The 144,179-nt window shown below is 35.3% G+C and overlaps 3 protein-coding genes, 1 long non-coding RNA gene and 7 pseudogenes across 5 annotated transcripts; 8 read left to right on the top strand and 3 right to left on the bottom strand.

Moving 5' to 3' along the window:
• Nucleotides 1-5,523: 5,523 nt before the first annotated feature.
• Nucleotides 5,524-6,456, bottom strand: LOC103567929 (olfactory receptor 4C16-like). Its single transcript, XM_008544676.2, has one exon. It carries the CDS (start codon nt 6,454-6,456, stop codon nt 5,524-5,526), a length of 933 nt encoding a protein of 310 aa, XP_008542898.2.
• A 22,895-nt stretch (nt 6,457-29,351) lies between these two features.
• On the top strand, nt 29,352-30,281 carry LOC139081309 (olfactory receptor 4P4-like; annotated as a pseudogene).
• Nucleotides 30,282-36,858: 6,577 nt separating this feature from the next.
• LOC139081308 (olfactory receptor 4P4-like) lies at nt 36,859-39,025 on the top strand (annotated as a pseudogene).
• A 1,723-nt stretch (nt 39,026-40,748) lies between these two features.
• On the bottom strand, nt 40,749-143,974 carry LOC139081321 (uncharacterized). 2 transcript variants are annotated; one of them, XR_011536416.1, is made up of 3 exons: nt 143,836-143,974; nt 133,217-133,317; nt 40,749-40,882 (listed from the first exon to the last, which is right to left on the bottom strand). It is a non-coding gene; the product is annotated as an uncharacterized lncRNA (long non-coding RNA). The 2 variants fall into 2 exon arrangements; XR_011536414.1 differs by lacking the exon at nt 40,749-40,882 and adding an exon at nt 125,311-125,470 and having other exon boundaries at nt 133,255-133,317.
• LOC139081307 (olfactory receptor 4P4-like) lies at nt 40,970-46,822 on the top strand (annotated as a pseudogene).
• LOC103543708 (olfactory receptor 4P4-like) lies at nt 60,400-61,338 on the top strand. The gene has a single exon (XM_008510572.2). It carries the CDS (start codon nt 60,400-60,402, stop codon nt 61,336-61,338), a length of 939 nt encoding a protein of 312 aa, XP_008508794.2.
• On the bottom strand, nt 69,119-82,554 carry LOC103543709 (olfactory receptor 4P4-like; annotated as a pseudogene).
• Nucleotides 82,882-90,518, top strand: LOC139081306 (olfactory receptor 5D13-like; annotated as a pseudogene).
• On the top strand, nt 94,683-109,687 carry LOC103543820 (olfactory receptor 5D13-like). The gene is made up of 2 exons (XM_070606786.1): nt 94,683-94,762; nt 108,634-109,687. The coding sequence occupies exons 1-2, from the start codon at nt 94,683-94,685 to the stop codon at nt 109,685-109,687; spliced, it is 1,134 nt and encodes a 377-aa protein (XP_070462887.1).
• Nucleotides 117,387-118,336, top strand: LOC139081320 (olfactory receptor 1165-like; annotated as a pseudogene).
• LOC103543950 (olfactory receptor 5D13-like) lies at nt 125,728-126,496 on the top strand (annotated as a pseudogene).
• Nucleotides 143,975-144,179: the final 205 nt, after the last annotated feature.

Raw genomic sequence — 144,179 nt, 5'->3', positions numbered from 1 at the left:
ATTTTCAAATATTTTCTCCCATTTCATAGTTTGACCTTTCATTTTGTTGATTTTCTTTTGTAGTGCAGAAGCTTTCTTTTCATTTTTTAAAATAGATATAGATATATATTTATATATGAAATAGTTTCTTGTGGTAGAGAAGCTTTTACAGTTGATGTAATCCCCATTGTCCTGAAGGGTTTTTTCTATGTTATCTCCTGGGAGTTTTAAAGTTTCAGGGCTTATGTTTAAGTCTTTAATCCGTTTTGAGTTCATTTTGTGTGTCTGGTGTGATAGAAGAGTCCAATTTCTTTCTTTTACGTGTGAATATTCAGTTTTCCTAACATCATATATTGGGGAGATTTACTTTCTCCATTATTTAATCTTAGCATCCTTGCCAACTTTCTATTCACTGCCTATGAGTGGGTTTATATCTAATCTGTCTATTCTGTTCCATTGGTCTATGTCTGTTTTTATGCTATTACCATGTTTCTATGCTACTGTAATTAAACCAGTGGCTTTGTAATTTAGTTTGAAATCAGAAAACCTAATGCCTTTAGCTTTATTTTTCTTGCTCAAAATTGCCTTGTCTATTCATGGACTTTTGTGGTTCTATGTGAATTTTAGTATTGTTTCTTCTACTTCTGTGAAAAAATTCCTTTGGGGCATTTATGGATATTTCATTGTATCTATCAACCACTTTGGGTAGCATAAACATTTTAACCATATTTAAGTATCCCAATTCATGAATGCAGGATGTCTTTCCATTTGTTTGTGTGTCCTTTAATTTTTTTCATCAGTGTTTCATAGTTTAAGTGTACAAGTCTTTCATCTCTTTGGTTAAGTTTATTCCTAAAAAGGTGTTTTATGTTACTATAAATGGGATTGTTTTCATCATTTCCTTTTCAGAAAATGCAACGTTACTATAAACAAAACCAACTGATTTTTGTATGTTGATTTTTTTTTAAAGATTTTATTTTTTTCCTTTTTCTCCCCAAAGACCCCCCGGTACATAGTTGTATTATATTCTTCATTGTGGGCCCTTCTAGTTGTGGTGTGTGGGACGCTGTCTCAGCATGGTTTGATGAGCAGTGCCACGTCCGCACCCAGGATTCAAACCAACAAAATACTGGGCCACCTGCAGCGGAGTGTGTGAACTTAACCCCTCGGCCATGGAGCCAGCCCCTGTTGATTTCTTATCCTGCAAGTTTTCTGAATTAGTTGATTAGTTCTAACAGTATTTTTGTGGAGTCTGTGGGGTTTTCTAGACATAAGATTATGTCCTCTGTAAACACTGATACTTGTACTTCTTCTTATGTGGTTGGGTGCCATTTATTTATTTTTCTTGCCTAATTACTCTCGCTTGGACTTTGAGTACTATTTTGAACAGAACTAGAGAGAGGGGGGTTCTTTGTCTTGTTCTGTTTTTTAGAGTAAAGCTTTCAATTTTTCACAACTGAATATGATGTTAGCTGTGGGCTTTTCATATATGATCTATATTATGGTGAAGTAAGGTTTTTTTATAACTAATTTTTTGAGAGTTTTTATCATAAAAGGGTACTAAATTTTGGAAAAGTTTCCTGCATCTACTGAGATGACAATGTGCTTTTTATTCTTCACTCTGCTAATATAGTGTATCACATTGATTGATTTGCATATATTGAACCGATCATGCATCCCAGGGATTAGTCCCACTTTGTCATGGTGTATGATCCTTTTAATTTACTATTGAATTCAATTTTCTAGTAATTTTTTTAGGATTTTGCATCTATGTTAACCAAGGATATTGGCCTTCTGTTTTCTTTTCTTGTGGATCTTTGTCTGGTTTTGTCGTCAGAGTGATGAGGAAATATTGGAGGTGTTCATCTTCTATTTAAGAAAGATTGATGTTATCTTTGTTTAAATATTTGATCGAATTCACTTGTAAAACTGTGTGGTCCTGGGCTTTTCTTTGGTGGAAGATTTAGGTTAGTGATTGTAAATACTGTCAGTTGTTGGTCTGTTAAGGATTTATATTTCTTCTTGAGTCAGTCTTGGTAGGTTGTATGCTTCCAGGGATTTATAATTTCTTCTAGTTTAACCAATTTTTGACATATACTTATTCATAATATTCCCTTATGATATTTCTTATATCTGGCATTAGCTGCAATGTCTCATCTTCCAATTTTATTTAATCATTTGAATCTTTTCTCTTTGTTTCTTTGTTAGTCTCCCTAACCATTTGTTGACTTTATTTATCTTTTAAAAGCACCAAAGCTTATTTTCATCAATTTTTTATATTGTTTTACTATCCTCTACTTATTTCTTTCTGCTTTAATCTCTGTTATTTCCTTCCTTCTGTTAACTTCAAGGTAAGTTTGTTCTGTTTCTGATTCCTTGAGGTATAATGTTAGGTTGTTTACTTGAAATATTTCTTCTTCTTAAATTTAATGCTAATCACTATAAACTCCCTTGTTAATAATACTTTTTGCACATTCCATAATTTTTGGTATGCTGTGTTTTCATTTTCATTTCTTAGATATTTTCTAATTCCTTTAGACTGCTTCTTTTGCCCAATGGTAGCTCAAGAGTGTGTTATTTAATTTCCATGTATTTGTATTTTTTTTCTATTTCTTTTGCTATTTATTTCTAGTTTAACTACACTGTGTTCAGAAGTGATACTTGGAATAATATCAGTCTTCTTAAATTTGTTAAGGCTTGTTTTGTGCTATAACATATAGTTTATCCTGGAGAAAATTCGATGTGCCCTTGAAAAGAATATGTGTGTTACTCTTATTGGTGGAATGTTCTGGATGTGCCCGTTAGGAACATTTCACCAACAGTGTTGCTCTAGTCTGTTTTTCCCTTATTGATTTTCTTTCTAGATGATCTGTCTGCTCTTGTAGGTGGGAGGTCAATATCTATGACTAATATTGTATTCCCATATATTCATTCCTTCAGATCCATCAATATAGACTTTTTGTATTTTGATGTCCTGATGTTGGATGCATATATATGTGTTATGATTTCCTATGGAAATGACCCTTTGTCATTTGTAATGACCTTCTTTGTCTCTTTTGTCTATTTTTTGCCTGACATTAGTTTAGCCATCTTGCCCTCTATGGGTTACATTTTGCATGGAATGTCTTTTTCCTTCCCTTCACTTTCAGTCTAAGTGTGCTTTACACTTAAAATGGGCCTCATTTAGACAGTGTATAGTTAGACTTTTTAAAATATTTTTTACAGCCATAGTTTCTTCAAAAGCTTAAAAATAGAACTACCATATGATCCAGCCATTCCACTTCTGGGTATTCATCCGAAAAACCCAAAAATACTAATTGAAAAGATATATGCACCCCCATGTTCATTGCAGCATGACTTACAATAGCCAAGATACAGAAACAGCCTAAGTGAATGAGTGCAGAAAGAAGATATGCCATACACACACACACACACACACACACACACACACACAATGGAATACTATTTTGCAATAAAAAGAATGAAATCTTGCCACTTGCAACAATATGGATGGACCTTGAGGGCATTATGCTAAATAAAATAAGTCAGACAGAGAAATACTTGTACTATATGATCTCACTTATATGTGGAATTTAACACAAATAAAACAAAACAAGCAAAGCTCATAGATACAGAGAATATACTGGTGGTTACCAGAGGTGAGGAGAGGCAGAGTGGGCAAAATGGCTGAAGGGGTTCAGAAAAAAATCATGTATTTTGCTATTACTGGAGAAAAACTATTTAAAAAAATCGTTTTCACTTAGATGTGTGTAGATATGAATGTGTCCATGAAAGTTGTATGTTAAAAAGAGAAATAAAATAATAAAGTAAGAGAAAAACACATTTTAAATATGTAAATATGCAGTATTAAAGACTATCATGTGGAATATAGCTAAAGTCTTTTAAAGAAATTTTTCATGATTGATAACATCATTTAAATTAATGCTTGCAAGTTTATAATAATATCTCAATTGAAAATCTTTTTCAGACAGAAAAAGACAATCTTCTTTTTTCATTAATGATACCAGTATAGCTACAAGAGTAAACTTGAAGATATCAATATGTGGCTTACTAATAAATATACTTGTATTATATAATGAATTAGTATAAAAATAGAATATTTTTAACCATGGTAGTAAGACAATAAGCTTTCCCTTGTAAATATAACTTTTAAAAATAAACTTTATTTTTCAGAATGGTTTTAGGTTTACAGAAAAATTATGGAAAAATTAAGGTGAGTTCCCACATATCTGCTCTGTCCCTCCGCAGTTTCCCCATTTACTGACATATTGCATTAATTTTGTTCATTCATTACACTGTTGAACCAAAATTATTACATTTGTATTAAAGTCCATTATGTTACATTAAAGTTTACACTATGGCATGCACTGGGTATTGTAGTTTTATGGGTTTTGGCTTATGCATTATGCCATGTATCTATCATTACAGTATCATAAATAGTAGTTTCCTTTCCCTAAAAATGACCTGTATTCTGCATATTCGTCTATTCTCCTCTCTCCCTGAACCCCTGGCAACTGCTGAATTTTTACTGTTTCCACAGTTTTGCTTTTCCAGAAAGGAAATTTGTAATTCATAACAGTTATGTAAATATTGCTGTTTTAAAACCTAAATATCCTCCTCAGTTTATCTCATTCATTGTTTTATTCTATTAGTATTTTAAAATTCAGTAACATTGATGGATTACTCTCTCTACTTCTCTACTCTCACCCTTCATTTGGGCCTTCTATGGTAGAATTAATGTATATAATTCAAAAGAATCTTTAATACCACTCCCCTCAAGTTAGAAGGATTCAAGTTAGGAGCATAATGTAGATTTTGCCAAAAGAATACAATTCTGAGAATAAACCCAATAGACAAAGCCTTCTTACGATCAAAGACTTATCTCAGAATGGTGAATTTCCTCATTGTTTTTACTGTTTGAGAAAGATCTAGGTAAACACATGGTTTATATTTGGAGCAAATGCTCAAGAATAGGAAGGGAGATTACTAGATTTTTTATTAGCCCTTACCAAATGAACTTTCTACAATTATTTTAATGTGGTATATTCTGCCAAGTCAGGAGGACAAGTAAGCTGAAGATCCATGATCAAACATGATGAGACAGAAGTGTCTAATAAATGAAAAACTTTGGAAGAGGTAAAAACAGCTAGGCTGTGGATATAAGCATAAGGGGAGGAGGTAAATCTAGAAGTAGGAAAAAACATAATTCAACATGATGAAGAGCAGGAAAAACATTAACTCAAAACTGGAAGTGATACTACTGAGGCCAGAGGCAGAGACACAACGGTGAGTGGTAAATAAGGCAATGGTCCTTACATATCAGTTAGTACATAGTGCTGTCTCTTCCTCTTCATAAATTTGACTCAAAACTGGACAATTTCTGTGTTTACATTACTTATTTTCCTGAAGGAACTAATTCTCATGCCCCAAGTTAGGATTGTAATAATTCCATTGTGAGAAGTTCTTATCCTCTATGAATTTCTAGGTCAATCCAAACTGTTAAGAAAAATTTGAAACTTCCATTCACCTTTTGTCATCTGAAATCAACTTCTTGCTCGATAACTTCCTCATGGCATTTTTTACTTCTGCATTCCTCAGTGTATAAATCAGAGGGTTTAACAAAGGTATTCCAATTGTATAAAACACAGCTATCATCTTATCCATGGGGAAGGTGATTGCAGGACGTGTGTATATAAATATGCAAGGACCAAAGAACAAAATGACCACGGTGATGTGGGAAATGCAGGTGGAGAGGGCTTTTCTTCTCCCTTCAGCACTGTGGTTTCTCAGAGAATACAAGATGATAACATAGGAGAACATCAGCATGACAAAACTCACCATACAAATGGCCCCACTGTTGGACACCAAAAGTAGATTGACCACATAGGTGTCTGTACAGGCAAGTTTCAACAGAGGCTGCAAGTCACAGAAATAGTGATCAATCACATTGGGACCACAGAAAGTTAAATTCAAGGTCAGATAAATTTGAGCAGAAGAATGCACACAGGACCCCATCCAGGCCACACCCACTAATGCACAACAGACCTGTCGGCTCATGATGGTCATGTAGTGCAGGGGCTTACAGATGGCCACATAGCGGTCAACAGCCATAAGAATTAGGATAAAGACCTCTAGGCTACCAAAGTAATGCAATGAAAAGACTTGGATTATGCACTCACTGAAAGAGATAGTGCTCTTCATAGAAAGAGCATCCACAATCATTCTAGGGGCTGTGGAAGTAGAGAAGCAGGTATCAGATAAGGATAAGTAAAAAAGGAAGAAATACATTGGACTCCCAAGTGCCTGGTTGGTCTTGATGGTAATAATAATCAACAGGTTACCCAGCAATGTCCCCACATAGAAAATCAAGAATGTGACAAACACTATTTTCTTCCTAACAGGATCCTGGGTCAACCCAAGCAGAATGAACTCAGTCACATTATTGTTCAGCAGCATGATTTCATGAATGAGGAGAAGGGATCAGTGTGAAATATATTATCTGCAAAAAAAGATCGAATTAATTCACAATGTGTTATGAGATATTATAGAATATTTTGAGCAAATTAATTTATGATACCATGTGGTATTATGGAATATTTTAAGCAAATACTCTTCATCAGGTGCATTCTAATTGTGATTTCTCTTTCTTTTTAAATTTTTCTTTTGGGAAGATTAGGCCTGAGCTAACATGTGCCACCAATCCTCCTCTTTTTGCTGAGGAAGAGTGCCCCTGATCTAACATCTGTGTCCATCTCCCTCTATTTTATATGTGGGATGCCTGCCCCAGCGTGGCTTGATAAGTGGTGCCTATGCCTGAGCCCGGGATCTGAACCCGTGTACCCCAGCCCGCTGAGGCAGAGCATGTATACTTAAATTTACACCACTGGGGCAGCCCCTGATTGTAATTTCTTAATGTCTCTTCAATACCTTATTCCTCAAATTTTATTGACTCATTCATTGGGTGTATTGAGCCTCAAATAAACTTATGAATGTGATATTTTCCTACAGCTCCCTTCAAATACAACCCTTTGTTAACATTGATATCATTCTAATTAATATTGTCAATTCAATAACTACAAAATTGAGATATTTCTTGTTTTCTTATTTCCTTAATTTTGTTCATTTTAATAAATCTTGAAGCCCACATATTGCATGATGTATTACTTGGCATTTAGGATATACATGACTGCCCTTGTATATCATGTATAATACTGAACAACTCACATACCACTCCCAACAAGATAAAGAATGTATTCTTTATACATTATCGATTCATATATTACATATCGTTATACACATTTATATGAATATATATTATTTAGAAATATACTCTGCACTTTCTCTCCCAGATATTCCATTTTGAAAGGAGTGACAGGAAGCTCTGATGGCCTTTAAATAATCTGCTGCAAACTTCAAGCAAGATTGTGATATTAGTTCTTGACAAGTACTGATGAGCAGAAATGAATGCTGTTTGATAGTTGCTAATATCTTAAGTACAACATTTCTATTTGAGTTTCTTCAATTTCTGAAAAACACCCTTTAGAGATCCTAAAATTACATATACAATTTAAAGGGGATATATTACCTGATAGTTCGTTTTCATAATTCAAATTTTTAGCTTAAGCATTATAGCTCTAGAGTGGTTGTCTGTTGGGGTGGCACCAGGCAGATGGTGTAACCAGATCATGATTGCAATCCCCCAACCCCATGTTCATGAAACAGAGCAGACAAGCATGTGGTTTTAGAAAGAGGCATGACGGATAGTCAGTAACTGACTTCTTTATTATTTTTCCTTTCTGTCTTAGTAAATTCAATGATCATTGAACTTTGGAATGTAAACTCTTTCAATGAAGATTTCCTTTTTCAAATTCAAAAAGAAATATTGTGACCCTTATTTCCAAGAGAAAAATCTTTTCTATAGATATTTATTGCCAAGTTGATGTTGGAAGTGACACTACGTGCAAGCAAAAATCTAAACTGAAATCTAATATATTTAAATAAAATCTGGAAGACTTACTTATCATATTGTCTTCCTCCCCAAACTTTGCCATACCTCCAACACATTGTCTTGGAAGTTGTGAGTTGACCAAAGCTCAGTCGAGGATGGACTAAATAAACACAGAATTACCCTTAGATAATTTTTGCCTCCTTTAGTAGATTTTCCTCTCAATACACTTGAAATTTACTTAGTCTTTCTTCAAATCAAAAACAACTCTTGGGAAAATATCTGATGAAGTTATTAACTTTGGAGTGCCAAGGATAAAAAAATCTTTTTGAGCTTTGTGATCAAGGACAAAGATCTGAAAATACAAGATAAGTGAGTCTTGGTATCTCAAGCATTACTATTAGGTTATCCTTTCCTTTATTCACTTAAGTGAGTGCTGTATCATATAATGTTAGCATTTTAAAATATGGAAGGCAGTGGAAGCAAGGTGATGGGGAAGTCTCGGTCTATTTAGTCAATGACTTTGATCACTGTCTTGAGTGTGTAGTTTTTGATTTGGATATTACTGATTCTATTAGCCTGTTCAATTCTAGGGCAAATATTTCTGTTTTACATTTGGATGTATATATATATACTTAAAAATTAATAATAATACGTATATGGTTTAGTTAACAATAATAGCTGTGGGTCTTAATCAAATATTTAATCAATAGTTTCATAATGACATTAAAAGTCTGTACTGCAATCTGCATTTGTAAAACTCATTTCTATCCATTTATGTTTCAAACAATCCAGACTACTTTAGTCATATGTTTATTAATTTCTTTGAAAAATTGTCTCTGTGGCCTCAAGTACATTACAAGGATCTCTTTCTGTGGAAACAAAAAGATTTTTAACCTATTTTATAATCTAATAACCTATGATCTAGAAAAGGGAGAATAGAATTCTCAAATAAGCACATATTTATTGAAATCTGTGTATAAACAGGGTATGTTCACAATGTAATTGAAACATACAAAGACTAGTAAATACATCAGCTGGAATTTCTGTAATGGAAGTAATGTATTAGCCAAGGATTAAAAAAAAAATAGTTGTAGCAGATCCAAACTCCTCGTACCTTCTCTTTTCTTACTGTAATGCCTTTCCATTTCTAGCTGCTTGAATCTCTGTGAGGAGGGAGATTCATTCTCCTGCCCCTTAAAGGCTTTCTTTACAGTGTTTCTTGGAATATTAGATATTGTTGCTTATAACACAAGAATAAATGTGCTTATTTTAGCTTCCTTCCAGGATTTAGAATATTGGAAAACTATTCATCCTTAGGATTTTATTCTCCACAATTCCAACCTGATGTCTTCTGCTTTGGAGGTACTCAGTGAGAGCTCTTAAATTGAATATTATCCACTACCCCTTAAAATATTTTTCTTCTTCTTGTTGTACTATACTGATTACACAACAGATTCATGACATAAATTTACTACAACCTTCCATCTATCGTGTATGGTAGAGAGACAAATAAGCCTCCAATTTATAAAGCCATAAAAAGGAAAAAAAGAACTGACATCAATTATAACTAACTTTTGAATTGCTGTACAACATGGAGTAGAAGATGTACTACAAACAGCATCACATGGTATGTAAGACATTGAAACTCTGAAACCCATAAAAATGATCATTTTAAAGCATTTTTTGAAAGAATCGTAGGACCTTAGGGGTACAAAGACAAGACATTTTTCATAGTCTCGTAATATGGATTTCTGCTTTTGAGTGTAGTATGTTTATGTCCACATGCCCATTTTTTTATTCTCTGGAGTAGTGTTAACACACTCTGACACAAAAGCAGTTTATAATGATCCATAGACAAAACAGCATCAGTAGCATAGCACATCTTCTTACAACTACTATACTCATTTCAACTCTTCAAACATGATAAGCAAACTTTAAAGTGGCTAAATTTAGCAAACCAATAATAAGAAAACTTATTGGTTTGAAAATGGGTGGGTAACAAAGAACTTCTGAAAGAAAATCAAACAGGAAAAGGTGGAATATACAGTGTGAGGCAGCTTCTTCTGTGTTTCTTTGTTTTATTGCAGATGCTACAGTGAAAAGCATTGCTTTCCTTAGGCACTGTCTCTTAAACTACCCACATCAGCCTAATCAAGTTACATTAGACTTCTATCTTGGGAAGAATACTACACTCACCTTTTTCTTCACAGAATTTACCTCTTTCTGTCAGAATATTAACAAGTTGCCCTGAGATTCTTTACCTCTCAATGTTCAAATAGAAGCATAATACAATCTACTTTCCTTGAACTCCTCACTCTGTGTAACTGAATCAAATAAATCCTGCTTATCTGTTCAGAAGATGTCCTGGAAAACAGCATATCTCAAAAGCAAAAAATTGTCATGAAACTTAATACCCATTATTCTTTGTTGCTATATCTGCTGGCCCAAAATGACATGATATTAATATTTCATCTTTTCCTCTTTCCAAATCCTACTAAAGACAGCAGAAGCCTTAGAGAGGGGCAAAGGTAGGTAAGATCACATGTGCAAGAACATTGGACAGGGACAAAGATTGCTGAAAAGGGTAGATATTTACTCAAAATATTTTCAGGAATTCCCTTCCCATACATAAGACATGTTATCTTTTACCTTCACATATGGCATGCTATCTTTCAGTTTTTAGCCTCTTCACTGTCATGTTTCCTCTGAGCTCTCTCTGAGAAGTAGTTACTTTACTTTTATTTTTTTAATTTTTATTTTTTTCATATGTGCATCATATTTCGAATTCTGTATACATTACACCATGTTCACCACCCGAACACTAATTGTAGTGCATCCCCTCACATGTGAGCCTAATCAATTACATCTCAGAAGTGTGTCAATTGAAAATTATAGATTTATGATATTTTAGAAGCATACATGGAGTAATGACTTTATAATTTGATATAGAAATTCTATTCATGGATGTCTCTTGGAGAGGGAAAAGCTGTCATTCTCCAGAAGCTGTATGAAAGTCACTACCTCCACTGAGGTTGTGTGTAACTTCTAACCAGATGCAATTATTTTTAACTTTCTAGAACCCAGAGGTCTTAGTGAGGACTTATCGCATCACACTACCTTACATCAAAATCTTTTGTGAACACTTCTACACTCTGCCATCTCTAGAAAATTTAATAAATCTTAATAGATGTAATACCTTCCACTATTTCTACACGGCAATGATGGCTTTTCAGGTACCTGATGCTTATAAAATATTTATTGTGTTCAAAAGATGTTTGCTCCCCAACATTTGTATGTTTTCTATTTATTTATTACATTAACATTAAGGCTCAAAAAACGTTGGATTGTTCTTTTTTATTGCTTTATCAGAATATGTGGAAATACTATAATCAAAATTAATCTGGTAATATGTTAGAAAATTATTTTGGATTATTTTGTAATTAATGATGTCTCTCTGCATAAAAAGATGGAGATAATCTGTCACTTACCTGTCAGGAGACTCTCTGAATTAGTGTCAAGTCTGACCATCCTTTTTTCATGGGCAGCCTTATTACAGAAAACTTAAAAAAATGTTCTTGTCTGCATTCCAGGGGGAATATTTTAAGAAATAATGATGTAAGTTCTTAGCATCCTAGAGAGTATTATTCCCTAAAGGTTTCCTCACTTTGCTAGTCAGAACCATCTTACCCGTAATAAATTTAACTTTTGATTTGTCTATTCAGCCTCCAAGTATAGCAAGTTAATCCTTCGTATGCTCATTACACACATAAAAACAAGGATTCAGAGCTGTTAGGTGCTTCAAACTGATGAATAGTATGAGGGAAAAATAAAAATCAAACAAATGAATGCTGGAGAGAGTGGTAAAGAACAGACAGAAAAAAAAATAGTGTCATTCCTAAGAAAGAAATGGATCACCCAGAAACGATTCTTCTCCCAATCAGATTCCTAGCTTAGCTTTTCCCTGGATTTATCAGTAAAACCCTTGCAGAAGAGAAGAGTGTGAGATAATATATTCAATGTGTTGAATGAAAAAAAATTGTCAACCAAGAATTCACTACCCAGAAAAGTGTCTTTGAAAATACAAATGACATATATTTCCACACAAACAAAAGCTTAGGGAGTTCAACGTCACCAGACTTGTCTTGCAATAGAGGCTACAGGAGATATTCCACTTAAAAAAAAGGGCAGTAAACAACAACCAGAACATATATGAAAGTATAAACCTCATTTTATATAGCTATTTATGAAGACAAATACAGCGTACTTTACTGCTTTAATGGTGTTATATAAATATCTCTTAATTTTAGTGTAAACAAAAAGGACAAAAGTTTTATGAATAACTATAACTACAAAAGTCATTTAATGAAGACATAGTATAAACAAATATATGTTGTGGTATCCATAACATAAAGTTATTATAAAGTGTGAGGGAAGAAGTATAAGTGTAGATATGATTGATGTTAAGATGTTATCACTGAAATGCACAATTATCACAATGAGATGCTTTATGTAAGTATTACGGTAGCCACACATAAAAATATTTATAGATGATATAAAAGAGAACAGTGGTGGCCAGCCTGGTGGCATAATGGTTGAGGTCACGTGCTCTGCTTCAGTGGCCTGGGGTTCATGGCTTCAGTTGCCTGGCATGGACCTACACACCTCTCATCAAGACCTGCTTTGGTGGCATCCCATATACAAGATTGAGGAAGATTGGCACAGATGTTAGCTCAGGGACAATCTACCTCACCAAAAACTTTTTAAAAAGTGAAAAATGGAAGGAATCAAAGAATATAACTGCAAAAAATGAACAAAATACAGAGGAAAACTGCAAGAGAGAAACAGAGATACAAATGATAATACAAGACACACAGCAAATAAGTTACAAAATGGCAATAAAAAGTCATTCTCTGTTGATAATTAGTTTTAAATGTATTTAGATTAATCTCTCCAATCAGAAGGTATAAAGCAGCTGAACGGATTAAAAACAAAAAGCAAGACTCTATTATATGTTGTCTATAATAAAACCAACTTTAGTTTAGGGACATGCATAGTTTGAAAATGAAGCTATGGGAAAAGTTATCCCATGCTGATAATAAGTAAAAGGGAGCAAATGTGGCTATGCTTATGTCAGACTAAATATTCTTTAGTCAAAAATGGTCAGAAGAGACAAAGGATATTATGTAATGATAAAAGGATCGATTCAAGAGCGCATAAAATTATAACTATATGCGTACCCAATATCAGAGCCATGGGTCAAAGTGGAATTCTCTAGGGAAATTGTAAAAACAATTATTTAACACTAAATGAACATGCATCATATTAAAATTAGTGGGATGCAGTTAAAGCAGTGCTTAGAGAAAATTTAAGTACTAGAAGTAAGCATTTAAAAAAATCTAAAGTCAATAGCCTAAGTTTCCATCTTAGAAAATTAGAAAAAGAAGAGCAAATAAATCCCAAACCTTGCTGATGGAAGAGAATAATAAATATTAAAAAGGAAATCAGCTAAATTGTAAACAGAAAAGTAATACAGAAAATCAACAAAGTCAAAACCTGGTTCTTTGAAAATAACAATAAAATTGACAAACCTCTCCCCAGGCTAATCAAGAAAAAAGAGAGATGACACATTGCCAACATCAAGAATGAGAGAGGGGGACATCAGCTCTCATCCTACAGACATGAGAAGCATATTTGAACAACTTCATGACATACACTTGACAACTTATTGAAATAGACAAATTCCTTGAAAGACATACACTACTAAAACTCACTAAAGAAGAAATGTATAACCTGAGTAGCTTTACATCTATTAAAGAAATTGAATTTGTAGTTAAAACCTCCATCCAAAAAAGGAAACTCCTGGCCCAGATGGCTTCAGTGTTGAATTCTACTAAACATTTAAAGAAGCAAAAGTTCTGATTCTACACATTCTGTTTAAGTGAAAAAGGAAATTTCTCAACACATTTTATGAGATCAGCATTCTGCCAGTAGCAAAACCAGACAAAAATGCTGCAAGAAATGAGCACTGAAGATCATTATTGTCATGAATATAGACGTAAAAATCTTTAACAAAACATTAGTAAATCAAACCCAGCAATAAAAACCAATATATCACAACAAAATAAAGCTCTGATTGTCTTTTATTCCCAAATTCTTTCTTCCCACCCTAATACTATTAAAATGAGAATGTCTACTCCTCGTGTATTAATTTAATTCAAGACAATTTTGAGCGTTTATTTAACTCTCTTTCTCCATGAATGAGAATAGCACACATGCTCAAGCATACCCAGGAAGAGTCAATTCTTCCACCAGGGAACGTTCTCCTTTTCCTCAGTATCTCTGGGTGCTTCTCTCCTGAAAGGCATCTCAACCTGCCCTGTATCATGGTTTTTAGGGGTAGTGCTAGCTTTGTTTTTGTCATTTTACTGAGCTTCTGGAGGGCAGGGCCTTTTGTTTTTGGCTTTGTTTTCTCAGAAGCTCTTAGCATGGAGTCTCGCCCATAGACAGACCTCAGTAAATGGCTATTGCCTTGAACTGGCCCATCTCTGATTTTGCTTAGCATTTCCTTTCCAGCTAGTGGTCTTATCAATTCAAAACAGCTTGGCAACAATTATTTTTAATAAAAAAAATTTACACCTTGGTGGATTTTCATTTTTGCTCATATTTCCTGCTTATTGCCATCCTGGTTCATCTTGTGACTCCTCAGTCCTTTTCTCCAATTTATCTGTTTTATTTCAGTCACTCATTATATATCATCTACCTTTCCCTCCACTAGCTTTCACTCATCTTTCAAATATCCGTGTCCTCCAGAGCCAGCTTACACTTTTCTTAAAGAGATTTGGAATTCATCTAATCTCTCTAACTCTTTGATTGTGTATTCACCTTCCTTAGCCTAAGTGTTTATGCATTCTTTTCTTGTCCTGCCCGTTTGCTTACTTAGGGAAGACACTATGTTGTAATTACTTCTTGAATAATAATTGCCACATTAGGAAAGTTTGAACAGTTTTTATCATCTCTGCTGGCAGAAATAGCTTAATAGATGTTCACAATATATCTATAAGCCTAGGCATAAATGAGTTCATCTCAGGTTGTGAAAAACAGTTTACTAACGTCAGAAACAAATCAAAACAGATATAAGGTTTAGAGGTCATTAGTTTTCATTAAACTTCCAAGGACACCTGTAAACAAGCTAAAAATACCTTCGGGGAATTATATGAAATGCCATCTTCAGTGATGTGCAATGTGGTAGTGGGAACGTATGAAGCTAAATACTAACTTATTTTTCCTAATCTGCTGGCCTCTCTGAATGAAAATGTAGATAACGCATTGCTTGGAATTATTAATAGAGGAGACACAAGAAGTTTTCTGCATAAATTCTACCTTAATATCTTGTCAAGGTCCACTTATGGTAGAGCCAAACAGAGTCTCGATTAAATAACTATCATTAGATATATTTTGAAAAATAATATAATACTGTTGGAGGTTTACTATGATATTGGTTTTTACATGAGAATGAAAAAGGCGAATTAGGGGAAATATAAAACTATTTGATGAGAGAAGCAGGATGTATAAGACATTAAAAACAGAGATTAGATTTTCTTCTCAAAGTTGATGTTTATCCATAAGACATTCCTTGAGCAAATGTGTCTTGTGTGCTTAACGCCAAGCACTGGCGTCAGCATCATGAAACTCATTCTCTTGGAAGATGAGCGTTCTTGCAGAAGAAAGACTGATGCACAAAATCAGATGGAAATCTCATAAAGGTGGTACAAGAATATCTGTAATAATTGAAAGAAAATATTATTTTGGCTAAGAGGTATGGAAAGTCCTGGTGGAGGGAGAATGTTTGAGATCATCTTTGAAAATGGGGTACATTTTAAATAGAAGAGCATTCCTAGTCGAGAGAAGCCACAGACAAGGATGAAAAGAGAAGAACTACGAAACTTGAATGGTAAACAGTGAGTTCAGTTTGGTTGGGGTTCAGGGAACAATGCTGGGAGACAGGCTAAAAACACAGCTGTGACTGCATATGGGGTTTGAATAATATTGGGGATAGCAACAATAATATAATAATAATAACTTCCTTCCAAGGTCATTGTAAGCATTGGGAATAAGAAGGAAATGTCCTTGTACCGTACCTGTTACTGAGTATGCACTCTGTAATATTTGCTATGACTGGTCTTAGGAGGGCAGTAGGTTGTTCCCTGTGTTTGAGAAGAGATGTGACACAGTCATGATCCTTGGAAGGTTGGAGCATGTGCCTGATGGAATGGAGTGGGGAGACACTTGAGGCAACTGGGAAATAATGAGAGAAAACAGGGTATGATCTGTGCCTGACTTCCATAACCCATTTCTGTATATAGCCTCTCTCTTGGTTGGAAGTCAGAGACAGATGATGATAAGAGAGGAGATGAGAGGATTTACTGTAGAGGGAAGAAGTAATGAAGGATAGAAGAGGCAGGAAACCTCACACGTCCTTACCTTTTATGAGAAATTCGGTTATTTTCTCATTATGTTCTATCCACATTTTACACATTCCACTTCAGAATCTAAAAATGCCCTGCACAGTGCCAGAACAAGTGATGATGAATCTGAGCCATTGAGATAAATAAGCAGCCCATTTACCTAGTGGAAGAATGAAGAGAACCCAGGTATCTTGGATCAGTCTTCTCTTCGTAAATGGTTGCTTCAGCGTTTTTTCCTCATATTTGTGCAAATTTATCAAGGTTATGCAAACCTTGATAAGTGAAATAACTGGAATCTGTATCAAGCACTTTGTTCAGCAATTTACAAGAATATCTCAACCTTATTTGAAAGATAAGAAGACTGATTTTGGGAGATCAAGAAATGAAGACAACAGCTACTCACCAGTATGCAATGAAGCTAAGATTCATTCAAGTCTCATCATTAGTCAGCTAGAACTCTTAACTGTGATGCTATATTACCTCTATTCATTCAATAATAATAATAAAAGAGGAAAGTTTGCTATGATAGGATGCTTAATAAAATGTTATTTCTTTTGTAAATGAAGAAAAGAGTATTGGTCAGGTGTCTATTATGGTTAGCCTAGCAGATATTGGTGGCTTGCTCTAGTGCTACATGCTGTGTAATGCATGTGATAATTTTTTCTTGTTGTGCCCTCTTGGCAACTTTAAGACGTAGGTATAATAATCTCCATTTTACAGAGTTAAAATCTGACAGTGACTTCCTTAGGTTCACCCATACTTTGTGGCAGAGGTGGGCTGTGTACCTAGGTCTTACTCATCTCTGGTCTTTCCACTGTACCATGCTGCGAAGAAGTAGCAGGTTAATAAAAACAGCACTCAGTGTTCAACTTTTTCATTAAAAAATACAAACAGAATATGTAAGGGAAGATCCAAGATGGCGCCGTGAGTAGTCCTCTTTGTCTCTCCCCCTTCAAGTCTACAATTATTTGGACACTTATCGCTTGACAAAGGATATCCAGACAGCATCTCAGGATGTCTGAGATACCCATGCGACTATACATTGGAAGGCGGACGGACTTTCCTCCGGGAGGATGTGGAAATAGGTGAAAACTCTCCGACTCCGACGAGCAGCCTAGTACTCGCAAGCGGCTTTCTTCCAACGGACACCCCCAGAGGATATACACACATCTAGGGCAGGAGCGAGCACACAACAGAGGAGCGACGGTGGAAACAGGTGACCAGAACCCTACCTAAACCCCCCGCAATTACTCCTAAACGCAGAGGGAAACTTTGGAGTTGCACACCTGAGCCCGCGGGGAGAGTCTCTCCCCGCCATTGGCGGGGAGACCCCGCCTGGTGTGCGCGGCGCCCGGAGGATCCCAGAGAGAGTTGTGGAGGGTACGGAGGTCTCCCAGCTGCCGTTGCCAGCCCTGTGGGAGTAGGGATTGCTGGAGATCTCGGAGAGGACCGGGGCTGGGGGAACTTTCAAAGGCCGGCTCTGCGACCCAGAGGGGAAGCGCCGGAGTTCCGCCCGGGCAGCAGACAAAACTCTCTGTCTGCCATTAGCAGAGGGGCCATGCCGAGCATTCACGGCTCCGGGAGAGGCCCGGAGAGAATCCCAGAGGGCGGGGCGACCCCCAGCTGCCGTTGCCCACCCCGTGGGACTAGGGATAGCCGGAGATCTCGGAGAGGACTGGGGCTGGGGGGAGTTCCAGAGACCCAGCTTCGTAGCCTAGGGGGAAACCCTACAGGCTCACAGCAGCCTTAGGGAAAGCCTCTGCACAGCACCAGCAGAAGGCACCCAGCCGCCAGCCACAAGGCTGGAAGACCCCGGGGCAAAAGCAGCATAGCTAGGTGAACTAACCACAGACTGTAGAAGATGCCAATAGCTCTCCTGCAACCCATAGAGGACAAGTGAGATTTTGTGGGTACCGACAGCAATGGAGCGACAAATATAAGTGATCCCACCCCTGGCCGCTGGAAAAGCCCATAACACCGTTGCAGACCCCAAGGAGAGAGCACATCTAGGTGGGCTTCAACAGTAGGCACCAGCAGCCTGAAGCCCCCCTGTGACGGCCCCCACGGCAGAGGAGGGAATCCAAAGGGCCACTGTGGCTACGAGGAGGGGCACAGGCCCAGTAAGCAACTGTGGACAGGGTTCCTGGTTGGTGCAGTATAAACAGCTGCTCCCCCACCGCAGCAGCTGAAACAAGTGAAAGGAGCAACTAAACTCTATCTCCATGTGGAGGCACAAATCAACAACATCAAGCAATATGAAAAAATACATTAAATCTCCAGAACAGAAAGAAAGTAACAAATACACAGAAAACAATCCCAAAGGAAATGAGATATATAACCTAAATGATGTTGACTTCAAAACAGCCATCATTAAGATTCTCAATGAGTTAAGAGAGAATTCTGACCGACAACTCAACGAGTTCAGGAGCTATGTCACAAAAGAGTTTGATACGATAAAGAAGAACCAAACAGAAATATTGGAAATGAAGAACACAATAGAGGAGATTAAGAAAAATCTAGATGCTCTGAACAGTAGGGCCGATAATATGGAGGAAAGAATTAGCAATTTGGAAGATGGCAATATAGAATTGCTGCAGGCAGAGGAGGAGAGAGAAGCAAGACTAAAAAGAAATGAAGAAACTCTCCGAGAATTATCAGACACAATTAGGAGATGCAACGTAAGGATTATAGGTATACCAGAGGGAGAAGAGAAGGAGAAAGGGGCAGAAAGCCTATTCAAAGAAATAATGGCTGAGAACTTCCCAAATCTGGTGAGGGAGATGGATCTTCAGGTGACAGAAGCCAATAGATCTCCAAACTTTATCAATGCAAGAAGATCAACTCCACAGCATATAGTAGTGAAGCTAGCAAAAGTCAATGAGAAGGAGAAAATACTAAGGACAGCCAGGCAAAAGAAACTAACCTACAAAGGAACCCCCATCAGGCTATCAGCAGATTTCTCAGCAGAAACTATACAGGCTAGAAGAGAGTGGAATGATATATTCAAAAATCTGAAGGACAAAAATCTACAGCCAAGAATTCTCTACCCAGCGAAAATATCCTTCAAATACGATGGAGAAATAAAAACTTTCCCAGATAAACAAAAATTAAGGGAGTTCATTGCCACAAAACCTCCTCTTCAGGAAATCCTCAGGAAAACCCTCATTCCTGAAAAATCCCAAAAAGGAAAGGGGCTACAAAACCAAGAGCAGAGGAGATAAGTAGAAGGACAACAACAGAGAGTAGCAGCTCTTGATCAGAACAGATTAAACCATGGGACGAGAAACAAAGGAAACTGAAGAAAACCGGAAAACAAGACACAAAATGGTAGTGGTAGGCCCCCACATCTCAATAATCACTCTAAATGTAAATGGATTGAACTCCCCAATCAAAAGACACAGAGTGGCAGGATGGATCAAAGAACAAGATCCAACAGTATGCTGCCTCCAGGAAACACACCTCAGCCCCAAAGACAAACACAGACTCAGAGTGAAGGGATGGAGAACAATACTCCAAGCTAATAATGAACAAAAGAAAGTAGGTGTTGCTATACTAATATCAGACAAGGTAGATTTCAAAGCAAAACAGATAAAGAAAGATAAAGAAAGATAAAGAGGGACAGTATATAATGATAAAAGGGACTCTCCACCGAGAAGACATAACACTTATAAATATATACACACCCAACACAGGAGCACCAAAATTTGTAAAGCAACTCTTAATAGAACTAAAAGAAGACATCAACAACAATACAATAATAGTAGGGGACCTCAACACACCATTAACACCAATGGACAGAACATCCAGACAGAAAATCAACAAGGAAATAATAGAATTAAATGAAAAATTAGACCAGATGGACTTAATAGATATATATAGAACACTTCATCCAAAAACAGCAGGTTACACATTCTTCTCAAGTGCACATGGAACATTCTCAAGGGTTGACCATATTTTGGGAACCAAAGCAAACATCAATAAATACAAGAGAGTTGAAATAATATCAAGCATCTTTTCTGATCATAATGCTATTAAACTAGAAATCAACTACAAGAAAAAAGCAGAGAAAGGTGCAAAAATGTGGAGACTAAACAACACGCTTCTCAACAAACAATGGATCATTGAAGAAATTAAAGAAGAAATCAAATTTTATCTGGAGACTAATGAAAATGAGAACACGACATACCAATTCATTTGGGATGCAGCAAAAGCAGTCCTAAGAGGGAAATTCATCGCAATACAGGCTCACCTCACTAAACAAGAAAAAGCTCACATAAGCAACCTCAAACGACACCTGAAAGAACTAGAAAAAGAAGAACAAAGAAAGCCCAGAGTCAGTAGAAGGAGGGAAATAATAAAAATAAGAGCAGAAATAAATGATATTGGAACAAAAAAGACAATAGAAAGGATCAATGAAACAAAGAGTTGGTTCTGCGAAAGAATTAACAAAATTGGCAAACCCCTAGCCAGACTCACCAAGAAAAGAAGAGAGAAATCGAAAATTAATAAAATTAGGAATGACAGAGGAGAAATCACAACAGATACCAATGAAATACAAGAGATCATAAGAGAATACTATGAAAAACTATATGCCAACAAATTGAACAACCTGGAAGAAATGGACAAATTCCTAGACTCCTACAATCTCCCCAAACTGAATCAGGAAGAAATGGAGAATCTGAATAGGCCAATCACAAGTAAGGAAATAGAAACGGTAATCAAAAACCTCCCCAAAAATAAGAGTCCAGGACCAGACGGCTTCTCTGGAGAATTCTACCAAACATTCAAAGAAGACTTAATTCCTATTCTCCTCAAACTGTTCCAGAAAATTGAGAAAGATGGAGAACTCCCTAACACATTCTATGAAGCCAACATCACTCTGATCCCCAAACCTGACAAGGACAACACAAAGAAGGAGAACTACAGGCCGATATCACTGATGAACATAGATGCAAAAATCCTCAACAAAATTTTGGCAAACCGAATACAGCAATACATCAAAAAGATTATACACCATGATCAAGTGGGATTTATACCAGGGACACAGGGATGGTTCAACATCCGCAAGTCAATCAACGTGATACACTACATCAACAAAATGAAAAACAAAAACCACATGATCATCTCAATAGATGCAGAGAAAGCATTCGACAAGATCCAACACCCATTTATGATAAAAACCCTCAGTAAAATGGGTATAGAAGGAAAGTACCTCAACATAATAAAGGCCATATATGATAGACCCACAGCCAACATCATACTCAATGGACAAAAACTGAAAGCCATCCCTCTGAGGACAGGAACAAGACAAGGGTGCCCACTTTCACCACTCCTATTCAACATAGTACTGGAGGTGCTGGCCAGAGCAATTCGGCAGGAAAAAGAAATAAAAGGAATCCAAATAGGTAACGAAGAAGTAAAACTCTCGTTGTTTGCAGACGACATGATCTTATATATAGAAAACCCCAAAGAATCCACAGAAAAACTATTAGAAATAATCAACAACTACAGCAAAGTAGCAGGGTATAAAATTAACGTGCATAAATCAGTAGCATTTCTATACACTAACAATGAACTAACAGAAAAAGAACTCAAGAACTCAATGCCATTCACAATCGCAACGAAAAGAATAAAATACCTTGGGATAAACTTAACCAAGGAAGTGAAGGATCTATACAATGAAAACTACAAGACTTTCTTGAAAGAAATAGGTGATGACATAAAGAGATGGAAAGACATTCCTTGCACATGGATTGGAAGAATAAACATAGTTAAAATGTCCATACTACCTAAAGCAATCTACAGATTCAATGCTATCCCAATCAGAATCCCAAGAACATTCTTCACAGAAATTGAACAAACAATCCTAAAATTCATATGGGGCAACAAAAGACCTCGAATTGCTAAAGCAATCCTGAGCAAGAAAAACAAAGCCGGCGGAATCACAATCCCCGATTTCAAAACATACTACAAAGCTACAGTGATCAAAACAGCATGGTACTGGTACAAAAACAGGTCCAAAGATCAATGGAACAGAATTGAAAGCCCAGAGATAAAACCACACATCTATGGACAGCTAATCTTCGACAAAGGAGCAGAGGGCCTACAATGGAGAAAAGAAAGTCTCTTCAACAAATGGTGCTGGGAAAACTGGACAGCCACATGCAAAAGATTGAAAATTGACCAGTCTTTTTCACCACACACCAAAATAAACTCAAAATGGATCAAAGACCTAAAGATTAGGCCTGAGACAATAAGTCTTTTGGAAGAGAATATAGGCAGTACACTCTTTGACATCAGTTTCAAAAGAATCTTTTCGGACACTGTAACTCCTCAGTTGAGGGAAACAATAGAAAGAATAAACAAATGGGACTTCATCAGACTAAAGAGCTTCTTGACGGCACGGGAAAACAGGATTGAAACAAAAAAACAGCTCACTAATTGGGAAAAAATATTTACAAGCCACTTATCCGACAAAGGGTTAATCTCCATAATATACAAAGAACTCACACTGCTTAACAACAAAAAAACAAACAACCCAATCAAAAAATGGGCAGAGGACATGAACAGACATTTCTCAAAAGAAGATATGAATATGGCCAATAGACACATGAAAAGATGTTCATCATCGCTAATCATCAGGGAAATGCAAATCAAAACTACACTAAGATATCACCTTACACCCGTTAGATTGGCAAAAACATCCAAAACCAAGAGTGACAAATGTTGGAGAGGCTGTGGAGAAAAAGGAACCCTCATACACTGTTGGTGGGAATGCAAACTGGTACAGCCACTATGGAAAACAGTATGGAGATTTCTCAAAAAGTTAAAAATAGAAATACCCTATGACCCAGCCATCCCATTACTGGGTATCTATCCTAAGAACCTGGTATCAGAAATCTCAAGAGTCCGTTGCACCCCTATGTTCATCGCAGCATTATTTACAATAGCCAAGATGTGGAACCAGCCTACATGCCCAGAAACTGATGATTGGATAAAGAAGATGTGGTATATATACACAATGGAATACTACTCTGCCATAAAAAAAGACAAAATTGGCCCATTCACAACAACATGGATGGACCTCGAGGGTATTATGTTAAGCGAAATAAGCCAGTCAGAGAAAGACGAACTCTGTATGACTCCACTCATAGGTGGAAATTAGTATACTGATAAGGAGATCTGATCGGTGGTTACCAGGGAAAAGGGGGGGTGGGGGGAGGGCACAGAGGGGGAAGTGGTGTACCCACAACATGACTAACAAAAATGTACAAGTGAAATCTCACAAGGTTGTAATCTATCATAACATTAATAAAAAAAAATACAAACAGAATATGTAATATATCCCCTTGTTAAAAGCGTGGCTCATTACTTATGAAAATATTACAAGAAAATAAAATGAAAGACAGTTATTGCCCAGGAATATAAACATGATAATCTTTAACAATTAGTAAATCTGATCCAGTAATAAAAACCAATAAATCACACCCAAGCCATGTTCAGCCAAGTAATAAAAGTCTTGTTCATTTGAAAAACAATCAATGTAACTCACTGCATTAATAGACTAATAAGAAAAAGTATATGATTGTATCAATAGACGCAGAAATAGTTTTCAACAACGTTCAACAACCCTCAGAAATTTGGGAACAAAATCAATTTTCTTAGCCTAATAAAAATATCTATAATTAACCAATAGCACACAATACTTAATGGTGAGAGACTAACTTACTTTCCTGCATGATCTAAAACAAGGCAAGGGTGTCCTTTTTCACCACTTATTATCCAACATTCTTCCAGAAGTCCTAGCTAGTGTAAGAGGCAAGAAAAATAAATAAAAGGCATATAAAGTAGAAGGATAAATAAAACTCTTCTTATTTCTAGGCAACAAGGCTGCATATGTTAAAATCTCAAAGAATCTAAAAAATATATTGGAACTAATAAGTGAGTTTATCAAGTTCATAGAATACATTGTCCACGTACAAAATCAATTTCATTCCTATATACCAGCAATGGAAAATAAAACGTAAAATTAAAAACATTTACAATAAAACCTATTTGCAAAGAACTTTCATGAAATATGTGCAAAATCAATTTGCAGAAAACTACAAAACAATAATGAAATATAGCAAAGAAAGTTTAAGTAAATTTAGAGCTACACATTGCCTTTCCATTAGAATATTCACTATTGTTAGGGTGTCAATTTTTCCAATCTGTTGTTTAGATGCAATACAATCACACTCAAATTCCATGCAAGCTTTTTTTGCAAATATCAACAAGCTGATTCTCAAACTCATCTGAAAAGGTAAAGCAACTAGAATAGCCAAAATCATTCTAAAAGAGAAAAACAATGTTGGAGGACTCACTATCCCATTTCAAGATTTACTATAAAGTTACAGCAATGACACTGTGGTATTGGTGGATAAGGTGTATACACTAGGATCAATGGAACAGAATAGAGAGCCCATAAATATACCCATCCAAATACAGTCAACTGATTTTTTGACAAAAAGCAAAAGGTAATTTGATGGAGAAAATATAAAGTTTTAAAGAAACAGTGCGAGAACAACTAGACATGCATACGCAGAAAATAAACCTAGACCCATGACTCGCAATTTACAAAAAAATGTAGCTCAAAATGCATCATAGATATAAAAGTATTTTTTCAAGTTGATTTTAAAGGACCCAGGAGTATATATGTAGATCCTTTTTGCTAAGGGAGAAGGTAATCCACAGAGTAGAAGAGATTTTTGAGTAAACAAGTATAGGTAGAAAGAATGGGAAATTGATGCCAAAAGTATGTAGGAAAAGAGAATAGGAACATGGAGGATCCCCTGGAAAAAATTCAGACATCTAAAGGAAATGTAAAATCATGAATTAAATCAAGATTGAGGGAGACAGCTAACAGGCAAAGCACAAAAGATTAAAAAAAAAAGTAAATGAATTGTAGGAAACAGATCATAAGTAGATCTCCCAGAAACCTTTGGCAATTTGCACTTTACAGGCAAAGTAAACATACAGTTTGTGTTAATTTTCAGTACCTTGGGCTATGACCTTTGGTTATTTTTATACTTTTATTATTTTAACCTTTTAACCATTAGATAAGATAACCAGGAAAATTTTAACGTACAGAATAATGAATGATTATAACGTAAGCTCTCATATAACTCTTAGGACAAGAAAACAGTGTCACTATCCCTTCACAGTAATACATTCTTTCCCCCTGTAAATGTGACCTCTATCTCATGACAATGACTTATTTGCACTGTAACTCTTCTATGCCCCAGTTTCTTCTGTGAAATGGGCTTCATAATAGTATGTATTGCATAAGATTTTTGTTAAGCAAAATAAGCTAAATTCCATCAGTCAGTTCATGTCTGACATAGAGTACATGTTCACTAAATAAAACTGCTATGATTAGTGGAGCTCAGAAAGCAAAGCGGAAGCAAGTGTTAGTTTTGACTATATATGTAAAAAGAGGAAAGGCTATTGAAAATGATGTAAAACTGGAGCAAAATCACAGAATATTCATCTCCACTATTGACAATTTATTTCAATGTGCATTTTGTAACTCCAAAAGACATGAAAGAAGGTCAATAAATCTGTAACTTTCCAGAAATTCACCTTAAATGGAAATACATTAAAGAACACATGCATCTCTTTTTTTTCCCCAGAGAAATGATGAAAACACTATGTAGGGATGGATGGAAATAATTTCTTAACATAAGGACCAGAATGAGAGGTTTCCCCTCAGATTTTAACAAAAGGAAAAAGAAACTCAAATTGCATAAAAAGCAGATCTCAGTCACCAAGGAGTTTTTAATGAATGGGAGTCACCATTTTTACTAAGCATTTATAATCCAGTTGCAGAGTTGCCCTGGAAACTTGGATCTAAAAGGGTGCTTACTAGTGAACTGATTACTTGGGGATGTAAAATACTTAACCTGAGCTAAGTAAGCAACACCTTGGGAGAAATCAAATGCACTTTTAGGATATAAACTTGACCTAAAATTTTACTTAGCATTTGAGCCTTAAAACCCTCAGGAATAATGTGATGATACACATGTAGAGTCTATATAAACCATGATTTGACTTGTATGGAAAACAAAGTTACCTTCCTGTCTTCAAGCTTTTTTCTGTGGGGTGACTTGACATTATTTATTTGATTTGATAGTATGGCAGGTGACCGTAGTTACTGAAATGGTATAAATTTTGTAATTTTTATGTATAAATTGAGTGAAATTGGAAAGTGAAACTCATCAGTAGCACTCACTGTGCTGAGAAAAGTTCAAGTTTGAGAGTTGCAAAGAAATCATCTAAATAGTTAAAGGATGGCTGGAATTTCAATGAATAGAGAACAGAAAAGACTATGAAAGAAGAATAGATTCAAAATAAGTGCATAGAAAAATGTGAGTAAATTCTTTCTTTCTCCCTTACCATTATCTTGCATAAATATGTGATATTTGTTGAAAATATATATTTTAACTACTAGGTTAAGACAACATTGATTAGCAGCTAGTTTAAAAAATGGGCTTTACTATTCTATAGTCTAAGACATTTTTCGATTAAGAAAGCACTAAATTCAAGGAGGATCTGGTGGTCCAATGAGGGGAGATGACATGTTCTGGAAAAATAAGATCAAAGTCATATAAGAATACTGCCTATTTTATTAGATGACTGCGTATAGAAAAGGACAGACTATTACAACTCCAAGGAGATGATCATTAAAACATTCACTAAGAAGAAAGTAATTTTAATTCTGAAAAAGACGTCATGATCAGAAGGATTATTGAAGGTAATTGAGGCTTGTGCACTCATTCTACAGATGTGAGACTTTTGAGCCACAAGTATACAAGGTCACAAATATAAGAAGTGGTAATTTTAGGGCATGCACACACATATTTTTCCTCCTACCTATTTTTCTTACCTGGTCAGTAGCTGGATGCAATATCACAACTCATGCTTGAGAGAATAAGAAATATATTGCTTCTTAATGAGAGAATAAGAAATATATAGAAGTATGAAAACTGTACATTTGTTACTTTCTAGAGTTGGCTTCAGAATCCTGAACTGACTCGGTTTGTGGTTTTTCACAGAGACTTTAGCCTAAATTATAGCTCTATGTTTCCACTTACACATTTCCATTTAAATTTGAATGGCTAAGATGAAACAATGATCTATTCGAAAGGTAGCCTGGTTTTTTCTATAAGGTTCAGAAATGAATGCCAACCTCAGAGTTGGGACAGCCAAAGTTAATGTTAAGTTTATCTTGTTTCTTCACTTTTTCCATTTTGAGAGGAAGTATAGTGGAATGGCTATAAACACAGGCACTAGAGTCAGAAAACTCAGTTTATAAATCCTAGTATGCTAAGCACTCGTTGTGTTACTATGTACAAGTTCCCTAACATCTATAAACCTAAAGTAATTTGAAGTTAATTTGTTTTGTGAGCATTAATTTTAATACAATAATACTGTCACATGTACAGTGTTTTTTTTAAAGGTCTTTCTCTGGCCAGTCGCAGTGACCTAGTGTTAAAGTTTGGCACATTCTGCTTTGGTGGCCCAGGCTCAGTTTCCAGGCACAGACTTACACCACTTATCTGTTAGTGGCCGTGCTGTGGCAGCGGCTCACATACAAAAAGAAGAAGATTGACCGTGGATATTAGCTCAGGGCAAATTTTTTTCAGAAAAAAAAACCTCTCTCATCTATGATCAAAATTGAGTCTAAGAACCAATCTGAATTACATAGATAAAAATATATTTCCCTAGGTTTCAAATGAAGAAAAAACTTTTTGAAAGAAGTTAGTTAATTTTCAAAGATCATATCTGAAGTTAGGGGCTGAATTAAGACATATAATCAATGATGGCCTCAAAACTACAATGAAAGATTAGCTTGGACTCAGAGTTTTTTAAAAATGTGAAAAGATGTGGCAGTTAATCATGATAGTCCTATGTCTGTGAGGAAATTCAATCAAGGAGGATTGCCAGGTAGATTAAGCATAACAGTGGCCTTCTGAACCAAGACAACTGGAGATTCAAATAAGAATTTTAGCAAGCTCTTAATAAATGCAGACATTTGATGAACTGGTTTTGCCTGAGAGCATTCCCGGTTTTCATGTACTTAGAGACTTAAAATATGTAAAAGCCTTAATACACTTGAGGGGGAATAAGGAATATATTTCAGGTATGTTTACTGAATAAGTCAAGCCCATGGTATATTCAGCATTATTATTTTATTCAAATTAAACAGCCTTTCTTATGCATTGACTAATATTACCGTAGTCGGATTTTGGAAATCATCAGAAGCTATTTCTCAATAATTTGTCTTTAAACTAATTTAAATTCCTAAAATTCCACTATGGAAATAAATGTATTCGTTTTAGAATTCTATCTCTACTATAATGTGATTATTCATTGTATGGGTGACAATACGAACTTAGTAATGAGGAGAGTTGAAGAGGAAATTTAAGTAAGAATTTATTGAGAAGCCAGATATGAGGTTAGGGCTGAAAATATATGCTATGAAAGTGTAGACATCATGAATACATCAGGTAAGGATTGATCCTAATTTCTTTTAATTTGAGATTATAAAAATATCTGATGGAACACATTGCTAGTCCATTAGTGTTGTCTTCTCAGCAGCATCCAAGACTCTACTGTGGATTGATCAAAAGCATTCATGTTGACTAAGGCGGACACTGATCACAATTTGCTGCAAGATTTAATGGAAATCATTAGTATATGTTCACAGTGAGAGTCATTAGAGTCATTGTAATTGAATACCTGATTACTGTTCTCTGAGAGACTTGAATGAGGCATACCAAACCAAGTTAGTTCCTTGAATATAATTTTTTGGTCACTCTTCTCAATAAACATTTCTAAATATAAGCTCATGAATTATATCATTTCAGGTTATTTATGTATCCTATATACACTGGACCATGGAAAAAAGCAGTAATGTCAATGTATTTATTTTCTCAGGACTTTCCAAAAACAGGAATATTGAAATCCTCTGCTTTGTATTATTTTTATTTTGCTACATTGCTATTTGGATAGGAAACTTGCTCATAATGATTTCTATCACATGCAGTCAACTAATTGGCCAACCCCTGTATTTCTTCCTTAATTACCTCTCACTCTCTGACCTTTGCTACACGCCCACTGTGACACCCAAATTAATATTGACTTATTGGCAAAAAAGAAGACCATTTCTTATAGTAACTGCATGACACAGCTGTTTACCACCCATTTCTTTGGAGGCATTGAGATCTTTGTCCTCACAAGGATGGCCTATGACCACCATGCAACCATCTGCAAGCCCCTGCACTACACCATCATCATGAGCAGACAAAGGTGTAATGCCATCATCACACCCTGTTTCACTGGGGGATTTATACACTCTGCCAGTCAGTTTCTTCTCACCATCTTCTTACCATTCTGTGGGCCCAATGAGATAGATCACTACTTCTGCAATGTGTATCCTTTGCTGAAATTGGCCTGTTCTAACACACACATTATACGTCTCTTAGTCATCGCTAACTCTGGTCTAATTGCTTTGGTGAGCTTTGTTGTCTTGATGTTGTTTTATTTTTTTATATTGTACAACATCAGGGTACATTCTTTGGAAACTCGAGGCAAAGCTCTTTCTACTTGCAGTTCTCATGTAGCAGTTGTAGTCTTGTTTTTTTGCACTAGCATTATTCATTCACATTAGACTAGCCACAACTTTCCCAAAAGATGAAGCATTGGCTCTTTTTTATACCGTCATTGCCTCCATGTGAAACCCTCTGATCTATATCCTGAGACACATGGAGATGAAGAATGCTTTGAGGAAAGTTTTGTGTCATCATAAACTCTTGGAAGAAAAGTAACTTTTCAGAAGATTTTCTGCATTTCATGCCATGGTTCCATGAAACCATGACTATAAATAAGATTTATCGTCACCATCTTCCTGGCCTTACTGCTTGGCAAGCTAAGGGAACAAAGAGGAAGCATATAACCTCTGGAGATGTATGCTTCTACACTGAAACCTCATGAACAAATTGAACATTATTTTTACTCATACTTTTCTCCCTCTGACTTATCATTAAGAATTGTGCTCACATAATATGAATTAACCAGAGGATATTATAAGTATAAAAATTGTATCACCTATTTGTCATTGTATTGAAAAAATATAAAACAGATCATGTATTTTTCACATCTTAAAATGCTGAAAAGCTGAAAAAATCTTACTTTCAATTTTTAAACTTTTACTCAACTAAAAATACAGAAAATTGCACATAATCATGCATGTACAATTCATTAATTATCATGAACTGAGCAATATTCTACAATCAGTAACCATATTGAGTTAGAAATTAACAGTATACCTGAAGTCCTTCTCATTTATCTTTCTAATTAACACCTCCCAAAGGTAATTAATATCTTCATCTCTAAATTGTTTAGTTTTACACATTGTCATATTTGTAGAAAAATAACGATACAGATTGTACTCTTCAGTGTCTATCTTCTCTTTATTATGTTTATGAGATTCAATCCTTATGCTTTATGCATTTTCTGAGTGTTTTCAGTGATTTACAGTATCTCATGGTTACATTAATATGTAACAAATAATTTATCCATTCACTTGCTGCTAAACATTTTGTAGTTTCCCATTAAAGGCCATTATGAGTAGCACTGTTATGAACATTTTGGAACATATCTTTTGGTGAATTATGTGTTCTATTATTTCTTTAACATGCTTTATATTGTAATTAAGACAAAATTTTAAGATAGCGGTTGTACAGTTGTGTTAATACTCTCCCCTAACATATTCCTGACATAAAGTATATTAAGTAAAAAATAATTATCAATAAAGAAACACTAGTGTGACTTCAATAGATGGTTTAGAAATATGTAAAACTTCTGGTGCTTCTACGATCCATATGATGGGCACGTTATGTAATGATTAATGCAAATCAACTTGTCAATAATAGATAAAAAGAAGAAAGCTCTGATAAAGTATATACAATGAAACTGAGAAAAAATCCCAGGAATACAGCGTTGTATTACGTTAGAAAGGTTAAGATATCAGTAATCAGAACTGGGAAATTTTAAAAATAGGATATTCAGTGGAACATGTGAAGTTGATTGACACAATAAGCAAAACTGAGAAAATTCTTTATTTATGTCTCCAAAGGAAAAAAATATATTTTGGTGGGCTACAAATAAGGACAGTGGTTCCAGATAAAGAAGGTATACTATAAGTAGATGCTAAGGCTAGATTGCCACATAAACACAAACACATGTACACATATATATGCACAAATGTAGTATAGAAAATAAGGTCTTCCAAAGGCTTCTATTTCTCTCATAATTGGAATAAGCATCCTTGAATAGAAAATGAAAAAAGATGGAGAAAATATTAAATTTTTGTGAAAAAGTATATAATCACACAGCAAAAATTACTGACATAGGAGGAAACTATGTTGGAAACAACTGTTACAGAGTATGTCATTCAATGATTACCTTTATTGCAGTTAGAAGACAAAATACAATACGATATATCTATTATATTAGAATAAAAATTAATTTTAAAAGCATGATTTAAGAAGATGAATCTCAAAATTGTCCATGGTGTTAAAAAATTAAAAAATAAATAATTTAAGAAATAAAAAAGAATATTTTAATTAGAGATTCAATGGATAAAACAGAATAGCTATATCTTAAGAAAGATCCAGCAAGTGGAAATTATATAATAACAAATTAGCAGAACACAGAATTAGAGAGACAAGAACATGGAAACAATTAAAGATATATTAAGAGATTATAAATGAAGTAAAAGAGAGTGACATATGAATATCAGACTCCAGGATTTGGGTAATAGTGAGAAAGAATACCTCAAGAAATAATAATGTATAATTTTCCAGAATTGAAGAAAATAAACCTTAGAAAATAATCACGGGAAAGAAAAAGAGTTGTTCTCAAAAAGAATCATAGATACGTGACTACTAATTAATAATAATTTGCTTTGGTAAGAGTAGAAGACAGAAGAAATAAATTACCACATTAAAATACTAAAAGAAAAAATGTCACCCCTGACATTCACGTTTTTTGAAAAACAAGAGTAAAACAAAGAGTTTTCAGTACAACAAAACAACAATAAAAAGCAGAGAGTTTACTACAAACCTGCTCTCACTAAAAGAATTGTATAGAATGTTTCATAACACAAGAAGATGGCTAAGAATGAAGATAGGACATTTCAGAAGAAATGGGGAATGAGGAAAATGGAAGTTTTATATGTAAATGTAGAAAATGTGTTAAAAGTAAAAATCTTGTCTAATTTGTGAGATAAAATACAGAAAAAAGAACAAAAATTCTGGTTTACAACATCATGCAAATTCGAAGAGAATGATCAGAAAAGAATGTTCCAAGAACCTTATAGTGTTCAGTAGCGGGGTAAATGTTGATCAAATTCAGACTTGTTAATGCTCATGTGCAGACATGATTTCTTATAGATAGAATAGTAGGAAAAAGATAGCAGGTAGAAAGGTGGATAGATGGATGAGATAGATAGATAGATCTATAGATGACAGATAAACAGATTAAATGTATTGAAGGAATGAAAGGAGATCAATCCATTTAAAAAGCAAGAAAAGAAGGAGGGAATAAACAAATTGGGGAAAGTAGAAAGCAAGAATAAAAAATCATAGAAGTCAATTCAAATATATAAGTTAAACACAATCAACACAATGGACTAAATCCTCTAGTGGGAAAACAAAGATCATCATTAATGATTAAAATACAATCAGATGCTTTTACAAAAGATGCATGTAAACTATGAGACGTGAAAAAAATAAACTTAAAGCATGAGAAAGAGCAGGCAAACGTGATAGCATTTGAAGCAGTGGTGCACATACAAATACACACACACGCACACAAGCAAACGTGAAAAAGTAGGCAAGTCATTAGCAATTCTTAAAATTATTTAATATTGGTAGAATTTGCAACATGGAAACATTTACAAATCCTAAATTTGTATGGGTATAGAAGGGCATAGAGGATATGATCCAAAATAATATGTAGCATTGATGGTGAGTACATGTGGATTATCTAAAAAATTTGTCTTGTTTTTTGCCACATATTAATGTTCAACAAGTGTCAAAGAATCTGCACCACACAGACAGATGATCTAATGACAATTCAATTAAAGTAGAAATCAAGCACAGAAAGGTAACTGTTACTCATACATATATGGTAATTTTTAAACAATTTTTTATAAAACTACTAAGCCAAGAAAGAAATCATAATAGAAATCAGAATATGTTTAAAGATAAAATTAATAAAAATAGTATATATCAAAAAAGTATGTAATGCCTAGTGGGAAATTTCTAGCTTTAAAATTCTCAAAACTGTTAAAGGAGAAACATACTTTGCCATCTTAATAGATGATTTGTTATAATTTAACTGCAAATGGAATCCAAAAAATATTACCTATAAAATTTCACATCAAACATTGTGTTGAAGGGTGAAATACTAGAAGTTATTCCTTAGCATTCAGGAACAAGAATTGAAGCTTATCGTCACCAGTTCCAATAAATACTACTCAGTATTGTACTGAAGGTCCTAGCCAACATAAGATAAGCAAACAAGAAAAAGAAAGTTTTAAGTATTGAACCAGAAATGAATGGGATACTATTTCTATAGATCTTGCAGATATTAGTAGTCGAAAGAGAATATTATGAACAACTCTGTGGCAAAATTGAAAGAGGCGAAGTTGTGGAGAAACTGGAACTCTCATACTCTGCTGGTGGAAATGCAGCATAACCACTTCTGAAAATATTTTGGCAGTTTCTTAAAAAGTTAACATACTCTTACTACGTGACCCAGCAATTTCACTCTTTGGTATCTGGCCAAGAGAGATGAAAACATATGCCCACACCAAAACTTGTACTTGAATGTTTATAGTAGCAGTATTAATTATGACCATCAACTGGAAACAATTCAAATGCCCACCAACTGGGGAATGAATATACGAATGAACTGGTATATCCACATAATGGAATCCTATTCAGTAATAAATATGAGTAAACTACCAATAACGCAAAACAACATGAACTTATAAAACACTGTTGTGAAGGAAAAAGGTAGGCAAATTTATATTTGGCTCCTGCAAAGCAAATTTCCTCCAAGCATAGGCATAAAAGAGATGACTCCTAGGATTCATTTATGCACATGCCTTTACCAGCTGTTTAAAAATATTTCTTGTTTACTCTTGAGTCATATCAGGTAAAGAAATTGTACGTGCAATCAAAAGACCAGACAACATCCCTGTGGAATGAATACATGCTTTTCTGTGAATTCAAGATAGATATCTAACTCTTGATTCCCCTTGCAAAACAATAGGATTTCTTCCAGAAAAGCAATCCTGAAGATAACTTCAGAGATTTCATCTGGCTTTATTTTGAATCACTGGTTTATAGTCTTTCATTCCATCTCAGATTTATATTCCAGAGAAGAGTTAGCACATGGAGCACCAAAGGTGGAAAATATGCAAAGCAGATATTTCCCTGACGAGCCGAAAACTAACCTGATGTCAACTCAGTGGGACTCACTTTGATAGTTTTTGTTTTAGGCTCATTACATACTGTTTATCATTTGTTCTTTTTAATTCTTACTGTAAGTCTATAAATTTAACTGTGGTATAAAGATTTGAGTAAGAGTAGCATGTTTTAGTGATGTTTACTTATAATTACATATTGCAAACTGAATTGGAGCAGGAAATAAAAATAGCATTAAAGTTTTGAAATGTTCAAGTTACCACTGACTTTTGAGCATCCAATCTATAGAAAACTTCTACCTTTCAAATGATAATCCTCCTAAATAAATTAGGTTTACCAGAATCAACCAAGGTAAGTTAATAGAATGGAAAGGAAACCTGTTTTGTGGTTATGTACCAGGTACCATTCTAAGGAACTTCACATCATTATCTCATGTATCCCTCATTATTTTCTCTAATAACATATCAATATCAGAGTGTTATATATGTGGATTCAGAGGTTTAGATAGATTAAACGTCTTTCCCGAAGGATTCTGGAGAAAGTAAAAACAGTTCACATTGTTCTTTATTAAAAGTTCTTACTAAAACTTTACAGAAAGTAAAATGTTTAAAACAATTATTTGGAGTAAAGTTTGGCAATTGTCTAAACTTATGCTGGATGATAGATTTTTATCTCCTACTAATCCAGAAAGAAATTTTTGACTTGATGGCAGCTTCTATGTAAACCCAAATATTAAAAATGGACCCTAAAAATTAGCCCGGCATAGGGATTTATTCTTCTACCTAATGGCAATTGTATGCAGGTTGGAAACATCTAAGGACCGATGATCTGTCTTGCTGGATGGTCACTGTTATATGGACAGAGTTTGAATCAATGCAGTTTGTTCTCCACTTTATTTTACACTACTCAGCTTCTCTAATTCTTTCTATATCGCCTTTATAAAAAAACGCTTACACATTCATTGTATATGCCTTTAATGTTTTGAAAGTTTTCCATTAGTCAATGTAAGGTCAATTTCTTCCTTTACTATAATTCCACCTCTTCAGTTTACTCATGAGATTGATTACATTATTGTCAGTACCTGTCGCAACATCTAATTAGTAGTTAACCTTTAATTTTCTTAAGAATATTTAATTAATTAACAGTAAATAATTCCTCAACTGTACTGGCTGGGATAGTAAAAACTATTATGGTCAAATTGGAGGCAAAAATTATCCAAAATAATTTGAAATCATAGAAGTGCTTATCTAAACCTTCGTTTTTATAAATGTGAAGATAGATTTTCACAGTGATTTGGCAATATCATTTTTTGTGCTGTAAGTAATATGAAATATAGATTCAAATAATTCCAACCACTGCTGTCCCCCTGATTACTTGTCTCCTCTGCTTTCATCTAAAGGAGGCAGTGCTGGACTGGGTAAAAATCAGACCCAGTTTCTATGAGCTACCATTTGTTAGTTCTCTGATTTGGGAAATTGACTCAGTTAATTTAGATCAAATTCTCTTCTATTATTTAAGTCTTTCTAATAACTATCCTCCTTATTTAATAATTCTCTTTAAATCAACTCACTTTTATACAAATTTGTTTAAATGGAAGTTACATATTTTATATGACAGATATGACTTTTAACTCTGTGACAATAGATTTTTAATTAATCAGACAAAATTAATATATTTTATTTAGGTACCATTATCTGTGGATAATCTGAGAATGAGACTGTTGTCTTTTTGTTAAAAATGGAGATTAACAAGTCTTACATATTAAAGATATGGTATACCCAAATCAAAATCTTATCCCTCATGTAATAAGATATATTAAACTAAAATTGTACTAAAATAATGTGTTTTACTCCCGTGTCTTTTTGTTAGCTAAAATAATTTCAAGTATTTTCAGTAATATAGCTACATGGTTTTGGTAATGCCAGACTGGTTGATCTCTACATAGCTTTGCAACAAAAAATTCTGTGTTTTTAAAAATCTGTGTCTGTGGTACCTTTCAAACATGATCTAGGAGTTACATAGAAAGGCCCTCTGGATCCCACATAAGCCCCCACCAATGGGGAGAAAAGCACTTAGATGGAATTCTCCTCTATAGTACATTCCTTTCAGTCCTACATATTTCATGTCATACAATCAAACAGAAAATGGTGTATGCAAATTCATGGATCAGTCACTCATTCATTCAACACATAATAGTTGAATACCTACTGACCATAAAGTATGCTTTATTATTGTTTTGTAACATCATTTAATGACTACATAGTAAACATACAAGCATATAAAAGAAATAAAAGGAATGGAATTCAAACATAGTCATACAATTTAAGTTTTCTCTTTCCTTTACTTATTGTACCACTAATTTTAACAAATGTTCAGTTTACCACAGAAGTATTGGCTTTAACACTTAAAAGGTAAATAGGAGAGATGCATACATTATACAATTATTTTTACAATGTCATTCATTAGCAAGCATTCTAGTGTTTGCAGTTATATATTCTAGTCATTTGGCTTTCACAATAAGATTAGTTCTCAGGTTGATAAGGTTGTTTCTTTCCCTTGTGGCAAAGGAATTTACCCAGTTTGCAAATTAATCATGCACTCAAGAAGTTCAAAATTCAGGCAAATACATCATAAGTTTATTGGTATTCCTTGCTCGTGTGCACACAGAGAAAACAAGGAGGTATTTCCCTTTCTGTTCGAGAAAGAAACATGACATAAAATGAAAACTTCACTATGAATAAAAAATACAAATTTAAAATAGCCATATATCACATACCCAGAAATAAGTAAATAAGTGATTATTTTCCTCTAAATGTGATGATTAATAGTAATAGAATTTTCTCAATTAGGAAATAGTAATATGTTAATCATTAAAATTTAAAACTGGAGAACACTGAATAAAATACACATTTCATTTCATCAATATAACAGAGCACTTGAGTAAAAATGAAAACTGTAAGGGAGATAAATTAGCAATAATTCCGAAGAAGAAATATAACCAATATTAACAATTGATGAATTAGTTTCCATGATTTGTTGATAGTTTTTATATGATTGTAATTTCACTGCAAATATTTTCATCCAAATACATTTTTTTCTTTCAGATAGTAAACTATTTGTGCATAACAACAATAAACTCACCACATAGGAAATCAAGAAAATATCAGTATTCATTCTTATAGGCCTTCCCTCTGACCAGAACATACAAATATTTTACTTTATACTCTTCTTGTTTTGTTATCTTGTCATCTGGTGGGAAACCTTGTAATCCTTATCCCTATTCGACACAGTGCCCTTTTTTTCACCAACCAGTGTACTGTTTCCTCAGCCCCTTGTCCTCTATGGACATCTGCTATACCTTCTGTCTGACACCCAACTGATCAGTGACCTGTTACTGGGAAGAAAAAACATCTCCAATTATAATGGCATGTTTCAGGTTTTTCCACACACCTCTTTGGCATCATCGAGGTCTTCATCCTTACAGTCATGGCAGTTGATCCCTATGTGGCATCTGCAAACCTTTCCGTTACATGCTTATCATGAATAGCAAAAGATGCAATCTTCTAGTCTCAGCTACTAGGGCTGCTGGGGCTGTCTATTCCTTTTCTCGGTTTTCAATGATGATCCATTTGCCCTTCTGTGGCCCCAGCAAAATTGATCACTACTATTCTGAAATTTTCCCTTTGCTGAAAGTCATGTTTAATGATGCCTACACCACTGATGTCCTTGTGTTTGCCATTTCAGGAATGGTCACCTTGGAAACCTTTGTTCTCTTATTTGAGTCTTACACTATATTATTCACCTTAAGAAATCACTGAGCAGAGAGAAGGCACAAAGCCCTCTCTACCTCTGGATCTCATACCTCTGTGGTTGTTTTATTTTGAGGGACTTCAATTTTGCCTACCTCAGACTCCCTACCACTTACCCTGAGGCCAAAATATTTGCTGTAGTTTACACCATCATGGCTCTTTTTGTTCACTCCCTCATTCTTTACGTTGAGAAATACAGAGACGAAACAGGCCATGAGAAAAGTTTGGTGTGAAAAGATCTTTTCAGATGAGATACACAATTGAATTTTTTCCTATTCAATTATTAAGGAGTAAAAGTGGACTCGGAATCAGAGAGCCCTATTAGCTTTCAGATCACTGTTGTTCACTTTATAAAAATCAGAGATGATGAGCTGAAGAATTATAAGTAAAGTGACAATTTCACTAGTGGCTTTGAGATTGGGTAGGAGCATACATGCATCAAAAATATTTTAGGCTAATGTAACGATGATAATGTCAAATAGAGTAGGCAATTCTGAGGCTGAACTTGAATTTTAATCATTTGCATATGAAATTTATACTTGGAGACTAGGCAACTTTTTGGCATTCTGTGGAAATGAAGTATATTGAAAGTGTGATTTGGAAATTTAAAAAAATAATATTTTTTTATTATTGGGCTTTATTTCCTCACAAGATGTTCAAATAAATCTTGATATGATGGCACTGTGAAATTATGTAATGGAAAAGTTCACAGAAATCATTCAGTTTAAAGAGTGAAGGGAAAAGGGTGATCAGATCCATTCTCGGGGAGTTACAGCATCCTCTCCTCATCTCTCTTAAAGTGTCCTAGGCAGGCACAAAGGAAATGATGACAACTTATTTTTCTACTATAGTGTTTATTACATCACATATACTCAGAATGTGGAAAGACAGGTTGAGAAATTTAATAGATCTTATCCCTTTCCAGTAAAGTTCAATTATCTAAGTGACTACAAGACTGCATTTGGGAAGAAACTGCACATACCAGCTTGTCCTGATACATAGACATTAGAAATGAATTCAATCTCCATCCTCGTGGACAAGCAATATGCCCAAGTGAAATTCTTTAAAAATAAATTTTCTTTTACCATAATTCTTTTTGTATATATTTTAATTCCTCTTAAGATGAGAGAAAAATATAAACAGAAAAATACAACAGTTGTTGATATTAAAAAACATTCTACCCTTGTACATGGATAAAACAGTATTATTAAATGTTCTGAAGAGTTGATTTCTAAGAAAGATTTCCCAAGGGAGCCAGAAAAAAGATAAGAAAATATTTTTGTGGATTTCTATGAAAAAGAACAGACAATCATAAGAAGGTGGATAACAGTTTAATATTAAAGATAGAGTTATTTGAAAAACATGAAAATTATTTGAAAACTTAAAATGCAATAGAATTTGAAAAAATAATTTCAATAATAATGCAAAATCAATGGGAAGGGAAATGAGAGAAAATTATATGACAGACAAATTATAATGGATTTAAATTAGAGAAGAATTATATAAATTACAATTCAGACAAGTTGCTAACACTTACGTTGTTATAATATTCCTTTCAGTAAGATTTTTGCTTAAAAACTTGATCGCAAAGAACATGTGGGCAGTAAGCCAAGCAAATGTGAAGGTGTCTTTCACTTTCCTGCAAGAATGAAAGACAATAGAACTAAGAATAATGTTTATCATTCTCCGTCTTTTTCTTTCAAGACCTGTAAACTGCCACATTGCTGTTTAATACTTGTTATAGGGAAGTGGTCTAATCCAGCACAATATTCATTTCTTTATTAGTAGCTTATCCAAATTGTAACTCATATAACAGAGCCCCAAGGATGTCTGCAAGAACAGAGAAGGGGAAGCACAGAGAGAATATCATGAAAGTTCTATGTTAAGAATAGGATGAGGCCGGTCCAGTGGAGCAGTGTTTAAGTTCGCACATTCCACTTCGGCGGCCCGGGGTTCACCGGTTCGGATCCCAGGTGTGGACGTGGCACTGCTTGGCATGCCATGCTGTGGTAGGCGTCCCACTTATAAAGCAGAGGAAGATGGGCACGGATATTAGCTCAGGGCCAGTATTCCTCAGCAAAAAGAGGAGGATTGGCAGCAGGTAGCTCAGGGTTTGTCTTCCTAAAAAAAAAAAAAAAAGAATAGGAATATGGTACAAATGTTCAGTTATAAGAAGAATAAACTTCTGAGGATCTAATGTACAGCATGATGACTATAGTTAATGATACAGTTTTGTATACTTCAAAGTTACTGAGAGTGGATCTTAAGCATTCTCACCACACAAAACGAGTTAAATACGTGAGTGGTAGATGCGTTAATTATATTAGTCTTGGTAATTTTTCTAAAATGTTGTAATGTATATGTATATAAAATCATCACATTGTGCACTTAAATTACTATAATTACGTTTGTTAATTATTCCTCAATAAAGCTAAAAGAAAAACCAGGTTTCCTTAGGAATGTAGGAAATGGATTATATAAAAATAAAGTACTTAGACTTCCTTTCAAATGAATTCTTTGGAGGCCAATCAAACTTCACTCTTTTGATGTATCTGATGTGGTTTTTAGGGTTATCTTACATGTTTTTCACATATTTAAATTTTGAAACAGGATAGAAAAAGAAGTTTGCAAAACAGAGAGAAGGCTACATTGGAAAAATCCCTTTAATGTCCACATGAATCAAGACATAAAACACTGTCATCATCTCCAATGTCAATGATAGGTCACTTCCTCTCTTTACTCCTTCCATTCCTTTGGAATTAGCCATCCTACTGACTTTTGGTAATCACTTCCTTGCCTAGCAACTTTGGGCAAATCATATGTCTTATGTGTTATATCTTATCTGTTGACAGAGTCTTCTCCTGTGTAAGAAAGGACACTCATAGTGCCCATCTCACTGAGTCCTTTTGAAGATTAAATGAGAACCCTTAGCATATGATCCACAGTAAATCATCAATATGTACTTGTTATTTATTCTGCTCACAAAACACATTGGAAGTCAACTCAATCTTTGTTTATAGATGTATTCATCAGCGACGTACTTATCTATCAATGATATGATGATCTGAGAAAAAATCAGCACATACCAAATATCATACAGATCAGGAAGATGTGGCTAAGACTCAAAATTAAATTTGTGCTAGCACTTCTTAATATTTCAAGGCAGAATGTAAGAGTCTGTCTGTCCTCAAGAAACTTAGGACCATGCAATTAAGCATGTATGCAGTTTACTTTGGCATAGATTAAAATTGAAATGTCAGAGTCAGTGAAACCCTCTGTTTTAAGAAATGATATTGTGAAATAATTACTGAGTATACTGTGTATCAGGAATTGTGCTAAATGTATAACATTTTGCTAAGTATATGGCTAAGTGAATACATGTTGTTTTAGATTTTGATTGTATATTACTTATTAGGTTTATAATGAACCCAGAAGAGGAAACTGAGTCAGAGAGGAATTAAATAATTAATAATATTAATTAGTAAGTAAATTAATTATTAAGTAAATATTAATAGTATTTAATAGAGTTATTGTGAAGATTAAACAAGATTATACCTATAAAGTGTTTAGAAGAATGTTAGGTACACGGGAATGCTAAAATTGGAAACTAATAAAAGAATGATTAGATCTATTGATCGCCAATGTGATTAAGCAACATACTGATGTCATATGCTTATTCATAGCAAAACCACAGTATCAACCCAAGCAATTTCAATTCATTATGTTTAAGGTTTCCCAAACTTTAACTTTAACAATGGTAGAAAACCCAAAAGTTATGCAAAATCTTAACTGAAATGTATTTTATAAATCACTAAACCTTGATTCATCATTTTACAGATGGGGACCCTAGAACCATGAATACAAATTCCTAAATTGAGTGAAGAGCTATTCTGGAGAATGAATTAATCTCTTTTTTTCCTATCCATGTTCTTGCATAGGCACTCTTTGTGGCTGTGATAGCATTGTTCATGTTTGAGAGAATGAAGAGATTTAGTGGATTTTCTCACATATATAGCTTTCTTACCCTTTATAAATGACCTACATATGTAGGAGGGAGGGACTGATTGAGCTTGTACTTTTTGTTTATCATCTATGTTTTCATATATAGAGAGAGTTTAGCTTAATTTATTATCTCCTTTGGTATATGTATATCGAAATATTCTGATTCAAGAACAATAACTTTGAAGGTTTTGAGTTTTGCATAAAATAATTAGTTAACTGTGATAAAGCAGGGTTTTTAACACTACATTTATTATGTTGCTTTGACTCTACATCTTTTATGTGTTAACTCAGGCTCTAGACTTAGAAAACACTGATTTCAAGTTCTGGTTTGCTAATCACTAGTTAAGTGTTCTATGTATACTTTATCAGGAAAGTCTCAACTAATTTTTAACGTATCTAAGATATTATTACTCTTGTATCTGCATCAGACTGAACTGAAACTGCATTCAGTTGCATAATGTTTTATTTTTTTTCAAAGATCTTATTCATCTATTTTTAAATTTGAAACTCAAACTTTCCAATTTATTTAGGAGAGAAATGATTTTTCTACATTTTAGATAAGGAAAAGTCAGAAGGAAATGAACTTAGGAGTTTACACTTAAAATTGATGACTGAATCAAGATTAGAGACTAGAGCTCTTCTCCCACTCTAAAATTGAGAAAGTAGAAATACAGGTGGTGGTGTACATGTGGGAAACTGCAAGTGTATGGGGAAGTGGAAATGAAAAGAGATTACCAAGAAGGAAAATAAAACGTCACCTATGGCCTTGAAGAGTGGAGAAATTGAAGATTCAAATATGTATTTGGCAAAGTTATTTGGTTAGAAGTTGAGCGAACATTTAATTAGCAGGGAAATTAATTTTGTAACAAATGAAGACAGAATGATTGGCTTTGCTTGAATATTCTAACGGCCTTAGTTTCTTTGGAGGCTTAATTTTGTGTATAAATCAAAATTTTCTTGTTCAGCTTTGGGGAGGGTAAAAAACTTGTCTTTTGTTTTATCTCCATGCATATGATTAAATTAATGTTATTGTTTATGTCCATTCAAATGAATAAGTGACTACATTAAGAGTTGATGAAACCAGTATTTTAAATATTATTTTAAAAATAGTCTTTATTTATTTACAGGTAAGGAAATCTTTTCATTATATAATTGGAAAAATAAAGTATTCCTTTTCAATGACTTCTCTATAAGCTATTCCTAAATCTTAAAATTGCAACATAGAAATAAGTTCATTTGTTTTAAAGCTCCATGACAAAGGAATTTTTTGTTTGGAAGGTGACACAATTAACTTGATCTGTAAAAGAGAGCTATGGGGAGAGCATTTGAAAATTAATTGACAAGAAAATGTAGCTACAAGATTAGAGGAGAAGATACATTACAAAATTGAAAGAAAAGTTTCAAATATTAATGATGCATTTTGAAGTCAAAATTTGTAGTAAACACCATTAGTCCGTGTGGTTATCAGTTCTATGTAATTTTTTCAATAGCGATGAGGTTCAAATTAAGTTAGCAGAAGCTATGATCAACCTAAGCTGAATTGTCTGTATTTTTGTATATCAAATTCTCTCGATTTAATATAATTGCTAAATGAGAAAGAGATTCAAACTACCGTTATTCATTATATATATTTTCTATATACTTTTAATTACAATTATTCTATATAAAACTAGGGAATTTGATTAGTATCTCAACGTTTTCTACTTGTTCAAAATAATTTTATCATTTAAAATATCATTTTCTATAATGTAGTCATATTTACTGGACTTTATTATTGTCAGCTTTAGATTACTGATTTGTAACACTAACATTGAGAAAATAAAATTAGCAATTAATATTTCTATGTTAATGAAGCAATGACCATTTATCGATTTGAGGTTCACAACTATTTTGTGACAAAGTGCAGAAAAAGGTTTCCTCGTTTTTCACATGAGATACCTTAAATTCAAAGAAATTAGCCAAATTCACACTCTGATAATTAATAGTAAAACTGGGTGCCAAATGTTTATCTTTACATAAATTTTTACTGTAAACTTTTCTAAGAATTATGCAGTATCAAGATTCTTTATGGGTTTGGGCAAAAAGCACAAATTGGACAAATAGAGAATATAAACTCATTCTCTCATTCAAACCACTGAGAAGAAATTAATTTGCAAAATATAGCATACTGAGTCAAGAGCAAAACCATGAAGATAAAACTGCCTTCTCCCTCTCTTATTTAGTTTTAACTAATGCTTTATTTTCTGGTTCATTTATATACACGATTTTTATTGATGTGCCTATAGAAATCAATATACTCCTAATATAAAATAGCAGCATTTTACTGCCACAAATAACTAAGAAAAAGATAAAGAAGCTTTCAAAAAATTGTTCAAACCAATTGCAGAGACCTCTTGCAGAGTTTCTATTTTCCACTTTGTAAATATATATGTATCATCACAGAAATATTTTCTTTTCTACCTCATTTTAAAATTATTATGAGGAGCATATATTGCAATAGTGACCACTGTTAAGCTTTACATTTGCTTGTATATTATTAAACAAAACTTTGTATGACTCATAATTGCATCTTTAACAAATTTGAATTTTTAAGGATCCAGAGTAATGTCCTTTCCAAGGACTTAGTTGTATAGTCCTTTAGAATAGGAAAATATTTAGCAACTTATAGTAATTTTTAGAGTTTTTTGTGTGTATTTGAGGAAGATGTCCCTGAGCTAACATCTGTGCCAGTCTTATGTGGGATGCCACCACATCATGGCTTGAGGAGCGATGCTAGGTCCATGCCTGGGATCCCACTCTGTGAACCCCCAGCCACCGAAGTGGAGTATGTGAACCTAACCACTAAGCCACCATGCTGGCCCCTATACATTTATAAATACTTGATTGAATGTATTTTATTAATGTCAAGATTGAACATAGTGTCCTGAATGATTGACCTAAGAAAATCATTATGAGAGTAACCAGAAAAAAATTATTAAATATCAGATTTTTATTTTCTGAAACACTGTGATCATGTCCCTTAAACATAGTTTAATGAAGTTAGTTATTGTCAATTTTCTGCATGAGCATTTCTGATATTGACTTATGCATTATGTCTTTTCAGGGGACAGGTAGGCATTTTTACTGCACTGGACCACAGAAAATAGGCGTAACATCACTGTGTTTATTCTATTGGGACTATCTCAAAACAAGAACATTGAGATCCTCTGCTTTATATTATTTTTATTTTCCCACATTGTTATTCGGATGGGAAATGTGCTCATCATTTTTTCTATGACATACAGTCAGCTAACTGACTACCCTATATATTTCTCCCTTAATTGCCTCTCACTCTCCAACCTTTGCTACACATCACAGTGACACTCAAATTAATGACTGATTTACTGGCAGAAAGGAAGACTATTCCTATAATAACTGCATTATACAGCTCTTTATCCTTCACTTTTTGGGGGGCATTGAGATCTTTATCCTCTCAGGCCTGGCTTATGACAATTATGTAGCCATCTGCAAGCCCCTGCACTACACCATCGTGAGCAGATGAAGGTGTAATGGAATCATCGTAGCCTGTTGTCCTGAGGGATTTATACACTCTGCCAGTTAGTTTCTTCTCACCATCTTCTTACCATTCTGTGGGCCCAATGAGATAGATCACTATTTCTGTGATATGTCTCCTTTGTAGAAAGTAGCTTGCACCAATATCTACAGAATTGGTCTCTTGGTAATTGTTAATTCAGCTCTCATTGCTTTGATGACTTTCATGATTTTGATGGTGTCTTATTTTCTGATATTATACATCATCAAGGCTTACCCTGCAGAGAGCCACACCAAAGCCCTTTCCACTTGTAGTTCCCACATCATAGTTGAGGTTCTGTTCTTTGTGCCTGTTTTCCTCATTTACATTGATCAGCCACAATTTTTCCAGAGGGCATGATGTTCGCTCTTTCCCACACCATCATTGCCCCAATATTCAACCCCCTGATCTACATGTTGAGAAACTTGGAGATGAAGAATGCCTTGAGGAAAATGTGGTATCATCAATTGTTTCTGGAAGAGAAGTAACTTACACAGTCATTGTAACTATAAATTTTTCGCACTTAGTAACAGCAGAGGCCAGATGAACCTTTGTGAAGGAAAGTACATATTGTTCAGACCTTGCAATAACCTTCATCTCTACCACCATAGCTACTTTATATTTAGATCAATGAGTAAGAACTTGGGTGGCTGGGAAAAAAGGTTGACTGAGAGCTCCAAAACATATAATCTGGTCTACCATCATTGATAATTTCCTCTGCAGTGTACATCATATAGTGAGCATTTATAGGACTCAGATATTTTCATATTTTGTCCATGAAGTCTGTTCATATGTCTCTTTTTCACACCTTTCATCCTATGCTTTCTAAATCCCTAGGCCTCCAGTGAAAATATCAGCAATTACCATGAACTGGAATAGAGCTATACCTCTAGTTATCTCTTGGTCTATACCAAGGCAACAACTAACTGCACTGGTTGAGGTTTAGCTAACTGAGAAGATTTTCCTTAATCCATGTCTTTTTAGGGACATTTATATTTGGGGATGTAATGCTACCACATCCCATTTCTGTTCGCCCCAAATTTTCATGTAAAACTAAATATAAACAGATACAATCATATTTCCTTCTCAGCCAACTGCTCATAAGGCCACAACTAGTGACAGAGGAAGGAAGACAATTTGGCAAGAGTCTCATGAACGTTTCTTGAGCCTACCAGACCTTAAGAAAATAAGCATAATTTTGCAGGAAAATAGCTCAGGTGAGGTTATTATATGATCTTCAGGCAATGAGAATCTGTTCTCCTCTGGAAACGAGGAGGGAGCTGATTTTGTTTGTCTAGAGGTTTCAGGGAAATTGGGCCATCAAAATTCTCATGTTCACCCCAAATGTCACTGTCTTAGATTGCTGAGTCCCATGTTTTTTCAGGCCTTGTTGTTAACATAAGAGATTGTAGAACCCGTCCTTTCAGTCTCACGTCCAGCTGTGCCATACTCACAGTCAAATCCTAGGCCTCATTTTCATTTTAAAGGTCTTTGTTTTGGCTTCTGGAGAGCAGAGCTGCACCACAAGATTTCATGTCTTACAGTACTCCTTAAGTTTCAGGGGGCCAAGTATAACTATCCTATTGTTTATATTAGGGTTCTGCTCCCAACATCGGAAGTCAGACCACTTCACAATCCTTATAATTATGTTATACTCATACATCATTCAAGCTCCACAGTCATTGCAGTACTCAGTACATCAACACTGTTTATGGGAAATAAGTAAAATGAAATTTTGTGAAAAAAATAAAAATTTCTTTATAAAAAATATGAGGCAGCCACTTGTGATTTGTTGTTCAGATCCTGGGTGCAGACCTACACACCGCTTGACAAACCACACTGTGGCAGGCGTCCCACATATAAAGTACAGGAAGACGGACATGGATTTTAGCTCAGAGACAGTCTTCTTTAGCACAAAGAAGAGGATTGGTGGCAGATGTTAGCTCAGGGCTAATATTCCTCAAATTAAATAAATAAATAAATATATAAATATAAGGTTAAAATTGTTATAGCAGAAGCACTATAGTTTTCTCTCAAAATACTAACTTATATGTTCTTCTAATTAACAAATCATTATTTTTCCCACAGAAAAGAATGACCAACATGGTTTTCAAAGTTATTCCAACTATGGATGCCCTGAGACAACCAAATTCCTCACTTCTCTCCTAAATAAGTCACTTTACTCTCCTTATCCAGTCCCAACCATCACCTATGCATCATTTTGAGGTATGCTCAATTCTGTCCCAATTCCTTGCTCATATTGTTCACCTCAGCGAGAAAGTCCCTAAGTTATATCTTGCATAATCACAGACTGTATGCAACTCAAGCTTCACTTCAGTTATGAAATACTTTCTAGATATTTTTAACCATCTGTTATCTATTGTATATCTTTTTTTAATTGATTTCCCAAATTACAAAAAAAAATCTTATTTCTTTTAGAGGAAAGTTTTCTAAATTTTACTTAACACAAATTCTTATCATAGTATTTGTAAGAGGAAGGCCTACAAACATTCACCTGGTCTGAGAGTTAAATCTGTCAAAAATTTTATTTGCAGGTTGCTACTGCAGGGCCTGGAGGAAGGGGTGGGCCACTCAGATGTGAAGTGGCACAAGAGAAATATTCTACCCATTGTTCAGTCAATTTATTCTGCAGTACAGCAAACTTCAAAACCTGATTCCCATCTCTCTGACCTTAGGCTTCTTTTTCATTTTCTAGTTTTACTTCTGTTCAGACCCTATTCCTTACTGTTTCCTCAGAATTTGTTTCAACATAAAGGAAATGGCCTATCAAGAATGAGTGTAGTTCTCGTCAAGATGGCGCTGTGAGCAGACGTTGAACTCACCTCCTCCCATGATCACAATCAGGTTACAACAATTTTTGGAAGAATCACCCTGGATTGAAAACTGAAAACTGGATAAAAACCCCCACGACAAGGGACAGTCCTGACAAAAGCAGAAGAGGCAGTAACTCCGGCCAGAGAGGAAAAAAGCCACCTTTGGGAGCAGCGGAGCTTCTCAGCTGGCCAGGCGGGAGACAACCTAAGGTACGCAGCCCTCCCTGGAGGAGTGAGGTCTAGAGCGGGGGCAATACTGCTATAATCATCCTTCAGACTCAACCCAACTGAGAGGGGGGTCTTACTGTCTGGCTTTGCTGGCTATTAACTGCAGTGAGGACACCCCAGAAAAGCTATTGGCTGAAAGCAAAAATGATCCAGGTCTTAAAGGGCCCACACACAAACTCACTCATTGCAGCAACCTAAAATCACCAGAGAGAAGGCTGACTGTCCTTTGGTGAAACAAGACTAACCTGGTGGGCTCTGGGGCCATCTTGGTGAGAGGAGGATCCTCTCCTGAGACTGAGACATTGGTGGGGGCCATTGTTCTGAGCTAGTCCAGGCTTGCTGATAAGGACACTGGTAGGAGCCATTGAGGTGCCTCCCTTGGGCTGTTAGCCCAGGGATCTGCCACACCCACTAGAGCACAGATTTAATCCAGTTCAGCCAGGGCAGGCAACGTACCCTAGGGACTGGCCCCACCTAACAGCAAGCCCTCAGGCTACTTTTCAGCCTCCATTGACTGAGTGCCTTGATCCTCTACAGGCAGGCAAGAGTGTCTGCCTCTGTGGGGCAGGGCCTGTGTGAGGACCAGGTGAACTGTGGGGGGCATTGCGGCAGAGGTGGGGGCCTCTGCAGTGTGGCAGAGGGGTACGCTCCAGGGGGTTGAGAAGAGTGCACAGACCAAGACTGTGTTGACAGTGTATGAGGTCCAGAGGGGGGTGAGGCTTATCAGCCGCAGAAGACTTGTGCTTCACAAATGGCCATAAAAACGAGCAGCCCCACCTTCCAAAGCCTGAAACAACTGAGTGCCTCCATGCCAAGGGCTAGCCCCACTCAGGTGCACTCCTAAAAGAACTGACATTAGCTTTGTTGGCCTCAGGCCTATCACAACTGTACACCCCTGAGCCTAGCAACCAGCTACACTGGGTACCAACCCAATTAAGAGGACACTTGCAATAAGAGTGTGCTAATAGACTTTGTAGCCAACAGTGCTGAGGCCCCTCCAAACCGGATTTACAAACAGCTGGCCAGGGAAGGAAAGATCAGACTCCCTGTGTACCTGCAGTGGGAGAAAACCTGCCACAGCAGAAGAACACAAGTAGCCAACAAAGGGGTCACTCCTGGTTCTTATGGTCTGGTGATGAGAGGGAAGCACACTGTTGGGCCTCATAAGGCATCTCTTACATAAGGCCACTTCTCCAAGATCAGGAGACATAGCCGACTCACCTAGTACAAAGAAAATAGCACAGAGAAAGAGGCATAATGAGGAGGCAAAGGAATACTTTCCAAGTAAGGGAACACTACAAAACACCTGAAAAAGAACTAAGTGAAACAAAAACTAGCTACCTCCTTGACAAGGAATTCAAACAAAATATAATGAGGATGCTTACAGATATGCAGAGAAGAATGGATGAACACAGTGAGCACATCAGCAAAGAATTGGAAGATATAAAAAAGAACCAATCAGAAATGAAGAATACAATACTTGAAATGAGAAATTCACTAGAGGGACTCCATAGCAGTGTAGAGGAAACAGAAGAATGGATCAGCGAGCTAGAGGAACGATTAGAGGAAATCACCCAAGCAGAACAGAAAAGAGAAAAAAGAATTAGACAGAATGAGAACAGTGTAAGGGAACTCTGGTACAATATCAAGTGTGCTAACATTCGGATTATAGGGGTCCCAGAAGGAAAAGAGAGAGACAAAGGGGCAGAAAATTTATTTGTCAAAATAATAGAGGAAAATTTTCCTCACCTGAGGAAGGAAACAGACATCCAAGTTCAGGAAGCACAGAGAGCTCCAAACAAGAGAAGCCCAAAGAGGCCCACACCAAGATATATTATAATCAAAATGTCTAAAATAAAAGACAAAGAGAGAATCCTAAAAGCAGCAAGAGAAAGGCCACAAGTGACATATAAAGGGAAGCCCATCAGGCTGTCAGCGGACTTCTCAGTCGAGACCCTACAGGTGAGAAGAGAATGGCATGACATATTTGAAGTGATAAAAGGAAAAAACCTACAACCAAGAATATTCTATCCATCAAGGCTGTCATTCAGAATAGAAGGAGAGATAAAGAGCTTCCCAGACAAGCAAAAATTAAAGGAGTTTATCACCAAGAAACCAGTTCCACAAAAAATGCTGAAGGGACTTATTTAAGTGGGACAGTAATGACCACAAATAGAGATAAAAGAAAAAAATTATTTAAAAAACCCAAAACAACAGCAAGAAAAAACAGGCAATAAAATCACTTGTAAGGTAAAAGTATGGTAAAGGCAGCAGATCAACTACCTGTGAAGGTAATATGAAGGTTAAAAGACAAATGTACTAAAATTACCTATTTCAATGATGAGAGAGTAATGGATATACACACACTAAACAAAAGATTATATATGATGTGAAAAACATATAATGTGGGAGGAGGGGAGTGAAAAAGTAAAGCTTTTAGAAAGATGTCAAGCTAAAGAGTCTATCTACTCAATATAGACTTACATGCATAGTATATTAAATAGGATCCTCATGGTAACCACAAACTAGAAACCTATAACAAGCAGGAAAAAAAGTAAGACAAAAGAAATCAAACATATTACTAAAGATAGCCATCAAACCGCAAGTGAAGAGAGCAAGAGAAAAAGAAAGGAACAGAGAAGAACTACTAAAACACTCAAGAAAAAGAAAAAGTGACAAAATGGCAATAAATACATATTTATCAATAGCTACTTTAAATGTCAATGGATTAAATGCTCCAATCAAATGCCATAGAGTGGCCAACTGGATAAAAAAAAACAAGATCCATGTATATGCTGCATACAAGAGACACACTTCAGACCTACAGACACTCACAAACTGAAAGTGAAAGGATGGAAAAAGATATTCCATGCAAATGGAAAAGAAAAGAAAGCAGGGGTAGCAATACTTATATCAGACAAAATAGACTTTAAATCAAAAACTGTAATAAGAGACAAAGACGGGCACTACGTATGATAAAGGGAACAATCCAACAAGAAAATATAACACTTGTAAATATCTATGCACCCAACGTAGGAGCACCTAAATATATAAAGCAATTATTAACAGACATAAGGGGAGAAATAGACAGTAACACAATAATAGTAAGGGACTTTAACACTCCACTTACACCAGTAGATAGATCATCCAAACAGAAGATCAATAAGGAAACACTAGCCTTAAAGGGCACATTAGACCAGGTGGACTTAGTAGATATATACAGAACATTCCATCCAAAAACCACAGAATACACATTCTTTTCAAATTCCCATGGAACATTCTCCAGGATTGATCACATATTAGGCCACAAAACAAGTCTCAATAAATTTAAGAAGATCGAAATAATACCATGCATCTTTTCTGACCACAAAGGTATGAAACTGGAAATTAACTACAGAAAGAAAACCAGAAAAGCCACAAAAATGTGGAGATTGAACAAAATGCCACTGAACAATGATTGGGTCAATGAAGAAATCAAAGAATAAATCTAAAAATTCCTGGAGACAAATGAAAATGAAAACACGACATGCAAAAATCTGTGGGATACAGCAAAAGTGGTTCTATGAGGGAAGTTTATAGCAATTCAGGCCTACCTCAACAAAGAAGAAAAATCCCAAATAGACAATCTAAAAGTGCACCTAAAGGTACTGGAAAAAGAAGAACAAACAAAGCCCAAAATCAGCAGAAGGAAGGAAATAAAAATCAGAGCAGAAATAAGCAAAATAGAGACTAAAAAAGCAATAGAAAAAATTAATGAAACCAAGAGCTGGTTCTTCAAAAAGATAAACAAAATTGACAAACCTTTAGCTAGACTCACCAAGAAAAAAAGAGAGAAGGCTCAAATAAATAAAATCAGATGAAAGAGGAGAGATTACAATGGACACCTCAGAAATACAAAAGATAATAAGAGAATATTATGAAAAGCTATACTCCAACAAATTGGGTAATCTAGAAGAAATGGATAAATTCTTAGAAACATACAACCTTCCAAAACTGGACCAAGAAGATGTAGAAAATTTGAATAGACTGATCACCAGTAAGGAGATCGAAACAGCAATTAAAAACCTCCCAAATAATAAAAGTCCAGGCCCAGATGGCTTCCCTGGTGAATTCTATCAAACATTCCAAGAAGACTTACTACCTATCCTTCTCAAACTCTCCCAAAAAATTGAAGAGGAGGGGAGGCTTCCTAACTCCTTCTACAAAGCAAACGTTATCCTGCTACCAAAACCAGACAAGGACAACACAAAAAAAGAAAATTACAGGCCAATATCACTGATGAACATCGATGCAAAAATCCTCAGCAAAATACTAGCAAATTGAATACAACAATACATTAAAAAGATCATACATCATGATCAAGTCGGTTTCATTCCGGGGATGCAGGGATCGTTCAACATCTGCAAATCTATCAACGTAATACACCACATTAACAAAATGAAGAATATAAATCAGATGATCATCTCAATAGATGCAGAGAAAGCATTTGACATGGTACAGCATCCATTCATGATAAAAACTCTAAATAAATTGAGTATAGAAGGAAAATACCTCAACATAGTAAAGGCCGTATATGACAAACCCACAGCAAATATCATTCCCAATGGAGAAAAACTGAAATCTATCCCTCTAAGAACAGGAACCAAACAAGGATGCACACTGTCACCACTCTTATTTAACATAGTATTGGAAGTCCTAGCCAGAGCTATCAGGCAAGAAAAAGAAATAAATGGGATCCACATTGGAAAAGAAGAAGTGAAACTGTCACTCTTTGGAGATGACACGATTTTATATCTAGAAAACGCTAAAGACTCCACTAAAAAACTTTTAGAAATAATAAAGGAATACAGTCAAGCTGCGGGATACAAAATCAATGTACAAAAATCCATTGTGTCTCTATACACTAACAGCGAAGTAGCTGAAAGAGAAATCAAGAATACAATCCCATTTACAACTGCAACAAAAGAAGAAAATACCTAGGAATAAACTTAATGGAAGAGGTGAAAGATCTGTACACTGAAAACAATAAAACATTGTTGAAAGAAATCGAAGAAGACACAAAGAAATGGAAAGATATTCCGTGCTCTCGGATTGGAAAAATTAACATTGTTAAAATGTCCATACTTCCTAAAGCAATCTATAGATTCAACGCAATCCCTATCAAAGTTCCAACAACATTTTTTACAGAAATAGAACAAAGAATCCTGAAATTTATATGGAACAACAAAAGACCCCGAATAGCAAAAGGATTCCTGAGAAAAAAGAACAAAGCTGGAGGTATCACATTCGCCGAATTCAAATTATACTACAAAGCCATAGTAACCAAAACAGCATGGTACTGGCACAAAAACAGACACACAGATTAATGGAACAAAATTGAGAGCCCAGAAGTAAACCCACACGTTTACGGACAGCTAATATTCGACAAGGGAGCCAAGAGAATACAATGTAGAAAGGAGAGTCTCTTCAATAAATGGTGTTGGGAAAACTGGACAGCCACATGCAAAAGAATGAAAGTAGACCATTCCCTTACACCATGCACAAAAATCAAGTCAAAATGGATTAAAGACTTGAATGTAAGACCTGAAACCATGAGACTTCTAGAAGAAAACATAGGTAGTACGCTCTTTGACATTGGTCTGAGCAGCATATTTTCAAGTCCCATGTCTGACCGGGCAAGGGAAACAAAAGAAAAAATGAACAAATGGGACTGCATCAAACTAAAAAGTTTCTGCACAGCAAAGGAAACCATCAACAAAATGAAAAGACAACCTAACAATTGGAATAAGATATTTGCAAACCACGTATCAGATAAGGGGTTAATATCCAAAATATACAAAGAACTGATACAGCTCAACAACAAAAAACCCAACAATCCAATTAGAAAATAGGCAAAGGATCTGAACAGAGATTTCACCAAAGAAGATATACAGCGGGCCAACAGGCATATGAAAAGATGCTAAACATCATTAGCTATCAAGGAAATGCAAATCAAAACTACAATGAGGTATCACCTCACTCCTGTCAGAATGGCAATAATTAACAAGACAGGAAACAACAAATGTTGGAGAGGGTATGGAGAGAAGGGAACCCTTGTTCACTGCTGGTGGCAGTGCAAACTGATGCAGCCACTATGGAAAGCAGTTTGGAGTCTCCTCAGAAAATTAAGGATAGATCTACCATATGATCCAGCTATTCCACTGCTGGGTATTTATCCAAAAAACTTCAAAACACAACGGCATAAAGATCCTTGCACCCCTATGTTCATTGCAGCATTATACACAGTAGCCAAGACTTGGAAGCAACCTAGGTGCCCATCAAGGGACGAATGGATAAAGAAGATGTGGTATTTATACACGATGAACTACTACTCAGCCATAAGAAATGACGAAATCCTGCCATTTGTGACAACATGGATGGACCTTGAGGGTTATTATGCTGAATGAAATAAGTCAGAGGGAGAAAGTCAAATGTCATATGATCTCACTCATAAGTAGAAGATAAAAACAACAACAGCAAAAAAACCACATGGCATTGGAGATTGGACTGGTGATTACCATTGGGGAAGGGGGGAAGGGGGAGTGCAAAAGGGGTGATTAGGGTCACATGTGAAGGGATGCACTATAATTAGCTTTCCGGTGGTGAACATGATGTAATGTATCCAGAATTTGAAATATGATGTACATCCAAAAAAAATAAAAATTATAAAAAAATGTAAAGAATGTGTGAAAGTGGACTCTTGGTTTGTGATCAAATTCCTTGGAATATAAAGGATTATTAACCATGGCATAACTCTTTTTTAATGACTTGAGAGGAATGAAGCCACTTTCAGCTGTACATTGGACAACTTTTCTTTGGGGAATTGTCTCATCCCATAAACAAGTGAGAGGGAGGATTGGGGTTAGAAACTCTCAGGTCATCTATTTAAATGTCACTTGCATATTAAGTAGAAATTTTAATAGGTACATTTCCACTCCTGAAACCACAGTGGAGACACAACTTTTTTGTAGAAAAGAGCACTTTTCAACTTAAATGCCGGTGATGATTTTATTTACTTCTATTTTCAAAAATGTGGAAAGAATGCCTCTCTCTATAAAGAAAACAGGAAAATCCTAGAACAAGGATTTGCATGGGCTGATTGCATGGTGAAATTCATTAATCTTTAGAAATGGAATTAAGCATTTATTCTGACTGCATTAAAAATACTGAATGCCACATTTACTCAGGGATATAGGAAGTCATCTAATGAGATAATCACCCGGTAAGTAAAAATTCAAAAACCTATAATAAATAAATATTAACTTTCAAATACATATATATATAACACAACAATTTCATCTATTAAGAGACTTATTTTATTTGTGCATTTCTCTCTTTCCTTCAAGTTCTGCAGACATTTTGTATAGTAACTTTCCATTACTTAAGTACAATGCAAAGAATAATTTGTGACACATGCCATAGCAGATGTCAAAATGAAGCAGACTTTATATAAAGATTTTTGGAAATCCATGAAAGAAATTAATGATAGCATTTGTGTCATATATGGATGTATGAGAGAAAAGTAAAAGTAATTGGCTAAATCAAGTGAGTGGCTCTCATTTTACAGAGAAGAGAAAAAAGTAAAGAGAAAAGAGGTACAAATTAAAAGAAGTTGAGAGAATGCAGTAGAGTGGAGATTCATCGTTCTCCTTCTACCTCCTTTGCTAGTCTGTATAATAAGACACATGCAGTGAGTAATTATGAGCATGAAATGTTACAATTCAGAAAAAATTAATATCAGAGGACCCTGCACATCAATACGGAACAAGTTTGATGAAGAAGAATGAGAATAGTGTGAAAAGTAAGAAAGAACGGAGAAACAATTAGTTCAGCTAAGACTTGGTGCTGGTGATAGGATAAAACTTTGAAACTGTTGGCAAAAATTCAGTACAACCTAGACTTCTTAGGTGAGACCACTTGGTTGCAGAAATAAATAACAAAAACAGATAAAATATCCCTAGAATAATTCTAAAATTGGTTTGAACCTGACAACAAAATTATCAGTATCCAGATAGTGAGAAAATAATAAAAAACATGCCTAAAAATAGTCTTTAGAATCTATCAATATTTATCTAAATTGTATAGAATACTTGGTTTCCTTTTTCCAAAACAGATAATAAAACGATCATTGGGCTTGTGTTAGTATTAATGATCCAATACATGTAAAATGTTTAGAACTGCATCTAGGTTATGGTAAGCATTAAATAAATATTAGATATTAATATTATTTATCTTTTGTATCTGTGCAAGACCTCTAATAATAGCAATCAAGTTGACAGGAATTATTATAGCTTTCATTTTTCTCTTAACATTTTGGTGTACTTTTGTTTATGCTTTTTTCCATTATTGGGTACCCAATCTCTACATAATGATGTGAGGAAAAGCAAAGCGATAGAGAAGATAATTTGTGCCTATCATATGCTATGTACCTGGTAATTCAACCTACACAACCATGGAACATTCATATTACAAATGCCCAAATTAAAAAGGGAGAAAATGATTGTCAGACAGCTTAATTTTCTTACTCTAGATCCCATGACCAGATCTCTAGTCTGGTATTTTTCCTGTATCCAAAGTTGATGCATTGACTGTGATGGCAAATTATCAAGGACAAGAATACAAAGCATTGTCACTGCCTGACTGTCTGAAGAACTACCTTGGAGGAATTAAATAAGAATTAATTTCTTGGACGTTCATTATTATTTCAATAATGGGATAAGTGGAAGTATTTTAAAGAGGGTTAAGGGGATAAAATTTTATATAGGTTTAAAGAGCCAAGGAAACTTTCCAGACATATATGAACAAGGAGTGGATTTTGAGCATGGATCTGAAGGGAGGAACCAAAATTTTAGTGTATAATCTAGCATGATATGTCAAGTGAATTACAAGGAATAAGAAGCTATTAAAATAGAGGAAGAATACCTCTCTCATACTGAAGGAGGCTAGCCTGGGTGGTTATGTGATACGTTACCATCAGGAACAAGATGTGACTCAGAGCAGGAGGGAGCCTGAATTATAACCCCCAAAAGGTGCTTTAAATTATCTATTAGGTGCAAAAGGATGAGGAAAACATTTTGTTAGTCCATACATCCTGAAAAATTATTATTATATTTTTAAATCAAGGAATGGATCTTTCACAGAACTTAAGAGTTCTTGAAAAAGATTGGTACAATCCTTACATTTTAAGAAATAGGAAACAGTGTCTGGGAAAGACTGGACTCCATGGCATATGACTTAATATAGCAAAGACAGTTTAAATAAAAAAAAAATCTCAGCCTCTAATGTAGTTCTTTGACTAGATGTAAAATTAGGATCAAAATATCATTGCCCCATTTGAGATATTCTACTGGGGCTAATTCTTCCTACCATATGCATGTAAGCTGTACCTTCCAGGATTTTCACAGGTTTTGCAGATTTAAGGAAGATGAGATGACTGATCAATTAAGAAGTGCCAGTTTTAGTTTTTCTATTTCTGTTTCATATATTTATTGTGTGAATGTTTGTAAAAGCAGAGCATGTTTATGCAATGTTTCCATCTTTGAAACTAAATCTAAATAATGAAGTTCCATTTTCTTTCTGAAATTTAGTTTGCTTTTCTAAATTTAATCACCATGAATGTCAAGTATTAAGTTGGAGGGCTGTCAACGGGAAACATTCAACTAAGGGAAAAAGGGAAGCAGCATATCATTTAATTATTTGCCCATTTTGTCAGTTTAGGATATAGTTAACATGAGAGAGAGATAGCTAGAGAGACAGAGTGAGACACAGGCAGAGACAGAGAGAGAGAGAGAGACAAAGAGAGTTTCAAACTATCATGCCAATTAATGAAATTTTTCTAATTGTATTTTTTTCCCAAAAGAATCATGTTTATCTTCAAGGACTGTATGAGCAAAGCATTAATGTCACCTTAAATCCTGGGAAAGGACTCAATGTATGCTTATAACTATAGAAGCATATTGGCAAATTAATTGGAAGTGAGCATACCCACAGTCTAAACTAAAGCTATTTTTACAAATAGATTTATATATTGTTTTCTGATTATGGGCACACTAAGAATATATGTAATATTATGAATAATATGTCTTGGGATGCACTATTAATGAAATTGTTATTTATAAAGGAAGTAATTCAGATACCTTTAAAAAATAAGAAGAGAAAATAATGAAATAATAATTTATTTATCAACTCATGTAACCCTCAATTTATCCAAAATCAATTGAAGCCCAATGCATGTCAAGCAAGTGCTATTCTCACCTGTATGCATTGTTCTAGCTTAACTTGTAGGCAGTCTTTATTTCTCAATTTTACACATTTAAGTAATATTATTTTTCCATCTATTTAAATCAAAGGAAATGTCACAGCCACTTAGGTTCCACCTAGTGTCACGTTTTCTTTACTGCTCTCTATAACGTTGGTAAATATATAATGGGTTCAACTCAGCATCAGGAGTATGATGAGGCAAAGGAGATACTCACCTTGTGGGGAAACAACTCAATAATCCAGATAATAATATTTGAATGAAATATTTTAAAATGCAAATTACACAATAAAAATATCAAAGTTTTAAATAAAGACAGGATACTATATGGGAATTGTACAATTCACCTCATTCACTTCACTTTAAGTCTGGCTGTTTCAACCTATCAAGCAAATCAGTTACTCCTGAAAAAGAAACACATCCTCCCTAAGCTCAACCTTGCATCTCATACATAAGATGATTGTGCATCTCTGTTTATGACTTGAACAATTGTAACTATTAGTACTATTCCCTTTCAGTGTAGACAATAACCTACCTGTTAACTTATATGGTAAGCCTATCCATACAAAGTTCAGAATTAATTACTTTCAAACATAGTATAGAAAGCTGATTAAATAAATGAATTTATTTCTACAGCACTCTGAGTTACAGCATGCTTAGCCAATATTTTTCAGGCAGACCTGTTTAGTCTTAACTACATTAGACCATGGAAAATACCAACAATGTCACTGAATTTGTTCTTTTGGGTCTTTCCCAGAATAAGAAAATTAAAAGCTTGTGCTTTCTACTATTCTTACTTTATTACATAGCTATTTGGATGGGAAACTTGATCATAATGATTTCTATTACATGTAGTCAGCTAATTGAACAACCCATGTATTTCTTCCTTAATTACTTTGCTGTCTCAGATCTATGTTACACCTCAATAGTGACACCCAAGCTAATCATTGACTTACTGACAGAAAGTAATGTGATTTCTTATTCTAGCTGCATGGCACAGCTTTGTGCCATGCACTTCTTTGGAGGCATTGAGGTCTTTATCCTCACAGTTATGGCCTTTGACCGCTCTGTGGCCATCTGCAAGCCCCGGCACTATACTCTTATCATGAGTAAGCATAGGTGCTATGTTATGGTCACGGCTTGCTGTAATGGAGCATTCCTGCATTCCTGTGTCCAATTTGTCCTCACCGTCAACTTACCTTTCTGTGGTGCCAATGAAATATATCACTATTTCTGTGATGTGTATCCTTTGCTGAAACTGGCCTGCATGGACACATACACTGTTGGGATCCTGGTGGTTGCCAATTCGGGCATGATGGGTTTGGTGACATTTGTGGTCTTGATGCTGTCTTACTTTTTGATATTATATACCATCAGGGGTTACCCTGAAGAGAGCCACACCAAAGCTCTTTCCACTTGCGGTTCACACATCACAGTTGTGGTTCTGTTCTTTGTGCCTGTTCTCTTCATTTACATTAGACCAGCCACAACTCTCCCAGAAGACAAAGTGTTTGCTCTTTTCTACACCATCATTGCTCCCATGTTCAACCCTCTGATCTACACACTGAGAAACACGGAGATGAAGAATGCCTTGAGGAAAGTGTGGTGCCAGAAATCACTTTTGAGTGGAAGGCAAATTGTCTGAAGGCATGTTCTCGCCTCACTACATTCCTTATTGAAGGGATATTTGGTTCCCCTTAACTTTATTAAGCCATGAACTTTGCTCTAAAAAAAACAAGCACAGATACAGGCGTCAGTTCATTAACACTATAATTCACTTTGAAGTACTTCTTTATTGATTTATGTTTCTTATTTATATCTTACCCTAGCTATTTGAGTCATCCTTTTCTTGTTCAAGATCTGTTACACTTATTTTTCATATATTTTTCCTGTAGATTTTATCTGTTAGTTACTACCCGGAGGACACTTTTCTAATCCTCCTATACTTCGGTTCCATGAATAACTCTCCAAATGTACCCAAGCTAACAAATATCGATCATCCCAGACCTAAAGGGTCCATATGACCTGGTTATTTCCATATCCTCCTTTCATTTCTAATCGAAAAGGAGCATTAGAAATTTAGAATCATATTTTCCACTTAGTTCATGATTTTCCATATTTGTTGGAACAATTTAAATAACAGAAAATATTTGTGTAGGTTTAAATAATAAAAATATTATTTAAGAAATAAGGGTTATAGAAAAGTTGGAAGAGTTTTTGTAAGATGATTTTAATGAGATCATATTAAAAAATCATAAAACATTAGTAGTTGCAGAAATATTTGCTATAAATATCCCATTTATATAGCAATGAGAAGATGGTATTGATAATAAGTAAGGTAGCTATGTAATTTATTATTCAAAATGAGCCACATTTGAGTGTAAAAGTGGGGTCTACTAATAATTATGCTGAAATAATAGACATAAAATGAGATTGCGTCAGAAAAGTAGGATGCCTGGCTACTTTTAAATGTCTGAGAAGTATGGACAGCCTAGTGAAAAGGTTTGTGGCAGTGATATTATGGAATGTCCATATAATATTACTTGGAGCGAATGGAACTGTGAAAACAAATGTAAATGCTCGTACTGAAACTACTTTATCTAGATTCTGCTGCAATTTGGTTTTTTCCATGACCATCAAAATGAAAACTACAATTTCCAATTTCTACAGAAATTCTGTACACATGTATATGCACAGGTACCTATGGAATTTAAAGTTTTTCAAATACTTGAATTAAATAATTACGTTTCCTTTAACTATTCAGTAAAATAGGGAATCGTTGAATATCATGAAAATAACCTTATGGAGTGGAGTAAGGCATTATATTGCTTTGGTTAGGGAGAATATAACAAACATAGATTGAATATATAAATGAATATATAAAAAGAAAGGCAAAATAATGCCATAGCACGGTGGATGATGAAAACTTTGAGAGCAGTGCAAATGGATAAATTAGAGAGTTGTCCTTAAAAGGGGCACAATTGTACAGGTATTAAAAAATGAAGAGAATTGTTACTAGGGCAATTGATAACCTTATTCAATCTTCAATGAAATTACTATTCTGTCTACATCATGATATATGCCAGTTTGTCCTAGTTGATTAAAGTAACTCTTGAAGCAATGAGAAAATTATTAACAAATGTTTTGGTTTTAATACTTTATTTTGGATTAAACTCAAATTTATTGTCTAAAAATGATTTTTGATTAAAAATTATTGAGTTATTGAAAAGATAAACTTATAACAGAGATTATAATTATGATTCAAGTAATTTCTTATCATGCTCAAAATAAAAAATATGAAGTTAGGAGCAGCTGACAACTAAGCATGCAGATGAATAATATCTTCCTAGTTAAGGGACCCTGGAGAGGTAATTATACTTTCCTTCTTTTCCTTCTTCTTCCATAAAATAGAGATAATAGTATCTATCTCATGAAGTATTTGTGAGGATGAAAGTAAATGAGTATTGTTCTTAGAAAAGAAACTGCTCAAAAGTACTTTGTTACTGTTGGTACTATCTCTAATATCTCTAAATTACTTGTGAAACGTTTGAATTGCGGTTTATCATAGACATTTCATTTTATACTTTAAAAATTTTCATAATATTAGAATTATAAGCATAAGGATTTTGTGTCTTGCATCCATACTTGTTTCAGCAGCATTATAATAAAATTTCATTTCAATGAACACAAGGTATATGTGAGAATTTTTTTCTTAAATAGTTCTATAAACTTTAGTTTTGAAATAATGATCTAATTATCTGCTTTATTTTACACATCAGTAAAATGAATCTCAGAGGATTAAAATTTTTCTAAGCATCATATTGAAACGTAGAGAGGCAGTTAAATAGGTAAAGAAAAAATCTCATATAAATTGATAGCAACTGTCAACATTTTGTCAAGCTTGTCAGCAAGGGGGAAGTCTTCATAAAAGCCAGATCAAGATTTCAGCGGTGGTCCTGACATGTATAGGAGAAAAAGTAGAAGATAGAGTTGGATGAGATTTTTAGACTAGATATAATGAAGGAATGTCTGGTTAAAATTTTTAAGCAAAATATATAGCTGGATGAGTGAATTCAACTTCTGCAAAGATGCTTTTAATTGCACTAAATTTCTTCAGAGAATTATTCAAATATTTTCCTCCCCAGAAGTTCTCTGAAGATTGTCAGATATCCTTCCCAAAATATGAGAAAATGTTTCTTCTTTGGAAACTTCTTTGATTGATGCAATCTTGAAAGATTTTTCACCAAGAAAACAGTTTTCTCATATTGTGATTTTGTAATAAATCATTATTTGGATATGCTACTTAGACATTTTTAGATTTGGAGTTGGATCATTTAGGTTTGCACTTGAGCTTGATATATATTCCAAACGCAAGCCCTGGCAGTAATATCACTATTCTACTCTCTCTCTCTCTCTCTCTCTCTCTCTCCCTTTATACATATATATATATATATATATATATGGATGTATTCCAAAGTATGTTAGGGATGACATTTTGCAAACAGATCCCATAGTAACTTGCTCTTCAGAGCAAGATGCCATATAGACTGTGGGACTAGGATTTACAGATATATGATGTTCAGATTAGATCTGTGTGTTCTTTTTAATTGGGTACAATAATAGTGGCTCACAAATAGACAAAGACCCTCTAATATTTGGTGAAACATCTAGAGCTATAGGATACAAGGCCAGGTAATTCATTTCAGAGTAGAGTTTACAAATGTTATTGTTTCTATTTTCCTATGATCATTTTTTAATGACATTATTATCATTTATAACTTGAGGCCAAGTAATGAGGGCTTGATGACTCTCCCTGGTTTAGCCTTTCAGTACCTGCTGGATCACTCTTCTTTCAACACTTTTCAATGTGTTAAAGTTATTGACTTGCTGTTGAAGAAGTAAAATTCTTGACTACCTCAGGCTGGTACTCAGTAAACTCTAATTTTCCTGAAAGGATTCATAGACATTCTTTTCATAAGTGAAGTGTTGTCTTTAACCTTCAGTCATAGGCTTGTCATATCTAATTAAGTAAAATTTACCTTTAAATGAGGGGGCACTGACATAGTCAAAAATAAAAGCTTGATTTCTCCAATTATGTCCTGGCAGGAAGGACAGTGACTGACTTTGAGCCTACACAAATACCTATTTTGCCATCCAAACTAAGTGAACTTATCATATTACCTATAGAATCAAGACAGATTCAATCATTAATCCTACTACTTTCAAATATGATTTCATTGTTTACAGATGCATTGCATTTAAATGGAAAATTTAATGCAAATTCACTTATCAAAAGGTAGTTGTGACTTTTTAAACCTTAACCTATTGTAAAAATATTCCTCCTAGTTCTTCTATTTAAAGAATGTTCTTAAAGCTCCCTTAATGATTAAAAAATTGGCTTGGGTTACCTAGAAAACAAAATCAGAGGCAAAATTTGTGTGCTAACTCTCTATTCAGAAACATAATTCAGAGAAATAGATGTGAGGGAAAATGACAGTGAAACAGATGGAAGGAGATCCAATACAAAGGAAGGTGTTATAGAGCTAGTTACAAGTTCACATCAACCACAGCTTGTTGATTGGGTCTCAAAAGGTAGGTAAAAACAATTCTGCACATTGAAACCATTTATGGCAGCATTAAAGTGAAATGGAATTTACCTGCCTGTGTTTCTCCTGCATCTTGGAATTTCTTACTCAATATTCACCCCACACAGATAACTCCCATGGGTTTCTGGGTTGCATCATTTGGTTCTTTTAATGAGTCTCAGACTGAAGACCTCAGATCCCATAGCCTCATGGATTACCCAACTTTAGAAGTGGTGGGAGGACCCCTCAAAACTCCAGGCATGATCAGCTTTGCATACAGTGCCAAGTTTGTATTCTTGGAATTTCACCAGCAGACAGTGCACAGATTTGTGGAACAATGGCTCATAGTCAGTGGACTGATATGTGCTAGCTGGACATGCTAAAGTAGGTACTGTTACACCTTCTCGGGGCAAGAGAAAAACTCAATTACATGTTAATAAAATGCTGATTTTTCAAAGACAATCATAGATTTCCCAGGAAGCTTGAATGAAAAAGGGACATCATGAAATAAGCCAAAAAAAACAATGTGGTAATGAAAGAGTTTCTTACATTCGGAGAGGGAAGAGGTGATTCGTTGGCAAGGGAATAAACTAGTTTTAAGAGAGAAAAAAAAGAGACAAACATTATAAGAACATAAAACACTTTGACAATGAAGAAAGCTACTCATTAAAGCCAGTAAGAAGTACAGGAGGAAGATTTCCAGAAGATAATGAAACCCTATGTTTCTTAGTGGCTAACCTTTAAAAAATGTATGGGATTCAGCTGCTGTAAAATATATAGTGTAAAACAGCAATTGCATTGGCAAAAAAAACTGATAAATTTACAATTTGTTAATAAAAGTTATGATCATCAATGTTGAGAAAAATTAATTAATATAACATTATAATAATCCCCTTTGTAAAAGAACACCTTTTTTTGAGGACATGGACAGGGCTAATCAAGCCACAGCATGGCTTGATAAGCAATGCATAGGTCCACGCCTGGTATCCAAACCTGTGAACCCTGGGCAGCCGAAGCAGAGTGCACAAACATAACTGCTATGCCACCAGGCTGGCCCCAAGGATACGTTCTTAGTTGTTAAATCTTCTCAATTTCCTCTCTATGAGAATGTGTAACTCAGAGACTTCCATCACTAAACCTATGTTTTCTGTCAAATATTATTTTAGGATTATTTTAAACCTGAATTTAAATAGTAAGTGAAAAATATATTTGACTTTGAAAAAAGTAATTTATTTTGAGAGATTTATATTTTCATTAATTTTGTAGCAAAGCTAGTCGTGGTTTACTCCTTGATCATATATAGCTAATGTGAAACAAGTTACACTATAATAAGTCCAGCCTCCATTACTTATCAAGTAGGACAATAGAATCATCTCAGAGGCATATTGAACTTGTGAGGAATCAAATATATATCTTGAGGAAAATAGTGGGTAAAGAAGATAAAGGAGGAAATAATTTAAAACTTAGGGAAGGTTGTGCACTGACCAACATTACAACCAATATTAGAGTGTGCATAGGATGTGAGATGCTATTTTCTTACCTTTTTATGATGAGATACCTCTAATGGTACATGTATCTTGCAGAGATGAGTGGTTGAATATGACCTTTATTATTTACTAGTTGTGTGATATTGGATAACTTTAACTGCACTCAATGTTCATCTCATATATTGACTTTGGAACCCAATGCATATAAGACGCAACTTTACATTTTAATAATGACAATATATGAAAAATACACAAATATATATAAAGATAAATATCTGAAAGTTCCTAGATTTTCTACATACTAAGTGTAACTAGTCAGGATGAGAAAACATAATGGAAACATACATTCTGAATAACAAAATAAATGAAATATCTAGGAATAGCAAGCTATACAAGAAGATTTCAATAAATTGATCCATAACATGCTTTTGGATGAGAGAACTGTTATAAAGATGTCAATTCCTACCAAATTAATTTACATGTATTACTGCAATCAAAATCCCAATAGAGTTATTTTTGGAATATGAATAAAACATTCTAAAGTACATCTGGAAGACAAACAAGCAATCATAAGTAATATATTTTTAGGGGGAAAAAAGAGTGGATTAGCTTTGCCAGAAAGTAAAACAAAACAGAAAATAACAATAATATTGTTAATTTGTTTCTACTACTAGTGTAGTTTAGTAGAAAAAATAGATATGCCAGAGATAACGTAGAGAATATAAAATATGATGCTGATAAAGACGGCATTACAAAACCAGAAAGAATGGAAAAATTTTCCAATAATTGGTGCTAGATATTGGTGTTGGGTAGGAGAGGACTGAAGGAGGGAATAGAGAGAAACTGTTTTCCTGAGTGTATTTTTCTACATACAGGGGCTGCAATTAGAGTCACACTATGGGCTTCTCTCTCAAGCCCTCAGATTCTCCCTCCCAGAGTAGGAGAAAGGAGATACTTGATCAACTATTTTAGAAGAAATAAAGTGCACGTGGCTCAGGGGTCTCCTCTCCGTTTTGGATGTGCCTGCCTGCAGAGAGGCTGGGTGCAGTTTTGCTCTCTGTTCTGTGGTCCTTTAAAGAGGCAGTTCTTAGGGGATGCCCTTAGGGGATTCAGTGAGGGTCCAGCATGGCCCAAAATTGGGTATGTGAGACAGCTAAACCTAGGGGTGAAATATACTAGCAGAAAATTTGGCTGTTTATCTAAAATTACATGTTCTAATCAGGTTGAGTTAGAAATAAAGAAGACAATACCTGCTCTCCTCTCAAACAAGTTACTTTACTATAAAAACTATCTGTATTGTAAAAATAATGCTAAATAAAAAATAGATATAGTTACAAAATGTTGACTAATTTCAAGTTCCTAGGGCTATAAAGAGAAATCCTGGAGTTAGGAAAAAATCACTGGTCTATAATTCACAAATAAAAAAATGAGTTCCTTTTATTACCTGCTATCCAATATTTTTGAATACCTTTGTTTTATATAAAATAATTTAAAGATTTATGTTATGAAATAATTATAAAATGGGTTGACATAGGAGGTTTTAAAATAAAGATTTAAAAGTACAAAGGCATATACACTGTCAGTGTCTTTTGCCACCATACAACCTTTTTCAGCACTACAAAAACCAAGGGAAAAAAAGAGAATTTCAATAAGACATCTTAATTCGGAGAGCTTGTTTGTGATTTGACTATTTTTATATAAATCAGCTATTTATTTATAAGAAGAGACTTTATGAATAGCAAATTTAGCACATATTGAAGCTCTGTTAGAAAATTGGAAAATGAGTATGTGAATAAGCCTAAAATAATTGACCCAGTACTGTACTATGTTTTGTGATTTCTGGGTGTCTCAGCTGGCTAATTGGACCCAGAGTGTAATTTATTCTTGTCCACAGTCATAGCTATATTAAGGCAAAATATATTGAAGTAGAGAAATAATTTAAAAGTAGTATGTATCAGCAAAATGGTAGCATTTAACGTTCAAGTGGGTCACTCAACCATGAGAGTGACTCCTATAAGTGATGAGAAGCAAAGCTATATGAAAAGATATTCATATATTAATTCGTTAAATATTTATTGAGCTGCTAATACATGCTTTTGGATGAGAGATCACTTGCCTATTACTAGGAAATTAGCAGTGAAATAAATATGACAAGACACCTACTTCCTTGGAACTTAAAATTTACTGAGGAATGAGAACAAGGCAAGCACATAAGGAAAGTAGTATGAAAGAGGAAAACCGTTAATGGAAGCTGTTAGGCTTGGCTTTTACAAGTTCTGACTGATTCTCCCATTGGCAGGAGGGAATCAAAGAAAGGAAGTGTGATGTAAAGATGTCAATTCACATCAAAAGATCATTGATTTTCCTTTTCATTGCACCAAACTTTCCTTATTATATTTTTCATATCCATGTTTCTAAGGGTGTAGATAAGAAAATTGAGCATGGGGACGATAACTGTGTAGAAGAGTGTAAACACTTCATCTTCTGGTAAGGTTGTGGCAGGTCTAATGTAAATAAAGATGTTGGGTGCAAAAAACTGGATTACAGCTGTGACATGGGAACTGCAAGTGGAAAGTGCTTTGTGGAGAGTTTCTGCAGAACATGATTTCACATTATATAAGATCATAAAGTAGGAGGCCATCAAAACCGAGAAGATCACTAGCCACATCAGACTGGAAGTGGCAATGACTAAGAAACCGATCTTGTGTGTATCAGTGCAAGACAGTTTTGATAAAGGATATATGTCACAGAAATAGTGATCTATTTCACTGTGGCCACAGAAAGGTAAAAAAATACTAAGAAGAAACAAGCCAAGGAAATCCAGTAACCTCCCCACAAATGATGCAATGAGATTGAGATACACCTTTGCCTATTTATGATGATGGCATAGTCAAGTGGTTTTCAGATGGCCGTATAATGGTCATAGGCCATTCCTCTCATAATGATGACCTCGACCCACCCCCCCAAAGAATTGTGTGGTAAAAAACTGTTATGCAATTTTTGTAGGATATGACGTTCCTTTCTGCCAGTAAATTGGTCATGATTTGGGTGTCAAAGTGGAGATGTAGAAGAGGTCTGAGAGCGCAAGGTAATTAAGAAAGAAGTACACGGGTTCATTAATTAGCTGACTGCATGTAATAGAAATTATGATGACCAAATTTATGAGCCTAATCACTAGGTAACAAAGCAAGAAAAATAGAAAGCAGAGGATCCATACTTTCTTTTCTTACATAGACCCAAGAGAATAAAATCAGTAACATTATTCCTAATTTCCGTGGTCTGATGCTCAAGAAAGTTATCTAAAATTACAAAAGTAAAGAAAAAAATCATTGATGAGAAAATGAAAATCTAATATGTAAAGTGACACTAATGCGTTTTTTTAAGACCTCAGCCATTTTGAGATCCATTGACTCACTCATTCATTTAACAAAATACTTTTGAATATCTAGTCCCAATATTCTTCTAAGAACTGAGGATATAGTGATAAATTAGACAAAGTTCCAACTTTTGTGTAATTTAAATTCTTTTATGAGAAAGCAATAAAGTATACTCATCAAGAATAAAACATTGTAATACAATTAGTGTTAAGTAGGGTGAACACACAATGTGTCATTTTAGGGTATAAAATGGAGATTACCATAGACATTACCTGAGGGATTGGGTCAAAGTGGTAGCATAGGCAAATGCTGAACTCATCTCCTCCTACAAACACAACCAAGTTACAACTCTTTTTGGAATAATTACCCCTGAGAGAGAACTGAAAAGTGGATAAAAAAACCCTCACAACCAGGAACAGTTCTGACTGAGGGAGAAATTCCTTTCTTGAGAGAAAAAAGTCACCTTTGTGAGTCATGGGGCTTCACAGTTGGCTGACCAGGAGCAATCCTAAGATATGCAGTCTTCCCAAGGAGGAGTGGGGAACCTGAGCAGGTGAGTATTTCCACTATGAAGCACTCAACACAACCGAGGCAAATCTCATAATATCTGGCTTTTCTGGCTATTACCTACAACAGGGAATAGCCCCAGAAAACCTATCAGACATAAGCAGAAAAAAGCAAGGTATTAAATGGCCCATGCACAAATACACGCATTTCAGAAAACAAAGGAAAATCACCATAAAGAAAGGTGGACAGTCCTTTGCTGAAAAGAGCCTCACCTGATAGTCTCTAGTTGCATCTTGGTGAGAGGCAAGACTTCTCCAGGGACTGAGACATTGGTGGCAGACATTGTTGTAACCTAGTACACGTGGACTGACACACACCCTGACAGATGCCATTAGATTTCTTCCCCCAGCATGTTAGCCCAGGGTCTGCCACACCCACTAAAGTGCTGATATAATCCAGCTCAACCAGGGAAGGCAGCCCACACTAGGGACTGGCCCCACCCAACAGCAAGCCCTTGGGAAAATTTCTGGCCTGCATAGACTGAGTGCCTGGATCCTCTGCAGGCAGGTGAAGAATTCTGTCTCTGTGTGGCAGGGCATGTGTGAAAAGCAAGTGGAGATTGTGGGGCATCGGTGGAGTGTGTGGGTGTCTCTTCAGTAGGGTGATTGGGTCTGCTCCAGGGGGTTAGGAAATGTGCATGGGCTTGGATTATGTTGAAGATGAGTGTGGACCTGCAGGTCATGGGGCTTATCAGTGACAGAAGATCCGCATTTCTAAAACAGCCACATAGGGAATCAGTTCCACCTTCCAAAGACTGAAACAATTGGGTACCCCCCTGCCTGAGGCCAGTCCCCTTCAACTACAATCCTGAGAGCTGACAATCACCTTGCAGTCTTGAGGTCTACAGAAATTAAAAGCCCATGAGCCTTGCAACCAGCCCAGCTGGGGGCCTGTTCATTTAACAACAACAACAACAAAAAAAAACTGCAACAGGAATGTGCTATTAGACCTCACAGCTAATAGTGCTGGGGCTCCCCCCCAAACCTGACAAACTGATTCAAGTTTTCATAGAAGCCACATAGACCTGAGCCTACAACCAGCCAGTCAGGGGGACAGGCTAGACTCCATGGGCACCTGCATTAAGTGCAACCCTTCCACAACAGAAAGACACATGTAGCCCCCACAGGGATCACTCATGAAACATTTGGAACTGGTGACAAGAGGGAAGCACACTACTGGGCCTCAAAAAGTGTCTCCTACATAAGGTCACTTCTGCAAGATCAAGAAATGTAGTGGAACCACATAATACATAGATATAACCACAGACAAAGAGGCAAAATTAGGAAGCACAGGAATACATTCCAAACAAGGCAACAGGACAAAACTCCAGAAAAATAATTAAATGAAAGAGAAATAAACAATCTCTCTGGGAAAGAGTTAAAAAAAAGTGATAAGGATGCTCCCTGATCTTGGGAGAAGAATGGGTGAGCACAGTGAGAACATGAACAAAGTATTGGAAAATATAAAAAAAAATCAGAAGTAAAGAATGCAATACTGGAAATGAAAATTCACTAGAGGGACTCAATAGCAGAGTAGATGATACAGGATAAGGAACCAGTGAGCTTGAAGAAAGATTAGAGGAAATCATCCAAGCTGAACAGATAAAATTAAAAAAGAATTCAAAAGAATGAGAAGACTCTAAGGGAACTCTGTGACAACATCAGGCACACTAACATTCATATTATAGGTGTCCCAAAAGGAGAAGAGAGAGAAAAATGGGCAGAGAATCTATTTGAAGAAATAATAGCTGACAATTTTCTTAACCTAAGGAAGGACAGAGACATCCAAGTAAAGGAAGCACAGAGAGCACCAAAGAAGATAAAACCAAAGAGGTCCAAATCAATAAAGATTATAATTAAAATATCCAAAATTAAAATCAAGAGAGAATCCTAAATGCTACATGAGAAAGGCAACAATTGACATACAAAGAAAACCCCATAAGAATATCAGCTGACTTCTTCACAGAAAATTTGTAGACTAGAGGAAGTGGCACAATATATTTAAAGTGCTGAAGGGAAAAAGCCTGCAGACATGAACAATCTACCCAGCAAGGTTATCATTCAGAATGGAAGTTGAGATAAACAGTTTGCCAGACAAGCAAAAATTAAAGGAGTTCATCACCAGGAAACAAGTTTTACCAGAAACTAAAGGGATATATTTAAGTGGGAAAGAGAACACCACAAATGGGAACAAGGAAATCATCAAAAAAGGGAATAAAATCACTGGTAAAGGCAAAAAAATCCCCAGTAAGTTAGAAGATAAACCACCTATGAAGATACTACAAAGCTCAAAAGACAAAAGTACATAAAATTACCTATTGTCAATGATAAGAGGGTAATGGATACACACACAAAATAAGAGGTTAGATATGATATAAAAACATAACATCCGGGAGGAGGGGACTTATAGTGTAGAACTTTTACAAAAGAGCTCAAACTAAAGAGATCATCAACTCAATATAAATTGCTATATGGGTAGATTATTTATATATGAAACCCATGGTGATCACAAACCAGAAACCTATAATATATGCACAAATAATTAAGAGAAAGGAAGCCAAATACAATACTAAAGAAAACCATCAAACACCTAGGGAAGAGAGTAAGACAATAAGAAAGGGACAGAGAAGAACTAGTAAAACACACAGAAGAATGTACCAAAATGGCAATAAGTTCATATTTATCAATAGCTACTTTAAATGTCAATGAACTAAGGGCTCCAATCAAAAGGCATAGGGTGAACAATTGGATAAAAAAAACAAGGCCCACATCTATGCTTCATGCAAGAGACACGCTTTGGACCTAAAGACACTCACAAACTGAAAGTGTAGGGATAGAAAAAGATACTCCATGCAAATAGCAAAGAAAATAAAGCTGAAGTAGCAATAGGTATATCAGACAAAATAGGCTTTAAAACAAAAACTATAACAAGAGAAAAAGAGGGGCACTACATGATGATGAAGGAAACAATCCAAAAAAGAGGATATAACACTTGTAAATATCTATAAACCTAACATAGGAGCAACTAAATATATAAAGCAGTTATTTTTTTATTTATTCTTTTGAGGAAGATTAGCCCTGAGCTAACACCTGCTGCCCATTCTCATTTTGCTGAGGAAGACTGGCCCTGAGCTAACATCTGTGCCCCCTTCCTCTACGTTATACATGAGACACTACCACAACAGGAATTGACAAGCAGTGCATAGGCCTGCACTCAGATAATGAACAGGCAAATCCTGGGCTGCTGAAGTGTAATGTGTGAACTGCTGTACCACCAGGCTGGGCCCTAGAGCAATTATTAAAAGACATAAAAGAAAAATAGACAGTAGCACAATAATAGTAGGGTACATTATCACTAGACTTACACCAAGGGATAGAACACTCAAACAAAAATCAATAAAGAAACATTGGCTTTTAATGACACATTAGACCAGAAGAGCTTAGTAGATATATATAGAACATTCCTAAAACCACAGAATACACATTCTTTTCAAATGCACATGGAATAGTTTCTGGTATTTTTCAATATTGGGCCACAAAAAATGTCTCAATAAATTTAAGACTGAAAAGACACCAACCATCTTCTCTGACCACAAACGTATGAAACTAGAATCATCTACAGGAAGAAAATCAGAAAAGCCACAAATATGTGGAGATTAAACAAAATGATATTTAACAATGATTGCCTCAATGAAGAAATCAAAGGAGAAATCAAAAGATGCCTAGACACAAATGAAATTACAACATGACAAAATCTATGGGATATGGCAAGAGGAGTTCTAAGAGAAATGTTTATAGCAAGACAGGCCGACTTCAACAGACAAAAAAAATTCCAAGTAAACAATCTAACAGTGCACCCAAAGGAACTGGAAAAAGAAGAAGAAATAAAGCCCAAAATCAATAGAAGGAAGGAAATAAAAATCAGAGCAGAAATAAATGAAATAATGACTTAAAAAAAAAAAAACCAGGAAAACAATCAATGAAACCAAGAGCTGGTTCTTTGAAAGATAAACAAAATTGACAAATCTTTATCTAGACTCAGCATGAAAAAAAGAGAGAAGGATCAAATAAATAAAATCAGAAAAGGAAGAGGAGAAATTAAAACAGACATGTCAGAAATACAAAAGATTATGAGAATACTTTAAAAAGCTATATGCCAACAAATTGGATAATCTAGATGAAGTGTATACGTTCTTAGAATCATAAAATCTTCCAAAACTGAAACAAGAAGAAATAGAGAATTTGAATAGATCAACTACCAGTAAGGAGATGGAAACAATGCTCAAAAACTTTGCCAAAACTAAAAGTGCATGACCATCAGCTTCCCTGGTGAATTCTACCAAACATTCAAAGAAGATGCAGTACCTATCTTTCTCAAACTCTTCCAAAAAACAGAAGAGGAGGAGAGGCTTTCTACCTCATTCTATGAAGGCAACATTACCCTGATACCAAATCAGACAAGGACAACACACACACAAAAACTACAGGCCAATATCACTGATGAATATTGATGCAAAAATCTTCAACATAATACTAGCAAATTGAATACAACAATACATTAAAAAGACCAAACAGCATGATCAAGTGGGATTTATTCCAGGGATGCAAGGATGATTCAGCACCTGCAAATCAATCAATGTGATACACCATATTAAAAAATGAAGAATAAAAATCACATGATCCTCTCAATAGACGCTGAAAAAGAAGTGACAAGATACAGCATCCATTTAAGATAAAACTCTCAATAAAATAGGTGTAGAAGGAATGTGCCTCAACATAATAAAGGCCATATATAAAAAACCCACAGCTAATAGCATTCTCAATGGAGAAAAATTGAAATCTATCCCTCTATGAACAGGAGGCAGACAAGGAGGCCCCTTTTCACCATTTTCATTTAACAAAGCATTGGAAGTCCTAGCCAGAGCAATCGGGAAAGAAAAAAAAAATAAGAGGGATCTAAATTGGAAAGGAAGAAGATAAACTGTTACTGTTTGCAGAGGGCATGATTTTATATATAGAAAACCCTAAATGAATCCACTAAAAAACTTCCAGAAATAATAAATGAATATGGTCAAGTTGCAGGATACAACATCAACGTACAAAAATCAGTTGTGTTTATATACACTAACAACAAAGTAGCAAAAAGAGAAATTAAGAATATAATCCCATTTACAATTGCAACAAAAAAATAAAATACCTAGGAAAAAACTTAAGCAAAGAGGTAAAAGATCTGTACAGCGAAAACTATAAAATGCTGTCAAAAGAAATTGAAGCATACACAAAGAAATGGAAAGATATTCCATGCTCTTGGATTGGAAGTATTAACACAGTTAAAATGTCCATACTTCCTAAAGCAATCTATAGATTCAACACAATCTCTATCAAAGTTCTGACAATCTTTTTCAGAGAAATAGAATAACAAATCTTAAAATGTATATGGAACAAGAAAAGACCCTGATTAGCCAAAGGAATCCTCAGACAAAAGAACAAAGCTGGAGGTTTCACACTCTCTGGTTTCAAAAATAATCTATAGTAAGTAAAGCTATAGGAAACAAAACAGCATGCTACTGGCAGAAAAACAAGCACTGATCGATGGGACAGAATCAAGAACCCAGAAATAAGGCCAAACATCTATGGACAGCCAATTTTTGACAAGGTATACAAGAACATACAATGGAGAAGGAAAGTCATCAATAAATAGTGTTGGGAAAATTGGACAGCCACATGCAGAAGAATGAGTGAAGACCACCATCTTATCCCAAACACAAAAATTAACTTAAAATGGATTAAAGATTTGAATGTAAGACCTGAAACCATTAAAATTCTAAGAGAATACATATGAAGTATGTTCTTTCACATTGGTCTTAGCAGCATACTTTTAAGTATTATGTCTCACCGTGCAAGGGAAAAATAGAATAAATAAACAAATGGGGCTACACCAAACTAAAAAGATTCTGCACAGCAAAGGAAACCATCAACAAATCAAAAAGACAACCTAACAATTGGGAGAAGATATTTGCAAATCTTATATCTGATAATCATATATCATACGAGAGATGATACATTTGGCATATGAGATCATACATCTCAATGCCAAAAATCTAACAACCCAGTTAAAAAATGGGCAAAAGACCTGAACAGACATTTCTCCAAAGAAGATATACAGATGGCCAACAGGCACATGAAAAGATGTCTGTTAATGATGTTGACATCATTAACCATCGAGGAAATGCAAATCAAAACTACAATGAGATATCACCTCACTCCCATCAGAATGACTATAACAATACAGGAAACAATAAGCGTTGGAGAGGATGTGGAGAGAAGGGAACACTCATACACTGCTGGTGGGAGTACAAACGGGTGCCGTCACTATGGAAAACTGTGTGGAGATTCCTCAGAAAATTAAAAATAGATCTACCATGCTATCCAGGTATTCCACTGCTGGGTATTTATCCAAAGAACCTGAAAACACAAATGCATAAATACATATGCACCCCTATGTTCACTGCAGCATTATTCACAATAGCCAAGACTTGGAAGCAACATAAGTGCCCATCAATGGATGAATGGATAAAGAAGATGTGGTATATACACACAATGGTATACTACTCAGCCATAAGAAATGAAGAAATCCTGCTATTTTTGACAACATGGACGGACCTTGAAGGTATTATGCTAAGCGAAATAAGTCAGAGGGAGAAAGTCAAATACCACATGATCTCACTCATAAGTAGAAAATATAAACAACAACAAACAAACACATAGAAAGAGAGATTGGATTGGTGCTTACCAGAGAGTAAGGGCGGAGGCATGAGAGTGAAAGGGGTGATTAGGCACATGTGTTTGGTGATGGATTCTAATCAGTCTTTGGATTGTGAACATGTTGTAATCTACACAGAAACTGAAATATATAACAATGCACACCTGAAATGTATATAACGTTATAAACCACCATTACTATAGTAAAAAGAATTTTAAAAAAGAATACGTTTAGCCTGAGATGACACAAAAATATAACAGAAAATGTTTTAAATTAGAAGGGAGTTCATCAATCTTATGCAACAAGAAGTCAGGGGGCAGGCGGTCCAAAGTAGGTATGACGGCTCAGTGATACCATGGCCAACCCAGATTCTTTCCTTTTGCTCCGCCCTGTCATTATCCACAGGTGGCTTTTGAATTCATGTTTACTAGCTCATGGTAAAATGGCTGCTCCGCCTCTAGCCTCATGACTGTGTGACAGGCAGTAAGAAAGGATAAGGGTAAAGGGACGCAATGGTCAGCCCCTCCAAAGACTTTCATTTACATCTCAGTAGAAATATGTCATGCCATTCCTAGCTACAGAGTAGGCTGAGGAATTTTGAGTATTTTACGTTTCCTGCCTCTCTGATAAACAAAGCTAAGGGAAAGTAGCCAGTTCACAGTGTCTGTCATAGATCTATTGATGGCTTTGGAGTAGAGGAATAATAGAATCGAATCTGTGCTTCTTGACAATTAATTTGGCTACGATATATAACTGGACTTGGAGATAATGGGTGGAAAAGAAAGAGGAGAATTCTAAGTCACAGAGAGATTAAGTGATGGATTCATAATCATATATTAGTAAATGGTAGAACTGGGATTTGCACCCAGGCTGGTGGCTACAAAGCTCTTTCAAGCCATCTCCTAAAGCTGACTCTAAGGATTTTATCTTCATGATTGAGAAGGGCCCTTAACAGAACTCTCTCTTACGTAGAGTCATGTGCACAAGCACCAAAATTAATAAGCTAATCATTCATTTATTCATCCAAACCTGGTTTAATTACAACTATTGGTCTTTCACAAAGAATCCTGAGAGAGTCTTTAATGAAGTGGAAATGATTAGAGTTCAGAGAAAGATGGAGATGGGTTCAAAGCCCAAGTGTTCCTCTTTCCAGTGCTATGATTTTGGGTTCACCATATAAATTCTTTGACCTTGATTATCCTTAAATATAAAATGAGAAGGATAATAACAATGACAGAGACATGTAAAAGAAGATAATGTGGGTATGGCAAAAATACAGTCTCATGGGTTACTTGGCCCAACCTGTATTCTCAAATTTCTTCTCCAAGAAATTCCAACCAGGGTTGTTGTATGTTACCATTCTGGCTAATCAGACACAAGTGAAGTTGTCTATATTTTTAAGAACGTTTTTACATTTCTTATACAGATTCCTTCCTGTTTTCTTTCTTCCTGATGGTGGGTATGATAGTTGGAGCTGATGAAGCCATCCTGCCACAACTAGGAAAATGCCATAAGAATACCAGAGCTTCATCATGGATAACAATGAACAATTGGACCAGTATTAGCAGTTGTCAAGCCCTAGACCTCTCATTATGTGACAAAAATAAACTACTTGACAAAAAAAAAAAAACCACTAAAGTAGAGGGTTCCTAATGATGGCAGAAAAGGGGTGGAGGGTGTGTGGGTGATTTATACAGTGCTCAGCATATAGTCAATGTGAAATAAATATTAACTAAAGAAAAATTTGAGAAGTAAACAATGTGCTATAATCTTGAAGGAATAATATGTCACTAGAAAAAACCTATCATCCTTTATGCAAGTAGTTCATGAAGAATCTGAACAAAAAATAATTTTTCTGAATTGACGTGTAGTCTTTCTGGACTTCTAAGAAGAAATTATATAGAAATTATTCCATGAAAAATTATATTTATTAAAATGTCTACTCTGATTTTTGTTACTTCTGTCCTTCTGCTGATTTTCCAATTTGTTTGTTCTTCTTTTTAGAGTACCTTTAGATGCACTGTTAGATTGTTTATTTGGGATTTTCTGTCTTTTTTGGGGTAAGCCTGAATTGCTATAAATTTCCCTCTTAGAACTGCTTTTGCTGTATCCCATAGATTTTGGCATGGTATATTTTCATTTTCACTTGTCTCCAGGAATTTCTTATTTCTCCTTTGATTTCTTCATTGACCCCATCATTATTCAGTAGCATTTTGTTTAATCTCCACATTTTTTGGCTTTTCTGGTTTTCTTCCTGTAGTTGATTTCTAGTTTCATACCTTTGTGATCAGAAAAGATGCATGTATTGTTTTGATCTTCTTCAGTTTGTAGACACTTGTTTTGTGGCCTAATATGTGATCAATCCTGCAGAATGTCCCATGTTCATTTGAAAAGAATGTGCATTCTGTGTTTTTTCAATGAAATATTCTATATATATCAACTAAGTCCATCTGGTCAAATGTGTCATTTAAGGCCAGTGTTTCATTATTGATTTTCTGTTTGGATGATGTATCCATTGGTGTAAGTGGAGTGTTAAAACCCCTACTATTATTGTGTCACTGTCTATTTCTCCTGTTATGTCTGTTAATAATTGCTTTATATATTTAGGTGCTCCTATGTTGGGTGCATAGATATTTACAAGTGTTATATTTTCTTGTTGAATTGTTCTCTTTATCATTGTGTACTGTCCTTCTTTGTCTCTTGTTACAGTTTTTGTTTTAGTCTATTATGTCTGATATACGTATTTCTACTGCCACTTTCTTTCTTTGCCATTTGTATAGAATATCCTTTTCCATCCTTCCACTTTCAGTTTGCGAGTGTCTTTAGGTCTGAAGTGTGTCTCTTACAGGCAGCATATAAATGGGTCTTGTTTTTTTATCCAATCAGCCATCTTATGCCTTTTAATTGGAGCATTTAGTTCATTGACATTTAATGTAGCTATTGATAAATATGTATTTATTGCCATTTTGTTACTTTGTTTTTTTCTCTGTGTTCTGTAGTTCTTCTCTGTTCCTTTCTTGTTTTCTTGCTCTCTTCCCTTGTGGTTTGATGGCTTTCTTTAATAATATGTTTGATTTCTTTTGTCTTACTTATTTGTTACTTATTACAGTTTCCTGATTTGTGATTATCATGAAGATCCTATATAATATTCTGTGTATATCAGTCTATATCATGTTGATAGACTCTTTTGCTTGATCTCTTTCTAAAAGCTCTACTATTCACTCCCTTCCTCCCACATTTTATGTTTTTGAAATAATATCTAATCTTTTCTTTTGTGTGTGTCTATCCATTACCCTCTTCTCCTTGAAATAAGTAATTTTAGTACTTTTGTATTTTAACCTTCATCTAATCTTCACAGGTGGTTGATCTGCTACCTTTACTATATTTTTACCTTTACCAATGATTTTATTGTCAGTTTTTTTAGGGTTTTTTGGATAATATTTTATCACTATTTGTGGTCATCACTTTCCTGCTTAAATAAGTCCCTTCAGCATTCCTTGTAGAACCTGTTTCTTCGTGATAAATTCCTGTAATTTTTGCTTGTCTTGGAAGCTCCTTATCTCTCCTTCAACTCTGAATGACAACCTTGATGGATAGAGTATTCTCGGCTGTATATTTTTTTCCTTTTAGCCTTTAATTACATAATGCCATTCTCTTCTTGCCTCTAGGGTCTCAGCTGAGAAATCAGCCGATAGTCTTATGGACTTTCCTTTGTATGCCACTTGCTGCTTTTCTCTTGCTGCTTTTAGGATTCTTTACATTTAATTTTGGAAATTTTAATTATAATGTGTCTTGCTGTGGGCCTCTTTGGGCTTATCTTGTTTGGAGCTCTCTGTGCTTCCTGTGCTTTGATGTCTGTTTCTTTCCATAGGTTAGGAAAATTTTTATCTATTATTTCTTCACATAAATTTTCTGCCCCTTTGTCTCTCTTCTCCTTCCAGGAAACCTATTATACAAATGTTAGTGCACTTGCTATTGTCCCAGAATTCTTTTAGACTTTTCTCATTCTGTCTAATTCTTTTTTTTTTTTTCTCTTCAGCTTGGATGATTTCCTCTAGTCTTTCACCTAGCTCATTAATCCTTTATTCTGTATCCTCTACTCTGCTATTGAGTCCATCTAGTGACTTTTTCATTTCCAGTATTGTATTCTTCATTTCTGATTGTTTATTTTTTTATATTTTCCAGTTCTTTGTTGGTGAGTTCACTGTGTTCATCCAGTCTTCTCCCAATATCTGTGAGCACCCTTATGAGATTTTGTTTGAACTCTTTGTCAGGTAGATTGCTAATTTCTGTTTCATTTAGTCCTTTTTCTGGGATTTTGCCCTGTTCCCTTGTTTGGAATGTATTCCTTTGTCTCTTCATTATGCCTCTATCTCTGTGCTTATTTCTACGTATTAGGTGAGTTGGCTATGTCTCCTGATCTTCGAGAAGTGGCCTTATGTAACAGATGCATTACCTCTCATCACCAGTCCAAAAGACCCAGGAGTGACCCCTTTGTGGGCTACTTGTGTCCTTCTGCTGTGGCAACATTGCCTTTAAGGCAGATACCCAGGGAGTCTAGTCTTTCCTTCCATGGCCAGCTGTTTGTAAATCTAGTTTGGGGAGCCTCAGTACTGTTGGCTACAAGGTCTAAAAACACACTCCTGCTGCAGTTTTCCTACTAATTGGGTAGGTACCCAGTGTAGCTGGTTGGTTGGCTCAGGGGTTTACACTTGCTATAGGCCTCAGGCCTATTAGGCTGTTTTCAGATCTCTTAGGAGTGCAGTTGAGTAGGGCTGGTCCTAGGCATAGGAGCACTTAATTTGTTCAGGCTTTAGATGGTGGGGCTGATCCTTTTTATGGCTATTTGTGAAGCACAGGTCTTCGGCCACTGATAAGCCTCACCCATCATAGGACTTCACACACCATCAATACTGTCCTGGTCTGTGCACACTTTCCAATACTCTGGAGTGTACTCTTGTGCCCCGCTGCAGAGGCCACTACCTCTCCACCAATGCCCCCCACAGTTTACCTGGTCGTCATACAGGCCCTGCCCCACAGAAGCAGACACATTGCCTGCCTGTAGAGGATCAAGGAACCCCATCAATGCAGGCTGACAAGTAACCAAAGGGCTTACTTTTGGGCAGGGCCTGTCCCTAGGGCCGGCTGACTGCCCTGGCTAAACTGGATTAAATCTGATCTCTAGTGGGTTTGGCAGACCCCTGGGCTAACATGCCAGGGGAAGAACCTCAACGGCATCCACTGGTGTCTGTGTGAGCACAGCTGGACCAGGTCAGAACAATGACCCCCACCAATGTCTCAGTCTCCAGAGAGGTTCCTCCTCTCACCAAGATGCCCACACAGCCCACCAGGTGATTCTATTTCACCAAAGGACTGTCAGCCCTCTCTCTGGTGATTTTAGGTTGCCAAGATGGGTGAGTTTGTGCATGGCCCCTTTAAGACTTGGCTTATTTTGGCTTTCATCAAATAGCTTTTCTGCGAGTAACCCCACTGCAATTAATAGCCAGTGACAGCAGATGGTAAGGCTGTCATCTCAGTTGTGCTGAGTCTGAAGGATGCTTATAGCAGTATCAAATCCCGGTCTGGAATTCACTCCTCCAGGCAGGACTGTAGACCTTAGGGTGGCTCCCAACTGGATAGCTGAGAAACAACGCTGCTCCCAAAGATGGCTTTATTTCTCTCCAGCAGGAAATTCTGCCTCTCCCACCTTAGTCAAGACTGTCACTTGTGGGGAATCTTTTTATCCAGCTTTTCAGTTTTCTATCCAGGGTAATTTTTCCAAAAATAGTTGTAACCTGGTTATGCCCATGGGAGGAAATGAGTTCACAGTCTGCTTATGCTGACATCTTGATGAGATCTGATTACTCTAGCTTTATACTAAGTTTTGAACTTAAGTGTGAGTCCTCAAACTTTGATTTATTTTTCAGGAAGGTTAACTCTGAGGTAACATCTGTGCATGTTGATAGCTTTTTAAATTTTTTTGTTTCTGTTTTTTACTTCTCAGGTATTACAAATACTGGCATTATGAAGAATTTTGCTATATTGTTTGGTGAACATAAATATTTCTGTGAGGTATAGACCTGGGTAAATTTCGGCGTAGTAAGTTATGCATGTGCTCATCTATTTTAAATATTACAAAACTAGGTACAAATCTAAATATCTTTAAAGCAAGTTCATTCAGCTATAATAATATGACAGTATATTTTAAGTAAAATAAAATTACTAAATATAAAGATGATTATTTCATAATGATATAGAATGCTACTAAGAAGAGATTACAATTCAAATATCCTTACACTTGATAATAGACATTCAAAGTAGGTAAAGGAAAACTCCAGAGCTATAAGAAACAATAGATAAGTTCTTTATCACCATGTAAGACTTTGACATACTTCTCCAATTGATTAATAAGCAAGTATTGTAATGTCTAAGGACATAGAAGTCCTGAATGACATGATTGACGTATTTGACCTAATTAACTTTTACAGAAAATTAGCAACAAAAACAGCATGTACATGTTTTTTAGTACACATAAAAAATTTACCACAATTGATCATTTGCTGAATCATAAAGCAAATCACAGCAAAGGTCAAAGGATTCAAATCATTCAGAATATTTTCTGTGACAATGAAATTAATTTAGGAATCACTAACTTATTCTTTAACTTTGACTTGACTGAATCTCTTTGCTTATGAATTCCTCATGTATATAGAACCGTGTTGAATTTAGCTTTGTCATTAAATCTGCTAATATAATCAATATGTTCTGTTTTGGTTCTGCAATATTTGATCATGTATATGATATTTTAAAGCATACATGTGTGCATATGCATGTGAATATGTGATACTCACATGTCTATATATAACTAGATAAATGACTTTCACCACTTAGTTTGTCTTCTTGCTCTGCTTTTAGGAAGGTTTGTATTTTTGTAAGGATGTTCATCTTTATACTAATATCTGTATATATTATTATTCCCCTTTTTATTTGTGTATTTACTTATTATAAACGTATTGAAATGAACTGTTAATGCTCTTTATTACTCAAACTGTGTGATCATGTAAGTTACCAAGGGCCAACACAATACTCTCAGTTTAACACTAATAAATGGGAAAACAAGATAAAAATAAAAGTTGAGTTGAAGCTTGAACTGGGTCAATAATTTATCACCTTTGCAGATGTATTACGTTATCCCTGGAGGGAATGGGGGAGGAATAAATGATCTTCAATGTATATTCAGACTATGAACATCTTATTTTCTATTTCTTTCTCTGTTACTGTCTGCAAAGCAATTAAGACTGAAATTCTACTGTCTTGATTTAAGATATGATGTCAGTCTCCCATCTAGTGGTTACCCTATTTGTATCACTTGTAAGGGAAAGACATCTTCATGCTCTGCTACCATTTTCCAGAGGGTTTTGTACTACTGAAACTTATGAAAAAAATTCTACCAATTCCTATACAATTTGGTTGAGAGTGAGACCACAAATAGATGAGAGCTTAATTGGAAGTGTTGGGGGTAGGTAAAACCAATATGTATTTTGCGTTATGTCAAATTAGAATAAACTTGAAAAAAATTGCCTCTTATGTAATAAGAAATAATACTAAAATGAGATGTAAGAGATTTATTATCAGGTTTACATTAACTCTTTAATATTTTCTGAAATATGCGCCAGATTTGAGACTCAGCTTACATCAAAGAAATATGAAGACAGTTGCCTATAATCACCTTAATTATGAGTTATCCCAGACACAGAGCACTACTCACGGGCATATACTTTATACTCTGCATTCTCAGAGGTATATATATATCTATATATCTATCTACATCTATACCCATGTCTATATCTATATCTATAACTATATATCTCTTTCTCCAGCTATATATGTATGTATCATACTGGATTTGGGAGGCTATTTAGAATTGAATTTCTCACTTCTTATTGTATGGTATCCTTATGTACTTATATATGCTTGCATGAACGGTCTTCTCAGTTACAGGCAAGAATTAATAAATCTTACATTGAACCAAATGCTTATTAGTTAGGAAGGTTAGAGTATGCTACTTAATCACTATAATAGATTTCATTGAGAGGGTAGTTAAACCAATCTGTTAGATAGGTATAACTTCTCAGATTTGAGAAAGATAGAAATAATTTAAAAACAAGGGGTATTTTGAGAACATGAAAAATGAAGTGATCTCAGAGCTCTCTACTAATATAAGGATTAGTTGCAGAATATGGGAAATGCAGAGAGACATCGTGGAGTTTTAGTGTTTTGTCTACATTCCTCCTCAAGAGCCACCTCTTTCCTTTTACTTACATCAAAGTTTTTATCTTTATAGCCCCTTCTTATATCCTATAAGTGAAATTGAGCAACACAGGGATGCTAAAAGTCATTCATACTATTCTATTTTTGGACACTATGGAGAGAAAGTTTTGTTTTTAATTCTGAAATTGGTTTTCCTTTGGATTTTAATCTAGTGGAATTAATTCTCTCAAGAAGACACAGAAAACAAGACCAGCCATTCTTTCACATTTTAGCTTTGAAATATTTGAAGACATTGGTCAGAGTCTCCTTTGTTGTTGTTATGTATTCCAGATATCTTCAGGACCTTGAGTGACTAATTAGATGCTCTAGTTACATATATACTTCTTGCTGTTAATTACTTGATATTGCAGGGTACCTATACAACTATTAATAGTTATTGGGAACCACTGGCTTACACAACGAGATGCTATCCAAAACATAATGTTCCCTTCCAAAATAAATGAAAGTGGGACTTACCTCTTTCTGTTTACATAATCTATTTATGCAGTCAAATTGACTTCCTTGATTATAATATTAAAACTGAATCAATTTCTTTCACAATACCTATGGCTTTCTATACCCACAAACTCTTCATTATTCCATCCTTGTCCTGTTGCCAAAAGCCCTATTACAGTGTTCAACAACATACACTGATCCCAACTACATTTTGTACACAATTTGGCTCCTTGATCTTCCAGGCTTATCTCATACTACTACCTGCATAAACTCTACTTCTAATTGATAGGAACATAAACATCCAAATTTCTACAATGGCGCAGACTATCTTCTGCTTAAAAAGTCTTTTGTTTTTCTTTCTTGTCCCTACAATCCCATCTTAATTTATAGTTCAGCCCAAAGTTCAAAACCTTATTGTGATTCTGCCAATCAGAAAAAATCTTGGATGTTATTCAATTGTCTGAAGAGCAACCTTAATATACCTGACAAAAGTTTAAAGTAAAAAAAAAAGTTAGTAAAACAAAGACCCTTTGTGCATAAGGCCCATGCAAAAAGTGCAGTATATTTTTAAACAAATTATTACTTTTTACACTATAGTATAATTACCTTAAAATAATCACATTACTATAAATCACAATTTGGAAAGAGGCCAGGTCCATGTATCACTACTCAGAGGACATCTTCCCACTAATCTGGAAGTAATTTTGGACCTTGCACAATCAAGAAATAAATTTCTATTGCATGGGATGAGAAACTATGGCTCACAAACCAAATCTGGCCCACTGCCTTTTTATAAATAAAATATACAAAATATAAATATAAAATATGTATTTTATTGGAACAAGCCTATTGATTTATGTATTCCTATGGCTGCATCTGTGCTACAACATGTAGAACTGAATAGTTGGGATTCAGACTATATGACCCATAAAGCCTAAGACACTTACTATGTGGCTCTTTACAGAAAAAGTTTGCTGACATATGTTCTATTAAATCAAGTCACTGAGATTGAGATGTTTAAATCTTAAGATGTGGCAGCTTCTTAAATAATGCATTATCCTTCCTATAAATGCATTTTATAAACTGAAAAATAAAATATCCACTTTTTAAAAATTCTAACAGTTAATATAAGAATTGAATAGCATTTTTATCATATTTGGAAGAGTAATGCAAATTGTATTATCTTAAGAAAATTAATGGTTTTTATAGAAAATGAAGCTTATAACACAAAGTTAAAGAAATGATAATACATAATTTATCTATAATATGATACTTAGAATATGTTTTACATCCAGATACACACTGATAAATATATATCGATATATAGAGAGAAAACCAGAAATGCAAAAATGATTAAGAATAGTTGTCCCTGGACTGTTGCTCAATAGCTGATTCTTCTTCTGTGCATTTATGTACTTTATTGGTGTTTAAAGACAAAATATTTTTTTCTAGTTCAACATTTTTAATAGATCAATGGATTAAAGTTCATAATGAAATTATTCCCTGAGATTTAGAAGTAATTATATGCAAAGAAAATATGACATTGTTCACTACCTCATCTAATTGCTCTATCTCTGGTCTCCAAGGCAAGATTTCAGTGAGGTTCTCCAGGGTTAACATCCCTAAGGTCCTGGTGGCATACATGTGTGACACAGTTTGATGTTAAGATTCAGCTTTCTGGTCTCCTTTTCACTCTGAGATCTCTGAGTTTATTTGGGATAGATTAGAGGAAAATTCATTTCCCTGAAACATTCATTGTAATATACTGTCGACTTCTGTTACTAGTTTTTTCATGTTTGTTATTCTATTAAATAAAATTGAATTCTCATCCAGAACATTCCTGGATACCATTAATCTTAGTAAAGATGCATTACTAAATGAATAAGTCAAATTATTTGGTATACTTGTGAGTTAATTCAATTCTTATTTTATTTAGCTTTAAAGGAAAATAATGTGTTCAAATAACATTTGGAGGAGGCAAACATCTGTGTAAATCTAACTTCCATGATAGCCTGTTAGTTCAGCCACCTAGAAGTAGTATCTGATTCCTTGAGTCTTTGCAGGACTCAAGATGTATCTCAGTGCATTGTGAGTTTACAGTGTGATGCTGATATTACAGGAAAGTTTAACTTCCTTAGTACTATTATGAACTTTTGCTACAATACATGTATGTTATATGCCTAGAGTTCACTCATTGACGTACTCATATATTCATTTATTTCATAAATGTTACAGAGTACTTACTCTGTTCTAGTGTCCCATCTTTTCTTTCATGAACTTTATTTTACTGTGGAACACACAATGTTAAAATATTAAATGATAAAAAATAAGTACAATAGGTATCATGTTACAGATGTGGATAAAATTGGCATTTTTGATGTTTTATAATTATTGATAAAGGATAGTTAAAAGTATGACCATGGTAAATGAGACAAGTGGAGGTAAAATTATTGGAAGGTCAAGTAACTAAGAAAACAGGGCATTGAAAGGATTACCTTTATGTCTATTGAAACCAATTCAGTGAAAGAAAATCCCTAACCAAATAAAAACAAAATATTATAACTCAGAAGCAGCGGCCATCTTTGGAGGTGGTGACATACACTGCAATGACCTTCGAGTGATGATAGTATAGAAAAAGCCTCCAAGGTAATAAAAATAGTCTGGACATATTATAATTAAGCTTATTTCTACCACAAATCTCTCTAAACACCTGATATTACAATACACCAAGAAAAGATAACAGATTTTTACAATTTTCAATAACTAGGTAAATGTGGTTGATCAAGTGCTTTATTCTTCCACAGAAAATATTTAAAACATAGGGGGAGAAATGTATGACTGAGTATTGGGAGGTTACTGGAAGGGGAAACACAGAAATACTTATAGCTACAATAGTAGAAAAAGTTGTAATGACTATTTTGCTGGGACATTACTTATTTTTTGAATTCTCAGTTCTCATAGTTAAACGAGTTAGGGAGGGAAAAAAATTGCAGAAACTTATGATATGTATTTCTCCCAAGAGAAGAATTTTAACTAAACTCAGATTCATGCAAAAACTAGACCAGTCTTCTCATGAAGACACGAGTCCAATCACTTGAAATATAACAAGGCCAACTCTATTCTTGTTCTTCCTCTCTCAGCTTCATTCTTTTATTATTGCATTTGCACAGATTTAATAACTACTCTATAATTGTGATATTACTAAATTCTAGCTTTTGAAATAATGTAACAGTTAAATCTAAGTATTTTCAAGAACCTTATTTACAGATAATCACTAAGTCTCTCAACATTTCCTCATTTTACCCTGCCATATCCAAATTTTGTTTCTCATTTCTGTGAATCAACTTTCCTATTTTGTCCAAGGAACCCAGAAAACTACAGTGAAAAAGTCACTTTCATTCTCTCAGTTTCTTTAGAATATCCAGAACTCCATGTGCCCTGTTCCTGTTATTCTTAACCATCCAAAGTCACTGTGCTGGGGAACCTGGGCATGATCATGGTTATCAAGACCAATCCCAAACTCCACAACCCCACGTAGCTTTTTCTCAGCCACTTATCCTTTGTTGATTTCTGTTACTCTACCATGGTTACACCCAAACTACTAGAAAACTTGGTTGTGGAAGACAGAACCATCTCCTTCACAGGATGCATCATGCAGTTCTTCTTTGCATGCATATTGTGGTAACAGAAACATTCGTGTTGGCAGTGATGGCATATGACCGATTTGTGGCAGTTTGTAACCCTCTTCTCTACACAGTTGTAATGTCCCAGGAACTTTCTTTTTTGTTGGTGGCTGCATCATATTCTTGAGGTACAGTCTTTTCCCTGATCCTTACCAACTTTCTATCAGAATTATCATTCATAGCAACTAATACCATAAATAACTTTGTGAGTATGCTGCCTTTACCTCTGAGTCTTACTCTGACCCTTACATTAGTCAAAAGATTATTTAGTCTCTAACATATTTAACGAAATAAGCAGCCTGATGATCATTCTTTCTTCCTAAGTTTTAATTTTTATCTCTGTCAGGAAGATGTCTTCAACTTAGGGGCACCACAAAGCCTTCTCCACATGTGCCTCCTACCTGACTGCTATTACTTTTTTCCATGGGAACATCCTATTCTCTACTATGTTCCTAATTCCAAAAGTTCACAGCTCATGGTCAAGGTGCCTTCTGTCTTTTACATGGCATTCACCATCATGCTGAATCCACTGATCTACTGCCTCAGGAAAAAATACATGAAGGAAATTGTCAGGAGGTTAATTAATACCAAATTATAATGGCATTAATATAAGATGGTAACATTTACTTCTTCATTTTCAAGAGTGTTGTGGAAAATTGTCCAAGTGGTGTCACGTTTTCCTACTTCAAGTTCCTTTTTTTCAAAAAGCAAAGCAAAAGGGTGTGCCGTCAGCATCATGGCAGAGTGAGCTCGCCAGGGACTCTCTCCCCTCCAAAATACAACCAAAAGGAACAACCACATTCTAACAAAAAATCCTAATATCACAGAAATCGACAGAGACCCATAGCAGCCAAATGACAGAGGGCAGAAAGGCTGGAGCTCCCCTTGGAGGAGCTGGGATGGAATAAGAGAGATCTTCACTCCAACCCCTAGAGACTGGGATGGCTGCTGCAGTAGGCTCCGTGAGGGAACGAGTGGGGGAGGGGCCGTGTGTCTGGCAGATTGTCCAGGACTCCCACAGGTCTGTGCAGCCCAGACAGAAAGCCTCTAATGGAGGAAAGCTTTCACCTGAGGGGAATCCATCAAACTAAGGCCCCAGGAAACCAGAGAGCGGGAGCTGATTGGAATCCTGGTAGTGTGCAAGAGAAAGTGCCCCTCCTCCCCCAACCTACACTGTGCACTGCCGTCTTGGCTGAAGGAGGAGATGTCAGAACACATAGCTCTCGACCCCCTTCTAGTGGCAACAGGCTGTAACTGCAACCAAATAATAGCATTATGCATAAAAACTGTTCCTCTAACATCCAGCAATTTATAAAAGCTCCAGACAAGAAGGAAAACAATAAAAACACAGAATTATGTCCAGTAGACTTGGAAAGAGGTAAACTAAGAGAAAATGAATTCAGAATAGCTATCATTAATAAACTGAATGAGGTAAAGGGAAATATAGAGAAACAAGTCAACAAGTTCTAGAGTTACTTCACAAAAGAGATTGAAACTATAAAGAATCAATCAGAAATACTAGAGGTGAAAATACAATGGATCAGATAAAACAGAATACGGATTCCCTGAATGCCCATGTAGACACCATAGAGGAGCAAATTAGCATAATTGAAGATAGTCAGGTTGAATGGCTCCAGACAGTGGAAGAAAGAGAACTAAGAATAAAGAAAACTGAAGAAAATCTCTAAGAAATAGCCAACTCAATGAGAAAGGCAAATTAAGAATCATCAGAATTTCTGAGGGCGTGGAAAAGGAAAATGGAGCAGAAAGTGTGCTCAACGAAATAATAGCAGAGAAATTCCCAAATCTACAGATTGAACGAGAAATGTGTGTGGAGGAAGCTTTCAGAGCTCCTAGATTTGTCAGTGTAAAAAGACCTACTGCAAGGCATATAGTAGTAAAAATGGCAAAAGCGAAGGACAAAGAAAGAATACTCAGGGTAGCAAGGCAGAAGAAGATAACCTACAAAGGAACCCCTATCAGACTTTCAGCAGATTTCTCTACAGAAACTTTACAAGCTAGGAGAGACTGGAATAACACATTCAAAACTTTAAACGATAGAAATCTTCAGCCAAGAATACTCTATCCATCAAAAATAGCCTTCAGATATGAGGGAGTAACTACATCTTTTCCAGACAAACAAAACTTAAGGGACATCATAGCCACGAGACTCCCCCAAATGAAATCCTCAAGAAGGCCCTCATATTAGAAAAAAGAAAAAAAGGGAGAAAGGATTCACAAAACTCACAGTAGGGAGCCAAATATATAGAATCAGGATAGGATAGCAAATATTCAACTATAGCATTAGGATAAAGGGAAGGAAATCACCAAAAACAAAGACAGTCTTATCAATCTAAACACAAACTCACAACACAAGAGATGAAAATAATAACTTAGGAAGGGAGGAGGAAATGGACTGAATCAGTTTAGGCTAAGGAAGTAAGAGGCCACCAGAAAATGGACTATGTTATGCATGAGAATCTGAATAGAAACTTCAGGGTAGCCACTAAACTAAAAAACAGAACAGAGCCACAAAACATAAATAAGGAAAAAGCTAAGAAACCCAGCATAAGAAATTGCAGAAATCAATGGGTAGACTAAAACACACAGGATGAGAAACAAAGGTAACACAGGAAAACCGGAAAACAAGTGACAGAATGACAGGATTAAGCCCTCATGCATCAATAATCACCCTCCATGTAAATGGATTAGACTCTCCAATAAAAAGACACAGATTGGCAAGATGGATTAAAGAGCAAGATCCAAAAATTTGTTGCCTCCTGTAAACACACCTCAGCTCCAGGGACAAACACAGGCTAGAGTGAAGGGGTGGAAGACAATACTCCAAGCTAATAGCAAACAAAAGAAAGTAGGTGTTGCAATGCTTATATCACACAAAACAGATTTCAAGATAAGGCAGGTAAAGAGAGACATAGAGGGGCAATATATAATGATCAAAGTGACACTTCATCAAGAAGCAATAACACTTATAAATATCTATGCACCCAACAGAGGAGCACCAAAGTTCATACAGCAACTATTAAAAAAACTAAAAGAAGATATCAAAAATAATACAATAATAGTAGGCAGCCTCAACACCCCACTCCTATCATTGGACAGATCATCCAGACAGAAAATAAACAAGGAAACAGTGGAAGTAAATGAAAAGCTAAAACAGTTGGACTTAATAGACATATATAGAACACTCCATACCAAAACAGCAGAATACACATTCTTCTCAAGCATTCATGGAACATTCTCAAGGATAGACTATATGTTGGGAAGCAAGGCAAGTCTCTACAAATTTAAAAAAAATTGAAATAATAACAAGCATCTTCTCTAATCATAGTGTTATAAAGCTAGAAATTAATTACGAGAAAAAAGCTGAGAAAGGCACAAAGACGTGGAGACTAAACAATATGCTATTGAGCAAGCAATGTATCATTGATCAAATTAAAGAAGAATTCAAAATATATCTTGAGAAAAATTAAAATGATAACATGCCATACCAACCCATATGGGATACAGCAAAAGCTGTATTGAGAGGGAAATTCATTGCAATATAGGCATATGTTAACAAACAAGAAAAATCCCAAAAAAGAAATCTTAAACTACACCTAACTGAATTAGACAAAGAAGAACAAACAAAGCCCAAAGTCAGCAGAAGGAGAGAAATAATAAAAATCAGAGCATAAATAAATGTTATTGAAACAAAAAAAGGCAGTAGAAAAGATCAATGAAACAAAGAGCTGGTTCTTTGAGAAGATAAATAAAATTGACAAAGCCCCAGCCAGTCTTAAAATGAAAAAAAGAGAGAAATCTCAAATAAACAAAATCAGAAATGAAAGAGGAGAAATAACAAGACTCTCCAGAAATACAATGGATTATAAGAGAATACTATGAAGAACTATATGCCAACAAAATGGATAACCTAGAGGAAATGGATAAATTCTTGGACTCCTACAACCTCCCAAAGCTCACTCAAGAAGAAGCAGACAATTTGAACAGACCAATCACAAGGAAAGAGATTGAAACAGCAATCAAAAGCATCCCAAAGAATAAAACCCCAGGACCAGATGGCTTTCCTGGGGAATTCTACCAAACTTTCAGAGAGGATTTAATGCCTATCCTTTCCAGCTATTCCAAAAAATTAGAAAGGATGGAACACTTCCTAACACATTCTATGAGGCCAACATCACGCTGATACCAAAGCCTGACAAGGAAAACACGAAAAAGGAGAACTAGAGGCCAATATCGCTGATGAACATAGATGCAAAAATTCTCAACAAAATTTGGGCAACCCGAATTCAACAATTCATCAAAAGGATCCTACATCATGATCAAGTGGGATTCATACCAGGGACACAGGGATGGTTCAACATCCACAAACTAATTAACGTGATTCACCACATCAACAAACTGAGGAATAAAAACCACATGATCATCTCAATAGATGCAGAGAAGGCATTTGACAAGATCCAACAGCCATTTATGATAAAAACGCTGAACAAAATGGGCATAGAAGGAAACTACCTCAACATAATAAAGGCCATATATGACAAACCCACAGCCAACATCACACTCAATCAGCAAAAACTGAGCGCCTTACCCCTGAAAACAGGAGCAAGACAAGGATGCCCTCAATTCTCACTCTTATTTAACATAGTACTGGAGGTTTTGGCCAGAGCAATTATGCAATAAAAAGGCATAAAAGGAATCCAAATAGGGAGGCAAGAAGTGAAACTCTCAGTTTCCAGGCGACATGTTCTTGTATATAGAAAACCCCAAAGAATCCATTGGAAAACTTTTAGAAACAATCAACAACTACAGCGAAGTTGCAGGGTATAGAATCAATTTACATAAATCAGTAGCAATTCTATACTCTAATAATGAACTAACAGAAAAAGAACTCAAGAACACAATACCATTCAAAATGGAAACAAAAAGAATAAAATACCTTGGGGTGAATTTAACTAAGGAAGTGAAAGACATATACATGAAAACTACAAGTCTTTTCTGAAAGAAGTAGATGATGACATAAAGAGATATAAAGGCATTCCATATACATGGATTGGAAGAATAAATATAGTTAAAATGCCCATTCCACCTAAAGCAATCTACAGATTCAATGCAATCCCAATTAGAATCCCAATGATATTCTTTACAAAGAATCCTAAAATTCCTATGGGGCAACAAAAGACCCCGAATTGCTAAAGCAATCCTGAGGAACAAAAATAAAGCTGGAAGCGTCACAATCCCTGACTTCAAAATATACTACAAAGCTACAGTAATCAAAACAGCATGGTACCAGTACAAAAACAGGTGCACAGATCAATGGAAGAGAATTAAAAGCCCAGAAATAAAAACACACATCTATGGACAGCTAATCTTCAACAAAGGAGCTGAGGGCCTACAACGGAGAAAAGAAAGTCTTTTCAACAAATGGTTCTGGGGAAACTGCAAAGCCACATGTAAAAGAATGAAAATTGACCATTCTTTTTCACCATTCATGAAAATAAACTCTAAATGGGTCAAAGACCTAAAGGTAAGACCTGAAACCATAAGGCTTCTAGAAGACAACGTAGGCAGTACCCTCTTTGACATCAGTATTAAAAGAATCTTTTTGGACACCATGTGTTCTCAGACAAGGGAAACAATAGAAAGAATAAATAAATGGGACTTCATTAGACTAAAGAGCTTCTTCAAGGCAAATGAAAACAGGATTGAAACAAAAAAACTACCCACTAACTGGGAACAAAATATTTGCAAGTCAAACATCCGACAAATGGTTAATAGCCATAATATATAAAGAGCCCACACCACTCAACAACAAAAAAATCAAACAACCTGATCAAAATATGGGCAGGAGACATGAACAGACATTTCTCCAAAGAAGATATACAGATGGCCAATAGGCACATGAAAAGATGTTCATCATCACTGATCGTCAGGGAAATGCAAATCAAAACTACACTAACATATCACCTTACACCCATTAGAATGACAAAAATAACCAAAACAACTAGTAACAAATGTTGGAGAGGTTGTGGAGAAAAAGGAACCCTCATACGCTGCTGGTGGGAAAGCAAACAATATGGAGATTCTTCAAAAAATTAAAAATAGAAATACCATATGACCCAGCCATCCCACTACTGGGTATCTATCCAAAGAGCTTGAAGTCAGCAATTCCAAAAGTCCCATGAATCCCAATGTTCATTGCAGCATTATTTACAATAACCAAGACTTGGAAGCAGCCTAAGTATGCATCAACTGATGGTTGGATAAAGAGGATATGGTATATATATACAATGGAATACTACTCAGCTGTAAAAAAGAATAAAATTGTCCCATTTGAGCATCATGGATGGACCTTGAGGGAATTATGTTAAGTGAAAATAAGCCAGATAGAGAAGGACAATCTCTGTATGACTCAACTCACATGGGGAATTTAAAAATGTAGACAAAGAGAACAGATTAACGGCAACCAGGGGAAAGTTGGGGTGTGGGATGGGCAGAAAGGGTTAAGGGGTGCAGCTACAATGCAACTGACAAACAATAACGTACAACCGAAATTTCACAAGATTGTAAAGTATCATTAACTCAATAAAAATTAACTTAAATAATTTAAAAAAGCAAAGCAAAACATATGTTTAATGTAACTTCTTGGGGGACAGATCATTCAACCTCTGTTCAATTTAAACTTTAGTAAATTAGCCATAAAATGATAAGTAAAGTTCCAAGAACTTAAATGAAGTCTCTACACACGGAGTTTGTCATGTAAAGATTTCTGAGTTAGTACACATTACCATTTGGCTGCCTACTAAATCTTTCGTTCTTTTTCTAAGTCATCACAGAATGGGTTTATAAAGTTGTTCTAAAAATTTATAGCTTACCATCAGGGAGGATACATCAAATGCAATATAGTAAACTAAGAGTTATTCCACACTCAGACATTAAATTTAAAAGAAATATATATATATATTTTTAAATCCACATACGAAGCATTGGTACATTACAAGTACAAAGAAAGCATATCTCTGCCCTGACACCGTCCAGAATATTGTTTGCTTAAACTGTATTTGTTAACATAAATTTTATTTGCGCTTTGTATACAAAACATCAAAAACTAAAAATTAAAAACCACACACTTCAGAAGTAGTGATTGCTTAATCTAAAATTGTCAGTCTGGCCAATCTTGAGTTGTGTATAATATAATTATTGATGCATTATAATGAACGAAGTTAATTGATATGTAACATTAGGCAATTTTTATTTTTTATTGGGGGATTTATTGGAGCAGCCCTGCTAATATCAGCTACAGCATCTTGGTTAACCTGTTAAAGTCTTTCCAAACTAGCAAAGTCACCTCTATCCTGTAGATCTGTGTGGTGATTGAATAGCTCTGCTCTGTGTACCAATGGGCTAGAGTATTTTCTTGCATTGTCAATGGCTGAGTCACAAGACAAAATGTGCTATAACAAAAGCTAGTTCAAGCTCCCATTTGTGTCGTCTTTTAACATTCTATTAGCCAATGCAAATCATATAGCTGAACACAAAGCCAATGGGTGAGAAAGTATATCTTCCTTGTAGAACTGCAAACTTATAGGACAATGAGCTTAGATACAGGGAGGAATGAAGAACTGGGCCCGATATTTCAATATACCTAAAGTTTATGCTCAATTTTACTGAATGGAAAATATTCTTCTTGTATATTTCAGATAAAAACTGTGCTGTAGTTTGACAGACTTTTCCATAAATTGATGGGCCATTTGATTAGCTTCACTAGGTGACTATCTTTGCTAATTGTTTCTGATCATGTTTGACATCTCTCAGGACAGACAAAGTTTTGGTAACTTTCCAGGTATCATGGTTTCAGTCCAACTGCAGACTATGAATGATGTTACTGGCTTAACCCAAATCATGGTATTTTATCTCCAAATAAAAAATTCCAGGGGCTGGCCTGGTGGTGTAGTGGTTAAGTTTGCACACTCTCCTTCAGTGGCCCCAGGTTCGTGGTTTCAGATACCAGGTGTGTACGTACACACTGCTCATCAATCCATGCTGTAGCAATGTCCCACATACAAAATAGGGGAAGATTTGCACAGATTTTAGCTCAGGGCCAGTATTCCTCACACACACACACACACACACAAAAAAAATTCTAATTTCTATTATAATGAAGATTGCTGTCAAACTTTGTAACCTAACCTATTTGCTTGATTGTTTAGCAATATATAATATTTTCAACAATTTGTGATATACAAATATAGAGTTGCATAATTTATTTAACTTCTAATTCTCTGTCAACCAGATGTCATACACACTCAACTAAGTCAACAAGTCTTCTAATAGTCTGTTTGTATGTTAATAAAAATATGCATATTTTTGATTGGTACCTCAGCTAACATCCATTGCTAATCGACTTTTGTTTGTCCTTCTTCTCCCCAGAGCCCCCTAGTACATAGTTGTATGTACTTCTAGTTGTACCATGTGGGATGCTACCCCAGCATGGCTCCATGAGTGGTGCCATGTCTGCGCAGAAGATCCGAACCAGGGAAACTCCAGGCCACTGAAGCGGAGTGTATAAACCGATGCACTTGGCCATGGGGTCAACCCCTAATAAAAATATTTTAATGAATAAAAAAGTATTTATAGGGTGTGAACACAGTGTAGAGTGAACTATATTTGACATATACTATAGACACATGCATTTAAGAAGCTAACCTTTAAAAGAAAACATAGATTATATAAATTAGGTAAATTATAATTTTGAACTATGATTAGGTTTCTGTTTTACAGGCGAAAAGAAAACAAATTATATATTTTAAAAAACTTCTAAATAGCTGCAAACTCCTTTAGAATATATTGTTAGTTACTGTGGAAAATGCTTTTGAATAGATATTTATGTACACAAATATAATTCAGATATTCTCCAGAATTTCAAAATTATAATTTCAATCTGAATGCACACATTTTAAATGATGAAATGAGTGTATGTCTGTTAATAGAAATGATTTCATTAAGTGTTCTACAAAGTACTCATGATGGGATTTTCATTTCTCAGTATGAATTTTACTCTTCTTACTTTAAATTCTTATTAGTGGTTTGGATAGGTGCAGCTCTTTTGTTTCATTTCTGAAGAGCTGTGTGAAGTTTTTTGATGAAGGTGTTCACAAGATTATAGGAAGAATTTACAGAATTAATAGTCGCTTAATGGTGAAAATGTTCTAAGTTGAATGTAGACTACAGTGTGTAAATATTAATTTTCATATAAGATTTAGTAATAATCAAGACTTAAGGAAATTTGCAATGCTGGAAAATTTTCCTATGAGCATTCCAGCGGTAGTTCTTAGGTGATATTCTTGCTGCATGGCTGATCTTCCCTACTATTCGTCATTTTAGAAAAAGATTGACCCTGAAAGAGGAAAAGGAAATTTAGATGGACAGCTAGGGGAAGGATTGTGGAACACCTAGATAAATGCTCTTTCTTGAATATTACTGTCTAAACACATAGTTGATGCTAGTTCAAGGACAACCTTATTGATGAAAAAAGTTGCGTTATAAGCACAAAGATAAAACCCAATAGAAAGTATATGAAACTAGTTATGAACTTGTGCATCTGAGAAAAGCAATACATAGGAATGATTTTCTAGTTATAATTGCTGTTTATTTCCCTACTACTATCATCAAAATTCCAGGAAAGCCTTATAAAATGTTATAGCCTTATCCCCATGGCTGGCCTGGCAGTGCAGTGGTTAAGTGTGCACGTTCCACTTCTTGGTGGCCCAGGGTTCACCGGTTCAAATCCTGGGTATGGACACGGCACCACTTGGCACGCCATGCTGTGGTAGGCGTCCCACATATAAAAGTAGAGGAAGATGGGCATGGATGTTAGCTCAGGGCTAGGCTTCCTCAGCAAAAAGAGGGGGACTGACAGTAGTTAGCTCAGGGCTGAACTTCCTCAAAAAAAAAGTTATAGCCTTATCCCCAATGTAGATGGTGCATTAGAGAAGATGTAATTCCAATCTTACATAAACTTACACAAACAACAGAATAAGTAGAGAACACTTTCCCATTCATTTTATGATGCCAGCATCACTAGATAGGTAAGTTACAGAACAACATATCATAAATATATACTGACAAATAGTTAAAATATCAAATCAATTCATCAAGATATAAAATAGATAGTTCATCACATTCAAGAGGGATTTAATCCAAGATTTCAAGTTTGGTATATCATTTCTAATCCATCAATGTGATTCATCACATTAACAAAATAAAATAGAAGAACATATAGTCACCTCAACATGTGTGAAGAATAGTTAATAAAATTAAGCAACTATTCATGATAAAATACTCAGCAAACTAGGAACACAAGGGACAGAGTGTTATAACAAAAAATTCATTTACTTCTTTCTGGATAATAAATTATCAATAGTATGGAAAATTGAAGCAATGGAATTTCAGTTAAGGGAAGGACAAGATTTTTGCCTTTGACAAATTTGACTCAATTACTGCAGAGACTGAGGCTGAGGAAAAATATAGGATCAAATCTCATTCCCTTTTCATAGCTGGCTTTTTTATTGAAATGAAATTCTCACAATATTAATAATTTTAAATTAAAAAAACATTAATCACGTTAAAATACCCACCATATTGTGCAACCACACCTCTAACTAGTTCCAAAATATTTTCATCATCGCAAAAAATATCATACCCATTAAACATTTTTTCCCAATTTTCCCCTCCTCCCAGGTCCTAATAATGAGCAATCTACGTTCTGTCGCTATGTATTTGCCCATCCTATTCATTTCATATAAAGAGGATCATGCAATATGTGATCTTTGTGCCTGGTTTATTTCATTTGGCATGCTGTTTCAATATACATCCACATTATCATATCTATCAGCACTTTATTTCTTTTTATGATTAAATAATATTCCAACACCTATAAATACTACTTTTAGGGTATCCATCAATTTATTGAAGGACATTTGGTCTGCTTGACCTTTCGTCTAATGTGAATAGTGCTGTGGGGAACATTCATGTGTGAGTGTTTGTGTGCCTGTTGTCAATTCTATTTGATATATAGCTAAGAATGGAATTGCTGGGTACCTAGAGTTAGCCAAACTGTGAGGTTTGAGGGCACAATGTCCAGTAGTGCACTCAATTCTGACACAAAATGAAAGCCTGAGGAATTCCCAAAACCACTCTTAGGTACACTAATTTCCAAGATATTTCAAACAACTAACTGAAAACTATGCTCAGAGTTATAGTTCATCACAAGCTATGGATACAGATCAATAACACAAGGGAAGAGACATATTGGACAGAGTCTAGGAGGAGTCCACAAGAGAAATTCCCATAGTGCTCAGAATATGTTATCATCCCAGCATTAACATTGTACAATAAACATGAGTTATTCCCAACCAGGGAGGTTCACATGAGCCTCAGTGTTCGGTTTTTATTAGGACTCTATCACATGGGCTTGATGGCTTGATTGTCCAAATGGTTGATCTCAGCCTCCAGGTTGATTGATAACCCATATCTAAAGGCCTCTGCCCTAAATTATATGGTTAATCTTTCTGGTATGAGCAATCTCTACCTTAAGATTGTCTAATATGACCAGCTCCACCCTGATATCAGGGGTGGCCAGATGCCCTCCCTAAACAGACACTACTATTAGGTAAGAGATAGATTTTCTCCCAGAAATTGAGGGCAAATGCCAACTTCTCTTTGTCCAAGACAAAAATTTTTACTATGCATTGGATTTAATAGTAATTCTATGTTTGTCTATGTGAGGAACCAGCAGACTGAATTCCACAGTGTCTGAGCCGTTTTGGATTCCCATGAACATTGTATGACAGTTCAAGTTGCTCCAAATCCTTGCCAACACTTGCTAATATATGTTTGTTTTTTAGTCATCCCAGTGGATGTGAAGTGCCATCTCATTATAATATTGATTTGCATTTTCCTAAAATCTAAAGATCTCGAGCATCTTTTCATGTGCTATTTTGACATTTGTAAACCTTGTTATATATCTTATTTGGCTTTTTGTTACTGAGTTGTAAGAGTGCTATAGAAATTCTGGATACTAGACTGCTATCAGATATTTGATTTGTAAAGCTTTTCTCTTATTTTGTAGGCTTTTTATTCACCTTATTAATAATTTATTTGAAGGAGATTATCCCTGAGCTAATATCCATGTCCATCTTTTTATAATTTATATGTGGGACACCTGCCACAACATGACTTAATAAGTGGTGTGTAGGTCCCTACACAGGATTTGAAGTAGCTAACCCCAGGCCACCAAAACAGAGCTTGTGAACTTATTAACTGCTGTGCCACTGAGCAGGCCGCTTGATAATGTTTTTTGATGCGTAAATATTTTAAATTTCAAGGAGTCCAATTTATCTATTTTTTTTTAAAGATTTTATTTTTTCCTTTTTCTCCCCAAAGCCCCCCAGTACATAGTTGTATATTTCTCATTGTGGGTTCTTCTAGTTGTGGTATGTGGGACGCTGCCTCAGCGTGGTTTGATGAGCAGTGCCATGTCCGCGCCCAGGATTCAAACCAACGAAACACTGGGACGCCTGCAGCGGAGCACGCGAACTTAACCACTAGGCCACGGGGCAAGCCCTATCTATTTTTTTCTTTTGTGGCTTATACTTTTGTTCTCATATCTAGGAATCCATTACCAAATCCAAGGCCATGAAAATGTACCTCTGTTTTTCTTCTAAGTGTTTTATAGTTTTTGCTCTTGCATGTAGGGATTTGTTCTGTCAATGCAGTTTAGCAATTACCATTCTAAAGATAGAAGAGATAACTTGAGATTTTCTTTGAGCCAAGCTGATGATTATAACCTGGGAAGGCAGTTTCCACACAGGGAGAAAGTATTCCAGAGAAGCATTGTTTTCAGTACAGTTTTATACCTTTTTAGAACTAAGAACACACATTAAACATGCCCAGGATACATATTCATCAAAGTTTCAAGGAGGTATTCAGTTGCAAATTAGCAGGACAACATGACCTTGATGTACAGGAAAAGGAATATATCCTGAGTAGTACTGATACAGGTGTTACCCATACTGGTGTTGTAGGAGGGGAAGCATGTATTCTTATCTTCAAAGAGTGCATTCTTTTACTTTAATTATTAAAGCAGATGTACAATGTGTATTTGATAGGGCATAAGTCAAGCTTCTATACTTCAAGCTGAATCAGTTTTAAATGAGAATAACTACCTCATATACTTCAATATGTGAAAATTTCTTGTCCATTCAATTTTGAGTCAATTGTTCTGTGTGATATGTAGGTGTACAACCTCATTATTATTATTATTTTTTTTGAGGAAGATTAACCCTGAGCTAACATCTGCCACCAATCCTCCTCTTTTTGCTGAGAAAGATTGGCCCTGAGCTATAAAATCCATTCCCGTCTTCCTCTGTTTTATACGTGGGACACCTGCCATAGCATGGTTTGATAAGCAGCATGTAGGTCCACACCTGAGATCCGAACCAGTGAACTCTGGGTTGCCAATGCTGAACATGCAAACTTAACTGCTGCGCCACTGGGCTGGACCCCAACCTCATTATCTTACATGTGAATTTCCAGTTGTCTTGGCACCGCTTATTAAAGAAACTATTCTTTCCCCATTGAATGTCCTAGGACGCCTGTTGAAAATCAATGTTCCATAGATATGTGGGTTTATTTCTGGATTCTCAATCCTATTCCCGTACTTTGAATATTTATCCTTTTCCTCGTACTATGCTGTAGTTTTGTGGTTAAGTTGTGAAATCAGGAATTGTGAATCCCCCAAATTTGTTGTCTTTCAAGTTTGCTTTAGCTATTCAGTCCCTTAGATTTCCTTATGAATTTGCAGATCAGTTTCTATTTCCACAAAATTCCCTTGGGAATTTTGATAAGGATTGCATACCACAAATTGTGGTAGTATTTTCAGTTTAACAATATTAAGTCTTCCAAGCTATTGTAGAGGAGGGAAACTTTACCCATTTTAATTTTTCAGTTTGAGCTTTTTAACAAAAAGACATGTTAACGAGAAAAACAGTTAATTAATGCATACAATGCACATCACATAGGAGAAAACTCAACATAGAGAAACTCAAAGGGACACATTAGAACTGTGGCTTAGGTAGCATCTTCAAGAAGGAACAATAAATTTAGAGAGAAATGACAAGACAAAGGAAAGCAGTTTTTGGCTTTGTAAGGCAGCAAAATCTCGGAAGGTAAGTAAATGGATGGAAAGCGATTGAGTAAGGTTTGTTTACAAATGTCTTTGGTGCCTTTGAGCTGGTAAGAGTCTGTCTCCAGTAAAAGAAGAATTAATATCTTGCCTTTTAGGAGAAAAAGGGAGACTAGAGAGAGCTTTTCCTCTATTTGCTGCCACCTACTTGCCTTCAACTCAAAATAATGTTTATGTAAAAGGCATATTTTAGGATAATATAATCTGGTTTCCTTCACTATGAACACACAATACCTTTTCATTTATTTAGCTGTTCTTTCATTTGTTTCAGTAGTGGTTTTTAGTTTTCAGTGTACAAGTCTTTCACCTCCTTGTTAAGTTTTCTAGGTATTTCATTCTGTTAGGTGCTACTTAAGTGGAATTATTTTCTTAATTTCTGTGAAGATTGCTCATCTCTGCCTTATAGAAGCACAACTGATTTTTTCCCGCTTATTTTGTACCATGTAACTTTGCTGAATTTGTTTATTGGTTCTATTAGTTTTTTGTTGTCATTAATTCTTTGGGAGATATAAATATATATATAGATATAGATGTATCCTATGAATAGACATAGTTTAACTTGTTTCAAACTTGGATGCCTTTCGTTTCTATTTTTAGCCTAAGTACACTGGCTAGAACTTCCAGTACAAAAAGGCCAGGAGTGGTGAAAGTTGCATCCTTGTCTTCTTAGTAGAAAGCTTTCAGTCTTTAACCATTTCTTATGCTACTGGTGGAATTTCATGAACAGCTTTTATTAGTTTCGTAATAGGCTTTATTAGCTTGATAAAGTTCCCTACTAGTCATAGTTTTCTGAGCGTTTTTATCGTGAGAGAGTGCTTGAATATGTCTAATGCTTTCCCTGTGTCAATTGAGGTGATCACGTGGTTTTATTCCTCTGTTCTCTTAATGTTGTACAGTGCACTGATTGGTTGTTTATGTTGAACCAGACTTAACTTCCTGGAACAATCTCACCAGATCATGTTATATAATCCTTTCAGTATGCTATTGGATTCAGTTTGCTAGTCTTTTGTTGAGGATTCAACCAAACTTTTAAGGAATCATTGATATCAGTCCTTCTTAAAGTCTTCCAAAAAGTAGAGGGAAAACTTCCAAACTGATTTTCTGAGCCCAACATTACACTGATACCAAAGCTACACAAAGATCCCACGATAAAAGCACAGGCCAGCATCTCTGATGAACACAGATAAATATTTAGAGATGCAGTTCCTCAGGTGTAGCGTTTCTGAGACTGCTGAGTGTCGCTTGTCCTTGATTTTCCTCTGTGCTGTGTGAGGTCAGCTCCAATGAGATCAAGCTTTTCTAAACAAGTATTTACAGGGTTGTTCTATGATTGCCTCTTCTTCATTTACAAAAGAGAACCATAACCTCAGAAGCACCATAATGATGGTGAGCCACAGACAGGGAGAAACCTGAGCCCCTATAATATTATAAGGAGCAGAGCCATGAATGTTCAGGAATGCATTTTTGGTCTTGCTTTAGTGAGAAATAATCATCTACTTCATCAAGTCACTGGTAAATTTGATTTGTCTTTAAAAGCACTGTGGAAAGTGTTACCAAAATTAGTGATCATCTTTTTCATAAACTGATATTTTTAGAAAACATATGATCCAAAATTTTTTTCAAGGTTCAATAGTAAATATGAACATCTGAGAGCACTCTACTTACATTTAAAAGGCCAATGCAAATTGTTTTCTATTAATAAAATCAATAGAAATGAATAGTGTGAATAGAAAATCACTTTTACAATATATTACTAATTAACAAAGAAAAAATAAACAATGTGGCTTATTGTGTAGGCAGCTCTATATTTAGAAACATGGGAAGATAAAAATACCTTCATAAGAAAATAGAAAAATAAATTAAACATGAATTAATAATTGCTCTCTCTAGCTATTGTTTTATAGACACTTTTTCCCTTGCCCATTTCTGTTTTCTACATCCATGTAAAGTTAAGATATATAAAATCTTGTTTATTTTTCTTAAGATTAATTGAGCAAACTTGATAATACAAATGCCCCAGGAGAACTTTGGGAAAATAATATACATCGAAGATGTCACACCGGACAATGTTATGTCTAATTACTAGAATTGCAGTCTTCAACACAATCCTTCAATGATATTCTCTAGTCTTTACATCCCTAAGGTCTTGATTTATATATTTGCAACACAGTTTGCTGCTAGAATTTAGTTTTCAGATGTGATCTTATATCTGATATCTCTGAGTTTTCCTAATATGTTGGAAAAAACGTAACTTATAGGAAACATTTAATGAAATATTCTTGGGACTCCTACTACTGTTTTCAGATCTGTTTCTATTAATCAAATACCAAGCAGGAACAGTCCTGGATTTCCTTAACATTAGCAGAGAATTCTTCAGTAAATGACTCACTCAAGTGCTTCTGTATTTAGGTGAGTTGATTTAGTCTTCTTTTATTTACTTTAGAAGGGATATAGAGGCTCCCAGGAATCATTGCAGTAGATAAATACATGTTTGGAACAGTGTCCACAAATCCACTTAGTTTGACTAGGAGAGGGATTATGGTGTTATATTCTGATTCCTTTTTTCTTTCAAATGATATTCATCCTGGTTTTCTCATTGGGGGGCCACAATGTAGCCTGCAATGAAATAAACATTTTGGAAAATAGACAATAATAAAAAAAAATGGGCCTTGTATTCACGCTTCTTATGATCTCTGAGGAAGAAAGTGACAATAACCATGTTTGGAAATGACAAGATACAGCATATGGAATTGTGAGTTATAAATATTAAGTATGTATGTGTACAAAAGAGAAGAAACAATGAGAATGTTTATAATAGTAGGTTATAAAATAAAACATTATAATTGTGAGAATAAAATGGGACAATAAACTATAAACAAATGAGCATGTGCTATGTAGCTGAACTTGCCAAATCCGCCATGACTAAAAAAGAATGTTAAATGTTAATGAGGTTGAATTTATAGATACAAGAATTTTTGGAAAAGCAAGGATGAACAATGTAAATTTCATGTATTAATTAATAAAAAGTATTTGGCATCTTAAAATTCATTGGTTCTCAGCTAAATTAATCATGGAAAATTGTTCTGGCAATGTTGCATAGAACATTTTAAATTGAAGGAATGTGATAGGGAAATATGTCCATAATCTATCTTTCCAGTGGCTAGATTTATATTAAGCATTTTTACAGAGGAAGGATCTGCCATGGGAGTGATTTTTGGAAAATAACTTTCCTATGGGCAGAAGCATGTGGGAATCAGAGAAAACTATAGTGTAATGAAAAAATCTGTAGGAGAATGGGGAATACTTATTATGCATCTTAGATGAAGTGCCCAAAGAAATCCTACATTGTTTGTGTTGTGTGGATTCTCTAGGAAAGAATTTCTACATTGTATTCCCAAATGACCCCACCTGTTGACAGGTGTCCATGCTTGGGCCTGATTTTCACAACCAAGTAAGGTTTTTGAAATCATATCAACTACGCATAAATCCAATAAATAAGAAAGCTGGATATCTGCTGTGCATCACATCACATCTTACAGCTTTTAATTTCATTATCAAAATACCTATTTCCTTTCTAGTAACTTAGATTTTGTATTATTACCATGCTCATTTTACTGTTGAATAAATACCTACTGGCATCAGGTAATATTCAAGAAATATTATGGTGCACTATTTGAGGTGGGTCTGTATCCTGACACTGGTCCTTGGAAAAGATTCAAACTTAATTTTTCCTGCAGCTTGAAACTTATATGCATCATCCAGTATTTTCATAGTTCTATTATTTGTCACTTACCCAACTTACAAAATTTACCACATTGGAAAATGAAGATCTTTTTGTTCAATATTGTTTCAACTATTATCACTGAAGACACAGCACATATTTTGTTGTGAACACCTCCTGAAGAATAATGCAATATGCCATCAATAATAACATTTAACTATTTTAAAAATTAGTTCAACATGAGTGAAAAGATTAGAATACTTCTACAGCACAGGACCAGAATGTATTGAGACCATTGTGTTACTAAGAGTCAGAAGGGCACTGAAAAGAACGTAGTACAAGTAAGAAAGTATTAAATTGATCATTTTGTAAGAATGTTACCATTTAAAAAATTTTTTCAGAGACGTAAGTTAATTATCTCACAGCTTAAGAGGTGAGGCAGGGAAGAAATTGTAGAAACTCATGATATACATTTCCTCCAATACAACTATTTTTACTAAGCCGAGATTGAACCATGTTAGATTGCCCCTTCTCATTATGTCAGCTGCCTATGATGAAAAAGTATTGTTATTTGAAATATATTGGGATCTACTCTCTTTTTTATTCTTCCTGTCTTAACTTTGTTTTTGATTATTCCACTCACACAAAATCCTTATTCACTGTGTAATAATCACATAAGAAAAGACGACCTTTTGAAATAATGTAACAGTGGAAGTCCAGCATTTTTAGCATCACCCTTAATAGAGATCCATTGAGCCTCTCAACTTTTCTTCTATTCTCTTACCAATTTCAAATCTTGGTTCTTACTTCTCTGGGTCAACTTTCATCTTTTATCCACAGGAACCAAGAAAATCAGAGTGGTGGAGTCACCTTTGTTCTTTTGGGCTTCTCAGAATACCCAAAACTCCAGTTGCCTCTGTTTCTGGTATTCCTGACCATCTACACAGTCATTGTGCTGGGAAACCTAGGCATGATTGTGATTATCAAGATCAACCCCAAACTCCACACCCCCATGTACTTTTTCCTCAGCCACTTATCCTTTGTTGATTTCTGTTACTCTACCATAGTTACACCCAAACTATTAGAAAACTTGGTTGTGGAAGACAGAACCATCTCCTTCACAGGATGCATCACGCAATTCTTCTTTGGATGTATTTTTGTGGTGACAGAAACATTCATGTTGGCAGCAATGGCATATGACCGATTTGTGGCAGTTTGTAACCCTCTTCTCTACACAGTTGTCATGTCTCAGAAGCTTTGTTTTTTGTTGGTGTCTGCATCCTACTCTTGGGGTATAGCCTGTTCTTTAATATTCACATGCTTTTTGTTGACCTTATCCTTTTGTGGTAATAACTTCATAAATAACTTTGGCTGTGAGCAAGCTGCCATAGTTGCTGTCTCCTGCTCAGATCCATACGTTAACCAGAAGATCATGATAGTCTCTGCCACATTCAATGAAATAAGCAGCTTAATAATCATCCTTACTTCATATGTTTTCATTTTTATCACTGTCATGAAGATGCCTTCAACTGAGGGACGCCAAAAAGCCTTCTCCACATGTGCCTCCCACCTGACCACCATTACCATTTTCCATGGGAGCGTCCTTTTTCTCTACTGTGTTCCTAACTCCAGAAGTTCATGGCTCATGGTCAAAGTAGCCTCTGTCTTTTACACAGTGGTCATCCCAATGCTGAATCCCCTGATCTACAGCCTCAGGAACAAAGATGTGAAAGATACAGCCCACAAGTTAGTCAATACTAAATCGTTGTGTGATGAATTATAAAAATAGAAATGTTCTTTGTTTCTTTTGAGAGTAGTGGATAGAGTTGTTCTATAGCAAAGCAGTACACAAATCTACGATAACATTGTAGTTGACAGTCCAATATCTATTTGTTCTAATGTTTAGTAAAATAACATTACAAATAATACTAGGTATAAAACCATAGACTACTTAAACTAAGTCTTTGATTCAAAAATTGGAATATAAAGGGTTCTGTATGGTGTGTATCACAGTATGATTGCCCAGGACAGATTTCAGTTCAATTTAAGTCATTTGGGATTTTTGAGAAGATATGAGGGATTATTGGTTACAATGAGGAAGTATACTTCTTAATATAAAAGTGGTACATTAAGAGCTGTTCAATGTAAGACCCTAAATATCTAAAAAAATTATATTTAGTTCCATAAGAAACATCTTAGCACTGGAAGAGTCATAGACAAGCATAAATAAATAAGGAATATATTACCCTTAAAAAGTTCCAAATATGATGTAGTTAAATTATAATTGGTAGTATAATCAAATATATAATATTTTATTTCCATGCACTAGCACAAGAAAATGGTACATGTGTTGGAAGTATGGCCCATCACTCTAGTTTTTCCATTTATGTCAATGTGGTTGTATATTTCATTGATTGATTTATTTGTTTATTGAAATTTTATTGAGGTAATTTTAATTTATTTGTTACAATAAATAATATAGAGAGATCTTGATGTGCTTTACCCAGTTTCCCTGATGACAGTACAATACAGCAACCAGGATATTGATAATAAAATGCATCAATCTTATTCAGGGACCAGTGATTTACTTACAAAAACCAAACAGTCTTGAACTCCATTGGGATGCAGCAGTAACAATCCTTTTGAATCAGTGACTTGACAGAGGTCACTCTGCTGATACCAACTGGGTCACTTTAGTGTCAACACTGAGCTCACCAGATGAACTAACCTTCAATCTACAGGCCTGCTTGTATACCATCTTTGTTGGACCATTTAGCTACTGGTCTGTGTTGAATGCTGAATCACAGTAATGTATGCCCAACAAAAGAACATATTTCAAGCTCCTGTTTGAGTCTCACCTGCTATTATTTTATGAATCAAAGGAAAACACATGGCTAGGCCCGAAGTCAAAGTGTGAGAATGTTACCTAACTCTTGGAGAACTGTAAAGTTACAAGTCAATGGTCAGGGTTATATGGAGAAGTGTAGAGTTTGGTTCAAACTCTAGCAAAGACTGATTAAAACATTTATCTCAAGGAACACATTCTTTCTCGATAAGGCCAGATAACTCTATGGCAGATAACAGATAACTCATGACTTGGACATATTTTACCAAAGCTTTCTAATAATTGATAGGTCATTGGGTTGCTTTAAGCAAATGACTGGTTTAGATCAAATATAAGAACTTGCCTTTTCTACTTGTGTCTTGCTAATCATGATTAAGCTTTACAAGCAGAGAATAGAGTGATATCCATGTGTTGTGGTTCTAATTCAACCCATTAAATGTTACTTGTTTCTCTCCATGATTTAGAGTTTTATATTCATACAGAAATTGAATGCTCTTTTCCAGAATGCTTTACATCAAATCATGTCTTATGTAACTTACTCTTTAAGGATATACTGCAACATTCTCGATACTCAGTGAATTGCAATGGTAACAAAGAATTTACTGTAATTTTTAATTCTTTTTCAACCAGGGGATGTAAGTAAATGTTCATATCAGGTACTATGAAAACCTGTGTGTGTGTGTGTATCTGTGTGTTTGTATGAGTGTGCATAGTTTAGTAAATATCTTTAAAAAAGCAAAAAGTATTTAGGAGGTTTGAGCATGCATCATGGAATATTTGGTATATTCGGTAAGGTTTATAGGGTAAATATTAGAATATATTATTCTTAAATATTGATTTTGAAGTTATACTTGTAATTGTATACTTGTAATTTGAAGTTATAACTTGTAATTGGGTACTCAGGTTTTCTGTCTTGTAATGGAAAGTAAAACAAAAGCATGAAGCTGGCCCCACAATGGTTAATTTCGGTGTGCTCCATTTTGGCTGCCTGGGTTCACAGACGGATCCGGGGCATGGACCTATGCTATTCGTCAGCCATGCTGTGAAGGTGACCCATATATAAAATAGAGGAAGGTTGTCACGGATGTTAGCTCAGGGTGAATCTTGCTCAGCAAAACAAAAACAAAAAAATAGTAAACAGTTGCAAAATCCTTTTAGAACAGGATGTTCTTTTATTTTTGTAAACACTCTAGAATGAGAAGTTAATTTACACAAATGTAATGCAAAATTCTTTTCAAAAACTCTTAGGTTATGCTTTCAGCCTAAAAGTAGACATTTTAACTCTACAGCTAAATGTATGTTACATAATGTGTTAGTTCACTAATGGTTCTAGTAAATGTTGGTTTTAGTTTACTATTTTTCCTACTAATGAATTTATATGATGCTCTTCTTTTGAAATTTTGGATGTAGTATGTATGAATGTGGCTGTTTTTCCTTGAAGTCCTGTGTCAAGACAGGTCAACAATTAGGACTATTTTCTTTCCTAACTAATTTGTGTCCTAGAGGAATAGGTACAAGAATCACATAGATGGATTTAAAACATCAGGACTCTGGTCTCTATGGCTGAACTGAAGAATACAGCTAGATCTATAGACAAGATGGGGGTAAATAGCATATAGCCCCTCTCCCAACTCCCAGCTGAAGAAATGCATATTCAGGCTGTAACGAACAATAAGCCTAAATGGTTGAATGTAAAAATATGTACAATAATGTTAAATGTGTTTCCATAAAAATACATGTGCCAAAACTTAAGCAAAATAAAGAGATTAAAGAGCATATCATATCAACTATAATGAAGTTGGAGTCATTGGAGTAGATGTGACTGTCATTTTTTCATGATTTTAAGAAGTATCGCCTCTATACAAAGGTAAATTATTTTTAAGACATAAAGATCCACATGTTAATGATTGAGAAGAAATTATATTCTAAGTTGCAGAAGAGGAAGTTTCTTCTAATTATTTTGTTTGTAGTTCATGACAAAAGACTCTGTCGGGATTCTCCAAGGCCTATGTCCCCAAGGTCAGATACTTAGACATAAAACACCCTGATCATGGAGTATAGGATCCAGGTCTGTCTATTCCTCAAGGACATGTCTATGCTTCCTCCAAAACTTCTTGACAGTTGCAAAAATTATGTTTCTTGGTATCTTTATTAAGTAATGTTTTGCAAGAACCATCAACTGTCTAACTAAACGATTGGGAAAATCTAGAAAAAAATCAATTTTGAGTCAATATTTTATTCAGTTTATTAACACTAGCAAGGAAGCCTTCAAGAAAAAAAAAAGATACATCAGGAATATCTGACTTTTGGTGAGTTGATTCTACCTAGGATCGTCTTTTCATTCTGAAGTGAGGGATACTGGAATCTAGCAAATTTTTAACAAGAGAAACCTACCTGAGCTAAGAGCAATATCTACTTAGTTCATGGTTATAATCAACAGGCTAAATTCTACATTCATTGTTCCCAGGACCATTGTCCTGAACTCGAAATATGTCTATTTTAAGCACATTCGGTGTCATGGAAGAAATGTTAATAAGTCTTATTCTAAAGAAATTATATTCTTCAGGGAAAAGGCTAACGCACAGACATACATACACCCCCACATGCACACAAACACATACCTGTAAAAATAGCAAAATATGTGAGCCATTGTACAAACGTTGTGATGATATGAGTGGGAAAATAAGAGAAAAGACATGTAGATTACCCAGCGATGTTTTCTTGGGAGAGTTACGTAGTAACTCATGAATGATGGCACAGTGTAAAAGGACAAGTGTAGAAGTGCCATTTCAGAGGCATAGACAGTGGAAGATTAGAAGATACAAATGGCTTGTTTTTGTACAATAAAGTTTTTAAATACTGTTGTGAATGAAGCAGTATGGTAGTGACAAAGGGATGTGGTTATATATATATTCCTGGAGATACTATAGAAATCCAGGCTGAAGATTTTCAATTTGATTCGTTTAGTATAAAATATCTTCCCAAACCCCTACCCTATTGCATTCCAGGCTGAGTGAGAGTAAACAGAACTTAATCTTACAGATTGGACAGTAGTTTAGCAGCATAGTTGGGAATCTTATATCCAGATGAGTGGATAGTTGGTAACAGTGGAAATGAAGAGGGAGGACATTTTGACTATTTCTCTTTTTTTCATTTTTCCAAGATTGCCTTTTCCACAGTCAAAGACATAAGCTGGCACAAAGAAAGTCAGGGAGGACAAGATGGGATTAGGAAAGCAAGGGAAAAATGAAGATTATATATAAGTGGATTAAAAATGGATACAATTGTGAGGCCCAGATTGAATGAAAAATCTGAAATTAGAAGGAGTCCAGGATATGAGAGTCTTTTAAAAATAGCTTCCCAAATTTGCTCTGCAAACTTTTTCAAGACTTGGAACCGATGCTGTTTTCTTGGAGATCAACAGCATTAAAGAATCAAGATGGAAGGGACCTGATATTTGTGGAGGCTTTACCTAAGTGTGGGATTTATTCTCAGATATTTTAAAGTCAAACCTCATTTAAGATGTCCACTCTAAATATTAAATGATCTAGCATGGTGTTGTTATCCACATTTTGTAGATGATAAAATTGAGGCTCATAAAATTAAACAACTTGTTAAAACTACATAAGTAATGAATGACAGAGGGTGAATCTGAACTAATGGGATCTGCTTCCAAAGTCCATGTTCTTTACAAAATGGCATGATGTGATGGCGCTTTTTCTCCATCCATTCAAATCTCATCTCTGAATGAGGAGAAAAAAATGGTTGATATTAGAATTTTATAAGAAAAGTTTCAGATAAGAAAAAATAAATGGGATGCTTATTTTCTTTTTTCTGTGCTGTTAACAAAGAAGTAGTTTATTCATTCAAACTCAATTATACCCTCAGGTATCAAGCTAAGTTAGTTAAACACAATACTCTAACTACTTTGATAAAATTATCGCCATAACATTCTTAACAATTATTTTCTTATTAATTCATTTTTAGTACCTGTTTTACTTGTAAACTAATAAATAAACAATGTGAGCCTGGCTCTCAAATGATTGTGAGATGGGTGAGGAAGTGTTACATTCATTATCAGTGATATTTAACTCTTCCGGATTAAGACTCCTTGTGATTATTCGACTTAAAGTTCGTGTTGAGTACAACATGTTGAACAGAACCTGCATAGTGTTTAAAAGTGGACGTAAAAGAACATTTAACAAAAATTTAACAAATAGCCCAAATAGCAAGGAGAATGGAATGGGCAATGACAATTGGTAGTACTGAAGGAAGCTGAAGAAATGGCAAAGGCAATTGAGGCAGACAGAGCGGCCTGAGTAAAAACAAGAAACAACGTGGTCAGCAGTCAAGCTGCTTAGAATGGAAGACCATGCAAGGAGCAAGAGGAGAATAAAAGAATGAAACAATGCATGAGATTTAATAATAAATGCACAATCCTCAACTTTGTCTGAAAACTTCAATTGCATATGCATGGGATTTGTTACTGGTAAATCATAGACAAAGTTTGGCGAGGCAGTAAATTGACCTAACACTGTTCAAATATTTGACTGCAAATGCTCAGTTAGACATTAATATTAGAAAGGTAGCGAATAACAGCAGATTGCTGAGTTCCATGTTGCTTGGCCTGAAAGGAAATTCCTGAGAAGATATGTTTAGTTCTAGTTTCAGTATCAGCTCAGAAGGGTCAGCGGTGTACCCAAAACATTGAGTAGATCCTCTGGAATATTTAGAAACCAGTGTGAGGAAGAAAATGGAAAACACACACATACATGAAACCAACAGTAAAAATATTTACCTAGAAAGAAAGAGCAAGAGATTAATTTTAAGTATCTTCAAATATTTGAATGTCTATAACATAAAAGGGTGTTAGATTTAATTTCTGTGAACTCCAGAGATAGATTTAGATCCATTTGGATCTGGAAAGCACCAGAAAATACATTAAGAATACTGGTTAAGAGAAATTTTCAAACATAGAATTGACTATGATGGTTTCTGCTTTGGTAAGTTTCACTTACAGTTTGAAAAAGGATCATTAGCTGCAAGGATGGAGCCTTAATGTAAGGAGGAGCAGCAGAAGTATTGCTAATGAAGACTGAACACAAGGTGAATGAGAATATTCAGGAATGATATGCTTTTTAACTGTGCCAAGTCTTGTCTTAATCTTGGTTTAGAATCTTTCAAGAAGATCTTAGTTTCTAACATGATCTAACAATTCCAGGGATTCTTTCCAATCTAAGTTCTAGAATCTTTGCTGATAGAATGCATTCATCTAGTTTTCTTTCTTTCCTACTTTCTGGTAGCAGATTGTAGCTCAAAATTTTTAACTTGCAGAGATGTGATCCAATGAAAGCAATCTAAGTTACCAAAATAGAGAAGCCTTTTTTATCTACACATGTGACTAAATACATGCAGTTTACAAAAGGTCAACCCACTCTTCCATGTAATGGAAAATGTGGTTGCACAGCTGATGGTTTTTGCCTGGGGTTAGTGGTAGATTTGATTACAGGCTGTTGCTTGTTGCAAACAAAGCCAAAATCGGTGCCACTTCATAGATGGGTTTAAGACAGCACTGTTATACTTGTTACAGCTCCACATTCATTTCCAGAGTCAGGGTTTCTTAGGTTTAATCATGTGAAATTCCTAATATTTAAATTCTTTTTGGTTTACAAAAGTGAAATATTTATATTTTTGAAGCTTACACATTTTTTCATTCCTCATTGGCCACCACACCTAAGTTTGTCACTTCAAAAAAAGATTTTTGTGTATTGTTGTAAGAGATATTTCTTTTTTAGTACTACTTGTTTGTTTTATAATCGCTAACAAATAAGCAGATTTTTTTTTCTTTTTAATACAGTATGCAATATAAACAGACTGCATAACCAACAAAAGATATTCAATGTGAAACTTTCAAGAAGATCTCTAAAACTCTTCCTCAGAAGACAGTTTTAAATCATTGAGCATTTTGAGCCTTTAGTGAACATACAGTGGGTATGTAATTGAGAAAACTTAATTATCAGTGGAACTTTTTGCCAGACTACTTAAAGATCATTTCAAGTAGATATTCTATGAGTCCTTGATAATGGGATATACCTGGAATACACAAACATTCAATCTATCAATACAGAATTGTGAATGTCTGATGATACATTTTTCCCCAAAGAAATTTACTATTTTTTTAATGTAAAAGTGTTTAATTTCCCAAGGCCACTTCTGCCATGATCATATGACTACTATGATCTATTTGACATTTTTCTGATTTCACTCCATGTTTACTTTGTTCTCGTAAGTTATATTTTATCATAGGATATTCAATGCTCTAAATAGCACACACATTTATAGATCGCTTATAAAATAATACTATTGATGAGTACTAGTTTTTTCTTGTTTTCCAGATGAGGAAACTAAAGTACTGAAGGACAAAGCTAACTGTCCATAATCAAAAACTAAGTTTTCAAGCAAGACTCCAAAGTAGAGCAGAACACTCACAAATGCACAGTGACTGCGTTGCATTCAACAGTTTATGTGGAATTTTGCTGAGTTCCTCTTACCCTACCTTCTCAAGTTAAGCTGATCAGGTTTCTTTTTTTTTTTTCCTTTCTTTTTTCCTTTTTTTTTTTTTTTTTAAATCGGAGCCATGGTACTGGATGAGGGAAATCAGATCTCTGTGGCCATTTTCGTCCTCCTGTGCTTCTCAGAATACCTACACCTTTGATCACCCCTCTTCCTAGTGTTCTTGACCATCTACGCAGTCACTCTGGTGGGGAACCTGGGCATAATTGTGTTCATAAGGATCAATCCCAAACTCCACACACTCATGTACTTTTTTCTTAGCCATTTATCTTTTTTGGGAATTTGTTATTCCAGTGTATTCATACTCAAACTGCTAGAAATCTTGGTCGTGGAAGACAGAACTATCTCATTCAAAGGATGCATAGTGCAACTTTTCATTGGCTGCACATCTGTGATTACAGAAATGTTCATGTTGGCAGTGATGACCTATGACCAGTTTGTGAATGTTACTAATCCTCTTCTCTACACAGTCACTGTGTCTTAGAAACTCTGTACCCTCTAGGTAGCTGGGACCTACACATGTGGTGGAATATATTCCATGATAATCACATATTCTCTTTTGGAATTATCCTTTGTGGTTCTAATACCATAAGTCACTTCAGCTGTGAGTATTCTGCCATCCTCTCTTTATCCTGTTATCACCCCTACTTTAGTCAGACGACATGTTTAGTTATTTCTATATTCAGTGAGGCTTGTAGCCACCTGATTATCTTCTTCTCCTATCTTGTCATGATTGTCACAATCATCCAGATGCCTTCTACTGGTGGACTCCGAAAACCCTTCTCCACCTGTGCTTCCCAGCGGGCTTCCATCATCATTGTCCATGAGATCATCCTTCTTCTCTACTGTGTGCCCAACGCCAAAAGCTCCTGGCTCCTGGTCAAAGTGGGCATTGTGTTTTTTACACTCATGATCCCCATGCTGGACCCCCTTATCTACAGCCTTAGAAATGAAAATGTGAGAGTGATGGCCAGGAGTTTAATCAACTCCAAACTGCTTTCTCATTCAATATAACTCACGTGAATATATTTATTTATGTTGTACTTACATCCAACAATTTTTCATATATATTTTTGATGCTTTATTTTAAGTAAGTATACGATTATGTTTTAAATCAATTAAATATTGCACTTTCCGTGTTTTTGGTGGTCAGGACACTCTGAATGAATGTAGAAATAATCCATTCTAACACACTTAATCTCAGCTGGTTTCAGAAAAGAAAACGTATTTCAAAATCTTCCGGTTAGACATTATGAGAGTCAGAATGACAAAGAAGGGATATATATTTAAAGACTCATTACTTATGCTATAGTTTAAGTTGTGCTTTATAAAAGTGCTGCAAAAACACAGACAATAACTGCCTTTACTGGATCTGCACTCAGGTTCTCATAACCAATTCTTTTGACCCAGAAAGTTCTATAAAACAGAACTTTTTGTTCCTCTTACTACTTTACTGCATTCCAAGTGAAGTGAGGACCTGGGAGTTTGCATTATGAGAAATATTATCTGACTTTGAGCACATTCTGAAAATATTAACTACTGTCCATATGTACCACTTATTTTTGAGTATCAATGTAATATTTTATTCATTAGAACGTTTTGAAAATAATACTGAATAATAAGGAAAAGTTTAACTTATTTCTAAGAAGACATATCCATTTCTCAGAGATAAAAAGACTGATATTAATAAAATATAATTTTCAATCATCCATTCTCAACAGTAAACTTCCCACCTATAATTTTCTTTGTATCAGTACATGACATCCACAACTACTCAGTTGCTTAAACAAGCAAAGGAGAAGGCATTATTTATTTTGATTTACTATTCTGTAGACTCTCTCAAGGTTCTGTCAGTCTGTTGTATTGTTTCTGTCCCCAAAATGGAAATACGTCTTCATGTTTTCTGAGTTATCATTGTCATTAAGGGAGTTTTTAGTAGTTAATACCAAATTAATATACTTCCCACATTTCTTAACCTTATATAAGGCAGGAATCTCAGATAATCTGTAGTGATTTTTTAAAAGTATAAAACCATTTATTTTACTTATCAGCTTAGAATTGTACAATAGTTTTTATTACATTTATTATTTTAATCTAACTCTTTGCAAAATGTAGGATCTGCTTAATTCTCTGGCTTCATCATTTTAGATTTAAACCTTCTGAAACATATTTTTCAAACAAACATCCATGTAACTCTCAAGTAGATCAATACATAGAACACGAGTACCCCAGAGTCAATTATTGGCCCTTTCCTCCCTCTCTCAGCGAGTCAAAGGGATGGATTTTATCCAAATGATGCAGTGGCTTTTCTATATAGATTTGATATCTACCTACGCCTCTCAAAACTACAAATTAATATTCCTTCTTTGCAAACTTTATGTAAAGGAAATCGTGCGTTCTGTATTTTGTGTATCTGACTTTTATGAATGAATGTTATGTTTTATAAATCATGTTGCATATATTTATAGTTTATTCAATTTTGCTTCTATTATATATTTTATATTATAAATATTTCTGATTTTCTTTATTCCATTTGGGGTGTTTCAATTTGGGAGCATGTATACCACTACACTGCACATAATTACTCTTTAGAATGAGATTTATACCCAGAAGTATTATGTATTTATTTAGATCTTAATTATTCAATATGATTTTATCAATTTAGACTCCTAAAAGGAATGTTTGAAAGTTCTGAAGTTATAATTCACTTCCTTGGCAGTGTTTAGTATTATTAGATGTTATGATTTTTACCCATTTATTTGATTTAGAATATTTCATGTGTGGTTTTAATTTGAATATTTATGATCATTGAAGTAAGGCACATTTTAACATATTTGCGGATTTTTTTTCTTTTCACAGTGACTTCTTAGGGCGGTTACCAGTTTTCATTTAAATTATTATGCCATTGTTATTATTTATTCAAAAATTTATTTCATATTATGAAAATAATCTTGGCCATTAAGTACCTTGAAAGTATTTTTGCATTTTGGCTTTACTTTTCACCCAGCTAACGTCCTCAAATAAAGAGCAAGTTTTAATTTTAACTTAGTCAAATGTATTACTTTGTAATGTTTTTCTAATTGTTGAAGATTATATTTATCTACCCTTGAGGTGTAGGAGACATTTTTCTATATCATATTCAAAGATATTTGTTGTTCTTCATATTGCTCTAGGAGTCTCCTGAAATTCACTTTTGTGGTGGTATGAGGTTTGGGTATATAGTAGATTGTTTTACTTGTTCAACATTGTTTGTTCTTTCTTTGTCTTCGTCATGCTTTTCTGTAGGCAAAGAGAGAACAATTCTAATGTGGCTTGCTTGGGACAATGGAAAGTGAATGTGTCATAAGTTCCATAATAGAAGAAGCTTTAAATGCCCCTACATGGTTTGAATCTTTCCTCCTTGAGCTTATGCATTCAACTTTGAGAAGAGCATACCACAAAATAGTGCATGTTCCTTCAGCCTGGTCCTGGAATGAGAAAACAAGGGAATTGAGCCAAACTTAACCAAACACAGCATAGCAGAGCTATGGTCAATCACCACCATTCATGGTACTACTTCGTTTTTAAGCAGATGGATATATCATTGCCACATGCTGTTTACTGAAAAAAATCCATTCTCTCCTTCTTACTCTGTAATACAATCTTGTCATAAATGAAGTGCCCATATGTGTGTTTATCAGTATAATTGTTAGCTGTTGCCACAATAACTCTGATAAAAAAAAACAGCAAGCAACCAATAGCTTAGAAGTACAATTATTTATTTTCAAACATCAGGAGGTCATCTGAAGTCGCTCTACCTTAGACTATGAGACTAGGAATGTTTTGCTTCGCACCACAGTTCTGTGAATATAGATTGCTCCATATGTCTTTTATCATTTTTAGAATATTTGGCTATTTGTCTTGTGGAAATGTCAGAAAAGCAGTAGAACAAGTGAAAACATTCTAGATCTCTTAAAGCCTAGGCTTAGAACTGCCATACTTTCTTCTCTGCCAGCAGATCATTAAACATGTCACAGGACTGGACTCATAATCCAAAGATGAAGAAATACACTCCATCGATAATAAAGTATGTAGAATTTACAGATGCAAGGAGATGGTGGGTAACTGGACCCAATCATTCAATCTACTTCAGGCAGCTTTTTAACTCTCTATTGCATTTCATTGAAGTATTTGTCATTACTACATATTCTTAATTATTTTAGTTTGAAATAAATCAATTAGAAAATTTCTTTCATCATTTGCACTTTCATACAAACTTCAAGATTTACTTTGGTCATTTATTACATACTTTTGAAGCCTGAGCCCGCTGTGGGCTCTAACTATTATACTTATTCTTTAGATCTCCACTTTAATGCATTCTTAGCTGTAGCTATGCCTTCTCTGCTTCATTAATCTATACTCCTCCATCCTCTTTACATCTTTCTGAAATATGAGCTGGTTTTTATTTTAAACGCTGTCTTTATTAGTGTGACTTTGTTATTTGATTTATTCCTTCATTATCATTTCTCTCTTTGATCAAGTTTATGATGGAGGGGAGAGGCAACAAAGATATATAGATTTTAATATATTAAAAAATCCACACTTTCTTTATCACTTCATAGCTGGATGATGGATAGACAGATAAACCTATAAGTTTATTTATTGGTAGACATGCACAAAGTTTGAAAAGTTTAAAAAATAAAAATTAATATTATCTTTGTTGTTGGCTTATCAATTCTTTTTTTATTTCTCACTATAATATCAGCTCAGTACTGAAAAGGCAACTACAGAATGGGAGAAAATATTTGCAAACTATATATCTGATAAAAGATTTATATCCAATACCTATATAAAGAACTCATACAACTCAATAGCAAAAAAAATCATAATCCAATTAAAAAGTTGACTAAGCACTTGATTTAGACATTTCTTCTAAGAAAATGTGCCAATGGCCAATAGGCATATGAAAAAAATGTGTGATACCACACCAATCATAAGGGAATAACAAATGACATTCATAATTAAATATCATCCCACAAATGTCTGGATGACTACTATTAAAAAATCAAAAGACAAGTGTCGGCTAGGATATGGAGGAATTGGAAGACTTGTGCATTGTTGGTGGGAATGCAAAATGGTGCAGCTGCTATGGAAAACCGTATGGAGGTTCTTCACAAAATTAAAAATTGAAATACTATATAAAATAGTAATCCAGCTTCTGGGTATTTATGCAAAATAATTGAAGTCAAGATTTCAAAAAGGTATTAACATCCCCACATTCACTGTAGAACTGTACAAAATATTCAAGATGTAGAAACAGCCTAAGTGTCCATGGATAGATAAATGGATAAAGAAAATGGGGTAAATATATACAATAGAATAAAATTTAACCTTAAAAAAGAAGGGAATTCTGCAATATGTGACCACTTGGATGAAGTTTGAGGACATTATGCTAAGCGAAATAAGTCAGTCACAGGAAGATAAATACTGCATGACTCCACTTACATGAGGCATCCAAAATAATCAAATTCATAGAATTAAAGAGTGAAATGATAGTGGCAGGGGGCTGGGAGAGGGAGAAATAGAGAATTACAAAACAAGGGACATACATAAAATTTCAGTTAAGCAAGATGAATGAGCTCTGGAGATCTGCTGTACAAAATTGTGTCTGTAGTCAACAATATCGTATTGTATAATTAAGGATCTCTTAAGAGGATAGTGCTCATGTTAAGTGTTCTTACCACAAGAAAATGAAATTAAAGAAAGAAACATTAGTACATTATGATCACTAAAATCCAAACTTTATTTGGGTTCCATCAGTTTTTCCCATTATTTCACTTTTCTCTTCTGGGATCCAACCCAGGGTATTACTTTCCATTTAGTTGTCATGTCTCCCAAGTCTCCTCTGGTGTGTGACAATTTTTCATTCTTTTCTTGTTTTTCTCGACTTTGACAGGCCTCAGGCATACTGGCTAGTCAGCCTGTAGGAGGCTTCCAAATTTGGATTTGTCTGATGTCTTTCTGATATTAAACTGGGATTACGGATTTTAGGGGAAGAATATCACGGATGTGAAGTCTTTTGCATCACATCATATCAGGGCATAAATGATATCCACACTGTATCACTGATGAAGGCCACATTTATTCTTTGTTTAAGGTAGCATTGGACAAGTTTCTCCACTCTAAACTTGAATGTGGAATTTGAAGCTCAGTTGAGTTAATAGCAGCTATTTCTGAATTTTCCTTTTTTTCTCATTTAAAACTCAACAGTTTACATTATCTTTAATCAATATGTATTATTTCAATAATTTAATATCTACAAGAAATTAATGGAATAGACTCAGTGATGTAATTATTCCTAATGATTTAGAAGAAAATGCATCTACCACAATGACACAAGGGATATTGTTTCTACTAATTGTATGTTTCATCACCCACTGAGTAATACTTCAATTATGATTCTCTGTAGTTTATATCTCCACAATCATAGAGGCAGATATAAGATGCAGAGTTTTGCAGAGTTTAGACTGTGGTTTCAGCTTTTAGCTTTTTCTTTATATTCTCTGATATTTCTTATGTCTTGGAAGTATAACGCCATTTTACTGGTATACACATTGAAATATATTGCCACTTGTGTTACAAACGTCAAGCCTTGCTGTCTTAAAGAATGTTTGACTACAGAGAAGGAATATGCCTGAAGTTCATTAACTGTCAAAAGAAATGCTCAGTAAAATAATCAAGATCTTCTGGCTTCAGGTCATTTCATTTCTCTTTTGTTAAATTTCTCTTTAGGCGGAAAACATGGAGCTACAGCTCATATAGATTATTCCAAAAATTATAGATGATCCTTTTTATGGTGAGAGACTTTTTGTGTGTGAGGAAGATTGGTTCTGAGCTAACATCTGTTGAGAATCTTCCTCTTTTTGCCTGAGGAAGATTGCCTCTGAGTTAACATGTGTGCCAATCTTCCTCTATGTTGTATGTGGGATGCCACCACAGCATGCCTTAATGAGTGGTGTGTAGGTCTACACCCAGGATCTGAACCCACAAACCCTGGGCCACCCAAGGAGAGTGTGCAAACCTAATCACTACGTCAGTGGACTGGCCTTATGGTCAGAGATATTTTAATTGTCACTAACAGGCACGAAGTGTTTCTGACAGTTAAATTTTGTATTACAGAAACTAGCAGAAGTTAGCAATGGGTAAGTCATAGAAAATTTAGGTGATATATGGTGATTTTTGAAATTTTATAGGCCTAGTTTAAATTTGAGTACAAAACTAATCCTAATCTTTGATTTTCATGAAAACTATTTGAAATCATTTCAGGGATAAAATTCTGTAACGAATTCTCAAGCATTAGGTGAAAGGCACAAACTAGTTACATTTTAAGATTCATACCAACAGATAAATTCTGTGGGCATTTAATTCTGCATTATGTCTAGAAATGGTCAAAATATAAAATAATTAATACTAAAATTTATGTGGCACCACTTGCAATGCCAAGTTATCTCCTTGATAGTGTGATTCTTAGAACCGTAACAACGTACCCTGTGCTTCTATTCTGGCTCTTCTGTGTTTTTACAGTTTCTTTCATTCTGGAAATTCATGTTTCAGTACTACATTAAAAATCCTAACAAGAGCTGAATTTTAAACAATAGGCTCATTACTACATATTTTCTATATCAGTGGTTCTCATAATTTAGCATGCAACAAAATCACCTGGAGGTCTGGTTAAATCACAAATTGTGGGCCCCATACCAGAGTTTTTGATTCGGGAAATTTTTGATGTGACTAGAGAATTTGCACCCCTAACAAATTTTCAGGTGCTTCTGCTGCTGCTGCTGCTTGGGAAGCATACTTTGAGAATCACTGTTCTATACCAACTTCAGAGAGAAATATGAAGCCTCTTTCTTTTCTGTTTCTCCTTTCTATTCATTTATATTTTTAGGAATAACTATTAGTTCTTTATTCAATAGGAATCATGATGTTATCTAAAGGAAATCAAAGTACCATACCTATTTTTATTATCCATTGTTTTTCAGAATATCCAGAACTCCAGGGGCTGGCCTGGTGGCGCAGCGGTTAAGTTTGCACATTCCGCTTCTTGGTGGTCTGGGGTTTGCCAGTTCAGATCCCGGGTGCGGACATGGCACCGCTTGGCACACCATGCTGTGGTAGGCGTCCCACACATAAAAAGTAGAGGAAAATGGGCACGGATGTTAGCTCAGGGCCAGGATTCCTCAGCAAAGACGGGAAGGACTGGCAGTAGTTAGCTCATGGCTAATCTTCCTCAAAAAAAAAAAAAAAGAATATCCAGAATTCCAGATTCCACTCTTCCTGGTTTTCTTGTCTACCTACACAGTCACTATAGTGGGAATTTAGGCATGATAATAATCATCAAGATCAATACAAATCTCCATATGATCATGCACTTTTTTCTTAGTCACTTATTCTTTATAGACTTCTGTTATTCTATTGTAGTTACACTTAAACTGTTGGAGAACTCAATTGTGGAAGACAGAACCATCTCTTTCTCTGGTTGCATTCTACACTTTTGTTTTGCTTGCATATTTGTAGTAACAGAAACTTTCATGTTAGCAGCGATGGCCTATCACCCATCTTCTGGCAGTTTATAACTCCTTGCTCTATCCCACTACTATGTCTCAGAAGCTTTGTGTGCTGCTGATGTCCGAGTCTTACTCATGGGATATAGTGTGTTCCCTGACACTCACATATTTTCTTCTTGTACTATCCTAATGTAGGTCTAGCATCGTATATAATTTTATCTGTTACCACTCTGTAATTGTTTCTTTCTCCTGCTCATACCCTTATATCAGCCAGATGCTGTGTTTTATCATTGCCATATTCAGTGGGTTGAGCAGCCGGATGATTATTCTGCTGTCCTATATACTAAATTTTATCACTGTTATAAGGATGCCACCAGTAAGTGGGCGCCAGAAATCTTTCTCTGCCTGTGCCTCCCACTTCACAGTCATCACCATTTTGGGATCCATTCTTTTCCTTTACTATATCCCTAATCCTAAAACATCTTTGCTCATAGTTAAAATAGCTTCTGTGTTTTACACAGCAGTGATTCTCATGCTGAATCCCTTCATCTCCAGTCTTAGGAACAAAGATGTGAAAGACACATTCAGAAAATTAGTTGTCACAACATTGCTTTCTAACTCAATATAATATTGTTAGATTCATTATTTTGTTTCTGAAAAAATCAGATTTATTATGCTACAGATTAATCAACTCTTGTAGTGTAATTGATAATTCCAATCATTTTATCAATAGGCCATTAGTTAATATATCTGTGGCAGCACATTTTATGATTATGTATTTTTTCATACATTAATTTTCAGTGAAATAGCTCTAAACCACATGTAAACTAAAAATTTAGAAAATAAAATTCTTGGACTATATTTTACAATATTTGGAAATTGTCTTTGGATGCTTTATCATATAGTTAATTATATATGTGTGTTTCCAAAATAAAACTAATTCGTTGTTCATCCCTAAATTCATATATTATTTTATTCCCAAAAAATTGTGTAATAAAAGCAATATGATATTACAGTAGTAAGTTCCAAAATGGTTTCAGGCATATGCATTCATCTAAATTTAAATAAACATGCCATTATAATTTAATGAAGAGATGATTTTCAGCAAATAATGCTGAGATAACTGGATATTCATACGGATAAATGAGCCTTAATCTTTTCCTCACACAATACACAACTATTAGCTTGAATTAAATGAAATGAATCATAAATCTAACATAAAAATTAAAACTAGAAATTTTAGTATAAAACAGAAAAATTTGAAATTTTTGGCAGCAATTTTTTTCAGATAAAATGTGAAAAGTATAGATCACCAAAAAATTGAGAAAAGAATCTTCCATCAACATTCGTATCTTGTGGTAAAAGTTTCCTATTGATGAAAGACACGATTAAGAAAAGAAAAATGTAAGTCACAGGCCAGGAGTAAATATTTGCAATATAGATGTTTGACAAATTGTTTGTACGTGGAAGATATAGAGAACTTTTTACACTCAAAACAAGACAAACAATCTGCTTAAAGAATTGGAGAAATATTTTAGCGCTTGAAAAATCAAGATATACAAATCATCTATAAACACATGAAAAAATACTAAACATCATTAGTTATCAATGAAATTTGTGTTAAATCCACAATGAGACACCACTGTATACTAGCTAGAATGGCTGAAATTAATAAGACTGAAATACTAAGTATTGATGAAAATGTGGAGCAAGCGGAATGCTCATACATTTCAGATGGGAGTAAAGGGTAAAATTAATTTTAAAATAGCTTACAATATCGTAAGAGGTTGTGCAAAAACTTCCAACACAGCTCAACAATTCCTTTCCTAGGTATTCACCCATGAGAAATGAAATCCAATATTTTAGCTTAGGAGAAAATTGATTTCTAGAGTATATGACATAGGGAAGGGAAAAGAGTAAGGAGAGTGATGTTTGTGGATATTTTTGTGCTTTTATGAACTTTTTTTGGCTTTTTTATTTTAAATACATGATTTTGGGGGCCGGCCTGGTGGTGCAATGATTAAGTTCACACGTTTTGCTTTGGCGGTCCAGGGTTCACCAGTTCAGATCCCAGATGGGGGCCTATGCACCGCTTGTCAAGCCACGCTGTGACAAGCATCCCACATATAAATTAGAGGAAGATGGGTATGTATGTTAACTCAGGGTCAGGCTTCCTCAGCAAAAAGAGGAGGAGTGGAAGCAGAAGTTAGCTCAGAGCTAATCTTCCTCAAAAAATAAGCAAAAAATAGTGATTTTCCTAGAAAATGTGGATTTTCTATCCATGAAGACCTGTTTCCATAGACCTATCAAGGTTAAACAGGAAATGACTGAAGAGATATGGAAAGATCTTGGCTCTTAACATAGAGAAATATGTATATATATATATATGCACAAACACATCCATAAATTTATACACACCTAAATAAATTATGGTACTATATACATATACTTGTTAGCATATGTAAATCTTGTCCTACGTTGTGACTATGATTGCCTTCTTATAATATCTATGTTACCAAGCCTTTGAGAACCCTACTGATGAGGTATAATTGCCCTCTCATGTAATTGTCCTTTTGAGGTTCATGAGAGTTTAGTTTGTACATAAAAGAACAATTTTCAAATTGCTATTAATACTGAGAACAATCAGATCCTGTTTATATGAGTCAATGTCTAGTCAAGACATAAAACAACTATTCTTGGTTTTTAAGGCGAGGGAAATTAGAACAGTGATTTGTCTTAAATGTACTGGAAGGACTGCTGGAAGAAAAAGGGGGAAAGAGATCTTCCAGAGATTAGTAAAGAAGCCATCAAACTCAGCATGCTGGAGGCAAAAATTTTTCTCAAGACTCAGCCCTCCTATTGCCTTCGCTGCTCTTTGAGTTGGCTGGGGTTTTGAATGAGACCTGACAGATATGTAGCTCCCTCAGTTATGAAAGGCTCATAATGGTTGAGCTCTACCTTCTGATATTTGAGTTCACCACTCTCTCTTGCTACCCCATGCAGCTTAATAGCCAGACAAATATTGTGAGGGGGAGATGGTAAAGGTTTTGTGAAAGGTCTCAATTCTCTAGTCAGATTCTTTTCTCCTAAGTACCATGACATTTATGTAGAACGTTTCAGTCTGCCTTTCTGATTCAGGTCCCCAGCCCCCCATGCCCCCTAGAATATAACACATGCCCTGTGGGAAATATTGGTCATGACTTTTGGATTTCTTTAGTTTTCGGTTCATGAATAAATTATTGTGTCTCCACAAAGCATTGCTGTATTCTTTGTTTTCTCAGTAGTATCCCTCTGCAAGCCCCAAATGTGAAACTCAGCATTTTTTCAGAATCAGAAAAAGTTGGCAGTAAAGGAAACAGCTGGTGATAGCAGGTTCACCAAGGAGGATCTCTTTCCTCTATGAAATTTTGATTTGTTTGTCCTAGTTTTTTTAATTTTTCTCTTTAAAATAATTTTTGCAATTTCTCTTTTTAAAAATGTTATTTCTTCTAAGTTCTTAGTTATTGCATTTACATTTTGGTGAGTAAACCTGCATTTTAAAAAATATACTATAAATAAAACTTTCGTTAATACAGAAAAAAAATGTTATTTCAGGGGAAATGTGGATCTGCAGTATCTTCTCATCCTACCTGAATTAGAAGACAATGACTGACTCTCCAATGAACAATGGAAGGTAGAAGACAATGAGTGACACTGTTAAATTGGTGAAGAAAATAACTGTAAAACTATGATCCTAAGCCTAAGAAATATTCTTTAAAAATATAGATGGAACAAAGCCTTTTCAGAAAAAAAAAAGCTAAAGAAATGTCTTCAGTGGGTTTACAGTAAAAGAAATCATAAGAAGAGTTCTTCAAGCAGAATGAAACCTGATAGATCTTGGAGCATGACTGTTGACTATGGAAAACTCAACCAAATAGTTGCCCTTGAGCAGATGAATGTGGCTTATGGAATATAGTATTCAATCACTGATTTGGCAAATGCATTATTTTCATTTTTAATTTTAAAAGAAAAGCAGAAACAATTCACATTTCCATGGATGGATAAAAGTATTTCTGTAAAGTTTCGCTCAGGGCCATGTTAATTCTCCAGCTACCAAGAGGTAGTTAGTGTGCTGAAGGCCTTAGTAAGACACAAAGGAATGAAAAGATTCAGAGAACTGCAACATCAATGATGTGTTTAGGGTTTAAGTAAAGAGAAATAGTCCAACATATCCTCCCCAAAATAAAAGACGAATTATTGCATTTTCTGTTCCCCACCAGAAGTGAGAAAGCACAACTCTTAGAAGAACTCTTTTAAGATTTAGAGGCAATACTTTCCTGTAAATACTGCTCTTACTCTTATACCGGGTCTGATAAACAACCCTTAAGGTAATTGATTACCACTTCCTGGAGTATATAACTTTGTATAATCTCCTCCCATTGTGTGCAGGTGAGACCTGTGACTTGCTTCTAAACAATACAATATGGCAAATGTAATAGGATGTCATCACCTTGGTTAAGTTATGTTATATAGCAAGAAGAAGAATACTGCATGTGCAATTAAACTCCAAAAGCTCTTCCTTTTCAGTTAATTACATGGGGGTTTATCCTGGGGGGGCTTGGTTTAATTAGTGAAAGCCATTGAAAGAAATACTAGGACCTTCCTGAAGTTAGAAAGACTCTTTTCATTGCTGACTTTGAAGACGTAAGATACCATGCTGTGAGAGGGCCTACAGAGAGGACCATGTAACAAGGAACTGCAGGTGGCTTCTAGGATCGGATCAACAGCCTGCAAGAAAATGGGTACCTTAGCCCTATATCTGCAAGATTAAATATACCAACAACTTGAAGAGCTTGTAAGGGGATCTTTCCCCTGTTGAGCTTCTTATCAAACCACAACTCTGACTGACATCTGAATTGCAGCCTGATAACACCCTGCAGAGTCCAGAAAACCCAGGTAAGTGGTGCCTGGACTGCTCCCCTGTAGAAACTGTGATATAAAAATGTGTATTACTTGGGGCTGGCCCCGTGACCGAATGGTTAAGTTCGCGCGCTGCGCTGCAGGCAGCCCAGTGTTTCGTTGGTTCGGATTCTGGGCGCAGACATAGCACTGCTCATCAAGCCACGCTGAGGCAGCGTCCCACATGCCGCAACTAGAAGGAGCCACAACGAAGAATATACAACTATGTACAGGGGGCTTTGGAGAGAAAAAGGAAAAAATAAAATCTTTAAAAAAAATGTGTATTACTTTAAGCCAATCAGTAGGCAGTAATTTATTCTGCATCATGGAATCATCATATCATCATACTCATATATCAGGTGACACAAAAGTTTCCATCTTTGACTGGCTCTAGGTCAGAAATCGGCTTCAGAGCTGGTCCAGGGTGCAGAGGTTAGTGGTGGGAACAACATGCAGTGTGGAACACATGTCTATCCCAGTGGGAAAATAACAATGCAGATCCCTCGGATTCTGAAGCAAGGCCATTTCATCTATAATAAATAATTCTATGCCTTGTGATAAGTAGCCACAGTTGTGTTATGGCTTTCTGAAAGAGTCTGGAAAGGGTTAGTCAGATTGTCAGGGGCCAAGAGAAAGCATAAGTGGATCTAATTGGGTGATATTTGAGTGTGGTGGAACCAATAGATTGGTTGACACCCAGTGGTTTTAGATAGTTAAATATGCTTCTAGTATACATTTGTCATTTTTAAGAAGGTATAGATTAATTGTATTAATTGTACTAATAGAAGCTTGGAAGAGTAGATTGCCCATATTTGGAAGAAATGCAAATTAGTTCCAATGAAGTGAAACAATGATTCCAAGAAAAATAATGATTATTTTATGTTAAATGAAAAAGACAGAATCCAACTTACGTTGCTTATGGATTTCAAGACCCACGTATTATGCATAGAAAAATCCAGAAAAATAATACAGCAAATATTAACAGCAATTATCTCTGAATGGTTGCTTTTCAGCTGATTTAGCTTTCCCCTTGCTGTTTGCTGTGGTCACCAGGTATTCTAAGTCAATTTGTATTTTGTCCATAATTAATATTCTATTTTATTTATTTATTTTGAGGAAGATCAGCCTTGAGCTAACATCTGCCACAAATCCTCCCCTTTTTGCTGAGGAAGATTGGCCCTGAGTTAACATCCATGCCCATCTTCCTCTATTTTATATGTGGGATGCCTGTTGCAGCATGGCTTGATGAGTAGTGCATAGGTCTGTGCCTGGGATCTGAACTAGTGAACCCTGGGCCACTGAAGTGGAGCATGAGAATGTAACCGCTATGGCACTGGACTGGCGCTTTTAATTAATATTTTAAAACAGATTTATGAAGTGGGCTTGAGGAAGCATTCTCTCCAGCAATTTACAAGGAATTACATTCTTGTAAAATCCAACATAGGAGAGCATTCAATCTAATTTCTAAGTTTGTGATATAAGACGAAACAATTCAGCAAAGATTCTCTAGAGTCTAAATCCCTGATGTCATGGAGGCGTACATAAGCCCTACAGTTTGACTCCTAGGAGTCAGATTCAGCTTCCAAATCTCTCTCCCTTCCTCTCTGTCTCTTCCTGACTTTTTTGGGATGTTAAGGGAAATATTATCATCACATTAATTAAAATTTATTGTTGACTCCTGCTATATTTGCAAACTTCTTAATGTTTTAAATGATGTTTGAATTCTGAGTGGTAACTATTTCATGACTATTAATACTAGGAACAGGATCTTAAGGTGAGGTAGTTTCAGTTTGGGTGATTTATCTTGTGTTATCTTTCTCTTACGTGGAGACTGAAGCTCTGCAACCTTTGAGGTGGGGAACACTCTTGCTTAGTCTAAATGCCATAATGTCTCCTGAGTCTATTTTCCCCAAGTCTCACATTGCTGAGCTTTGATCTCTCCCTACCTTCACACATTATGTAAATATGTGTAAAGTACATATGCAAAGTAATAATGAACAGAATATATCATGAAATTTCAATTTCCTGAGTAATGTCTGTAGGTATACCAGGAATGTGGAAAATATTGCTGGAGTGAAAAGGGAAAGTCTCTTTGTGACGGTGATTTTCGTTTAAAGCTTTGGATATTGTAAGTGCTGCATCAGTACACTGGGAAAAGAGGAAGTTAAAGATAAAAAAAGAGAAAAGTAAAATAACCCAAGGAATAAATGAGCAAGGGTTGTTCATTATATGCTGAGAATATTGGCGTGATTGAAGAAGATTGAGCAGTAGGGAACAGCTGGAGTAAGGCTTTAGGTAAACTGAGAAGAGACATTTAGAATTAGCTAATAGGGAGAAATCAAAGCTTTCAGAGCCAAAGACTGTCATAATAACCACAGTAATCAAGGGAAGAAGAAGCTGATGTTCTCACAGTGCAAGCTAGCAGCAACACAGGAAAGTTGGCTGTACCTCAGCTACAGTAATCCACCTGAGTCACGATTGCAGCCTGCTAAGTCTCCCACCGGCACCAACCTGAGATTAGAAAGAGAGGACAAGACAGTCATTATAATAATGAGAAAGCACGGGAAAAAATGACAATTTATTGAAGGACAGTAAGGGGTGAATTAAGAAAAATAGAGTGAAGAGAAGATCCAAGAGCGAGCTGAGATACCCTTTGACATCCCAAATTGTACCCACATGTTCATTACTGCCCACTTTGGTTCTTGATCTGTTTCTTAGATTTTTAAAAATAATATAAGAATTCTAAAATAATACCAATCCGTTATAGTACTAAGAATTAAAGGGGGAAGTGTGGACAAACTTACATATCCTGGACTCCACAATTGTCAGACTTTGTGGTAGGTATGTTAACATCATTTCCTAATTTAATACTTACACATGTGTGAAATATGTATCATCATGTCTTTATTACCGATAAAAAAGTTGAGGCTGAGAAAATTTCATTAATTCACCAAAGATAACACAGTAAATGACAAAGCCTGGAACTGAATTTAAATCTATGTTTCCAAGCCCATGCTTCTTTCATTATGCTGGTGTGTCATTAGCTCTTTGTTACTTTCCTTCCCATTCTTTTTCTACATGTAGGAAATACATTCTTTTGAGTGTCACCAGTAGCATTTAGCTGTGAAGGAGATGATAGATTCTTTCTATCTTGACCTGGTCAGACAAAACTAAAATGGTGTCTTCATCTATGGGAATAATGCTAATAGTATTTTGTTAACCTGAACATGTCAGACATTGCTTGTTATTGACACATGACACATGTTATAAACTTACTTTTACAAACATTGTTAAATGATTAAAAATACTTTTGATCTTTTGAACTGCTTGAGAATACAAATGCTTTTGTTTTCTCAAAATAACATATACAAATATAACAAAGATCGCATGCCTCAAAACAAGATAATCGCATATGTAGCTTTATTCAAAACCAATGTTTACATCACCAGAAATTTGGAGGGTTATTATGTAATCATTGGTGTTTATTACCATATTACCTTAAAAATATAGAAAATACATATTAGAGAATATAGAAGGCTCTGGAGAATATAGAAGGCTCTAGAGAATATAGAAGCCTTGAGCAAACCACAGTATAGGTTACTCCCCACCAAATTTTCTTGATCAAGCAAGTCACAATTCCCATTTAATGGATCCATCACTCTGTTCCCCAGTAGAAGCATTACTACTCTAAACTACTAGAGTTCACAGTTTCACTTATGAGAAACAGAGATTTAGCTGGCTGTCACTAAGGATAATATGTAGAAGACCCACTCCTATTTTCACTCTGGACCTATAAATTCTGGGTCCCATAAATTATTAGAGAAACAGCAATGTATAGTGGTTTCCAATTTCAAGCATATAACACATTCGGAGGGCATTTGTTCTATCCCTCTAAACTATTGTGAACAGAGCTTTTCCCATAATTAAATTTAAAAAATCTTATTCCAATTTTCCCGGTACACTTTTTGAATTTTTGAATACTAGATGAATTTTCCTTTGCCACTGTCTTTCAGGAACACTGAACGACAGGAATGTAGTGCTACAAATGTTCACTTTTGTGTGGTGCCCGCATATTATGCAGAATCATCTGAAAATAAGACCCCAATGCTTCCTTCCATATTCAGGTTGTCATAGGGAATACCTTATGAGGCTACAAGTTGAGGCTGTGAAAGAGAAAGCAATGTAACCAAAGTATTGACTGCAGACATTGTGGCCACTTGCTCAGGAACAGGAGTGCTGTTGGCTGCTGTGCATGCCTAATGTTACAGATTGGTGAGGTAGACAACAGCCGGTTCCTGATGGAAAGTGTAGGCTCCACAGTAACTTAGTAGCCTATTGTCAATCACTGAGTCTCTGTTAAGGTGCATTAAAAAGTCAGAAGCTGTTTCTCAAAAGGTGACTAGTTAACTGCAGAGGCACTTATTGCTTTGCTTTAAAATTCTAAAGGTCTGATCTGTAATTCAAAGTTTATCCAAAGTTCTGAACAATGCTCATCTGCAAATACACTTCAAGGACAACCATCTATACCGGGTCATATGGCCCAAATACAACAGCAGCTTGCTGGGAGACTGGACTCATGAGAGTTTTCTCTTGTTTAGGAATCCACTCAAAATGTACACCATTTGGGTGACTTCATAAATGGTTGCAATAACTTGTCTAAAATTGGTATATGCTGCCTATAAAATCAAAAGAGGCCCACTGAATTTTGTTGTAGATCAGGGGGGCTTTGAGTAATACTGCATTACCTTAGTCTTACTAATTCAAGAGGGCATTTTAATTATGTGCAAACAAAGCCTATTAGTCAGTTTCAAGATGCCATTTTTCTGTGTAGTTTGAAGGAAATTCCAGTCATTGAAAATGGCACAAGGGAGCTGTCATTTGCCTTAATTACTTGTTTTAATGCTTGTAAGGAATAAGCTGTCAGTGATTATCCAGAGTTTGAGTCTCCAGGGCTACAAAATTAGATGTAAGAGGCTTGGGCTCCCAGTTATACCCATGTTATGGAGAAACTGGAGGGTGGTGGCCTGTTTCTCGACAGCAGGTAAGTGCATTCAGGTTTTCTATGAAACAGTTAAAGTATTATTTTCTTCATATAGTAACCAGTGTCTTCTTTTATTTTCATTTTTATATTAAGTCACTATAAATGCTATCCAATTGCGAATCCAATAATGTTAAAGAAAAGTTAACACTCATGGAAATAATTGGCTTCAAGTCCATTGACACTCATTTCACAAAGAATAGAATTAAACTTTCCACCTGGAAGTTGTTATTTATCCGTCTCTGTGTATATACACTGCTGGTGGGAAGGCAAACTGTTGCAGCCACTATGGAAAACAGTAGGGAGATTCCTCAAAAAACTAAAAATAGAACTACCATACGATCCAGCCATCCCACTACTGGGTATTTATCCAAAGAGCCTGAAGTCAGCAATCCCAAAAGTCCTGTGCACCCCAATGTTTATTGCAGCACTGTTTACAATAGCCAAGACGTGGAAGCAACCTAAGTGCCCATCAACACACGAATGGATAAAGAAGATGTGGCACATATATACAATGGAATACCACTCAGCTGCAAAACAGAACAAAATCATTCCATTTGCAATAACATGGATGGACCTTGAGAGAATTATGTTAAGTGAAATAAGCCAGCAAGAGAAAGATAATCTGTGTATGACTCCACTCATATGAGGAATTTAAAACTATGGACCAAGAACAGTTTAGTGGATACCAGGGGAAAGGTGGGGTGGGGGGTGGGCACAAAGGGTGAAGTGGTGCACCTACAACATGACTAACAAACATTAATGTACAATTGAAATTTCACAAGATTGTAACCTATCAATAACTCAATAAAAAAAAATTGGGAAAAAAAAAAGTGCCATGGATGGTGCACAGATTGAGGGAATCAGGTGAGACTAGAAATAGGTCACTGGAGGAAGGTTTATGTACAAAAGGATTATTTACAAAAGTGTAGGTATAGGAGAACTTCAAGGCATGATGCATGGTGACGTAGAGAGAATAATGGTCCCAATGATGTCCACCTTCCAATCCCCAGAACCTATGAGCGTGCTACCTTCCCACGGCAAAGGGGACTTTGCAGGGGTGATTAAGGCAAGGGTCTTGGGATGTGGAGAGTTCCCTGGGTGATCCATGTGGCACCAATGGCATCACGAGGGGCCTAATAAGTGAAAGAGGCTGGTGGTAGGGTCATAGAGGGAGATGTGGTGACGGATAGAAACAGATATCACAGATGAGAGAAGGTGCTGGGTGGCTGGACATGAAGATGCAGGAAGGGGCCACAAGTCAAGGATTGTAGGTGGCATCCAGATGCTGGGAAGTCAAAAGGAGACTCCAGAAGGCACTAGCCATATAGACATCTTAAATTTAGCTCAGTGAGACTGATTTGGTGATAGAGGGCATCCTTGTCTCGTTCCTGTTTGCAGGGGGATGGCGTTCAGTTTCTGCCCATTGAGTATGATGTTCGCTATGGGTTTGTCGTATATGGCCTTTATTATGTTGAGGTAGTTTCCTTCTATGCCCATTTTGTTCAGAGTTTTTATAATAAATGGCTGTTGGATCTTGTCAAATGCCTTCTCTGCAACTATTGAGATGATCATGTGGTTTTTATTCCTCAGTTTGTTGATGTGGTGTATCACGTTGATTGATTTGTGGATGTTGAACCATCCCTGTGTCCCTGGTATGAATCCCACCTGATCTTGATGTATGATTCTTTTGATGAATTGCTGAATTCTGGTTGCCAAAATTTTGTTTAGAATTTTTGCATCTATGTTCATCAGTGATATTGGCCTGTAGTTCTCTTTTTCCGTGGTGTCCTTGTCAGGTTTTGGGATCAGCGTGATGTTGGCCTCATAGAATGTGTTAGGAAGTGTTCCATCTTCCCTAATTTTTTGGAATAGCTTGAAAAGGATGGGAATTAAATCCTCTGAAAGTTTGGTAGAATTCCCCAGGAAAGCCATCTGGTCCTGGGGTTTTATTCTTTGGGATGTTTTTGATTGCTGTTTCAATCTCTTTCCTTGTGATTGGTCTGTTCAAATTGTCTGCCTCTTCTTGAGTGAGCTTTGGGAGACTCTAGGAGTCCAAGAATTTATCCATTTCCTCTAGGTTATCCATTCTGTTGGCATATAGTTTTTTGTAGTATTCTCTTATAATCTGTTGTATTTCTGCAGAGTCTGTTGTTATTTCTCCTCGCTCATTTCTGATTTTGTTTATTTGAGCTTTCTCCCTTTTTTTCTTTGTAAGTCTGGCTAGTGGTTTGTCAATTTTATTTATCTTCTCAAAAAACCAGCTCTTTGTCTCATTGATCCTTTCTACTGCCTTTTTCTATAGTATTTATTTCTGCTCTGATTTTTATTATTTCTCTCCTTCTGCTGACTTTTGGCTTCATTTGTTCTTTTTTCTCTAGGTCAGTTAGGTGTGCTTTAAGGTTGCTTATTTGGGATTTTTCTTGTTTGTTAAGATTTGCCTGTATTGCGATGAATTTTCCTCTTAATACAGCTTTTGCTGTATCCCATATGAGTTGGTATGGCATGCTATCATTTTCATTTGTTTCCAGGTATTTTATTATTTCTTCTTTAATTTCTTCAATAATCCATTGCTTGTTCAGTAGTGTGTTTAGTCTCCACATCTTTGTGCCTTTCTCAGCTTTTTTCTTGTAATTAATTTCTAGCCTTATAGCACTATGATCTGAGAAGATGCTTGTTATTATTTCAATTTTTTTAAATTTGTAGAGGCTTGTCTTGTTTCCCAACATATGGTCTATCCTAGAGAATGTTCCATGTGCACTTGAGAAGAATGTGTATTCAGCTCCTTCAGGGTGGAGTGATCTATATATGCCTATTAAGTCCAATTGTTTTAGTTTTTCATTCAGCTCCACTATTTCCTTGTTGATTTTCTGTCTGGATGATCTGTCCATTGATGTGAGTGGGGTGTTGAGGTCCCCTACTATTATTGTGTTGTTTTTAACATCTTCCTTTAGGTCTGTTAATAGTTGCTTTATGAATCTTGGTGCTCCTGTGTTGGGTGCATAGATATTTATAAGCGTTATTTCTTCTTGATGAAATGTCCCTTTGATCATTATATATTATCCCTCTGTGTCTCTCTTTACCTGTCTTATTTTGAAATCCACTTGGTCTGATATGAGAATTGCAACATCTGCCTTTTTTTCCTTGCTATTTGCTTGAAGTATTGTCCTCCACCCCTTCACCCTGAGTCTGTGTTTGTCCTTGGGGCTGAGGTGTGTTTCCTGGAGGCAACAAATTGTTGGATCTTGTTCTTTAATCCATTTTGCCACTCTGTGTCTTTTTATTGGACAGTTCAATCCATTCACATTGAGAGTGATTATTGATGCATGTGGACTTAATGCTGTCAATCTGTTGCTCATTATCTTGTTTTCCTGTGTTTCTTTTCCTGTGTGCTTTAGACTATCCATTTAATACTGCAATTTCTTATGCTGGGTTTCTTAGATTTTTCCTTATCTATGATTTGTGACTCTGTTCTGTACTTTATTTTAGTGTCTACCTTGAAGTTTGTATTTAGAATCTCGTGTATAATATAGTCTATTCTCTGGTGGTCTCTTACTTACTCGACCAATACTGATTTAGACCCTTTGCTCTTCCCCTCCTAAATAATTATTTTCATTTTTTATTCCAACTCGTCTTATTAATTGGTAGTTAGAGTGCTAAGATCGTCCTTGTTTTGGTAGTTTCCTTATTTTTACCCTAATGCTATAGTTGAATATTTGCTATCCTGTTCTGGTTCTATCCATTGGTCTCCCTAGTCTGTGGCTTGTGTCCCCTTTCTCCCTTTTTCCTTTTTTCAAGTATGAGAGCCTTCTTGAGGATTTCTTGTAATGGAGGGCTTTTAGTTACAAATTCCCTTAACTTTTGTTTGTCTGGAAAAGATTTAATTTCTCCCGCATATCTGAAGAAAATTCTTGCTGGATAGAGTATTCTTGGCTGAAGGTTTTTATCCTTTAAAGCTTTGAATATATCACTCCATTCTCTCCTAGCTTGTAGGGTTTCTGTAGAGAAATCGGCTGACAGTCTGATAGGGGCTCCTCTATAGGTTATTGTCTTTTTTTTCCTTACTTCCCTGAGTATTCTCTCCTTATCATTCCTATTTGCCAACTTTACTATTATGTGCCTTCCGGTGGGTCTTTTTACACTGACAAATCTAGAAGATCTAAAACCCTCCTCTACACACATTTCTCCATTGATCCCTAGATTTGGGAAGTTCTCTTCAATAATTTCGTTAAGCACACTTTCTGCTCCATTTTCCTTTTCCATATTCTCGGGAATTCCTATGATCCTTATGTTCTTACTCCTCATTGAATCCATTATCTCTCAGAGATTTTCCTCATTCTTTTTAATTCTTAGTTCTCTTTCTTCCTCTGTCTGGCGCCATTCAGCCTGTCTGTCCTCGATTATGCTGATTTGCTCCTCTAGGTTGTCTACACGGGCATTCAGGGAATCCATATTCTGTTTTATCTGGTCCATTGTGTTTTTCATCTCAAGTAATTCTGTTTGATTCTTCTTTATGATTTCAATCTCTTTTGTGAAGTAACTCCAGAACTCGGCTTGTTTCTCTATCTTTCTCGCTACCTCATTGAGTTTTTTGATTATAGCTGCTCTGAATTCCTTATCACTTAGTTTACCTAATTCCAAGTCCTCAGGACTTAATTCTGTGTTTTTATTGTTTTCCTTCTGGTCTTGGGCTTTTATAAATTGCTGGATGGTAGAGGAGCGGTTTTTTCTCATGGTGGTAGAATTCAGTTGCAGTTACAGCCTGTCGCCACTAGATGGGGGTCGAGAGTGGCATTAGCTCTCCGCCTTGGGGCAAGATGGCTGCGCCCACTGGCTTTGCTGGGGGGGAGTGGCTGTTACTCACACGTGCTGGTCTGGGTTCAGATCAGTTCTGTTCTCTGGTCTCCCAAGTCCCTTGATTTATAGGGTCCCCACGGACGGAAGCTTTCTTCCCGTCAGCAGGTCTCCACTGAATCAGCGGCAGCAGTCCTGGATGACCCCTGGTGGCGCAACCCCTCCCCTGCTCCTTCCCGACCGGCGCCTCAGCGATCGCAGACTCTAGGGGAGGGAGCGAGTGTTCTCTCCTACCGTTCCAGCGCCTCCGAGGGTGTAAGCAAGGTTATGATCTCCGCCTTCTTGGTATTGTAGGTCTCGAACGAGCTGGCATTATGTTTATTCTCTGAAATTCAGTTCTTCCAATCTTTTGCTGTATTTTGGAGGGGAGAGAATCCCGGGTCAGCTCACCCCGCCATTTTGCTCCGCCCCTCTCTATCTGATACATGTTTTGAGAATATTTTCTCCCAGTCTGTGGCTTGTCTTTTTATTTTGTATGAATTTTTCAAAGATTAAAAGTTTTTAATTCTGATGAAGTCCATTTTATCACTTTTTCCTTTTATCATTTGTGCCTTCTTATTGTCCTACTTAAGAAATCTTTTCTTAACCCAGGACACTAAAATTTTCTCCTGTGTTTTCTTCAAGAATTCCTATGGTTTTCTTCCTTTTGGGTTTATACCCTATTATGAATTTCTTTTCCCATATATAGTGTCCTGTAAGAGTTGAGAATTATTTTTCTGCCTATGACACCATTAGTTTAAAAGATTTTCCCTTTGCCCATTGAATTGTTTTGGCAACTTTGACTCAAATCAATTCACCCTGTACATGTAGGTCTATTTCAGGACTCTCTATTCTGTTCTATTGAGCTATATGACTATCTTTTCACCAATAACAAAGTGTCTTGATCACTGTAGCCTGAGAATTAATTCTTCCAACTTTGTCTTTCTTTTTTAAATTGCTATGGCTATTCTATATCCTTTGATTTTTGATATAAATTTTAGAATCAGTTTGTCAATTCCGATAAAAAAGCCTGCTGTGATTATGACCGGGATAGCACTGAATCTATAGATTGAATTGAGGACAATTCATATCTTAACAATATTGAATCCCCTGATCCATGAACATAATATATCACTTTATTTCTTTAACCTCTCTCAACAATATCTTGTTGTTTTCATACATATCTTTTGTCCACTTTAGCCCTAATATTCCATATTTTATGCTATTGTATATAAGTATTTTTTTAATTTAAATTTCCAATTGTGTGCGGCTGGTATTTAGAAATACAACTGATCTTTGTGTGTTCGCCTTGTATCATATAACATTGCTGAATTCATTTCTTGGTTCTAGCATCTTTTTGTAGGTGGAGAGTACTTAGGATGTTGTAGATAGACAGTCAAGTCATATACATAAGAAGACAGCTTTCTGTCTTCCTTTCCAACATGCATGTTATTTCTTTTTCTTGCTGTATAAAACTGGTTGAGAACTCCAGTCTAATGCTTAATAGAAGTAGTGAGGGCCGACATCCTTGCTTGCTCCTGACCTTTGGAGAAAAGCATTCAGCCTTTCCAACATTAAATATTATATAAGTTGTAGATTTGTCATAAATCAGCTTTTATCAGGATAAGAAAGTTTCTTGCTATTCCTAGCTTCTGAGAGATTTTGTCATGAATAGATGTTAGCTTTTGTCAAATCCTTTTTTCTCCATCTACTGAGAAAATCATATGGTTTTTTTTCTTCAGTCTGTTAAAACGGTGAATTACACTGAACTCTAAACACTAAACCAATCTTGCAGTCCTACAAAAATCCCACTTGCAAGTGAGATATTATCCTTTATATATACTGAGGATTCAGTTTGCCAAAAATCTGCTACAACTGAGAAATTAAAACTCTGTAAAGCACTAAAATCCCGGAACATAAAAAAAAGGTCAATATACATATGAATACCTAACCAGAAGTAATAATTCTAAATAATGTCACATAAATTATAAATATAATTCAACTGAGACATCAGAAGAAAGAACCACCGATAATAACAAACTGCAATAACAGGAAGCAATAGGTCCAAAAAGTTTCATGTACAAACTGGAATGATTGAAGGAGTTTTTCTTAATTTCTCTGGAGGTATGAGGGGTTGTCAGGTGATCTGAGTTCCCTTTTAAAAACGGCTTGTTTATCAGCCTGACATTGTATAGCCCAACGATTATAGCTTAAAAAGCTAGTCATAAATCAAATTATATTCCCACTGGCTTGTATTATAAATGTTTCATATATTTACAGTAAAAGTAGTTTTCAAAATTATACACTAAAAGAAAACTATAGTTTAATAATGTATCATTACTACTAACAATAGGTCACACAAAGTTCAAGACTTTACTGAAACCTAAAATTTTAACTTCTATATCTTTGAGACTAGTTCCCTATAGGGCTACAAATTCTTTAATGACAAGACCAGAAAAGCCCTATACTCAAGCATACTATCTCCATAAGCAATTTTTTTCCACTAAGTATGAATTTCTGCATGCAAATCAAGTCTTATCTTTTTAAAAGCTAATATAAACAATATAATAACAGACAAGAGTTGACATCTGGTACTTACTATGTACCAGGCCCTTCTATGCCCTTTATGTGTTTTATCTCATCTGATTCTCACAGTAACTCTATAAAATAACTGCTGTTGTTACTTACACTTTTCAGATAAGCAAACTGAACAAAGACAGATCACGTAACTTGCTCTAGGTTCACAGCCAGAACCTAGACAATCTGGCCCTGTGTCTGAGCTCTCACATTATGTTGCCTAACAACATTAACTTACAAAATATAAGTTATACATTTGTACTGCAAAGACAGCCAGTGCAAAACTAATCTTCTCAAGGGCTTATCTACAGAAACAATAGAAAAACTTTTTGATTTCTACACAAGTTTTCAGCAGACAATTGAGGAAAGACCTTGAATTGTAAATTGTAACCTATAAAGTTTACTGAAATTTGACAACTCAAAAGGAAGGAAAAAAGCAATTACTAAAGTGAGATTAATGGGTTGACCTTCAAGTTTGACACTGTTTCACACTTGACGGGCAAGTGCTCCTAAAACAAGCACAGATAATACAGGAAGACCATATCATACATGCTCTGCTTAAAAATCTTTTTGTATTTTACCTTTTGGTTTCGGGGTAAATCTTGAGCGTGATGGAGGCTTATAATTCAGGAGTAATCTTCTAAATTCCAAAAGACTGAATAATGACTGAAAAAGAACAACAATTTAAGATAACTAAGGGAAAATTCTATTAACAAAACCATAAAAATATGACGGATCTTAGAGATTTGTTTTTGACAATTATACTGCTTATACACAGAACAGATGCAATTAGCATAAGACTATTTTCTCCCCAAGAAAAAGTCAATTTTCTTATACCTTAACATACTATTCTTGATCATTAACAATATTTATTGTGTTGCAAAGCAGAAAAGTATACATGGACAATGCAAAAATAAAACCCCAC

The sequence above is a fragment of the Equus przewalskii genome, unplaced genomic scaffold, assembly GCF_037783145.1.
Source record: "Equus przewalskii isolate Varuska unplaced genomic scaffold, EquPr2 contig_452, whole genome shotgun sequence".
Taxonomy (NCBI): domain Eukaryota; kingdom Metazoa; phylum Chordata; class Mammalia; order Perissodactyla; family Equidae; genus Equus; species Equus przewalskii.
This window is presented reverse-complemented; position numbering and strand designations above follow the sequence as displayed.

Excerpts from the sequence above, each read along its gene's own strand:
- LOC103567929 (XM_008544676.2), bottom strand. The coding sequence starts at position 6,456 with ATGCTGCTGAACAATAATGTGACTGAGTTCATTCTGCTTGGGTTGACC.
- LOC103543708 (XM_008510572.2), top strand. The coding sequence starts at position 60,400 with ATGGAAAATACCAACAATGTCACTGAATTTGTTCTTTTGGGTCTTTCC.
- LOC103543820 (XM_070606786.1), top strand. The coding sequence starts at position 94,683 with ATGTTCTTGTATATAGAAAACCCCAAAGAATCCATTGGAAAACTTTTA. Across the intron at positions 94,763-108,633 it reads AACTACAGCGAAGTTGCAGG|CATCACCCTTAATAGAGATC; the intron begins GTATAGAATCAA and ends CAGCATTTTTAG.